Below are 144,179 nucleotides of genomic sequence, written 5' to 3'. Positions count from 1 at the left end.
CCCTGTACATGCTTCTCGTCTACCAGTGTCAATCCTTACAGAATGCTGACACCACTGTTGGAAGCATCAGGGAGTTTTTATTTTTGTTGGGGTTGGTGACGCCGGGTCAGGGTGCTGCTGCCGATGGAACCGGGGAGTGCATCAGCTGGCTCGTCGGACTTCCACGCCTTAGCTGGCTCGAGAGGTTTCCTTGCCCCGGTTTGGGTCGGCAAGCTCCCATCCCACATCATGCATCAGCTGGCTCGTCGGACTTCCACGCCTTAGCTGGCTCGAGAGGTTTCCTTGCCCCGGTTTGGGTCGGCAAGCTCCCATCCCACATCATGCCTCAGCCGGCTCGTCGGGCTACTACGCCTCAACCGGCTCATCAGGTTCCCACCCCACATCATGCCTCAGCCAGCCCATCAGGCTCCCACGCCTCAGCCGGCTCGTCGGGCTCCCACGCCTCAGCGGGATCGTCAGGCTTTCACGCCTCTGCAGACTCATCGGGCTTCTACGTCCCAGCCAGCTTGTCCCGCGCCCATGCCTCGGCCGGCCCGTCAGGCTCGCCCAGGTGGAACACAGGGTGGCGCCCCTAGAGGGGGGGTGTTGTCACGCCTGCTCCCGATTTCCCTCTCTGGCTCTCGAGAGCGGCAGACTGCCTTTCATTACGCACACCGTTAACCATCATTACGTGCATCAGTGCTTATTGGACTCACCTGGACTCCTTCACGTTTGTTCATTGCCCCCTCTATATATGTCTGTTCCTCAGTGATGTTCCCCGTGTCAGCATTATTGTTGTGATTTTTTCCCCTGTCTAGACGCTGTTCCTGTTCCCTACCTACTAGGGTAGGGGGCATCATTTTGAATTTTTGATGAAAGCGTGCCCAAATTAAACTGCCTGCTACTCAGGCCCAGAAGCTAGGATATGCATATAATTAGTAGATTTGGATAGAAAACACTCTAAAGTTTCCAAAACTGTTAAAATATGTCTGTGAGTATAACAGAACTGATATGGCAGGCGAAAACCTGAGGAAAATCCAACCAGGAAGTACTATTATTTTGAAAGGCTGTTTTTCCATTCAAAGCCTATCCACCATACAAAGACTTAAGACCCAGTTCACGATCTCTATGGCTTCCTCTACATGTGGCCAGTCTTTAGGCATTGTGTCAGGCTTTTACTCTGAAAAATGAGGGAGATACAGCACTTTCAATGAGTGGACAGTGGAAATTTCCAGACACGAGTCATGCGCGTGATCGGGAACGCGCCTTTCTTGTTTCTCCTTTTCTATTGACGAAGCTTTTGTCTGGTTGAAATATTATTGATTATTTATGACAAAAACAACCTGAGGATTGATTTTAAACATCGTTTGACATGTTTCTACTAACTTTTATTGTACTTTTTTGACTTTTCATCTTGATGTTGAGAGCGCGCATTGTGCCTTTGGATTTCTGAACTAAACACACCAACAAATGGAGGTTTTTGGACAGAAAGAGGGACATTATCGAAGAAAACAAACATTTATTGTCTAACATGGAGACCAGGGAGTGCCACCAGATGAAGATCATCAAAAGTAAGTGATTCATTTTAACGCCATTTATGACTTTTGTGACACCTCTCCTTGGTTGGAAAATGGCTGTATGGTTTTTGTGGCTAGGCGCTGACCTAAACATAATCGCGTGGTGTGCTTTCGCCGAAAAGCCTTTTTGAAATCTGACACAGCGGTTGCATTAAGGAGAAGTTTGTCTTTAATCGTATGTTAAACACTTGTATCTTTCATCAATGTTTATGATGAGTATTTCTGTAATTTGATGTGGCTCTGCATTTTCACTGGATGTTTGTTTGAGACAATGATTACTGTACATAACGCGCCAATTTCAACTGAGGTTTTTGGACATAAAGATTAACTTTATCGAACAAAACACACATTTATTGTGTAACATGAAGTCCTGTGATTGCCATCTGATGAAGATCATCAAAGGTTAGTGATTAATTTAATCGCTATTTCTGACTTTTGTGAGCCCTCTCCTTGGCTTGAAAATGGCTGTATGGTTTTCTGTGACTAGGCGCTGACCCAACATAATCGCATGGTGTGTTTTCTCCTTAAAGCCTTTTTGAAATCGGACACTGTGGTTGGATTTACAAGAAGTTTATCTTTAAAATGGTGTATAATACTTGTATGTTTGAGGAATTATGGGATTTCTGTTGTTTTGAATTTGGCGCCCTGCAATTTCACTGGCTGTTGTCGAGGTGGGACGCTACCGTTTCACTTATACCAGAGGGGTTAATGAAATGTTTCACTCCCTGTACCTGCTTCTTGTTTACCAGCATCGATCCTTACAAGAACATCGCACAGAGATCCACAAAAACTATATAACATTCAAAATGGGTGAATCTTTCCTTTAAAACTTCTTAGGGCTGCAATCCCGTTAACGGGATCAATATGACAACAGCCAGTGAAAGTGCAGGGCGCCAAATTCAAACAACAGAAATCTCATAATTAAAATTCCTCAAGCATACAAGTATTTCACACCATTTTAAAGATACACTTCTTGTTAATCCCACCACAGTGTACGATTTCAAAAAGGCTTTACAGCAAAAGCACCACAAACGATTAAGTTAGGTCACCGCAAAATCACAGAAAAACACATTCATTTTTCCAGCCAAAGACAGGAGCCACAAAAAGCAGAAATAGAGATAAAATGAATCACTAACCTTTGATGATCTTCATCATATGACACTCATAAGACATCATGTTAGACAATACATATATGTTTTGTTCGATAAAGTTCATATTTATATCCAAAAACCTCAGTTTACATTGGCACCATGTTCAGAAATGCCTCCAAAATATCCTGAGAAATTGCAGAGAGCCACATCAAATAACAGAAATACTCATCATAAACTTTGATGAAAGATACATGTTTTACATAGAATTAAAGATAAACTTGTTTTTAATGCAACCGCCTTGTCAGATTTCAAAAAAGCTTTACGGCAAAAGCACAATATTCAATCATCTGAGAACAGCGTTCAGCCACAAAAGGAAGCCATACAGTTACCCGCCAAATTGTGGAGTCAACAAAAGTCCTAAATAGCATTATAAATGTTCACTTACCTTTGCTGATCTTCGTCGGAATGCACTCCCAGGACTCCCACTTCCACAAGAAATTTTAGTTTTGTTCAGTAATGTCCATCATTTATGTCCAAATAGCTACTTTTGTTAGCGTGTTTGGTAAACAAATCCAAAGTCACGAAACGCGTTCACTAAAAGCAGACGAAATCTCAAAAAGTTCCGTAACAGTCAGTAGAAACATGTCAAACGATGTATTGAATCAATCTTTAGGATGTTTTTAACATAAATCTTCAATAATGTTCCAACCAGAGAATTCCATTGTCTTCAGAAGTGCGATGGAACAGAGCTCTCTCTCATGTGAACACACATGGTCAGAGCATGGTCAGCTTACTCATTCCTCTCTCCTTCGGCCCCACTTCACAGTAGAAGCATCAGACAAGGATCTAAAGACTGTTGACATCTAATGGAAGCCGTAGGATGTGAAAACTGACCCATATCCCACTGTGTATTCGATAGGCGATGAGTTGAAAACCTACAAACCTCAGATTTCCCACTTCCTGGTTGGATTTTTTTCTCAGGTTTTTGGCTGCCATATGAGTTCTGTTATACTCACAGACATCATTCAAACAGTTTTAGAAACTGCAGAGTGTTTTCTATCCAATACTAATAATAATATGCATATATTAGTAACTGGGACTGAGGAGCAGGCAGTTTACTCTGGGCACCTCTGGGCACCTTTTCATCCAAGCTACTCAATACTGCCCCTGCAGCCATAAGAAGTTTAAGATGGCCCATAACATTGCATCCAAGGAGGATGAGATCAGGAGTGGTCAAGCACGACCAACACTTTTGGACCAGAGCTCCTACAAAGGCTGTGAATGTAATATATATGGCAGCATTCCTTGGCCCCCCAGCACAGAGAAGCATGTTGGTGATGAACAAAGGGTGTAAAGAAATGTACTAGACAGGAGGGCCTGGGGCCTTAGGACCACGGCTGAGGACTGTTAGTGCCTTCTTTTGGATCGGCCTTCCTACAATACCACCACATAGCCATTATGATGGGCGGCCATTATTCTGTATCGGCAAACCCTATTCTCACATACTTGAATGTCTTTGTTTAACATGCCTTTATGAAAAGTCACCTGACATATCTGTTTTGGTAGTTCTGTCAACTGTTGAGTGCCTAGGACTTGATTTCTCACAATTTGCCAAACCAATTGAGAAAAACAAGCATTTGACCACCCCCAAAAAAGTTTCCTGGAGTCTTCATCTGGCAGTGCATAAACCATTGTCCAGAGCAGGGGTTCTCAAAGTGGGGTCTCGACCACCGGAGGGAGCGAGAAGGTTGGCTACACATACCATTTGTGTTATATTTATACCTTTGCCTATACACTGCTATAATGGAACTCAAGAGTGCATTCTAAATAATTTTGGAACCCCTGATGATTTCCGATTTTGAAAAGTTGTTGTTAGATTAGTCTGCTACCCTTACCACCAAGCAAGCAAAATGTATCCGACCAACTTTGGTTCTTACTTTTGTGTTGTTGGTTGAGAGTTGCAGGATCTGCAGCACTCACTTGATTTCAGGTAAGCTCACAAGTACACAGTTCGTTTTAAATCTACCTAGCTTGTAAGACGAAGGTCAATGTTATTAGCAAACTGAAATACGACAAAGATATTACTGTTACCTGGCTTGCTAGCTAACATTACCTAGCTATTACTAGTGACCAACAAAATGTTATTTGATTTGATTTGACTAGCGGGGTTCACCCGATGTTCCCTTAGCCCGATGTTCGCTGAGCCCGATGTTCCCTTAGCCCGATGCTTCTTCAGCCCGATGTTCCCTCAACCAATGTTGCCACAGTAGTGCTGAGCGATTAGTGCTTTTTGAGGTCAGTACAGTTTCGATTTTTGCAAAATAATTTTTGTTTTCAATTACAGTTTAGATTTTATTTAAACTAAATGCATTATGTGGGTTCAATGCTGTAACAACACATAATAAAGTAATTGATGGTAGTGACTTCCCATTACTATCACTTTGTAGGCTCTAACCATCATTTATTCACATTACTTGACTTAAATGAAATATTTTGGTTGTGTATATTACATATTTGTTTTTAGTATGATGGTGACTATTATGGTAGTGACTGCCCATTACTGTTTAATACTTAATAATAAACTATCCTTTATTCACATTACTTACAAATAGTTCAGTTGTTGTATGTATATACTATATATATATCCTAATATTGTACAATCTGTGTGTCGCTTCCTTGGCCTGGGCTAGTGTTTGTTTGAATTCAAGACCAGATTGATCTCAGTTTGTAAGTGTCAGAGTAGCCACTCATTTCGGTCATTTGAGTGGTATAAAAAAAATTAATAAAAATATTTCTTAATCCGGCACTGACACTGATTAGTGTGTGTGTCACATTCATTTGTCTCTCATCTACTGTGTGTCTCTGACTACTGTGTGTGTCCTTCCACTAATATGTGCCTCATCTACAGTATATCTGTACACTAATATCTTTTTATACTACTGTGTCTCTTCATAATAGTTTGTTTCTCTTTACTATTCTGTCTTTACACTATTTGTGTGTCTTTATTATTGTGTCCCCCTGTAGAATACAGTGTGTTTCTTTCTATACCAGGGGTTCCCAACCTAGGGGGTGTCGCCCTCCACAACGGTTGCCAACGTTTCACGGGGACCTGCCTTGATTGTACTTTTTTTTTTTTTTTTTTACAATTCCCAAATTGTGAATACCGATCGAAAAACAACCCCAAATCTTCAATGCGCCAGAGGAAGACTCTGAGGCACATGGGAATGTCTTTGGACTGTCTCTATAACATGCAGAAGCTGAGCTACAACCTAAAGTCAAGTAGTCAAATATATTCCACTTTGCTTTGAAGGTAATCTTATACAATGTGTGACTCTGTCGATTTTAATTGATCAATTCACTTTCTGTAAAAGAGAATGTACAGTTAAATTGAGGGTTCATATAAATTATCATAAAACATATTTGGTAGAAGAATAACATTTGGGACAATCGGGCCTAAACGTTATTTTCCTTATCCATTATTATTATTGTTATTATCATTAAATAATCGGAAAGATCATGAGTCTTGTTAAAGTACGTAGAATTACAGGAAATTATCTTCAGAACAACCTTTTTCTAGGCCCCTTAAATTAAACAAAATTAAGCTGGTAGTGTATTTAATATAGGCTTAATAAACAATAAAAAAAGGAGGGTGTAAACATGTAACAACGTAACAAAATGTGAAAAAAGGGAAGTGTAGCAAAAAGTAAAAGAGATCAGACCCCTCCCCTAGAAATCGGGCCAGATCCAGAGCTACACCCATGGGCCCTAGGACCAACTATTGACTGGGGAATGCAGGAGGGACCTACCACAACGGAAATCAACCAGCAGAGGGAGACAAAATGAACAGGTTCAAAAAGAGCTGGACATAAAACAAGAACCAATCGGCATGAAGACTGAGGGAGAGTAGTATGAACAGCTCTACCAAACCGACGTCCCAAAGGAAGAAGACTTATGGGCATCAGTGCTGAAAGACTTGACATTGGACTGAGTCCCACACAAAATGTTGAGTATACTATAAGAGAAGTAGTAGTGGCACAATGTGACAAAATTGATTGCACTCCCAAGTGTCTTCCCCCAAACTGAGTGTCTAAGAGAGGTATAAAAGAAGGAGAGGTCAGTGCCTAGGGCATGATCCTCGCTATACATGATTTTGATATCATAGAAAATCCTCAGACAAGGTAAATTACTTTTCACTATACTCTGCTTGTATTGACTACTTTGACATTAAAGCACGAGCAATATATTGACTGGTATATCTTGAGAATTGTGTTTTATCCTGGGAAATCACTCCATTTAAGAGTAAAAGGACGCGGTTGTGAAGGAGAGAAATCTCCTGGAGAGCAACAAGTTCTATCTTTTGGAGTACCAGAGACAATTTCAATTTGAAGGATTGAAAAAGCCCAGATATAAGTAAGCCTCGTAGAGAGCCAAGGGTCATCAGAAAGGGGTCAATATCTAAGGCAGTAAGCAGTGAAAAGTGTGACCATAAGACATTTGGAGACAATAAGAGATTGAAATATTATACACAGCAGAGGCTGCCAATATCACTCTTATAGACACCAGTTTCGGGAAGGACCGAGGGAATAGAGCATAAAGGTAAATATATTGTTATTTGCTTTGTTTAAGCGTTATAAGAAGTGTTTAAGCTGATTATATTTGCAATACTATTTGGCATAGCATAACGCATTAAGGATTGATTGAGCATTATTGATGTATTAGGACTGTATAACCATTTAACTGTAATAATGTGTATAAGACAAAAAACAGAGTGACTTAATAAAGCTTGAAACTTTGACAACTAGGCCAGAGTAACGATCTGGAGAGCAAACGCCTCTGACACTCTCACTGAACGGAAAGTGACCCTGGTTATAGGTTCAAGTGATTGCACTAAAGAATATTTCATTGTGCGGACAATAATATATCTTTGGAAAAGTCAAACATATAACAATACTAGTTTCCAAGTGACTACTAGCTGACGAGCATAATAACTAACGGAAGATTAGTTATCAGGTATTGATATAGAAGAGAGGAAGACACAAGGTAAGGGAGTATAGGAAGAATCCAACAAAGAAAAGGAGGGGTGCTCAACAACAATGACAAAAATCATGAGAAGGGCTTACCAAGAAAAACTTCCAAAATGACAAATTCAAGGCAGGAGTAGAGATTGATTTCTTTAATTGATTTTCGAATTAATCCTTTAATCGATAAAATGCAATTGCGTTTGTTATCCGTAGCTTATGCCTGCCCATACCGTCACCCCACCACCACCAATGGGCACTCTGTTCACAATGTTGACATCAGCAAACCACTCGCCCACACAACGCCATACACGCTGTCTCTAATCTGCCCGGTACAGTTGAAACTGGGATTTAACTGGGATTTAAACAAATTTGTTCAAAATAATTTAGAGAAATACGCTTTTTGTGCTTATGGAACATTTCTGGGATCTTTTATTTCAGCTCATGAAACATGGTACAAACACTTTACATGTTGCGTTTATATTTTTGTTCAGTGTACATCCTGGGAGGCTTTATGGAAGTAAGAAAAGGTTAATTCAACATCAAGGATGAATTCAACTCTATTCCAGCCAATATTAAAAACATCATGTAAATACCGAGTAGAGTATCAAACTGCTTCCAGTTTCTTTTCATGATGATACGTGGAGGTAGTTTAGGAATTTTACCATCCCTTACACAGGCAACAGCACAGTGTTCATTTATATAATTTGCAAAAACACCAGACACATTAAAACGACGTGGAGTGTTGGTTAAAATAAGAGCAATCAAAGAGGCTTTTATAGGACACTTTGCATTCAACCTTGTTACATTGTTAATAATCTGAGTAAGATTATAGGTATTACATCGATTCTTGAATTAATCAGTTGGATGTCAACCAGTCTAGGTTCAGGTCACCCATAAACACAAATTCAGATTTGACATTCTGTGATGATATATAAAAAATACAATCCAGAGAGCCAGAAATAGCAGATGGGGGTCTATAACAACAGGAAACGCAGAGATTTATATTCAAATAACAGACATTGAAATAGCTTGGGTTTGGTAACAAACGTCAGAATGGTCACCGGAATCTTGTCATTTATGTATATAGCAACACCACCATTTGATTTGCAATCTGACCGAAAAACATTGTAACCATCAATGCCAATGTCTTTGTCAGTGATTTTTTGAGCCAGGTTTCAGAAAGCATAAATACATATGGCTCTGCGTTTTTTAAATAAAAATATTCACAAAATCAAGTTTTGGAAGAAGACTTCTTACATTTGTGTGCAGAAACTTTAGGCCATTCTGACTTTATAATTCAGATCGGGTAGAAATATCAGGACCTGGGTTAGATTGCACATTTCCTGACAGTAAAAGAACAAAAAGTCTAGATCAGATTTGACAACATTTGGATTCACAGACAGTGCTAGAACCATAGCCGTGGGAAGTAGGGTGGCTGAGGGTGCTGCTGCACCCCCTGATAAAAAGAAGAATCCCCCCCCAAAAAATCCCACCAAATGAATGCACTAGGCCTTTATTACTCCTGTATGAGCAGAGACAAATTCTCATCAGCAGAGCTGAGAAAATTGCTCCTTCTAGGTGTATGCAGAGCAGTGTTCTAGAATATTGGACCGTTGGCTTTCATACTTTTCGAATTCTCAGTGCAGCTCAAGCAATTTGTCCAACTGCCAACACATTCAAATGAATAGAGGACGAGTATCGGAGATGCATTGGTTGGGAATTGTGGGAAGGTGCATGTTCGGGCTGTAGTTCAGAGCCTGGTACACTCTTTGAAAAAAGGTACTATCTAGAACCTAAAAGGGTTATTTTGCTGTCCCCATAGGAGAACCCATTGAAGAGCTCTTTCTGGTTCCAGGTAGAACCCTTTTGGTTCCAGGCAGAACTTTTTTGGGTTCCACGTAGAACCCTTTCCACAGAGGGTTCTACATGGAACCCAATAGAGGGCTTGCAGTTGCATTACAAATCACCCAGCAACTGCAGCAGGCACCATGTTGAAAGACCAGTCAGTCTGGTGAAAGTCCTCCAATCTTAAGCATGCCTGGCTTCGTTTTGCTACCACCGGAAACTTCTGGAAGATTGCCCATTATAATTTCTTTCTAAGGACCAAGAAAACGGAGTTAGTGGGAGTACGTAAATATATTTTCAAAATGATCAAGCATTAGCTAACAAGCTTCAAGTTTCAAGTTTTAATGTCACATGCACAAGTACAGTGAAATGCCTTTCTTGCAAACTCAAACACGAACAATGCAATAATCAATAACAATGTAATACCAGAAAGAAAAAAAAAAAAGAAGAAGAAATGTGAAGAAAAGAATAACCAAGTAAGCATACTATATGCAGGGTCAGTTCCAATACCATATGTACAATGTGAAGGGATACTGGAGTGATGGAGGTAGATATGTATAGGAGTAAGGTGACTAGGCATCAGGATATAAGATAAACAGAGTAGCAGCAGCTTGTATGTGAGTAGGTGTGCGCATCGGTATAAGTGTATGTGCATGTTATGTGTGAGTGAGAAGATGATGGAGTGAGTGTGTGTGTGTAAGTCTGTAGGGCCCTGTGAGTGTGCATAGATGCAAAAATAAAAAGGTCAATGCGGATACAAGGTTAACTTCTCATCGTCGCCGGAATTCAGGCCTACCACCGTTGTGTCGTCAGCAAACTTGATGATGGTCTTGGAGTCATGCGTGGTCACGCGGTCGTGGATGAACAGGGAGCAAAGGAGGGGACTAAGCGCACACCCCTGTGGGGCCCCTGTGTTGAGGGTCAGCGTGGCGGAGGTGAGGCCGCCTACCCTCACCACCTGGGGTCGGCACGTCAGGAAGTCCAGGATCCAGTTGCAGACCCAGAGTCCTAAGCTTGGCGACGAGCTTGGAGGGAACAATGGTTTGAAAGCTGAGCTGTAGTCAATGAGCAGCATTCTCACATAGAAGGTATTTCTTTTATCTAGGTGGGTGAGGACAGTGTGGAGAGAAATTGAGATTGCGTCATCTATGGATCTGTTCGAGCGTGTCTGGGATGGTAGAGTAAATGTGTGCCATAACCAGGCCTCTCAAAGCACTTCATGATTACAGAAGTGAGTGCTAAAGGGCGGTAGTCATTGTGGCATGAAGCCTTAAGAGTTCTTGAGGACAGGAATGATGGTGGCCATCTTAAAACATGTGGGGATTACAGACTGGGACAAAGAGAGATTGAAAATTACATTGAATATGCCTGCCAGGTGTTCTGCACATGTTCTGAGAACGCGCCCTTGAATACCGTCGGGCCCCGCGGCCTTGCAGATGTTGACCTGATTAAAGACCTTTCTCACGTCGGACTCAGAGAGCGAGGTCACCCAATCCTCTGGGTCGGTGACGGCCCTCACACCCGGCACGATGTTGTTGTTGTGAAATCGTGCATAAGATGCATTGAGTTCGTCTGGTAGAGAGGCATCGTTGGGCAGATAACGGTTGGGTCTTCGTTTGTAATCCGTAATGGACTGTAGCCTCTGCCACATTTAGTGGGTCTTCCTGTAAAAGTTGTGTCATACTGCAGCACAGCTTGCGGGCTGCCGCAGAATTCTATGGCACGTTATTGAAGTGTCAGCCATTGTTGTCATTAATGCTAGTTAGTGCGAGTTTGACCACCAGAGGGCATCTTTGAGAAGCATTTTACTTTTTGTAATATTGGCTGTACTAGAGAATTTAAAATCTCTTTTTGTAAGAACATAGTGTATGGGATTGATTTTAAGAAATGTAGCTTAATTAATTTGATCAATATATTGGTGTTTCTATTCCAAGAAAAACTAAAAATGAAACCCTCAGTGTTTCCACTAGGAAAATATGGCCCTGTACAATGTGCCCGGTCAGGAGTAGGCCACTAAGAGCAAAATAACCCTAACATTTCCACACCCTAATTGTAGGCTAACCAATACCCAAACGGAGATTCTGTGAAAATAAAAATGTCATTGGTTTATCAAGACCAGTCCCCATGCTTGTCTCAGAGCAGTGTGAAAAGGTGATAAAATAGTTCTAGGCTATTGCTTCAAATCCTATTGCTTCTATCTTCAATATGCTTCAAATGACACAATGTCACAAATAATTGAACACACACACAATTCTTCAAACTCTGAGAAGGGTAACAAGAGGTGATCTGCACTGCATATTAAACTGACATTCTTATTACTATATTCCACACGTTACTGATCCTCTCTCTCGCACACGCACACGCTGCCTTGTCCTCTGAATGCTCGGCTATGAAAAGCCAAGTGGCATTTTCTCCTGAGGTGCTGACCGGTTGCATCCTCTATAACCACTGTTTTAATTATTTGACACTGCTGGTCATCTATGAATGTTTGAACAGCTTGAAAAATGATCTAGCCTTTATGGCCATGTACTCTTATAATCTCCAGCCAGTTCGGATTCAAGTGCAAAGGCAATCAACATTGCTCTAATCACAGTCAGAAGACAGTTGAAACTTGGGTGGACTTATGGAAAGGCTCTGTAAGACATTTTATATATAATCTAATTATTCTTATTTTATTTTTTCCCTGAACATTAACCATGTGTGTTCTCTTGTTTGCATTATGCTGTAGTTTTGACCCAAAGCCATTAATGAGTGAATAATCCAATAATAATTTTGTCTGGCTTGCCATTCCAAATAAAATTAAATATATTTTTTCTCATAATTTAAACAGGTCGTGTCACGACTTCCGCCGGAGTCGGTCCCTCTCCATGTTCGAGCGGCGCTCGGCGGTCGACGTCACCGGCCTTCTAGCCATCGCCGAGCCACTTTTCATTTTCCATTTGTTTTGTCTTTGCAAAGGTTTTGCCGGGTTTTGTTATTACGCCTGTTTATTTCGTGGTACCGGTATTTTTCCCGCACCCGTAGTATTGTGTTAATACTGGTGTTATCTTGTATTAAATACCTTGTCCACGCATCTCAGCTCTCCTGCGCCTGACTCCTTTCACCAGTTACCCACAGCCTTGACAGGTCGTTAGGTGTAGGCAAAACCATAATTTCACTAGGCAAGTCAGTTAAGAACAAATTCTTATTTACAATGATGGCCTACACCGGCCATACCCAGGCGACGCTGGGCCAATTGTGCGCCGCCCTATGGGACTCCCAATCACAGCCAGTTGTGATACAGCCTGGAATTGAACCAGGGTGTCTGTAGTGAAGCACTGAGATGCAGTGCCTTAGACCGCTGTGCCACTCGGGAGCCCATAAGCACGTTGTTTGCAGAGTCCACAAACAGGAGGTTGAGTTCCAGAGCTCACAGGTGTGCCTGGCATAGATTGTGACTCCATCTCGTTCCTCGCCCTCTTCAACGCGTCATTCTCTGCCTTACTCTCCAACATCAAGACGTTTTGGCTTGAGAATTCTATTACAACAATTAGATGACAATTGGATGACATTTGAGTGTTTTTAATGTTGGCCATCAACCAAAAACCCTGCATCTACCTGGTAGAAATATGTTACTGAATCTTTTACTATTTCAAAATGCATATATTTACTAGGCTAATGTGCAGTCTGACAAGTAAACATAGCCTACAGTACACATTACACATGGTAAAGTGCCTAATTCCTTACATAAGAGAGAGAAGGCCATGTCCAGACTTTCTTGGTGACCTCAAGAACTCATTAACTCTGTCTTTAATGCTTTTTCGGGTTGCATCAGTCATAGACAGACACTTCTGAGACACAGTATTAATGATGAACACCCGGAGGTTCACTGGTAAGCCACATTTGCCTCGGGATCCATCCCAGTTGGTATTCTGTGTCCACTTGTTTGGCATCAACTGAAAACATTAATCTGTAACGATACAATTCTTCCCTGGTAATAGCCCATAATGGGTGGATAGATTGCTTATTTTCTATTCCAATGTATTGAATGAATATATTAATTACAGTCATTTACCATTCTCATTCTCGGACTGGAACCGTTGTTTGCAGAGTTCACGATCTCGTTTTCAAGTTCTTGTTGAAAAAAGAACGATATTTTGGAGATTTTTTGTTTTCAAATAACCGAAAGTGAGCGGTTGTAATCTTTAAAATTTAATTTCTGCCCTCCGAATTCATATTCATTAAATAAATAGGCCCATGTGCACCTTCATCGGATGAACCGCAACATGTCAGCTAAAGCGATTTAATTCATGAATGCATAAAATCAACCAATGTCAGCCTTTAAATGCTTTATTATCCAAATGTTTAAAGTGCGTGTGAGCAACAGAGAGAATGCATTTGCGCTTTCAGGAGGAACGGAAAATTGCGAATCAATTCATTAACCATGTACCATCGCAAATCTCTTCCTAACCATTTTGCAATCTATATGGCTCTCTGCCAATAATTTAGACGATTGGAGGACTCCAAATTAATATCTAAGGCGCATTTTTCGTTAGGGCAAATCCGGAAAAATACATGCGCAAGAGAAGGTGGTAATATTTTTCCTTTTAGAGATTATAATACATGGCATCCAGGTCAGGATAATCAAAATATTTATTTATTAAAGACTATCAGAAAGAATGTTGGTACTTATTTATTTTGATCCAAAGCCATGAATGAATGAGTCACTCGGCTTTATGTAGGTGCCAAGGATATATGACCGCGCCATCAACTTGATAATTATTTAGCAGACAGATTCCCCACACCTGAGTCAGCTCCCCGTACTCATCCTGAAAAGTGTGTTAATGTTCCGGTACAATTGAGGCCGGCTATACGCACCAGGTCTCCAGTGCGCCTTCACAGCCCAGTACGTCCTGTGCCAGCTCCTCGCACTTGTCGTGCGAAGTGTGTTAAAGTTCGGGTACAATTGATGCCGGCTATACGCACCAGGTCTCCAGTGCACCTTCACAGCCCAGTATGTCCTGTGCCAGCTCCTCGCACTTGCCGGGCGAGGTGTGTCATCGAACCGGTACCATTGATGCCGGCTATACGCACCAGGTCGCCAGTACGTCCTGGGCCTGCTCCTCGCACTCTCCCTGAAGTGCGTGTCCCCAGTCAGGTACGTCCTGTGCCTGCTCCCCGCACTCGCTCTGAAGTGAGTGTCACCAGTCTGGCGCCACCTGTCCCGGCTCCACGCACTAGGCCTCCAGTGCGCATTCCCAGTCCGGTGCGTCCTGTGCCTGCTCCTTGCACTCGCCCTGAGGTGTGTGTCACCAGTCCGGTGCCACCTGTGCCGGCCCCACGCATCAGGCCTCCAGTGCGCCTCCCCAGTCCAGAGCTTCAGGCGACGGTCCCCAGTCCAGAGCTTCCAGCGACGGTCCCCAGACCAGAGCTTCAGGCGACGGTCCCCAGTCCAGAGCTTCCGGCGACGGTCCCCAGTCCAGAGCTTGTGGCGACGGTCCCCAGTCCAGAGCTTCCGGCGACGGTCCCCAGTCCAGAGCTTCCGGCAACGGTTCACAGTCCAGAGCTTCCGGCGACGGTCCCCAGTCCGGAGCTTCCGGCGACGAGCCCCAGTCCGGAGCTTCCGGCGACGGTTCACAGTCCAGAGCTTCCGGCGACGGTCCCCAGTCCGGAGCTTCCGGCGACGAGCCCCAGTCCGGAGCTTCCGGCGACGAGCCCCAGTCCGGAGCTTCCGGCGACGATTCCCAGTCCGGAACCTCCTGAGACGTTTCACGGTCCGGAATCTCCTAAGACAGTCCACAGTCCGGAACCTCCTGAGACGGTCCCCAGTCCAGAGCTTCCGGCGACGGTCCCCAGTCCAGAGCTTCCGGCGACGGTTCACAGTCCAGAGCTTCCGGCGACGGTCCCCAGTCCGGAGCTTCCGGCTACGAGCCCCAGTCCGGAGCTTCCGGCGACGATTCCCAGTCCGGAGCCTCTGGCGACGTTTCACAGTCCGGAACCTCCTGAGACGGTCCCCAGTCCAGAGCTTCCGGCGACGGTCCCCAGTCCAGAGCTTCCGGCGACGGTTCACAGTCCAGAGCTTCCGGCGACGAGCCCCAGTCCGGAGCTTCCGGCGACGATTCCCAGTCCGTAGCCTCTGGCGACGTTTCACAGTCCGGAAACTCCTGAGACGTTTCACGGTCCGGAACCTCCTGAGACAGTCCACGGTCCGGAACCTCCTGAGACGGTCCACGGTCCGGAACCTCCTGAGATGATCCACGGTCCGGAACCTCCTGAGACGGTCAACTGTCCGGAACCTCCTGAGACAGTCCACGGTCCGGAACCTCCAGCTCCATGGCCGGAGCCTTCCCCTGCGCCGATGCCCAGTCTGAGCACGGCATCCAGTCCAGCTCCAAGGCCAGAGTCTTCTTCTGCGTTGGTGCCCAGTCCAGGCACAGCGTCCAGTCCCGCTCCATGGCGGGAGCCTTCCCCTGCGCCGATGCCCAGTCCAGACACGGCATCCAATCTCGCTCCATGGCAGGAGTCTTCCTCTGCACCGATGTCCAGGCCAGGGCCGGTGTCCAGTCCCGCTCCAGGGCAGAAGCCTTCCTCGGCATCGAGATCCAGTCCAGGCACAGTGTTCAGCCTGGGTCCATGGCTGGATCCGCGGGATGAGCGGGTTCTTCGGCCTGCACCAGAGCCACCATCGATGCTGGCGGATCTGCGGGATGAGCGGGTTCTTCGTCCTGCACCGACACTAGACACCCCCCGTAACCCTCCCTTTTGGATTCAGGTTTTGCGGCCGGAGTCCGCACCTTTGGGGTGGGGTACTGTCACGTCCTGACCATAGAGAGCCCTTATTTTCTATGGTAGACTAGTTGGGTTCTAGGTTTGTTTTTCTATGTTGGTGATTGTGTATGATTCCCAATTAGAGGCAGCTGGTAATCGTTGTCTCTAATTGGGGATCATATTTAAGTAGCTGTTTTTCCCACCTGTGTTTATGGGATATTGTTTTGAGTTAGTGCACGCACCATTTCTGTAGTCACGGTTTGTTGTTAGTTTATTGTTTATTTGTTTTTGCTTAGTTTCACTTTCTAATAAATAATGTGGAACTCAACATAGCACCTTGGTCCGACATTTATTCCAGCGAACGTGACAATTTGTCACATGTGCCGAATACAACAGGTGTAGACCTTACAGTGAAATGCATACTTACAAGCCCTTAACCAACAATGCAGTTTAAAAAAATACCCCCCAAAAATAAGAAATAAAAGTAATCAATAATTAAAGAGCAGCAGTAAAATAACAATAGCAAGGCTATATACAGGGGGTACCGGTACAGAGTCAATGTGCGGAGGCACCGGTTAGTCGAGGTAATTGAGGTAATATGTACATGTAGGTAGAGTTATTAAAGTGACTATGCATAGATAATAACAGAGAGTAGCAGCAGCGTAAAGGAGGGGGGGGTGGGGGGCAGTGCAAATAGTCTGGGTAGCCATTTGATTAGATGTTCAGGAGTCTTATGGCTTGGGGGTAGAAGCTGTTTAGAAGCCTCTTGGACCTAGACTTGGTGATCCGGTAGCGCTTGCCGTGTGGTAGCAGAGAGAACAGTCTATGATTAGGGTGGCTGGAGTCTTTGACAATTTTTAGGGCCTTCCTCTGACACCGCCTGGTATAGAGGTCCTGGATGGCAGGAAGTTTGGCCACAGTGATGTACTGTACTGGGCCGTACACACTACCCTCTGTAGCATTTGCCATACCAGGCAGTGATACAACCAGTCAGGATGCTCTCGATGGTGCAGCTGTAGAACCTTTTGAGGATCTGAGGACCCATGCGACATGCCCTCTTTAGAACCATCTGGCAGAACGCCCAGAATATGTTCTATAAGTTAAGATAGGAGACGGTGCCAGACACATGCCGGAACCAACTCTATGAACTATGCCTATGCAACGTGTCTGTAACAAGTAAATAAGAGATCTATCTGTACTGCCCCAAGAGAGCTCCTGACAGATGTTCACTGTAGTGCATCAAGTTTGTTGGAACCTCTCCAGTTAACAGTTAATAAACAATGATTCATTTAAGATTTACTTTGAGTGTCCATGTGTAGAATTTCCACGACAGCGTTTCTCTACAATTAGGGTTAGTCAACACGTTTTTTCTACTTGCACGCACGCACGCACACACACACACACACACACACACACACACACACAGAAATCAGACCATGGACAGCCACATCATATTTAGCTTACATTGATTGGACTAAATAGTTTTTGGTATCTTTTAGTTGTCAATGTATTAGACTAAGCGTAGGTGATTTGATGATGTTGAAATGTTGAAGTTGAAATGGTGCTGGAATACTGGAGGCAGCTCCTGTTTTCTTAGGTGACTTGTGGTAACTCTCTGTGGTTCTAAATCAATAGTTGTTAAGTAGTCTGATATTGTCGGAGACATTAACTTGCTTGACCATGCTATACGTCATGTACTGTAACTGTTGGTTACATACGATATGCTTTGTGGACTTCACCAGACGGAGGTTGCTCTCCGGTTTTGAGATTAAACAAAAGGTATGGTTGAATTTATTCTGCCACTGTGTCTTCTTGTCTCGGACCTATATATCACGATCGCAAGGCATATGAACTAACAGGTTATAGCGCAAACAACGCAATTATCACAACACATCGGTTGTAAAATTGCTTTTTTTCCTGGCTGGGCTTCCTCAGTGATTTTACCCAAGCACCGCTACTGCAGTTTAGGCAATTTCTCCGGCTGTCAACACATTCAAATAGGGTAAATAAAGGACATGTACCAGAGACACGTTGGTTGGGAATTGTGGGGAGGTTTGTGTTCGGGCTGTTGTGTCCCCTCAGATGGTCTAATTACCAACTTGATGGCCAATGATCGTGGCTTTATTACTTGTTATAAGCATGTATGAGTCGTTAATGAAATCTATAACCAGGTCCTATTCAAATGTATTAAGAAATGATTTAGCCAAAATGTAATGTTATTACATAAATATGTTGGCATAAATATACTTTGAATAGTGACTATTATTAATAAAGTATATTAAAATATCTTTTTTTTTCTCCCACTTTCAGTCAACAGAATTTGGATTGCCACCTCCCACTTGTGGCCGTTTATAAGAGTTGTCAAAATGTAGCGTATTTCTGAACTTAAACCATTTTGGCCAGTTACTTTGAACCAGATTAAGCCTCGTATTTCCTATATTACTTATTTTATAATTTTGGCATTAAGCTTGTATGGCCATTTACATGAAGGGACACCAATTTACTATTATTATTTGCATTATATTTCGGCAGTCGCGATTTTAGCATGTAAATCTTGGTGGAGTATGCCAGCAAAGCCACTACACAACACAACACTAAACAATACATTCATTTCTGTCAGTATGGTACTACAGGAAATAATTATCCAGCAACGTATCTCCTAGATACATAACGTTTCAACTAACATGGTCTTGTCAAAATATTGTGTATGTATCACTAATTTGAATTATAGATCATGAGGGAGGAGCAAACAGTCAGCACACATTATACAGTTTTTCTAACATTGTTCTTGCAAATTTGATGTGGCTAGGATGCGGGGATTGAGCTCGGACTGATTCCGGTGTGAGTTATCCAAATGTATTACTTGGGGCTCGGGCCAATTGGGGCTACTCTCTGGCAGATCATTACACGACTGCTTTATATAACATTTCATTTTTTTTTTTTTTTTTCCATATTTTCTCTTCGCTCTTTTTTATTTAACCTTTATTTAACTATTGTTTCTGTGATCAAAAAATACAATTAACATTTTAACGTGTTAAGTAAGAGTCCTGTTAAGAGTCCTTAAAACCTCTAACGCCTCACAAACCCGGATCCGGGAGCACCCCCATCAATAAAGCTGACTAGCATAGCCTAGCCTAAAGCCACAGGGATATCATATAATAAAATGTTCATGAAATCACAAGTCCAAGACACCAAATGAAAGATACACATCTTGTGAATCAAGCCATCATTTCTGATTTTTTAAATGTTTTACAGGGAAGACACAATATGTAAATCTATTAGCTAACCACGTTAGCAAAAGACACCACTTCTTTACTCCACCATTTTTTTACTCCATCAGTAGCTATCACAAATTCGACCAAATAAAGATATAAATAGCCACTAACCAAGAAACAACTTCATCAGATGACAGTCTGATAACATATTTATTGTATAGCATATGTTTTGTTAGAAAAATGTGCATATTTCATGTATAAATCATAGTTTACCATTGCAGCCACCATCACAACTCTCACCAAGGCGACTAGAATAACTACAGAGACCATCGTGTATTAGCTAATTACTCATCATAAAACATTTCTTAAAAATACACAGCGTACAGCAGATGAAAGACACAGATCTTGTGAATCCAGCCAATATTTCAGATTTTCTAAGTGTTTTACAGCGAAAACACAATATAGCGTTATATTAGCTTACCACAATAGTAAACATCACAACAGCATTGATTCAAGGCAAAAATAGCGATAACGTATAAACCACCAAAATATATACATTTTTTCACTAACCTTCTCAGAATTCTTCAGATGACAGTCCTATAACATCATATTACACAATGCATATAGAGTTTGTTCGAAAATGTGCATATTTAGCGGCACAAATCGTGCTTATACAATGAGAATAGTGTCCAAAACCTCAAGCAATCTGTCCGGCGCCATCTTGGAGAGGCACCTATTCTAATCGAAAACTATTCATAAACTTGACTAAAAAAATACAGGTTGGACAGCAATTGAAAGACAAATTAGTTCTTAATGCAATCGCTGGGTTACATTTTTAAAATTAACGTTACTTCAAAATACAGCGTGCGATAAAGCAAGGCTGCACTGCAAGTAATGGCGGCTTATGCATTTTACTTTTTTCAACAGAACAACGAATTATCAGCATAAATAGTTCTTACTTTTTGATGAACTCTCATCAGAATCTTGGGAAAGGTGTTTTTTTTCCAAAAGCATCGTTGCTCGGTTGTAGAATGTCGTCTTCAACGTTGCAATTAGCAGTAAACATTAGCAATGTGGGCCAGAGATACCCAACTTCCTACAACGCCACGAAAATAAATACCCGAAAATCGCAATATACTGATATAAACTGATATAATTTGGTTCAAAATAACAAGATTATGATGTCTTTAAAGCCTATATCGAATAAAAACACAGCCGGAAATGTCTAAGATCTATAACTGATGCTTCCAGTAGAATGTGCCAAGGTCCTCAGTGCGTCAGAGCGAAGGGGAAAAGAACGATACACGTCTTTGCCAAGTGATTTATAACCTTTGGGATCTACGTAGAGACTCCATTTCAAGTCTCCCTATTCGCTAACAACCAGGGGAAGGCGTATGCAGTGCATCTCAACCAATAGAAGACAGGCAGAGTTATACACAGGTCTGAGAGCAGGTTGGAAAATTTGGCATTCTCACATCCACATAGGGAAATTGCTCTAAGTCCAGTTCTGTTTCACTCACAGATATAATTCAAACGGTTTTAGAAACTAGAGAGTGTTTTCTATCCAATAGTAATAATAATATGCATATTGTACGAGTAAGAATTGAGTACGAGGCAGTTTAATTTGGGAACGTCATAATTACATAGTGCTAACAGCTCCCCCTATTGACAAGAAGTTTAAGTAGTATTTTATTATGAGTGGAGCAGCGGTCTAAGACACAGTATTGCATTGCAAACTGCGTTGCTACAGATGCTAGTTTTGATACCCGTGCTGGCCGTGACCGGGAGACCCATGAGGCGATGCACAATTGGCCCAGCGTCGTCCGAGTTAGGGGAGGGTTTTGGATGTCCTTGTCCCATCGCGCTGTAGCGACTCCTGTGGCGGGCCAGGCACTGGCACGCTGAAACGGTCACCAGGTGTACGGTGTTTCCTCTGACATAAATTTTTGGCGGGTGGATGGGTATCCTTTGTATGCATAAAATGTATAATAGTAATATTTAAAATGACTAAATCGGGTAATTGTGTATACATTTATTTATATTTGCATCGGGCCGCTTCTGGGGGGATTCTGATAAGATGCAGGCAAAATCGGCTGAATTCCTGAATTTGGCATCGGGACGATTCTGGGCAGTCATTCATTTTGATTCCGGGCCGAGTCCAACACCCGATTCCGAGCCAATCCAATCAGTTCCGGTGCCCCAGAAGAGGACCGCTTCTGGGCTGATTCTTCATTGCCAGCTGGGAACGTTACAGACGCACAAATGTCATACCCCCCAAAAATGCTAACCTCCGCTGTTATTGTAATGGTGAGACGTTAGCATGTTTAGTGGGTATGATATTTGTGCGTCTGTTACTTTCTCACTCATCGTTATTCACAATTTATTCAGGATTATCTGTAGTCATGGTAGCATCCATCAAACAACCCTCCTGCAGGTTGAGTTCAATAACTACAGGCAGATGTATGGTGAGATGCCGGAGGAAGCTTTGAATAGGTCAGTAGCCTACGGAGTAATGTGAGAATGCAATTGCTGAATTATGTAGATATTCTAAGCTAAGTGTTTTGATAACTTTCAAATGTAGTAACAGGTCCATGTAGAATAAACAACCTTTTCCATAATACCATAGAAGTAGTGTTCTGCTAATATAACAATGTGCACCTTTCAGCTTCCATTGTCATTCCCAGCCGATACAGATACTGTGCCTAATGGCATTTTGTCTGGTGGTGAAGGGGTTACCTTGGCAAACATGTCAGAGTGGTCATACCTTCCTGTGTGGTGTCCCGTATACAACCGGAGTTCCCTGATCCTGGTGCAGAATACACAAGGTTTCTCCCTCTCCATATTGACTGATACCATTCAATTAAATCTGTCTGGACTTCATCACATCTTGCAAGTCTCCATGTGCTGTCTCTATACATGTTTCTGTGAACACCATCACACTGTTCTATTAGCAGTTAGGATAGGTAATACAGTATCTGACACACAAACAGGTACTGTGTTGAAGTTTGAACAGGTCAGATAAAACCTACCCAATTATGGTCCCTCTATCAAACGGCCGAGGCTGGCGTCTGGCAAACGCGTTGTGGATGTGTTGAGTGTCAGGTGTCTCTCCATTCAGCGAGGTCAGTATCAAGCCTGACTGTCGGTCAGGATTCCATCACATCATCTTGCAAGTCTCCAGGTGCAGGCTCCATAAATGTATCGTGAACACGTACACAGTCATGGTTCTGTATCGTGAACACATACACCGTCACGGTTCTATTACCAATGGCAGTTAGACTAAACCTATCTAATTCTGACCTCCACATCGTGGACCATTGGTGAGCAGGCAAGAGTTAAAGCTGGAGGTAAGGTCTTTGCCAGCGGCCCATTGCTGGCCCCTCATCAAAGATACTGATCGGTCAACAACAAACACACAAACACACACAGAGCACTGATTACATTATCAATGGTGCTTATGATTAGCATGGTGGAACCAACCTCATCACTGTATTCACCTTTCTGTTTCCCTTCAGATATCATGTGAAGTGAAATAGAATGGTAAACGCAGCAATCAGACTGATTCCACCAGGCTAGGTTATGAAGGTGAATTGGGACAAAACTCGAAACTCCAACCTGATTCAAGTGTCCTCCCTGTTCCATTTATAGGAATGCCTGTCCCCTTGCTGGTCTTCTCTATGTTGCATGTTCAGCTACAAACAAGACATCTCTCGAACAACTGCAGCAGGCAATCCTCATAAACAATGTGCTTCCTCATGAGGTGGTGTTGACTGGAAGGGCTTGTGACAGGATGATACAATAGACAGCCAAGTGGTAAATTGCACTTTGTTATAAAGAATGGACGAGGCTTTTTGATAATGCACTTCTCAACCAAAATGACTCTACTACTTGTATCTGCTTGGCTGGGTAATTTACCTACTAGTTTATCAAACCGGGTATTTTTTTATACAACTTTTTACATAACACACATTACTGTTGTTGATGAAGACGTCTGTGTCATCAGGGTAGTAACGCGGGTCAAGCTAATTCTATGCTTTACAGATGTAGACCGACTGCATCTCTAGACGCCGTTATGGTTTGTGGCTCCCACTTCACTGTATTAGTCAGACTCAGACATGAGTTAGCTACCACCATAGCTGCATCCATTATTTAGTTTTGCCCAAAACAAAAATACACAATACATTTTTATGAGCTACGAACTAACTTGCTAATCTGAGTTGAAGGCTAACAGCTAGCTAGCTAACGTTAGCTAGCCTGCCTTGCTTTATCAAACGACAGCTACCTACATAACCAGAAATAACGTTAATTGACTAGTTGGATAGTCATTTCCCACAGAGCAAACAATTTATGTACTTACAGCATTCTTATAAAATAATTTTTGTCAAGTTTTTGCTTTGCGGACCTTATATATTTATTGACATCGTTGTCCTGAAAGGAAAATTGTAAAACCCTTAAAAAATGTGAATTCTGATTTCATTAAACTGTTTTTTTATCCTGATTTTTTTGTTGTCAATATGAATATTATTTTCAGCTTGATTTAATCCGATTCGATACGAGAAATTTAAGATTTTAAGATGCCAGAGAAATGTTCAACACCTTATCATGGGGGGACTACACTTTTAGCCTCAACCGCCAAGGAACACCTTAAGACTGGATGCCTTGGATGTTTCTGATAAGTAATGGAAACCCTTGTCCAGCACTGACGGTCAGAAGGAGTTCTTATAAAGCGCTTCTGTCTTTGTATTTTCAATGTTGCCTTTATTGGGCCTAACGTAAACTCACTCGCTTTTTTACATTGCCTTGGTCCGTACAATTGACCTTATTTTTGCGCCCAAAAAACGTAATACTTCCAGATCAACTGTAATATCAATACCAATGTAAAAGCACAATTTCTCCCCTTTCCAACAAAATTGATGACGAGACCTTCATGATGCCCATCTCTGCATAATTCAACAAGGCAATGAGCTCCATCGGGTCTTTATAAAAATGTTGGGTGGGGAGCGAAGGCTACGAAGTTGTTCTGGCTTTTGAGTGTCATAATGGCTCGCAAAAAAAATGCAATTGGCATCCTAGACATGAAATATTAGTTTAATATTAGCAATAATTATATTAATTTCGACAAAAATCATGAAAAATTAAGTTTTCTTACAAGTGTATATGGTTAAGCATGATTTTAATCTGCGAGAGAAGGGCTACCCCTGGTGGAAAGACGCTGTACGGCACAAAATGAGTTGCAAATGCTGTATGTTACGTAGTGATACATCACGATGCAACGTACAGCGTCGGAGGGATCAGTTTTTTCATCTTTTCTCAAATACTGTTAGTCCATTACCATGTCAAGCAATGCTGAATCGAAACGTAGTTTACACCCCGGATTTTGACGCCAACACAGTCACTACAGTCCCATTCGTTTTCATTGCAGCCTCGTTTGAATGTCGGTTACGCACATTTGTACGGAATGGGGTGAGTTTACATTATCCCTTCAGTTGGGAGTTTCAACACAATGCAGCGGTATCAAAAATGATCTTGATTTCTCTTTTGAAGGGGTCTTTTAAACCCTTATATTGCCTTAAACCACATAGGCCAAAATGCTAAACTTACCCTTCTTTCCTGATTCTCCACATATATTAACAGCAAAAGTGAAAACATTCTACTACTTAAGATGCACATGGATTACACCACTGCTTATTACAATGTTGTACGCTTACTAAAGAATATTACTTTTGAATATACAGTCAAGCTTACACTAATTTTACCAGTACAGCAGTATATGATGGGTGGAACTCCCCCAAAAAACATTTACATAGAAAGAAACAGCAAATGAAACAAGAAAGCAATTATTGGATCTTCTTTTTTTCAAAATCTTAGCATTTGATTTTAAGAAATGTGTGTGTGTATGTTACATATCAGACAAATATAAGCACCCATCAAATTCTTCTTCTCCTTATTCTGTCTTGCTGTGTAAGAGAAAATGCAGCTCTGTTTCTACCTCTCTCAGGGCAGAGTGCACACAGCCTGCATGTCCTCTCTGGGCAGCCAGGTCTGCCTGTGACGCCCGGTTTCTACAAGGTTATAAGTACCATAATGAACCTAGGGTATCTACGGCCACGCTGTGTTCACTGAGTCTGTACATAGTCAAGTCAGTATTTTCCTCAGTTTTCTATTAGTCACAGTGATCATACATCTGTTACAGAGTACTACTGCAGACCAAATACCATTCAAGTGTGCTTTGGGTTCTCTCCAACAGGTGATATTTAAATTTAATTTTTGTTATAATTTGGTTGGGCCAGATTGTCTGAGTGCTGTCCTAAGGCTTTATTAGTGAATTGAGCTCACCAATAGACTGAGGGGCCTTTTCTGCCGTCATCATGCTCCTCCAGCCCGGTAGGTGGCAGTAATGCACCAAATGTTGGCAAAGCCATCAACAGAAGAAGACCAAAAGGCTGCATGCTGGGAAGATGGTCGACACTGAGGATGCTAACGTCGTTAGTAACATGGACTGAGAGGACGGGAACCGAGTCGTCTTGCGGCAAATGACATCAATCGTGTTTCCAAGTTTAGATGCGTCTAAGCTACCAGGTTAAAGTCTCCGTCGGTCAGTGTGAATATACACCAACCCATATCCACTGCTGCTGGGCAGAGCGTGTCAAATTGAATTCCTAGCAGTATAGCTAGTTAGCGCAACTATAGTACCTTAGATAGTTTGCAAACGACGGTATCATTGCATGGACGGCCACGACCAATAAGTTAGAGTATTATGCCATTATTAACTTTCAAGTGAAATCGTCAATATAGATTGTCAAGGTTTTCACTGACGGGCTGGTTGTCACTCCTATGTTTGACAGCTAACACTGCTGGCTAGCGTTAATTCGTCACCGGATTAGATAGTTAGCTAACTAGTTAATTTACGTAACTAGTTAAGTTATCTAACAGTAGGCGTCCCATCAAGTCCCCTAGAAGGCAAGGCCTTTATTGGGCTACCAAGCGAAATATCCCTTTGATAAAACTTCGTTAATAACTAGCTAGCTACTACTGAGCTTCCTGGTAAATTATTGGGAGTGTCACTGTCAGATGAAATGTTATTGTTCCCTGCTAGATAGAACACCACCACCCATCTGGATATCCCTCTTCTGCGTTAACATCATGTAAGTATGTTCATCAATGAGTGATTGTCATGACATTGTATCAATAGTTAGCAACTCTAGCTAGATACCTTGTTTATCCAGTGTTTTTTTTACATCAAGCCATACGATGGTAACGTAGCTAGATGTAGCGACCTAACTAATGGCCTCTGACAGCATCCCCGGATTATGTGTTAAACGCTCTACAACAAAGCTTTCTTAGTGTCCAACAAGCTTTCTCTGCCCTTAACCTTGTTCTGAACACTTCCGGTAATGTGGTTTGGTAAGAAGAATGCCCCTCACCCCACAGATGTGATTACTACCTCTGAGGGTTATGAGTTTGAGGTAGTCACCTCATACAAGTACTTGGGAGTATGGCTAGACGGCACACTGTGTTTCTCTCAGCACATATCAAAGCAAGCTGTAGGCTAAAGTTAAATCTAGACTTGGTTTACTCTATTGTAATTGCTCCTCTTTCACCCCAGCTGCCAAACTAACCCTGATTCAGATGACCATCCTACCCATGCTAGATTATGGAGACGTAATTTATAGATCGTCAGGTAAGGGTGCTCTCGAGCGGCTAGATGTTCTTTACCATTCAGCCATCAGATTTGCCACCAATGCTCCTTATAGGACTCATCACTGCACTCTATACTCCTCTGTAAACTGGTTATCTCTGTATACCCATCGCAAGACCCACTGGTTGTTGCTTATTTATAAAAACACTCTTAGGCCTCACTCCCCCCTATCTGAGATATTTACTGCAGCCCTCATCCTCCACATACAACACCCGTTCTGCCAGTCACATTCTGTTAAAGGTCCCCAGAGCACACACATCCCTGGGTCGCTCGTCTTTTCAGTTCGCTGCAGCTAGCGACTGGAACGAGCTGCAACAAACTCTCAAACTGGACAGTTTTATCTCCATCTCTTCATTCAAAGACTCAATCATGGACACTCTTCCTGACAGTTGTGGCTGCTTTGCGTGATGTATTGTTGTCTTTACCTTCTTGCCCTTTATGCTGTTGTCTTTGCCCGACTATATTTGTACCCTGTTTTGTGCTGCTGCCATGTTGTGCTGCTACCATGTTGTGTTTCTACATGCTGTGTTGTCATGTTGTGTTTCTACATGCTGTGTTGTCATGTTGTGTTTCTACACGCTGTGTTGTCATGCTGTGTTGCTACATGCTGTGTTGTCATGTGTTGCTGCCATGCTATGTTTTCGTCTTAGGGCTCTCTTTATATAATGTTGTCTCTCTTGTCGTGATGTATGTTTTGTCCTATATTTTAATTTATTTTTATTTTTAATCCCAGCCCCCATCCCCGCAGGAGGCCTTTTGTCTTTTGGTAGGCCTCATTGTAAATAAGAATTTGTTCATAACTGACTTGCCTAGTTAAATAAGTTGCTGAAAATGTTCCTGGCCCTAGTGAGTGTGTGTAGTGAACGACAATAATGGAATCGGTAGTTCGCCTTCAAAATAAAAGTCCCCCCATTTGATACTGATGCAAACAGAGACAAATAGTGAGAACATGCCACACTTGTACTAGTGAATCTTAAACAAGGTTGGAATTAGGCTTGGGTGGTAACTGGGGTATTTGGAAAAAGCCACGGGATGGCTTTTCAATACTGTTGAAGCTATTTCGTTGAAGTTTTTTAATAAATTTGAAGGTTTTTTGCTACTTTTGATTAAGCAAATACCTGCAGTCAACTTATGCAATATGTTAGGTGATGAAGGACATTGCGTTCTTCATTTCACTTGTTATTATTCTGAACAAAAATATAAATGCAACATGCAACAATTTCAAAGATTTTACTGAGTTACAGTTCATATGTGACCCGTTTCAGAAAAATAGGCATATGTCGCGGGTCACTACTTCACTTTTCGAACATGTAAACATTTGTGTCTTAATAACTAACTTGTATGCCATCTGTAAATAATAATACAATTGTTAAATTACGAGCCTAGTTGGTTAAGCCACAGATAAAGAGAGCAACCTTTCCGCTAGCCATGATTGGCTGAGAATGAGTAGGCTGGACATGCAGAGAGATTGGATTGGTCTGCCATATAGCACGCTTCCGTCTATTTGAGCTGGTCAGTATGGTAATACTGTCTAACGCAGCTTTAAACAAAAATAGTATCGCGTAGTAAAAGTGTTGCTTTCCACTTTCTGGAGGACCGAGTTTAGTGTAATTCGAGTATGATAGCTAAGTAGATGGAGAAAACACCTGTCTCCAGATTACATCCTCAAACTAATGGTAACCATGGCATCCGAGACAGGAGATGCGTCCATCTATGATGTGAAGTGGTTTCATTTCAAGTCGAAGTGTACTGTTAGCTAGCTAACGTTAGCTGGCTGGCTCACTAGCTAACGTTACGTGTATGATTTTATTATTCGTATCTCAGAGCTATGGGTCTCAACCACAAAATACACATTTGTTATCCATAGCTATTTCGAATTTAACGTTAAAGTAATACTTCCATATTTTGGGTAATATCCTTCTTACCCAGAGTCAGACGAACTCATAACATTTTTGTCTCTGCATGCAGTTTGAAGGAAGTTGAAGGTAGCATATCGTTAGCTTAGCAAAATGCTGGAAGTCTATGGGTATCTACTAGCCAGCTCCTCCAAAAAGCAGGTTAATAGACCTAACTCCTCCAAAGCTGGGTGGTTAGCACTAAGTATTCTTTACAAGTCTATATGAAATGATAATATATTTGTTTGTTTGAATTATATATATTTTTAAACTATTTGTCTCATCCGCTGTGATGGTGGGCTAGCTCAAGGATAGGCGGTGCATGAGTGTTAACACAGCTTCACAGTTTCAAACGTGTTTGCTAGATATCAAATAAGCAAAGTGTGAGAAGACATCAACGATAAACCCTACAGAAAAAGAGTTCATTAACAGACTGTCATTGCTCGTCCAAAGCAATATTTTTATCTCGCAGCAGTGACTGTGAAGATTGTTAACACTGCTGGAAGTATTTTCAAGCTACTATTACTAGCTAGCTTACGTAGCTAAGTGTGAGGAGATTTGTTTTACATCGATGGACTACCATCACTTGTCCAATATCGAGAATGGTTTGTGGATGTCCTCTAAAAACGTGCAATTACAAACCAAGGAAGTGGTTGGCTATAATCTTTAACAAACTTCCATTGAATGATCCGGACCGATTGAAACTATGGCTAGTTACCCTGAATGTAGATAACACTCTGACCAAGGACCTCAGAAAGCTAGTGGTTAATTATTTTATATATTTTTTACCTGGGCATTATAGAGCTCCACAGTGGAGGTGCCATAAAACCTAGCGGTCAAACAGAGAAATGGTTCCATTTTTTTTTTTACCATTCATTTTTCCCATAGGAGATTTTAGAAACACTTAAAATAAGGGTTGTGTTTCATGTAGGCTGACCCTGGCGTGACGTTTTGATAACCATGTAAATCTCTCTCAGACAAGATTACTTGAATCAATATATTCCAATTGAAAATGCTAATTAGCATCAAAGTAGACATCATGCAAAAATACCTATCCCTGCTAGCTCCTGCACGTCATCTCTAGCTGATACCTTTTGCTAACAAGTATTGAGTGAATTTCAAACATGTTCCAGACAGTTCACACAATTGTAAAGAAATGTATTCATTGCTACTAGGGCTGTCAAAGTTAACTCGTTAATGCCGTACATTTTTTTGGCGTCATTAACCTCTCTTGGGTACGTGAGACGTTAGCGTCCCACCTCTTCAACAGCCAGTGAAACTGCTGGACGCCAAATTCAAATACAGAAATACTCATTATAAAAATTCAGAAAACAAAACATATTTTACATAGTCTTTAAACCTAACTTCTTTTGAATCCAACCACGGTGTCAGATTTAAAAAATGCTTCACGGCGAAAGCATACCTTACGATTATTTGAGAACATAGCCCACTAGACAAATCATTACAAACAGTAACCAGCCAATTAGAACAGTTACACAAGTCAGAAATGGAGATAAAATTAATCCCTTACCTTTGATGATCTTCATATTGTTGCACTCAGCAGACATTCATTTATACAATAAATGTTCCTTTTGTTCGATAAAGTCTCTTTATATCCAAAAACCTCCGTTTTGTTCGCGCGTTTTCTTGAGTAATCCACAGGCTCAAACGCAGTCAAAACAGGAAGACAAAAAAATCCAAATTGTATCCGTAAAGTTCATATAAACATGTCAAATGATGTTTATATTCAATCCTCAGGTTGTTTTTAGCCTAAATAATCGATAATATTTCAACCGGACAATAACGTCGTCAATTTAAAAGGTAAACAAGAAACGCACTCTCTCGGTCTCGCGCATGAAAAAGCTCTGTGACACTTTTCTCAGGTTTTTGCCTGCCAAATCAGTTATGTTATACTCACAGACACTATTTTTAACAGTTTTGGAAACTTTAGAGTGTTTTCTATCCAAATCTACCAGTTATATGCATATCATATCTTATCTTCTGGGCCAGAGAAGTAGGCAGTTTAATTTGGGCATGCATTTCATTCAAAATGTCGAATGCTGCCCCCTACCCTAGAGAAGTTAATGCAGTTTCTTAGTTTGACACCCTGAACCATCTATTGTTCAATAAATGCACTAGTCTGACAACCACTTTACTAGCTAGCTATTTGTATGACTGAATGATGGAGAATGCTAGGAAGCGGCTTTTAAATGGCAAATTCAATTTCAAATCACTCCCAGATGGCTCTCTGGATTAAACCAAAGTAATTTGCATCTACTGCAAGGCCGAATTTGTTTGAATGTTCATTATCATTTACAAGTTCAACATACTGTTGATGCCGGAAATACAAGTAAAGTCACTAGTAGCAATGGAGGACATCTTCGGCTGGCTAAACTAGAAGAGAGGCCTATGGACAAGTCAACGAGCAGCAGGCTAACACAAGCAATAGCCAAGTGGATAGCTACAGCTTGCAGTCAACATTGTGTAGGACGAAGGGTTGAGAAATATCATTCGGATAGCATCGAACGACTCAATTTATGACTTACCCTCGAGAGCTTCCGTCGCCACAAGAATACACGAGCTGTATGAAAGCTGGAGGGCTTTGAAAGCAGAGGTGTTAAAACATGCAAGGGCTGTTGCTCTCACGGGAGACCACTGGAGACTACAGTAATCACAACTACTTTGGGGTTACTGCGAACCACATCAATGAAATCTGGAAACTGCATTCACACGCTCTGGCCGTAATGAAGACCGAGGCACTATGCTGAAATGTGCGCCTGGCATTTCATGGATCTAGCAAAGCAGTGGAACATTGAAAACGAAGTAACCACAGTTTGCACGGAACATGATTGCAGCTGCCAGACATCTGGCTTTTGTGCGCAGTGCAGGACAGGTGTTCAGTCTCCAAAGGTCCATCACAGTGTCCCTACAGAACAGCGGGTTTGACAATACCCTAGCCAAATGCCGAAAAATTGTTGGGCATTTCAAACACAGCGCACCAAACGCTGCAGATCTAGGACAACAGCAAGTTGCAAATGTGCTAAAGAAGGAGTCACTCGCACAAGATGTTACAACAAGATGGAATTCCACTCTAGAAATTGTAAAGCATGTCCACAGAAACCAACAACCACAGCTAAACTGGAGAAACTGCAGAAGCACTACTGAAGCCCTGTAGGTAATATTCTTTATCTCACTATTAGTTTTATAATAAGGTGTGTGTGTGTGTGTGTGTGTGTGTGTGTGTGTGTGTGTGTGTGTGTGTGTGTGTGTGTGTGAGAGAGAATAACACGTCTCTTGACTGAAGTGATTTTGAATGATCTTTCAGTGCAGGTACTTGCCTTTACTTCTGGGAAGAGAGTAGTACTTTTCCTGCTCAGTGGCGTTGCCTGCTCTATGTCATCTCCTTCAGGTGATGGAGAGCTCCGAAAATGACACTGCCTACATGGTAAGATTCAAGCTGACATTCACAACAGACCTGGAGAAAACACCAACCTCACATGGCTGGAGATCGCCACAGCACTCGACCGAAGGTTTTAAAGACCTGAAGTGCCTTCCTAGACCTGAGAGGGGTGAGGTGTGGGCTTTGGTCAGCAACTTGCTGAAGGAAGAGAGGCTTGCACAGCAACCTGATTAAAGCAACAGTCAGAGCCACTAAAGAAGAAAGCTGCTTCTGAGTATGACTCTGATGAATAGGAGGAGTCCATGGAGAAATGTATGGAACGTTACAAAGCAGAGCCCTGCATCATCATGGAGGACTGTCCACTACAGTGGGGGTCACAGCATGCAGGGCCACACACCAGGCTGGCCTGCATTGCACGAAGGCACCTGGCGTCTCCTGCTACGTCAGTACGTTGTGAGAGGTTGTTTTCACTCTCTGGGAATATCGTGCCAAAGAAGAAAGCAGCTTTATCATGTGAAAATGTCAACAGGCTTGTTTGTATTTGCAACTGGCTGAATGAACTTAATAAAAAAACAGCCTTGAGTCTTCTTGGTATGACGCTACAAGCTTGGCACACCTGTATTTGTGGAGTTTCTCCCATTGTTCTCTGCAGATCTTCTCAAGCTCTGCCAGGTTGGATGGAGAGCGTCGCTGCACAGCTATTTTCAGGTCACTCCAGAGATGTTTTATCGGGTTCAAGTCTAGGCTTTGGCTGGGCCACTCAAGATCATTCAGAGACTTGTCCCGAAGGCACTCCTGTGTGTTCTTGGCTGTGTGCTTAGGGTTGTTGTCCTGTTGGAATATGAAACTTCGCCCCAGTCTGAGGTCCTGAGTGCTCTAGAGCAGGTTTTCATCAAGGATCTCTCTGTACTTTGCTCTGTTCATCTTTGCCTCAATCCTGACTACCGTAGATTCCAGTCCCTGCTGCTGAGAAACATCCCAACAGCATGATGCTGCCACCACCATGTTTCAACGTAGGGATGGTGCCAGGTTTCCTCCAGACGTGACATTTGACACTCAGGCCAAAGAGTTCAATCTTGATTTCATCAGACCAGAGAATCTTGTTTTTTATGGTCTGAGAGTCCTTTAGGTGCATTTTGGCAAACTCCAAGCGGGCTGTAGTGGCTTCCGTCTGGCCACTCTACCGTAAATGCCTGATTGGGGGAGTGCTGCAAAGATGGTTGTCCTTCTGGAAGGTTCTCCCATCTCCACAGAGAACTCTGGAGCACTGTCAGAGTGACCATCGTGTTCTTAGTCACCTCCCTGACCAAGGCCCTTCTCCCCCGATTGCTCAGTTTGGTCGGGCGGCCAGCTCTAGGAAGAGTGTTGGTGGTTCCAAACTTCTTCAATTTTTAAGAATGATGGAGGCCGCTGTGTTCTTGGGGACCTTCAATGCTGCAGAAATTCCCCAGATCTGTGTCTTGACACAATCCTGTCTCGGAGCTCTACAGACCATTCATTCACTCTCATGGCTTGGTTTTTGCTCTGACATGCATTGTTAACTGTGGGACCTTATATAGACAGGTGTGTGCCTTTCCAAATCATGTCCAATCAATTGAATTTACCACAGGTGGACTCCAATCAAGTTGTAGAAACACGATCAATGTCAACAGGATGCAACTGAGCTCAATTTCGAGTCACATAGCAAATACTTATGTACATAAGGTGTGTTTTTTTATATTGTATAAATTAACAAATATTCCTAAACCTGCTTTTGCTTTTTTGTTATTGGGTGTTTTGTGTAGATTGATGAGAATAATGTTTACATTTTTTAATCAATATTAGAATAAGGCTGTAACGTAACAAAATGTGGGAAAAGTCAAGGGGTCTGAATACTTTCCGAATGCACTATAGGTATAGCTTTAAGACTATAAATTACTAACCACCCAGCTTTGCACTAGTTGGGTCTATTTCCCTGCTTTTGAGAGGAGCTGGCTAGTAGATACCCATAGACTTCCAGAAATTGCATTAAGTTAACGATATACTACCCTCAACCTCCTTCAAACTGCACACAGACCAAAAAAAAATGGTATACATGAGTCGGGCTGACTTTGGTTAAGTAGGAAATTACCCAAAATACTAAAGTATCCCAATTTCACCCCTAGTGTGTACATGTACTTTGTGACCCTTCAGGGATTCTCACACATTCTAAACTGGAGTGTGTTTTATTTAGCCTATTTGTTCCGTCTTCTCTCCTCTCTCTGTCCCTTCCTCTCTCCCTGTAGGTGTAGTGTGCAGTGCCCCAGCGGTGGACTAGCCTGTGTACTATGCTGTGGCTGCACTCCGGCCCGGGCCTCCTGAGTTGCGGCAGCATCATCATCCCCTCGCCCCTCTGCCCACGACACGCCCGCCGCCCTAGTGTCCTTTCCCTCGCCGGCATGTACGCTACCCGCCTGTACAGCTCAGGGGGTGGGGGAGGAGGAGGGGGAAAGCCAGGGCGCCGGCCGGGCCTGGCGGGTAGAGGGCTGCCCATGCTGGAGAACCACCACCACCCTCTCCCTCCACACCACCACCCCCACCACGTGCACACTCCAACCCCCAGCTACCCGCCCCTCTACCAGGGGCGACCTGACCCTCACCGAGGGCCCCATTTCCACAGTCACCACCACCAGCAGCACTACCACCCGCACCTGGCCCCCCCTCCTCCGCCTCCCCTCATCCCCCTGTACGCCCAGCTGCACCACCACGCCACTGTTGGTGCCGCTGGCAACAAGAAGAAGACGTGGAACTTCATCCACGAGAAGATGAGCTACGACACCTTCTTCACCATGAAGCGGCTGATAGAGCGCTCGCGTCGGGGCGACGAGGTGCTGCGCTGGGTGACGCAGAACCCGGGCAAGATCTCGCACAACCACTACCCCATCGCCCTGCAGAAGATCGGCCAGCTACTACAGGCCGGGGCTGCAGGAGGGGGCGGTGGTGACTCGGAGGCAGCCCTGGTTCCCAGAGCCGGTGGAGGAGTGGAGAACGAAGGCAGACAGATCCTGGAGCATCAAGACTTCAAGACACTGTGCAACGCCATCGTGAGCGACTGTGTCAAGTTCGACAACTTCAGCATCGTCAACTGCCTGTACGCTGTGGCTGCACTAGGTGAGGCTAGGTGGTCACAAGGAGGCAGTTTGAAAGTAATATTGCTTGTGCAGGTTAATCATCGTTTTTATGCATTTGATATTATGAATGAGACATGAACATAGTGAAATGCTAATGCTAATTACTGGTTTATACGTGTATTCAATTGTTTTCTTATGGATATGAAAGGAAGTATTGTACATAACCCTGAATGCAATATTTTGATTTATAAAACGGACTATATTCGTTATAAAGAAAGGAAGTAAACCAAATAAACCCTGAACTTCCCATCTCCTCCTCCTAGGCCTTCCCAGCGACTCGCAGGTGGTGCAGGTGCTGGAGGCAGAGTCACAGTCGCGGCTGGACAAGTTCAACCAGAAGGACGTGTCCATGGTGTTCAGCTCCAGCATGAAGCTGCACCCCAGCAGCCAGCACCCCCTGACCGAGGCCTGCCTGGCAGGCTTGGAGAAGAACCTGGAGCGGGAGCGCCACCCGCAGACCCTCTTCCTGCTACTCTCCTACTACCGGCTCAAGTGGCACTCGCTGCAACCCACCGACACTACGGCGGCCGGGAACGTCGCCAATGTACGCCCCAACCCAGAGCAGCTTCTGGTCAACAGGTAGGTTTGGTATGATGGTTAATTACCCGTTTAGGGTAATACAGACAAATGTATACAACTTTACATGTTATATTTGGTTCTCTTGTTTGCAAGAGGTCCGTTCATAATTCATTACTAGCCATCCAAGTAGAGGCAATGCAGGGTTATGACGTACAACTGGGTTGCTTTCGATAGGAAATCAATGGAGACCATGTTAGAGACATGCCTTAGAGGTACACATTCTTTTGACCCCATTTTTGTTTACTGAACACGACACAGGTCTAGCGTGATGAGTTCCCGAGTGTCATTTCAACGTTGGTTATTATTGTGATCAAAGCAGTTGTCGCGATACTTGGCGATAATGTCTTTAATCGTCATACTTGGTAAAATCGTGACGACCGCTTTTATCACAATAATTTACTTTGTATCATGATTCCAAATTCCACCATTGTCAGTTTTGACTAGGTGATATACAGCTAAGACCGGAAGTGACTTTTTCGCAGCAGGTATTGAGAATTAGGTTACGGTTAGGAATTACGGAATTAGGTTACGGCTAGTTAAAATGCTCTCTTAACCAGCTACAAAAATTCACTTCCACTTGTAGCTGTACTCCATTTAGTAACAACCACCATTGTCTCGCTTAACCTACCGTCAGGAAGATCCTGCGACTGGTCAAACACACACTGGCTAGCGTAAGTGGTGTGCGCGACCAGGAGATGGCGCTGCTGGATGAGATGCTGGCTGTTTGTGCACGTGAAGCTGGCAACAAGAGCCTAGAGCTCATCTTCAGCTCGCACCTCTTCTACCAGAACAGGCAGGAGAGGTTTGTGTGCAGCCTGGCTGGTGAGTTTTCCTTTCCTCCCTTCCCCCTCCTCTGCCACTATCTGGCAGCTGTTTAATCTGCCTTTTCTACATATTTCTTTCATTTCCAAGATAACAGTCTGCTCTTTTCTCGATAGAGGAACTGCCTGAAAAAGTGGACAGCATAACCCCATTCACCATGGCCCTCATTGCCAAATACATTGCCCGCCACCGGCTCAGAGAGATTCGACTTCTTGACACCATCGCTGATTTTCTGGTCAAAAAGGGCGAATACCTGGACAGCAAGGTAAGGAGGCCCACTCATCTCTAGAAAATCTCTGTCATACATTTAAATCACTGTTGAGCAACTCCAGTGTTGCGACTGGGCATACTCTATCTGTTTATTGCTGCTTATTATTGGGCATACTGTTTTTTTTATGAATGGCTATTATTACACCTGAAATGTTGGTTATTTACTAGGGATGGGGGTTTGGAATCATTTCACTATTCGAATAGTAACATACATTTTTGTCCGATATCCGGATACTTGCTAAATACATGTTTTTTTAAAACTTATGTTTTTAACCTGAGCACTGCGTGAGAGAGAGAGGCTGCCACTGCCGAGGGGGCCGGTGTGTGCGGGAGCGAGCAGACCGAGAGAGAGACACAGTAGCCATGGCAACTATAACCAAGACTAGCTAAATTGTAGCAGTCACAATGTTATTTATCATCTCATATAACAGTGCCTGTCTTGGCTGGAGTAGCCCAAAGAAGCTAAGCTAGCTAGGCTAATTGAGGCTACATGCTGCGCTTTCTCCCCAACGCCAATCAGATATAACAATAGCCTACCTGTTGGTTGCTCATTGTAGCCTACTCCTTCTCATTTCGCCAACTTTTAATTCCCTCATTTTATTCCATCTTGCATTCCATTAGTTAACTTTCACTCCACGTGCTACACACTCAGCCTCTTTAACGCTTTCATTGGCCAACATGAACGATCTACAGATGTGAAGGCTACCGGCCTTTTTATGGGGCGCATGTCATACATGGAAAAGATAGTCGTTTTATTTGTGCATTGATGACATACAAATGACATTCAAATGATTAATTAATCATTTGAATGTCATTTGTATGTCATCAATGCACAACTATAGATTTCTTACATACTCATTATTATTATTATTATTGTGGGGCTTGCGAAACGAGTCCCCAGTTAAATCTTATACATACCTCTTCTTATTCTTTAGCATTCAACCCCTCTTAAACCGTTTAAGCTAGAAATGCCGTTCAAATTTTAAAACGTGTAGACTGGTCTGGATTGCGTTGTTTGTATTCAAGTTGGAGTTCCTTTTTGCCCGTCTTCATTCACTTTCATGGGACTTTTTTCAACATTCTAAATTGCCCCCATCACTTCCAACATTCCATTTCCTGTAAATGCAACTATGCAACTTTTGACACAAATCCGCTACTTCAACCACTTCGCCAACAACTTAGACAAGTTAGAACATCTACTTCTCTGCTTTTCAAATCTGTTTGCGGAACAAAAATATCCGCTACGGATCTAACGATACTGCTGTTACAGTAACACGTTTTTTTACCAACTTTTTCCAAACTGCTGTTTTTGACCACCCCCAACTAGTCAGAAACTTAGGGCATATACAATCTTCCACTACTTCTTTGCGTTTCAAATCGAAAACCGATTAGGAATAGCTCCTAGCAATCAATAGATTGTATAGCTACTTAGTTCATCTATAAAAGAAAGCAATTGATGAGTTAAGTCATATCAGAAGCTAGCAGATTCATTACTTACCAACAACAGCTGCACATTTCAATAAAATTGCATCAAGTTTGAAGTTCACTTTCCTTGCTTTGCCCAACAACACTATCATGAATCTAGCAATAAAGTTCTGTGGGTCAGAGTGCAGTATTTATTTAGCTTCATTGCACACACGTTTGTTAGCATGTTCCTCACAGTGGCTCTAGCCGTGGAGGGAGCATGCCTGCCAAGGCAACTGTTTGCCTAGCAACACATGCCTCGGAGGGAGAAAACTCTTTATAGCTTGACAAATTCCCATGATTTGTGAATCTGTTTCAAAAATCGAACAGGTCAAGCACATGCCCCATTCTCTAAATAACTGGCTATTTTGCCTGTCTGTAAAGAAAAGGGTGGGCTGTACGTTGATCCTGCTGCTCTGATTGGATACAACGAAGGTGTCTACTGAACTACTGAACACAACCACACAACTACTGACCACAATTATTGACCACAACCAAACAACTACTGACCACAGAACTACTGACAACAACAACAATACAACTGCTGACCACAACTGCTGACCACAACTGCTGACCACAACTACAACTACTGACCACATCTACACAACTGACCACAAACACACAATTATTGACCACAACTACTGACTACAACCACACAACTACTGACCACAACCACATAACTACAGACCATAACTCCTGATCACGCAACTACTGACCTAACCTATTGACTATGACTACTGACATTGACTACTGACTACAACTACTGACCACTAATGAACATGACTACTAAACCACAAACCTACTGACCACTAATGACCATGACTACTGAACCACACAACTACTGACCACACAACTGATCACAAATACAAATACGGACCACAACCACCCAACTACGGACCACAACCACCCATCTACTGACCACAAACACACAACGACTGACTGCTAATGACCATGACTACTGACTACAACTACTGACAACAACCACACACTACTGAACCACTCAACTACTGAGCACAACTATACAACTACTGACCACAGCCACACAATCACTGACCATTAAACTACTGACCACTGTCAACAACCGCACAACTACTGTCCACAACCACACGACTACTGACCACAACTACTGAACAAAGCAACTACTGACCACAACCATTGACAACAACCACAGACTACTAACTACAACTACTGACCATGACCACTGAACCACACAACTACTGACCACACGACTACTGACCACACGACTACTGACCACACGACTACTGACCACACGACTACTGAACACATGACTACTGACTACAACCATTGACAACAACCACACACTACTAACTACAACTATTGACCATGACTACTGAACCACACAACTACTGACCACACAACTACTGACCACAACCACACAACTACTGACCACAACCATTGACAACAACCACACTACTAACTACACATATTGACCATGACCACTGAACCACACAACTACTGAACCACATAAATACTGACCACAACCACACAACTACTGACCACACAACTACTGACCACACAACTACTGACCACACAACTACTGAACAAAACAACTACTGACCACAACCACATGACTACTGACCTCACAACTACTGGCCCACACAACTGACAACAGCCATTGACCACAACCACACAACTACTGACCACACCACAACTACTGACTAATATTTCTGAAGTAATGTCCGTTTTGGATATTTGACACATCCCTATTATTTACACACATTGTGGGCTCGTACTTCTGACACCTTGTAAAGAGTGGACACTACTCCATAGTAAAAGCTATAAATTATGCTTTATTGACAATTCTCAAAGCATGGAATTAACAATGCAATATTTCCCCATTCCACAAGAGGCTCTGCTGCCCCCTAGCTGTCTGGCCACCTAATGGTTGTAGCCAAATCATTACATACAACATACATGTTGTGTATTTACATTATGGGTTTGATAAAAGCATTTATCGTGATACTTAGTATTCCACAAATTAAGTTTAAGGGGTAGCTTTCATATTGCAGATTGTGGCTTGTATCAATGTAACTGTCTGCATAATTTCCAATCCCCTATACAGTGCATTCGTAAAGTATTCAGACCCCTTGACTTTTTCCACATTTTGTTACGTTACAGCCTTATTCTAAAATTATTATGGGGTATTGTGTGTAGATTGATAAAAAAACAATCTACACACAATACCCCATAATAAAATAATAAAAAAACAGGTTTTCACAAATTTTTGCAGTATCACATTTACATAAGTATTCAGACTCTTTACTCAGTTGAAGGACCTTTTGCAGTGATTACAGCCTTGAGTCTTCTTGGTATGACGCTACAAGCTTGGCACACCTGTATTTGGGGAGTTTCTCCCATTCTCTGCATATCCTCTCAAGCTCTGTCAGGTTGGATGGAGAGCGTTGCTGCACAGCTATTTTCAGGTCACTCCAGAGATGTTCGATCGGGTTCAAGTCCGGGCTTTGGCTGGGCCACTCAAGGACATTCAGAGACTTGTCCCAGAGCAGAATGCTGTGGTATCCATGCTGGTTAAGTGTACCTTGAATTCTAAATTTATCACTGACAGTGTCACCAGCAAAGCACCATCACACCACCACCTCCATGCTTCACGGTGGGAACCACACATGCGGAGATCATCCGTTCACCTACTCTGCGTCTCACAAAGACACAGCGGTTGGAACCAAAAACCTCAAATTTGGACTCATCACACCAAAGGACAGATTTCCACCAGTCTTATGTCTAGTGCTCATGTTTTTTTGGCCCAAGCAAGTGTTGTGGAAATTAATACTGAGAGAGACTTTGTCATTTCTTCAAACAATCATCTTTATTTAATATCGATTAATTACTGCAATAATGATACTAGTCAACCCAACAGTCTTGAATGTTGGGCCGAGCGGCCTAACCCTTTATAGACAATTCAGAGTTTTTATGTAGCTGACACTAAAGATGCTTTAGGGGGTCCACCCCTCCCAGGCATCCAAACACATTAGAAAAGAAGTAAAGAAATTCCCCAAATTAAGTTTTAACAAGGCTCACCTATTAATTGAAATGCATTCCAGGTGACTACCTCATGAAGCTGGTTGAGAGAATGCCAAGAGTGTGAAAAGCTGTCATCAAGGCAAAGGGTGGCTATTTTAAAGAAATACGTATGCTACTACGTATGTGTTATTTCATAGTTTTGATGTCTTCACTATTATTCTACAATGTAGAAAATAGAGGGGAAAAAACCTGGAATGAGTAGATGTGTCCACATTTTTGACTAGTTCTGTATATACACTACCGTTCAAAAGTTTGGGGTCACTTAGAAATGTCCTTTGTTTTTGAAAGAAAAGCATATTTTTTTGTTCATTGAAATTAACATCAAATTGATCAGAAATACAGTGTAGACATTGTTAATGTTGTAAATGACTAATGTAGCTGGAAACGGCAGATTGTTTATGGAATATCTATATTAGCGTACAGAGGCCCATTATCAGCAACCATCACTCCTGTGTTCCAATGGCATGTTGTGTTAGCTAATCCATGTTTATCATTTTAAAAGGCCAATTGATCATTTTGGCTCTAACCAGAATAGAAAGAGTGGGAGGCCCCAGTGCACAACTGAGCAAGAGGACAAGTACATTAGAATGTCTAGTATGAGAAACAGAAGCCTCAAGTCCTCAACTGGCAGCTTCATTAAATTGTACCCGCAAACACCAGTCTCAAGAAAAAGCCCTATCTCAGACTTGGCCAATGAAAAGATTAAGATGGGCAAAAGAACACAGACACTGGACAGAGGAAGATTGGAAAAAAGTGTTATGGACAGACAAATCTAAGTTTGAGGTGTTCGGATCACAAAGAAGAACATTCGTGAGATGCAGAAAAAATGAAAAGATGCTGGAGGAGTGTTTGACGCCATCTGTCAAGCATGGTGGAGGCAATGTGATGGTCTGGGGGTGCTTTGGTGGTTGTAAATTGGGAGATTTGTACAGGGTAAAAGGGATCTTGAAGAAGGAAGGCTATCACTCCACTTGGCAACTCCATGCCGTACCCTATGGACGGTGCTTAATTGGAGCCAATGGGGTGAAATTTCTTCAGATTCCCTCAACAAATTGACAACTAGAATGCCAAAGATTTTTTGACAAAAGCAAAGTTTGAAGGACACAATTATTATTTCAATTAAAAATCATTATTTATAACCTTGTCAACATCTTGACTGTATTTCCTATTCATTTTGCAACTCATTTCATGTATGTTTTCATGGAAAACAAGGACATTTTTAAGTGACCCCAAACTTTTGAACGGTAGTGTGTGTGTATATCTATAAAAATATGAATTGTTTTATATATTTTCCTTTTATTTTTCCCTAACCCTACCTCCCCTGTTTGGAGTAAACTAATGGACAACACCACTTAGGCTTCTACATCCAGTTTATACATACTATATACATTTTACAGACACAATATATTTTACAATAGTTATCTTTTGTTTGTTTTTAGTCCCATCCTTCAGCTACCCTCAACAACTCCCCTCTATCGCTGAAAACCATCCATTTTTGATTTCTATTTGCCATATATTTTTCAACTGTGCTGTGATGTTTCACAAACTTTCTGAACCTTTCTATTCTTAGTTTCTACAGATTGTAAATCAAAGATTATTTTTTTTGCTAACAGTATTATTATAATATTGATCGATCAACTGACTTTTTAAATCACCCAGCAGTGCTATTTGCAGAGTTAGCTCCCAGTAAATGTTGCAATTTTTCAGACATTCCTGAACTAGCGATCAAAAACAAGCTATATATGGACAGCACCAAAACAATTGATCTAATGATTGTCTCTTCGCAGCAAAAATTGATACTTGGTAACATCACGATAATGTTTTTTCTCTTCTCCCCACAGGTTATCCAGAAGCTGGTGTTCCCCTTCAGCCGGATGAACTACCTGCCGTCCAACAAGGTCCAGTTCTTCTCCAAGCTGGAGATGGTGCTGGAGCTTAAGGCCCTGAGCTCCCCGCTAGCCACCGTCAATATCCTTATGTCCCTGTTCCAGCTGGGACATTTTCCCGGCCTGGTGCTGCACAGGGTCTTCTCCACTGCCTTCATCAGCAACGTCACCAGTGAGTGGCACGCACACACGTGCATATACTGATCATGCAACATCAAAGAACAGCTGTGTTTCATTTCTTTTGACTTACCCCTTTCAGTAGACACAATAAGCCACAAGCTGACCCCTAATAAACAACTAATGAACACACACATAAATGAACTGATGCATGAAGTGGAATAGTACCCCCACATACCCCAACTCAATCCCATTCAGTTGTATGCGATTCATTTGAATGGTCGGCCATTTTAGACAGTTGCTCTCGCTCATGTCTTTGTTTCTGCGGATCTTGTTCCCCCATTTGTAGACAGTCCTTATGCTCTGATCGTGCTTCGCTACTTGTCTCTGTTGGACGCAGCGGTTGAGCTGGAGTACCAGGACTACACCGGCCCACGGCTCCAAGACACGCACAAGGTGCTCATGTTTGACCACGCGCTGACCGCTGATGAGGTCAACCGCAAATACAGGTACGGTGCAGTACTAGAGTGATTGGTTAACCAACTGTTAGTTGGTGCACGGTCATCTATTTTCTTCATTGAATTATGTCTGCCTTTTCATTGCAAATCCCAGTGAAGCATGAAAAGTATCTGGTTGACATGAGTGTATTTGTGTGTGTTTTTCAGCTACAAGGGTCTTGTTGCTGAAGCCCTCAGACAATTGGTTGGAGAGCATGGCTACAAGCAAGATGAAATCCTGGCCCCTGGGTATTACACAGGTACATTGAACAAACACCAGATTGTGTGTTAAACCCAACAGCCACTGTAAGATAGAGACCTGCACGGGTCCGTTTTTTTTGAGCCGCACCTGCCCCACGCCGGCCTTTATCAATTCCGAACACCACCCGACACCAGGACAGATTTTTCTCAACATCCCGACCCACCCAAGTAGAATTGTTCTGAGAGCTGATCCGTGACACACACCAAATAACACCAATTTATTTAATTGTTTTAGATCAGGCTAGTAGGCTATTTTTCCCCTCCCTGCATTAATTAATTTGTCTACATGTATAATCAATATTGGGATAAAGGAAACCATGCCATGAACTAAGAACAATATATTATTATTTTCACAATGAGATGCGGTACATTGACAACTTGAATCGCTCTGGGGGGAAAAAGCCTGTTCTAATTAGCTTTCTTACCCAATGAAACCCTATAGCCAACAACAAAACAAGATATTAACATTTAATATGATAATCAAATAGTTTAATTGAAACTTAAGTAAACAATTCCCAGAATCGAATATAGGTTGCAAAAATACATTTATTTTGTAGGCTATAGCCTAACTCAAACTTTTACCAGCCGCACTGGTTTAAACTTTTATTTAAGCAGCTAAGTTGATTGAAAACACATTCTCATTTGCAGCAACGACCAGGGGAGAGGATGGGAATGATTGAGCCAATTGGAAGCTGGGGATGATTAAGTGGTCATGATGGTATGAGGGCCAGATTGGGAATTTAGCCAGGACACTGGGGTTAACACACTTACTCTTACGATAAGTACCATGGGTTCTTTAGTGACCACAGAGAGTCAGGACATCCGTTTAACTTCCCATCTGAAAGACTGCACCCTAAACAGGGCAATTTCCCCAATCACTACCCTGGGGCATTGGGATATGTTTTTAGACCTACTCCAACACCACTTCCAGCCGCATCTGGTCTCCCATCCAGGGACCGACCAGGACCAACCCTGCTTAGCTTCAGAGGCAAGCAAGCAGTGGGATGCAGGGTGGTATGCTGCTGGCAAATAAACTTGATGTGGCCTGCGTAGCCTATGGTCTAAATGAACAAAAGCCTGAATTAACGTAATAATTCACTGATAATAAACTGAATTAGCCTATTGTAAACGAATACGGGCTTGCACTTTTTGCAGGCTGTGTATCCATCTACTGGGTTGTTGTCCTTGTCCACAATGACTCCAAAATCCTTCCAAACCGGAGATTTCACTCACGTACCACCTGTTTCCACCATGGTGTATTTCATAACCTTTCTATTTCTCCAGTTACGTTAGCCATTTTCACGTGAGCTACGCTAGCCAGGAAAAGTAGGCTAAGCTTGGCAACGTATTCTCACGTGAGGGGATGAAACATACGTTTTCAGCACCACACGAATAATGGACAGTTCTCTGATTTACTGTGTTCATGGCTTGTGCCCTACAGTATACAGCTCTGGGGAAAAAATGAAGAGAACACTGCAAAATGATCCACTTCTCTGGTTTTACTATTTATAGGTATGTGTTTGGGTAAAATGAACATTTTTTTGTTTGTCAGAAATGTTGTCAGTAGTTTATAAAATAAAACAAAAATTTTTCATTTTACCCAAACACATACCTATAAATAGTAAAACCAGAGAAACTGATGGTCTCTTAATTTTTTCCAGAGCTGTATGTCTGCCTCATCACTCGCATGATGTTGCGAATTCAATTCTGTAACACAAGCTCCTGAGTTTGTAAAACATTACCTTGTTTTTAAATGTTTCTGACCCGTAATATAATTGTTCAAACTGCGAGCCGACACGCGGGTTGAAAGAATGTTTTCATTCTCACCCACCAGCAGAGTTCTTTTGCAGGTCAACCGCGGGGAACCGCGGATATCCAACCTGATGCAGGCTCTACTGTAAGATACCACACAGTTGAACACAATGGTATAGCATTATGTAGTGCTGTAATCTCTTTGGGGTTGTAGAATTCTGGAAACTTTCACAAAATTCCCAGGTTTTCCTAAATTCCAAGTTTGCGGAATATTAGGGAAAGTTTCAACCCTAAATGTTGCAACCCTAATCCTCTATATCCCCATTCCTTTTTAGACTTTCTGCTGTGGATTGATGGCTCTGGCCAAGTTCTCCCTATCCGGGCAGGGACCTCGCTAGGTATGGCCCCAAAAACCCCAGAAGGATCCGCAGCCGTGACAGCCCTCACTTCAGACTTTCAAAAGTTCTCCCCCTTCGCCCCACTAGAGGTAGGGGGGGACCAGCGACCCGTCGAGGGGGACGATGCGGTGAACTTTCTGCCCTACCACATGCAGCGAGGGGCAAACCCTTCCTCGGCCCAGAGGCCGGGCCCTAACGGCGGGGGCCCTCTGGACTACAACCCTTACTACACGTCGGCCGATTACTACTCCAGCCTGGCCAAGGAGCACTCTTTGGAGAGCCAAGACAGCTCTACGCTCAGCAGCCCTCCCTCAGACAGCCTGGCACATCCAGGGGCCTCCGGGGTAGGGGGATCTGCCACGGCTGCCCCCGATTCCCTCTTCCAGTTCTCCATTGGGAAAATCCTGGAGGACGAGGGAGGGGCGCAGGTGGGGCCGGCGAGTCAGGGGCTCCACTGCGAGCTTCCTGCATTCTATGAGGCAAACGGGGACGTGAAGCCCACCTCACCACTTCAACTGCACCCGGCTGATCGAGCTGGGGACCAGCGGCAGCTCAAAAGGTCAGTGCTGATGGGATCCCCAAATCTGTCCAGTCAGATTTCTATCCTTATACTGCTCAACTAAACGCTTGATAATGCATCAGTGGAGCAATGCAAGGTAGCGAATAACTTTAAGAAATATTGTTTTGCTGGGAGGTCTACCGTCTTTTGCCACTTGTGTGATTAGGGAATTTATTTCTAAATGAGAAATAATTTGTTAATCGCTATGTACCACTTCCTTTCTTCTTTCAGAGTGGTTATGTCGGTGAATGACAAGTGGCACTACTGTCACAACTCCGAGGTGCTGGTGGGCTCCCGGGCCATGAGAGACCGTCACCTGCTGCTCCTGGGATACGTCATCCTGCAGGTGAGCCCATACCATCTTAAAAACCACATTTTCTTTAACCATTTTATAAACCACATTTAAATTCTTACAACCACATTCTCAACCAAATGTCAGTATTCCCTTACCTCCATTACAATCATCCGATGACGCTTTTGAATTGGCAACTGCTACCTGGCAACTGGTCTACTAATGGTCCGCTTTGCCCAAATAAGTAAAAACAAACCGTGTTACTGACATCCCTCCTTGTGTTTTCTCTCTCCTCTGCTCCTCTTTTTCCTCACTCCCTCTGTTCCTCTATTCCACAGCTGCCGTATCATGAGCTGGAGAAGCTGAATGGTATAGAGGAGGTGAAGCAGTACCTCCACAAAAAGCTCCTGGAGGTCCCCTTATGACAACAAAAGACTTGAGTGTGTGTGCGAGTGTGTGCAATTTTGGGTGCGAATAGGACGGTTGTTGGTGGGATTGGGAAAGGGGGCTTTGTTTGTGGTGAAAGACAAACCCTGGTCAAAGTCTAAAACGGACGAGTTTCGGGCAACTTGCGTTTATCAAAATGGCGTTAGCCTATTTGCAACCAGTCACGTCCCCAGTTGATGGCATGTGTAGTATCAGGGTGCCACGCTTGTTGTCAATGCAATCTTGTCATTGTCACTTCACAACGGTTTAAATCTAATTGTTATTGGTTGCGTACACATCATTTGTTAATGTTATCGCGAGTGTAGCAAAATGCTTATGTTTCTAGCTTCAATAGTACAGTAATGCCTAAAAATACAAAAACAATACACGCAAATCTAAAATAAAGGAATTAATAAATAAATAAATATTATAACGAGCCATGTCAGTCCGAAACAAAAAAAATAACCCATATATACAAAAGTATGTGGACAAAATGAGTGGATTTGGCTATCTCAGCCCCATCTGTTGCTGAAAGGTGTATAAAATTGAGCACACAGTCATGCAATCTCCATAGACAAACATTGGCAGTAGAATGGCCTTAGTGAAGAGCTCAGTGACTTTCAATGTGGCACCGTCATAGGATGACACCTTTCCAACAAGTCAGTTCGTCAAATTTCTGCCCTGCTAAACCTGACCGAGTCAACTGTAAGTGCTGTTATTGTGAAGTGTAAACATGTAGGAGCAACAATGGCTCAGCCGCAAATTGGTAGGTCACACAAGTTGACAGAACGGGACCGCTGAAGAGCGTAGCGAGTAAAAATCATCTGTCCTTGGTTTCAACACTCACTACCGAGTTTCAAACTGCCTCTGGAAACAACGTCAGCACAAGAACTGTTCATCGGGTGCTTCATGAAATGGGTTTCCATGGCTGAGTAGCCGCACACAAACCTAAGATCACCATGCGCAATGCCAAGCGTTGGCTGGAGTGGTGTAGAGTTTGCTGCCATTGGACTCTGGAGTACGGGAGTAATTCTCTGGAGTGATGAATCACGCTTCATCAGTCCGACAGACGAATCTTGGTTTGGCGGATGCCAGGAGAACGTTCCCTGCCCCAATACATAGTGCCAACTGTAAAGTTTGGTGGAGGAGGAATAATGGTCTGTGGGGCGGTTTTTCATGGTTCGGGCTAGGCCCCTTAGTTCCAGTGGAGGGAAATCTTAACGCTGAAGCATACATTAAAGACGATTCTGTGCTTCCAACTTTGTGGCAACAATTTGGGGAAGGCCCTTCCCTATTTTGACAATGCCCTCGTGCACAAAGCAAGGTTCATACAGAAATGGTTTGCCGAGATCGGTGTGGATAGAATTTGACTGGCCTGCACGGAGCCCTTACCTCAACCCCATCGAATATCTTTGGGATGAACTGGAACGCCGACTGCGAGCCAGGCCTAATCACCCAACATCAGTGTCCAGGGGGGACCAACTCCATATTAATGCCCATGATTTTGGAATGAGATGTTTAACGGGCAGGTGTCCATATACTTTTGGTCATGTAGTGTAGAAGCTGTTTTTCAGTCTCTTGGTCCCAGCTTTGATGCACCTGTACTGTCTCCGCCTTCTAGATGGTAGCGGGGTAAACAGGCCGTGGCTCGGGTGGCTGTAGATGTCCTGGAGGGCAGGCAGTGTGCCCACGGTGACGCGTGGGCTCACAGCACCACCCTCAGGAAAGCCTTGTGGGTGCGGACGGTGCAGTTGGCGTACTAAGCGGTGATACAGCCCAACAGGATGCTCTCAATGGTAACATCTGTAGAAGTTAGTAGTTGTCTTAGGGGCCCAAGCCAAATTTCTTCAGCCTCCTGAGGTTGAAGAGGTGCTGTTGATCTACAGACTATTTCTAATATAGCGTGACAAAATAGTTGTGTTCATTTTAGATTTTGACCAGCGTATTTCTATAGTTCTAGTTTTGGTCATGGTTTGGTGTGGACGAGTGGGAAGTAAGTTGTTGTTGTTATTGTGATAGTCATACGGAGATGACAATATTCTGGCGGTGTATGAAAAAAGAAGTCCCTTTTTAAAAAATGTATGTTTTATTGGACTACAGTTGTGACGCATGTCGGGACTACTTTGGTTGGTTGGGACTGTGTAATAGGTTCCCCTACGGACGTTAGAACCGCAACTGTTCATTGGGATCAAATGTAACTGGGTGACATGGGGTTTGAGACTAACAAATAGGGCCTCTTCATTGTGTTTTCGAATCCTTGTGTACAATGTATATAGATGAATGGACTGTAGGATGTAAATGAGGGATGAGGATGGATAAATTAAGTTAATGAAAAAAAGGTGTTATATATTTTTGTCTTCACTAGAATGGCTTTTCCAGTGTCCAGAACTAAGCAATGCATGTTGGATTCGTCTATTTTCTACTTGGTCTCTTTGTTTTGTCTTTGGTACTTTACTTATGCCATTCAATGAATGACTTCATTCAGAGAGGAATTTGTGATTCCTTAAGTGAGTTTCCACCATTGCGTTGACAATGAAACAAGTTTTCCAGTGGGGAATTGCTAGACGCCAGTCTAGTTAAATTAGATGTGTTGTCAGTTCCATAGTACAGTGAGTGTATTGCTATGAAATAGACAAGTGGATACAGTTAATCTGAGAACCTTTTTGTTATCTGTGGCATTTGAAATGGAACCCTGACCTAGGTTTCGCATGATTGAGGTAATGCAGTGGTTTGCATGGACAAATTGCAAATTGGTGTTTGATACTGGACTTGCTGACAATGACCCATTTTATTTCGAGTTTTTGTCTCAAAGCGATACAAATATTTGTAGAGACAGTCCATTACCTTGTTACACGACCCCAAACACTTGGACTTTGTAAGGTAGGCAGAATTGGCCTTTTTGGATTTGTAATTGTGGTTTCACTCCAGTATTACTAGGTGTTTTGTCTTTGCTCTCAGTTTATGTAGCCGATCAGGAAGACAATAGGGTAACGCCAAGGCTTTATATTTACACTAGATGACGCTGTGATGAAGTCACCGTGCCTTCATCTTGGCACTCCCCAGGCAAAGCTAAATGCAATTGTTTTAAGGTCATACCAAGGATCATTTTACTATTTGATTGAAGAAAAAGTAAATTATTTGATAGAAAGAAATTGGGCCTTACTACTATTAGCCCATGCAAACGCATTGTATAACATTCACTACATAAAACAGCTAGCCCCCCCTGAAAAAAATCTTGTTCTAAAGTGTCTGTCCTTTATCTGAAAGATCAGGATTTTTTGTTTTAAAAAATGTATCTAACCCCTTTTTTGGCACTAAACGTGTCCATATATAATTCCATAAATTTGTTCAACTGGTACCAGGGGACCTTCAGGCCAAAACAACCGACATATACGTGTTCGTGAGTCATGTTTCCATAGAGGGTTCATAATAGTATGTAGGCCAAACTGTTCGGATGCCACTGACAATTTTGTGAGAAGATCGATTTTCGGGATGCCTCATGGTCTTTCACCGCAGATGTGGAAGTGTGACATTAGGTGGATGCGGTGGATTGAGATGCATAAATAACAGATTTTTAATGGGGATGTTTTTATTATGCGGAGTTGTGGACATCGACCTTACGGGGTTTATATTAATGAATGCATTTGTAAGGATCCATGGGCTGTTCTGAATGCTTGTTGCAAGTCTTTACAAAGCACTATAAATGCATTATGCACAGGTGGTTGAGTGGTTGTATTTATTGGTCTCACTCCTGGTACAGGGGATGTGTGTGTGTGTGGCTGTATTATATCTGGGGAAAGACTAGTTTGGAGATTTCTATATATATATATATATATATATATATAAACAATGTCTGTATAAAAACAAAAGCAACATGTCATTTTTGTTTTGTGAATTATGTACATTTTACATAAAGACAGTATGAGCAATTGTAATTTGATTGTTTAATGGAAAATTGCATGACTTAATTTTGACATTGATGCATCAGAAAAACAGAATTTAAAGGTGGACTATGCAGAAATCACTGCCATTTCCTGGTTGCGAATATTCTAATAGTTTGCCTAACTAATTTCAGTTAGTGACAAAACAAGCTAGTATATAGTGTAGAGAATCATTGTACCATTGAAACTGCTATGCAAAAACTGAAGACCGGGAAGCATAGAAATAGATCTACCGCTTCTTAGACTTGCTTTCGGTGAGTGATGGATCTGTAACACACATTTGTGAACTTGGTCAGGTTGCCCAAAAAGTTTTTGCAGATGTGTTCAGAAAGGGATCCTTTTGCAATGTCAAATACTGAAGCTTAATACATACAGGTACTAAAAATTGTTTAGGGAAATCAACTACAGCCAAGGTTAGTGGAAAAAAGTATGGCTGTATTTTGTGGATCGTCCCTTCATAGAAATGTCTAATGCTGCGTTCATGCCCAAGTCAATTCGTAAATATCAGTTGGATGCATTTACATTAGAAACTTGTTTTTCCTTAGGTGATAGAGGTCCGCATGTGTGAAAAGTCAGAGCTCAGGGATGATACGACTAGTAAGTACATGTTCAAGTGCCACCTGCTCACTTGGTTATGAACGCTGAATAAGTTATGGCTAGAAGTAGTGTACTATATGGAATAGGCTGCCATTTCGGTTGCAAACCTACCCCATCAGTAACAGAGCTGAGCATACTTTTTACATTAAAGCTCTATAAATCCAGTACAATCAAATATACATCAATTAACGGTTGAAATCACACAAGAATTCACGAGAAAAAAGTGCATTTTATTTCAGAGGGTTTGACCAGATGTTTCAATGGAGGGAAAGCAGCAACAGTCCTCCCTCTGCACGGACTGTTAAGGACAAAAAACGGCAAACTCCTCAATATGCCCCTCCCAGTCAAAAACTCTGTAGAAACCAGTCTTGTTCAAAAACATAAAAAAAGCCTCAACCGCTTTAATTAGAAATTTCCTTCAGTTTAAAAAAAGAAAGTGTCGCAACAAGTTCATAATAAACACCTAGAAAAGGCATTGAACGCGTAACAAAGCCCCTGTAAAAGATCTCGTCCCAGTTGAATAAAAGTACTCCAGGTCAACAACGGGGGGAGCATGACTTTTCCATTCCTCGCTTTCTCCAGTCTCTCATTTCTCCTTGTGAGAAAGAGGTGGGAGCAGCCAATGTGTGCGCGGTTTGATGACGCCCGCTGTAACTGCGCCTGACTCGCGAGGAGGTGTGTCCCGCACAGCCCCTCCTATTTGGGGGGGGGGGGGGGGGGGGGGGGGGTGGCTAATCTGAGTCCGAGTCACTGCTGTCCTCTGAGGAAGAGCTGCTGGAGCCCTCGGATGGGTCATCGTCATTCTAGAGGACAGAGACAGTAGAACATCTGGGTCAAATCCATTTTTACTATTAGTGCCGTGTTTGATTTAGTTTGCCTAGTACAATGGAACCAATCAAATAGTCCAACATGTAAACTAAGCACACCTCATACTTTATAGTATTTGACCCAAGTCTACACTAAAGCATAGTGCCGTTCACCTCATCATCGTCATCATCTTCGCTGTCGGAGCTGCCGGACGATTCTTCGTCATCAGAGTCTGACGAGTCCGTCTTATCATCCGAGTCGGACGTATCCTGCTGGAGAGCACAGAGTCACGCCTTTACCACAAACTCACATGTTTACAGAATGGCACACCAGGCGTGCACAGCATACACACTTATAACAGCACATGGAATACACAATTACAGGACAAACACCATGCACACAAACACCCTAAGATAACAGGTTAAACACACAAACTAAAAACATACTGACGTAAAAGCATGTAAGAGTAACCAGTGTCATACTCCAACTGCCGCAGACTGTTTGAGCCTTAATCACAGTAGGGACTACTAAAGCTCACAGAGGAATCCAGGTCTTGATGATCTACCATAACTCAGTGTTTCCCAAACTCAGTACTGGGAGCCCCCTGGGTGCACGTTTTGGTTTTTGCCCTAGCACTACACAGCTGATTCAAATAATTATACTGTTTAGTGCCCGGGGGGCCCCTGGACCGAGTTTGGGAACCCCTGCTCTAACTAATCCTAAACCATTAAAATTGCAGGAGCCCACACACAGCCCAGGGTACCATAGTCTGACCACCACCCATGCCGCTGCTTCAAAATCTGAGTGTTCGTGTGCAAGTGAGTGATTGTGACTAATGCTTCTGTGTGTGTGACAGAGAAGCAGTCTGGCGAGAGCGGCGGAGTTACCTTGGCCCGGTACGCCATGGCCCGCTTGCCCCCTCCGACCCCTGCTGCTGTGGCTCTGGCACCTACCGCCTTCCCCTTCACTGTCGCCATCATACACACCTTGGCCCCCTGGGCGCCCCGCGCCTTGGTGGTGCTCCGCCGTTTCTGCATGGGGGGAGCGAGGGGGTGGGGGCAATTGAGACGGGTGGAGGCGAGATGGGGAAGGAGGAAGAATTAGGAGGAGGATGGATAGATGGAGGAAGGTGGGTGGTGAGGGAGAGAGCGAAGAGGGAGGGTGGGCAGCACACAAACACGGTTCAAGTTCAAAGCAATGATGATTAGTAGCTAGATGCTAATATGATTACGTTTTTCCCCCCATTAAAATGCAGTAATGTTAGATGCCCGCTTGTGCATACAGATATAGTCACTATTGCAGTCACATCACGCTACAAAGACCGAACAAGGCAATTTAATTTAATCTAAATCTAAATGTCAAATATAATTGGTGTAAGCTTTTAGTACTCCAGCTGCAGAGAAGAGAGTAGCTGTAGCTATGGAATATGAAGGATGTGAATGGGGAATACAACTATTATAGCATTAGTGTTAGGGGTTATAGCAGGAGTATGACAGGTTATAGCAGAAGTGTGAAGTTCTACAGCTGCACCATCAAGAGCATCCTGACTGGTTGCATCACTGCCTGGTATGGCAACTGCTCGGCCTCCGACCGCATATACGGCCCAGTACATCACTGGGGCCAAGCTTCCTGCCATCTGAGTGTTTGTGTGTAAGTGAGTGAGTGTGACAAATGCTTCTGTGTGTGTGAGAGAGAAGCAGTCTGGCGAGAGAGGACCTCTATACCAGGCGGTGTCAGAGGAAGGTCCTAAAAGTTGTCAAAGACTCCAGTCACCCTAGTCATAGACTATTCTCTCTGCTACAGCACAGCAAGTGGTACCGGAGCACCTAGTCTAGGTTCAAAAGGCTTCTTAACAGATTCTACCCCCAAGCCATAAGACTCCTGGGGCGGCAGGTGTAGTGGTTAGAACGTTGGGCCAATAACCGAAAGGTCAGCTCGGGGATTCGATCCAGCAACAAGGTAGAAATCTGTCGTTCTGCCCCTGAGCAAGGCAGTTAACCCATTGTTCCCCAGGCGCCAAAGACGTGGGTGTCAATTAAGACAGCCCCCCGCACCTCTCTGATTCAGAGTGGTTGGGTTAAATGCAGAAGACACATTTCAGTTGAAGGCATTCTGTTTTACAAATGACTTGGTATCCCCCTTTACTGAAAAGCTAATCAAAGGGCAACCCAGACTATTTGCATCGACCACCCCCTCTTTAAGGCTGCTGCTACTCTGTCTATGCATAGTCACTTTAACTCTACCTACATGTATATATATTACCTCAACCTGTGACCCCACACATTGACTCTGTACTATATACCCCCTGTATATAGCATCGCTATTGTTATTTTACCGCTGCCGTTTAATTATGTGTTACTTTTATTTAAAGAATTGTACTTCTCTATTTTTTACTTAACACTTATTTTTCTTAACTGCATTGTTGGTTAAGGGCTTGTAAGTAAGCCTTTCACTGTTATCGGCGTATGTGACAAATACAATTTGATTTGAAGGGTTATAGCATGAATGTATGTTTGTGGCATTGTATATGAAGTGCTATGTTGAATGAGGGTTGAGTGGGATGTCAAGAACATATTTGAGAGAGTGCAACTCACTGTGGTGGAGAACTCTTTATAAACCGCTCGCTCCTGGGGAGAGAGAGACTGAAGGGGAAAAGAGAAAGAAAGACGGAAAAATAGAAATTACAAAATGAATTCTGTTAAGACTGATTTCTTCCAAAGGCTCGGATGTTAACATTTGATCTATCATTTCCACTGTTTAATGATTTTAGAAGAATACAACACAGGTTATACGTTTGTGTCTTGTATCAATGTCTCCTTATGCGATCTCTCGTTCCGTTTGATATTTTAATGCTTATTTTCAGGCAAGGCGACCTTCCGTGTCCACTGTTCAGAAAGTTGCCTAACAAATAGTCATTCTTTGACCCCAAAGATTACCATCCCTTACCTTGACCCAGGCCTCCAGCTCGGCCTTATACTCAATCTGCAGCTCCTCCACCAGCTTCTTGTACTTGTCCTTGTGGCTCTGGCTGAGCTTGTGCCAGCGCTTGCCGATCTCCACCATGCGCTCCTTCAGGCTGAAGTGGTTTAGCTCGCCGTTGGTCAGCAGCTCCTGGGAGAACATCTGGTAGCCGCTCCTGCAGAGAAAGAGGGAGAGAGCGACAGGGAGAATGGTTTAATTAAAGATGAATTACATCCACAAATCAGTCAATACAAACTAAGGGTGTGAAATTTTAAATTAAATGTAATCCTTAACATTAAGAGACAAAAAATCCCTAAACAGAATTTTTTTTTTTTTTTATCACAGTGCAGTTATCACAAAACGACCACTAACAGGTCCCACTCCTCATCCTAAAGGGAAATATTTAACAAAATAGGCCTACCTAACACAACAATGCTGTAATATTAGTAAGAGGGGATATGCAGCATCTTTCAAATTATTTGCCACAGATACAAAGCACTACACACATCTTTAACAAAGCGCTGATTACAGAAATTATTGCAGTTGATATGCGGCCAAATTAAGGACTGCCAAGCCCATTTGAGCCGCAACTCTTGCTACAGGAAACAGGTGCATCTCTTTCATCAACATCACTGTTCACCGTTACTCCCATTTCAACAGGGTGTTATTCTCTTTATAGTGGGAGTTGAGACCTAATGCTGCTAGCTGTATAAAGCTACAATTCTTCCCTTTTTAACCAGTAGATACCCACATTTGGTGCTTGTTTTATTTTGCCCTGTGTTTCATTTGTGAGTTTAAACTTAGTGGGCAGAATTTTGTTAAACATGAAACAAAGTAGGCCCCTAGAATAATGAATACACAATTTGCCTTCATCAAGACAATGTTTGTGTTGCGTATTTCAGTCTGGAACCTGTCTAAGGTTATGGGGGGTTGTAACCTATTTTAAAAATGGCACACTATAGCAGTTTGGAAAAAATCATAAAATAAACCTAGACAAAGCTAATTTATTATTCTAAACTGCATCATATTTCCCTACTTTAAATCAACCAGTCCATTTTGAATTTGTGGTAAAGCCGCAGTGGTTTGGCAAGGAATGTAGCTCCTCTACAGTTGTTTGTGTAGCCCATCAGTTAGATAGATACGTTTTTAGAGGCAGTCATTTCTAATGGGAGGCGCGCAGCATTCGTGTGTGTAGCGGTAATGGTCGGATCGAAATTGAGTGAGAGACACGTAAAATGGAGGGAAAAGAGAATGTAGGGAGAAGAACTGTGATCACTTGGCTGTTTACTCTTTGTTGCGAGTCGCTAATGCACATAATGAAATGGAAGGAAGTCATCGTGAATTAAAGGTTCTTCGGGATAAAATTTCACTTGCCCAAAGCAGATTCCAGATGCCGCCCCCCTAGTGGTCACACCAGGCAATATGATTTGACACGGAATTTGATGAAAATGACTTATTTTAAAGATGCACTATGCAGAAATCGCTCCGCCATTCCCTGGTTGCAAAAATTCTAATAGTTTGCATAATTTCAGTTTATGTAACAAAACAAGCAAGTATAGTGTAGAGAATAATTGTACTATCTAAACCACTGAAATATATTTTCCATAACCAAAAATATTGTATTTTTAGCTGTTTGAAGATGGTGTACAAAACCGAAAATAAAAACGAAACTTCAGAACGGGAAGCTTAGAAATGGACCACATAGAACAGATTTACCGTTTTTTGGACTTGCTTTCCATGAGAAGGACAGATCTATAACTCACATTTCTATTTGAATCTGGTGGGGTCGCCGAAAAAGTTACATATTTCAGCTTTAAACAATAAAAAATAATTGCAGTTTAAATGTTGTCCATTTGTCGCATCCCTAATACAAACGGCAATCCATGAGCAAATGAATGGTCCTAGGTCTATCTAAATACACTGAACAAAAATAAAACACAACATGTAAAAAGTGCCCCATGTTTCATGAGCTAAAATAAAAGATCCCAGAAATGTTCCATATGCACAAAAACCTTATTTCTCTAAAAATGTATTTTATTTAACTAGGCAAGTCAGTTAAGAAGAAATTCTTATTTACAATGACGGACTACCAAAAAACCTCCTGCGGGGACGGAGGATAAAACAAAATGCAAATATAGGACAATAAATAGCCACTCTAAAATGATCAGTTTTGTCACACAACACAGATGTCTCAAGTTGAGTGTGTGTACAATTGGCATGCTGACTGCAGGAATGTCCACCAGAACTGTTGCCAGAGAATTGAACATTAATTCAAGCTGCCTCCAACATAATTTTACAGAATTTGGAAATGCGTTCAACCGGCCTCTCAACCGCAGACTACGTGTACAGTATGGCGTTGTGTGGGCGAGCGGTTTGCTGATGTCAACGTTGTGAGCAAAGAGCCCCATGGTGGCGGTGGGGTTATGGTATGAGCAGGCATAAGCTACAGACAACAAGCACAATTGCATTTTATCAATGGCAATTTCAATGCACAGAGATACCATGACGAGATCCTGAGGCCCATTGTCGTGCCATTCATCCGCCGCCATCACCTCATGTTACAGCATGAAAATAAACGGCCCCTTGTCACAAGGATCAATACACAATTCCTGGAAGCTGAAAATATCCCAGTTCTTCCATGGCCTGCATACCCACCAGACATGTCACCCATTGAGCATGTTTGGGATGCTCTGGATCAACAGTGTGTTCCAGTTCCCGCCAATATCAAGAAACTTCACATTGCTAATTGAAGAGTAGTGGGACAACATTCCACAATCAACAGCCTGTTCAACTCTATGAGAAGATGTGTCACACTGCATGAGGCAAATGTTGGTCACCCCAGATACTGACTGGATAAAACATTTTTTACGGTATCTGTGACCAACAGATGTATATCTGTATTCCCAGTCATGTGAAATCCATAAATTAGGCCCTCATTTATTATTTCAATTGACTGATTTCCTTATATGAACTGTCTCTCCATAAAGTCTTTGAAATTGTCGCATGTTGCGTTTATTTTTGTCCAGTATACATATTTACAGTGCCTTTAGAAAGTATTCACACCCCTTGACTTTTTCCACATTTGGTTGTGTTACAAAGTGGGATTTAAATGGATTTAATTGTAATTTGGTCAACAATATGTCAAAGTGGAAGAAACATTTGAACACTAATATATTTTAATTAGTTACATATTATACCCCGAGTCAATACACGTTAGAATCAACATTGGCAGCGATTACAATTCGAGTTTTTCTGGGTAAAATCTCTAAGAGCTTTCCACACCTGGATTGTGCAACCTTTCCCCAAATGTCAAGGTCTGTCAAATTGGTTGTTGATCATTGCTAGACAACCATTTTTAAGTCTTGCCATAGTTTAGACTTAAATCTGCTTGAAAACCGAACTCGGAACATTCACTGTCTTCTTGGTAAGTAACCCCAGTGTAGATTTGGCATTTTAAGATTTGGCATTTCATTTATTGTCCTGCTAAAAAGTGAATTCGTCTCAGTGTCTGGTGGAAAGCAGACTTAACTTAACTGTGCTTAACTCCATTCCATTTATTTTTCATGCTGGAAAAACTCCGGTCCTTAACCATTACAAGCATACCCATAACATAATAATTCAGCCACCGCTATGCTTGAAAATATGGAGAATGGTACGCAGTAATGTTTTGTACTAGATTTGCTGAAAACATAACATTTTGTATACAGGACAAAAAGTTAATTGCTTTGCCACATTTGCAGGATTACTTTAGTGCCTGGTCACAAACAAGATGCATGTTTTGGAATGTTTATTCTGTACAGGCTTCCTTTTCACTGTCAGTTAGGTTAGTGTTGTGGAGTAACTACAATGTTGTTTAACCATCCTTCAACTCTGTGACTGTTTTAAAGTCACCTTTGACCTCATGGTGAAATCCCTGAGCGGTTTCCTTCCTCTCCGACAACTGAGTTAGGAAGGACGCCTGTATCTTTGCGTTGCCTAAGTTAATTGATACACCAGCCAAAGTGAAATGAATAACTTCGCCATGCTCAAAGGGATATTCAATGTCTGCTTTTTTAATTGTACCCATTTACCAATAGGTGCCCTTATTTGCAAGGCATTGGAAAACCTCCCTGTTCTTTGTGGTTGAATCGGTGCTTGAAATTCACTGCTCGACTGAGGGATCTTACAGATAATTGTATGTGTCGGGTACAGAGATGAGGTAGTCATTCAAAAATCATGTTAAACACTATTATTGCACACACAGTGAGTTCATGCAACTTATTTAGCATGTTTACTCCTGAACTTATTTAGGCTTGCAATAACTTATTGACTCAAGGGTTGAATACTTATTAACTCAAGACATATCAGCCTTTTCATTTTTCATGAATAATCTGTACACATTTTGAAAAACATAATTCCACTTTGACATTATGGGGTATTGTGTTTAAGCCAGTGACCAAAAACTCAAAACGTTTTACAGCCTGCTGTAACACCAAAATGTGGAAAAAGTCAAGGTGTCAAGTGTCAATACTTTCTGAAGGCACGATATAAATTGATAAAAGGACATACAAGGGACCTACACAACTAGCAACACACAAAAGTAAGTGAATCTAAGAGCTTCTAGACATAAAGTACCTGAATAAGGTGGTGAACGACATGAAAAAGGAGCAAAACAATGATAGTCACAGGGTGTGGAAAAATAATAAGAAAATAAGACATTTGGGGAAAAGGGACTGAGCAAATAGACAGAGAAAATGAAAAAGAACACGGGCCAGGATAAGCCAAGAAAAGAAACCATATGATAGAAAGACACCAATAATAGCAATAACACTCAAAAGAGTCGGCGTGTGGATACTCACACTGGTGGCTTCTTGGGCTCCCCTTCAAACTTGGGTTTCCTCTGGCCTGCTCCTGACTGGGGCGTTCTAGACTCCAACAATTCCCTCTGTGGGACAAGAACTGTCATTACACCACGAGCACAGTCCACCAAACGCACACACACCTGGGTGTACTGTACATGTCAAAAACTTGGAATACTATCCCAAGGCTTCCATTGTATCGGGCAAATTATATCAAGTATTTGACTCAGGTCAGCAATATGGTTATGGCTCATGAAAATGACACACAGGGACAGTTGAATGGATAATCAATAGAAATACACATTATACTTTTTTTTTTTTACCCCTTTTTCTCCCCAATTTCATGGTATCCAATTGGTAGTTACAGTCTTGTCTCATCGCTGCAACTCCCGTACTGACTCGGGAGAGCCACTCCGAAACACGACCCAACCAAGCCACACCGCTTCTTGACAAAATGCCTGCTTAACACGGAAGCCAGCCACACCAATGTGTCGGAGGAAACACCGGCCACCTGGCGACCGTGTCAGAGTGCATGCGCCTGGCCCGCCACAGGAGTCGCTAGAGTGCGATGAGACAAGGACATCCCTGCTGGCCAAACCCTCCCCTAACCAGGACGAAGCTGGGCTAATTGTGCGCCACCCCATGGGTCTCCAGGTCACGGCTGGCTGCGACAGAGCCTGGACTCGAACCAGGATCTCTAGTGGCACAGCTAGCAACTGCGATGCAGTGCTTTAAACCACTGTCCCACTTGGGAGGCCCTCACATTACATTCTTCAACAGTGTGCTAACAGTGACATCCAGCAAACAAACACACAAATGTCAAGACTCTGGTACAATGGCAGATAGCAGAAGAAACAAAGAAGAACGAGAAAAACTGAGATCACGCATTCAGACGGGACAGATCCACCAACTCCACTCTCCGTCGGGGGTAGCTTGGAGGAGGGTGTGCGGCGAAGAGGGATGGTGGAGAGAGAGGAAAGAGAAGGGGCAGGGGGTGGGGAGGGCGACCAACATTTTGACATTTCTTCAGCACAACCGAAGAAGACAGCGGTCAAAACATCTGGTCACTGACCACGGGCCGGTACTGAACCTCGTATCGCTTCTGGTCATCGGCCGCCTTCTTGATCCACGGGATCTTCTCCTTCTTCTCCATGGCCTTCCAAGCCGACTCCATGGCACTTTGTGCCTTCTTGCGGTCACTCTGTAACCACAAGACACAGGACACAGAATTTTTATCCAACCTTAGGACTGTATGGATTAAAGCGCATCCCTAGATGCAGTACGGCAGGGGTCTTCAACTGGCGGCCCATAGGCCACAACTGGCCCACGAGCCAATTTGATTTGACCCTATTTAAAAAAAAAAAGTAAGTTATGTTGTTGGGAAAAATAACTACTTTAATATAAATGTAAAACACTAAAATCAAATAGAAAACTATAAAAATGTATATGGACCTACAGTTTATAAAAAATGTTTTATTTCCGGCTGTTTGCGGACACAAAATGTTGCTCGCTCACCCTGTACTTGGCCAGGTAGTCTCCTATGACGCTCTGTTGCCACATCTCCTCGGCAGTCTTGGGCGTCTCAGGGATTTTGGTCCTCTTCTTGCCGTCGCGCTTCTCTTTCGCCGTAAGGCCAGCGTGCACCCAGTGCTCCAGCTCAGCTTCGCGACAGCGCTCCTGAAGGAATGCAATAGAGACAAACCTGGCGTCAATGCAGGTGACATATACATTGTGTACCTAGTACACCTTTAAAACAGAGGAGGCTAGTGGGAGGAGAAATAGGAGGACGTGCTCATTGTAATGGAATAAGTGGAACGATATCAAACTATGTTTGAGACTGTTCCATTTTTCTATTACAATAAACCCGTCCTCCTATAGCTCCTTCCACCAACATCCACTGCTTTAAAATGTAAACGATCCACCCTCACTGTATCTTAACAGCTCAAACATCCCCATGACCCAACATATGAAATACTTAGTAAACCTTACTTGTGACTGACCAGGTGAAAAAAAAGCGTTCACTGTAACTTAGAAAGCTATATCCCAACTTGCCAAGTGGCTGATAGGTGGTGACATACCTGTTGTAGTTTTGTGAGACCCACCTTGGCGGAGGGGGATTTGGCTCCATGCGGGCTGCCAGCAGCCCCCATGCCAAGCCGCGAGCCCCCCAGCTTCTCCTCCGTCATCACGCGGTCCCTCTCCTCCTCCGGGAGACTCTGGGGAAACAGAACCGACAGTGGCTTTCATAGACTTCCATTTCTAAAACTCAGGTCAGCTAAGCATGTGTAGTGTGATATGTACAGTACTACAAATATGGTTATATTCAGTTCTACTTACCTCTAGAAACCTCTGTAGGTCAATTTCATACTGCTTCTTTTTCTGTAGCCAGAAACACCAGCAGCGGGGTGAAAGAAAGAGCATTGCTCAGATTTGTGAATGGCAAAACAAACTTTGTTATCATGACAGAAACCCTTTCAAACCCTCACAACACTTCTACAGCTATAAACAGGCATTTCTCTATATTTTCTGCAAGGTTTCCCAGAAGCAGCATGACATGGCAGCAAAAAACAAACAATTGAAACCAATAAGAGGCCAAAATACTCGAAGCAGCTATTATAAAAGAAGCAGAGGACCTAGTCCGGGACTTGTTTACGAAATGAAAAAGAAAATACTGGCGTTTCATTGCATTTCCTCATGAACAGAGCTGAACAAGACTGACCTGCTCGCACCGTTTCTGAAACATGTCCTTCTCCTTCTGCGTCATCACCTTCCACTGCTTACTGCACAGCACCATGCGCTCTGTACTGGGAACATCCTTCATGTTCACCATCAGCTCGGCACAGTATAGGGAGTAACCGTTCCTGAAGAGCAAAAACCATTAGTTCAGCCCCATAGAATACAACTACACCACAGGTCTTTAATAAACCCCACAGAAACCAAGAGCTAATTTAGTGTTTGAAAATAAATAAAGGATCTCCTATCCATAATCTCTGGATAAAAAAAAATGATGAGGGCAAAAATCCCTTTTGGTCTTTACAGAACTGCCTAGAGACCACAGGGGTCTGGCAGTGGTAGCGCTGCCGACACTGGACCACAAATTTCCTGGTGACGGGGGTTTGAGCGCCACCTCAGTCGCTTTTCTGTGCCCCTATACATTCTTCTACCCTCTCTCCACTTGCCCACCATTCTTTAATTCAAATGATGTGACTCTGATCAAGCAACTTACGGCGGTGGTTTGGTTGGCCTGCCGTCAAACTTGTCCTTGAGCTGCCGCTCGGCTTTGGTGAGGACGGACTTGACGTGCTCTTCAGCATCTGGATGGGCCTCTTGGTAGACCTTCATACTGCCCTGTAGTGATAATCATAGATTCAATCAAACTTTTTGGTTGACAATGAGAAATGATGGACAATTTCTCCTCGTCAAGACTTATTCTGTGAAATTGTAATCGATTGTGACTTTCGAAAAGGGATTAAATACTATTTGTTTAGAATGTGCATGTTACTCTCTAGGCAGTGTATATCACGCATGACGAAGTGGAAAATGTGCTGGTTTACTCTACCAGGAAAAGGTAGTAAAGGATTACCAAGTTGTGTCCTGACAAGGTGCTATACTATTGAATATTTACTCTTGACCCTTCACTTCTAACCTCTTACCGCATAGTCTTTCTGCAGCTCCAGGGCCTTGCTGATCCATTTTAGTCTCTTCTTGTCTGAGAGCTGGGACCACTGTCTCCTCAGAGCCTCCTTCAGCTCCTTTTGGCTCACCTGGTAACCCCAGAGAAAGGAAAGGCATTCATCATTCACCACAAAGGATTCCAACAGTGACATTTTCTTTTGAGGGTGAATTAATGGAAGCACAACACTGAACAGTTCCATTCAGTGAAATCCCAGACTTAGCTGGATGGGTCCTCTGCAAACACTCACATCAGGGTGGAGCTTCATGTAGGTCTTCTTCTCATGGTTGTACCACAGCTGCTGGGGCGTCTTGGGCTTCTCAGGAAGGTCCGACTTCTTTCTCTCCTCTATCAACTCCGGGTGGTCCTCTCTGGACGTGAACAAGAGCAAAGACATTAAGGCAGCTGTATATGGGTGGTATACCCTTTCATCAAATAGATAGAGGAGTGATCACTTGCGTTTTTTTCCAATGGAAATTAGTCAGCTTTGGAAAGTGTTGGTTATTACTCTGCAGAGGAAGTTAATTTGGCCACTGAACACTAAGTAACTTATTAACCCGCTTGAACGAGACAGAAAATGCCACTCACTTGAATCGGGCCATATTCTTCTCATAGGACTCCTTCTCTTGCTGAAAGTCTGTGATGTACTTTTGCTGTGGGGAACAGAGAATAAACCTCAGTCAATTAGCTATTAACTGAAAAACTAACAGAGCTGCTACAATTGAAGAAGTGTAGCTGTACAGAAAGCTATCAAATCTGAAGCAAGAAAATAAAGTAATTAGTTCAAGTACGTGTATTCACAAACCACTCTGTTTTCTATACAGTGATGTCATGTTTAGATGCGAGAGCTGCTTTGAATTAAATAAAGATTATCCCAAAGGCATAATGAAAGCGCATGGTAGAGTTGACCATCACCTTTTTCTTGTCTGGGAGTTCCTTGTATTTCTTGGACAGAATCTTGGTGAGGTCAAGGTTGCTCATCTCCGGGTGGATCTTGGCATACTTAGCTCGCTTCTCCATAAAGAACCGGAAATACGGTGTAAGTGGTTTCTTTGGGAAGTCTGGGTGTGTCTAATAGGGTGGAAACAGAATAATTGTCATTCATATGGTAGAAGGCGTGAGATTGTCAACAGTATTGTGAATGAGCCGGTCTTCTCTTCCAAATAACCCTAGTATTTCATGGAATGTCATTTGTACAAGGTTAAATCTTATTTTTTACCTTCAATTTCTTCCCTTTGTAAGGGTTCTTCACAAACTCTATGACGTCAACTATGAGCTCTGTCATAGTCCTAAACTTCCGCACCTGAAGAGGGTATCAAATAGATAAAAAAAACTGAAATTCTGTTGTAAACATTTTCATCGTGCCATTTTGCCAGTAGATAGAGACCACAGACATTTTTTTATGCAATTTCTGTGACACTTCCCTCCACAGATTCAACACAGAAAATAGATTTTCTGCTTTTGTGATTGGCTGAAATTGTGATTGGCTAACCTCAGTGGACACCTTTGCCCACTTCTGTTTGCACATGTCACCAGTAAAGTCTCCGAAGCAGACCTTCTCCCAGTCAAAGTGGGACTCTGTGGTTTTGTATTTCATGGCATCACCATCAGGCAACAGGCTATGAATCCTCTCCAAAAGAGTGAGGCAGTCCTCCTTACTCCATGCATCCACAACTAAAACATAGACAAACACACAACCATCAAGCAACATCAAAGAGCATGTGTTTCATTTGTTTTGACTGGCCCCTTTAGTAGACACAATAAACCTCAAGCTGACCCTGGAATAGATAAACAACTGACAGACATACCTAAGTAAATGTCAAACACATTGATCTTTCAAAGTCAACCAGAATTCAACACAATATTACAAGATAAAAACATACTCCTACATCTAATTACATAAGCATGAAGGAAGCAGACACACAATTACAAAACTATTACTAGAAGAAATAACATAGCTTGTGGTTGATGAATGGTGGTTTGATTATTTAACCTACCTGGCTCGGTTTTTATCTGAATGGTCTGGGAGGCAGAAGGCACATTGCTGCTGCCGTTCATGGTGCAGCGTCTGGGCAGCTCAACTGACCCGATTCCTAGAGATTCTGGAACCACAAAATCAAATCAAAAACTTTATTTGTCACATGTGCCGAATACGTGTAGACCTTGCCGTGAAATGCTAACTTACAAGCCTTTAAGCAACAGTGCAGTTCAAGAAGAGTTAAGAAAATATTTACCAAATAAACTAAAGTAAAAAATAATTAAAAAGTAACACAATAAAATAACAATAACATATACAGAGGGTACCGGTACAGAGTCAGTGTGTGGGGCACAGGTTAGTTGAGGTAATTTGTGCACGTAGGCAGATATTCCAATATGTAAAGACCAATAGATCTACACAAGAAGATTTCTCAAATTCAAGAACGGACTTTTGACGTTCCAACCACGGGTTCTAATACGTTATCCTATGGTTATGTCCACGACTAAATATGTTCAAAAACATTGACACGGAGAGGGTGCACGTCGTGCCAATTATTCAGCTGACAAAGTTCAAACGTCTTTCCTACAAGTAGGCTAACCAATAGGCCATGCACAGTTGCCATCCTGTACCTGCACAGTTGCCAGGTGGTGTTCCTAATGTTTGGTCTAACAGGTGTCACTGTGCATACAATTTTCCCCCTGGCAACTTCAGACTATAGGCATACACTCTTAAAAACGGCCATGATGCGTTATAGGCACAACCGAATTAAGGAACTCTCTTTGCACTGTCGCTGACTGCGAAGAGACCTGGGACTGAGTCCCTGTCAGTCTGCCATCCGAATTTGCTGCAAAGTTCTACTGCGTAGCCTAGGTGAACACCTTATATAGTCATAGTCTAGAACCCCTGTATATAGCCTTGTTAAATGTTATTTTGTTACTTTTTTTTACTTTAGTTTATTTAGAAAACCTGCCCTCTAAATTTGCATCACCGCTATTTTGCAGCCCATTATACACCAAACCCAGACTAAACCTTCAGCAGCCCACTAAATTGAGTACCCATTACCTGTAAGCTACAGTGGGCAAGGGACTGTAAATTAAACTATAGCATATCAGCATTATAGGCCTATTCAACGGCTGTGTGAGGAGTGAAGCAGGGATAATTCGCAAACGTGTCTGTGGGAAGAGAAGCAATTCAAGGACCACTCCTGAGTGGAAAATCTGGCGCGGTCCATGAGGAGATGCACTGCAGTACTTAGTATCTGGTGTGGCCACCAGCTGCATTGACTGTTACTTTTGATTTTGACCCCCCTTTGTTCAGGGACACATTATTCCATTTCTGTTAGTCACATGTCTGTGGAACTTGTTCAGTTTATGTCTCAGTTGTTGAATCTTATGTTCATACAAATATTTTCACAAGTTTGCTGAAAATAAACGCAGTTGACAGTGAGAGGGCGTTTCTTTTTTTTGCTGAGTATATATATATATGATCACTGGTGACCAATGATCATAGGCTATAGAAATAATCACTGATCTGACATGACTTGGTTGGTAGCCTAGCATAAAATCTATTTTCAGGCATCTATTGGTGAAGTCTTCAAGGATGGGAGGAATGAAGGTTGGATAGTTTATCCCAAAACAGGGGCACCGTCTCCGTTACAGGCTATGCATTTGTCTCAGCTATGCCGCTAACTTAAGCTACTTGTTCATCGTATAGAGGCTAGTGTCTACTTTAGACCTGCAATAGGTTAAAATAATGTAACGTAAAATTGCTCAGACAGGGCTTTACTATGCAAGCTGCACATCACAGGGGTTCCGGGGCAGCAGATGAGCCCAGGACGCACAATCCTTCTCGACGCAATCCGTGTATTAGGCTACATTCAGAAAATAATATGTTTAGGCCTATTGGGCTACTTCATTGAAATTGTACGTAAAACACCATGTCATTACGCAGATTTGTAAATGAACCATCCATTTCGACATATTGGCTAGGCCTAGCTGTTAGACTCTCTATGCAAGGTGTTGGCATACGCAGGGGATTGAGGATAACATTGTAGTGGATTTGAAGGGAAGCCTGTAGGGACTGATGCACACAACTCCATGTCTTCGCAGTCAGTGACGTACCATTCATTTTCAAAGGAATAAAGATAATTTAGAAAATGATCAAAACAATATCAAAATCTCAATTTTACAGTGTAGGAAATGTATCATTTTTTTTTTTTATTAATATTATTCAATTTAAACAAGTGGATCAGAAAATAGAGAACTTAAGAAATTGAAACTAACATTATATTATTATATTTTAATGAGTGTATTAAATCATTAGACTAATATGCGTTACATGGACCATATCATATGAGAGAACAACATTGCGTAGCCTACTTCCGGGCAGTGATAATAATGATAATTGTAGGACCGATCAATGTATTGTTTCATCGTGGGGTTTTTCAATGGCAGCAGAATTATTTTTTATTGCAGATATGAAAATAAGGTTCTTATGCTTCCAAAACTGTACCGCAAGCGTGTGTTAATGTTCAGACCAAGCTACAGGGCTCTTAGCATAACTCCCGTACAGAAGACACCTAGGTCCAATGACAATATGTAATGCAACGGAGTCATGATCAAGGGCTAGGGGCCGATTAGTTCCGCGGCCAGGCGGGCCTTTTTCTGCTTATTTTCATCAGGTCCCTGACCGAAAGCCTAACTGACCGCGACTGGTTTGGGGTATATCGACTAGCCTTGGTAGATAGCATTTTAGATAAGGGAATAGAATGTTGGAACAGCTTGAACATTCCATGGCGGCGGGCTGAATCGAACTGCCAGAAAGTGCGCGACTACCCTCGCCCGTATCCCCCAAACCATGGCGCAGCTGTGCACCCGATCGAGGCGCCGCTTTCTCGGTGTATAGGCTACAGTGTTATGGCCCGCTCACAAGGTCAAACTTCGGAACACACAACAGATCCTCCAAACTTATTCGAGAACATAGGCCTACATTACACACAAACAACTTGCCACATGCATGCATTTCACACCTACCGATACATTTGGGGAATATCTTTAACAGCCTAAAACTTCGAAAATATATACAATGCTCATCATATACTGCATTGAAATATTTCGAGGGGCCGTGGCATTGCTAATGTAATGTACTTCTATTTTTGAGTCAAGGCTACTCATTGCCTTATAAATTTGTCTTGGGAACACCAACCGTTTTCTGCTTGCTACCCCAGTAATGGCGCCCTTATTCCGGCAGGAGTCAAAACGCAGCTTCCGCTGGCACGAAAAGTATTCTTACCAAACACATTTTTGAAAATAATATATTATACAACGAAATGTTACAACAAAAAACGCCCAGTCGACTTAATTTATTAGCAGCCTGGATGTGTAGGACACGTGCATTTTGGTAGTATAATTCGTTATTTTGTGAAAAGTCGTTTTAATAGTATAATTTGGAGGAGATTGCACAATTAACTGTCAATGTGGTTTTATAAGCTACCAAAAAGAGTAAGTGCACATTTCAGAAACGCTTATAAAGTGAGGATTTCCTGAAAAACAGATACGCGAGCGGGCGCATCTGTTTGCTCTTGCCCCAAAGCTCTCACTGCAGAGCCGCCATGAGTGTTACAAAGACTGGGGGAGACACGACTTGAAAATCGCTTATAACGTCGTCAAAACACAACTTTTCACTCACCTTTCGTGACAGTTAGAAACCAGCGTTGATACTAAAAATCAAGGTATTCGTGTTAATTATTTTAGGGCTGTTTACGTGTCAATTTTTCAGCCGTAAACCCCAGGGAGTCAGGTTGAAACGGATCCGACAAAAGAAGCGTCTGTTTCGGTATGAAACTCCGCCCAACGCCGCAGGGGGAGGAACTCAAAGGGAAAACATGCGAGAGAAAAAAGGAGACAAAGACGGCAGTATTTCATAAGAAATTGTTTGATTGTGGTTCTGTAATATCTTTAATGAGTAACGCATTTAGTTTACACATTTTATCAATTTAAAATCATTTCGATATTTGTTGACAATTCATGATTGTATTTTATTCGTATAGTGATTATCAATAGTGTCTTATTATTTAAAATACTTAATTCTAACTAGGCATTTATCTGCCACCCCCTTCATTTTAGCCAGAGTCCATGACGTGCTAAACCGATTAGCGTATCCTCGGAATAACACTGGGCCTCAGAACAAGCCACAATGGGACTTTAGAGATCCAAGGATGGATGGAAAGTTTCATTCAAGGCTCGGATTCGAAAGACAAGGGAAAATAAATGAAACGTTCAAGGAGCTTATAGCACTAGCAAGCCACATATTTGCATGCAGGTGACCTGATAATATCCAATGTCTTGTTTGCTAATGCCAATTCTGAAATGACAACTCTAGTCCATGGACATACTTCACTTTTTCCTCAGTCCAGCCTTTCATGTAGGCTACCAACACCAATAGTGTGCAACTGCAGCCAGCAATTCAGGGCGTTCCTGCATGTGATCTAGAGTACCATTGTGTCTCCTTTATGAATACCCCTCCCCCTTGGTTCCTGCATGACCCCCCCCCCCCAGCCCGCAATTCGGAGCATTCCTCTTGAGCATCCAATTGGTTCCTTCTTGAGCCCCCCCCCCCATGTCGAGTATCCCATTGGTTCCTGCATGAATACCCCACATTTTTGAATGTGTGTCCGGTCAGAAGGGCAATAAAAGTATCTGAGTTTTTTCACCGGTAGACAATGTCATTCGCTCCCACCTGCCCTCACCCTCGACATACGAGGGCACTACCGGTCGCCCCTGCTTCATGTTAGCACAGCAGGCGGGAGGCTGCGACACCGTGTGCTAGCTTGCTAGTTAGCACACGATGTTGCCTCTACCTCCCGGAGAAAACTCGACAGGCGGGGCACAGCAGCTTAATAGTAGCTTAATAGTTAGCACGCGGTTTTTCACCATTCTGCTGTGTACCGGAGTCCTCCTTAGGACTAGCTGGCTAAACTAGAACACTGTCCTTCACTCCTGCCTGCCAAACACCTGCCATTGTTAACAGAACTGCGGGAAAACAGTGCCCGACCAGCGGGGGGAAGGACACTGTCTACCGGTCGCCCGCACCTCCCACTAGCACTACAGGAGGGAGGCTGGGGCGACGCCATGTGCTAGTTAGCGACACCGTGTGCTAACATGCTAGCTAGCACACTTTGTCGGGCAGATTTCCCCCGGTACACAGCAGGCGGGAGCGAAGGACACTGCCTACTGGTTGTCCCCGCCTCCCACTAGCATAACATCGCAGGCGGGAGGCTTGGGCGACACCGTGTATTACCTAGCTTGATAGTAAGCGACACTGTGTGCTACCTAGGTTGCTAGTTGACTAGCTAGCACACAGTGTCGTCCCTGCCTCCCACCTGCTGTGTATCGGAGTCCTCCTTAGGACTAGCTGGCTAAGCGCTAACAGAACTGCGGGAAAACAGTTCCCGACAAGCGGGAGAAATGGACACTGTCTACCATTGTACAGCTAGCTAGCTACCGTTGTTGCCCCCACCCCTTCTTTTGTGGGGTTTATAGGCGGCATCCAATGTTATTATGCATTAATGCCATCTGCTGTAGGGCAGCTTAGCCAGCTGTGCTAACTAAAAAAATGACAAATTGAAGTATAAATATGCAGAAGCAGGAATGCCCAGAGTTGCGGGCCCAGTTGCACACTCCTCACCAACACAGCCGACACGCACACTCACTGCCACAGAATTAATTGAAACTGTCCGAATAGATGGGGAAAAGAGAAGACCATCACTGGAATCCCACATCATCTAGTTGAGACTGGAACGTAATAATAACCGTAGGCCTGTGGCATGTCATGTGAAAAAGCTGAGATAGTGAACATTGAACAATTTAATTGTAAAGGCCTATGTAGCAGGCTATGGTATTTCAGGCAATGCAATTAAAGGTTATGAACCTATTCCTAGAAACGTCAAACATTTAGCCTGTTGCACAGACCATATGGACACTAGTCTAGAGTGCCTGGTTAAATTGTGCTTTGAAGCATTTTTTACACCTCTAAATGGTTAAACTATTAAGAAGTATGTATTTGTTTTTACTTTCCATGGTGTGGACAGTATGTGCTACTACATTTCACAAGCTGATGTTTTGACCACATGGAATTGGGGGGAATTACACATCCTTTTTGCCTCAGGTTATTATTGGTTATGTTAGTGTAAAAGTTTTTAGTCCAAACAATGGCACAGGATCAATTGCTTAAAACATAAACGTCGCTGGCCAGTGGCCACACACCAATACACGTAAATATCAGCCAACTGTTGTCATTGTTGATATCCTATGGCGGGTCGTAATTCGTTGAAGTTAAAGTTATCAAGTTTTCCTTGATGGCAGCCTCCCGAAATCAACATCCGCCATTCCAAACTATAAATAGAAGCCTTCTACAAATGTTAATCTAACCAACCATGAATAGGTTATTCCAAGCTAAATAGTGTACATTTAAACAGCGCTACACCCCAAACGTTCGCCCCCGTTCTATTGATTTCAGCAGAGGCGCCTTGCCCATAGGGGGTACAGAGACACGTGCCCCCTCAGATTTGTCTTGTTCTAATGTTTTTTTTAAATGATACGATTTTTGTTGTTTCTCTGTAAAACTACTAGCCACCTAGCAACTTTACGAAGTTGGCTTTAGCTACTCCAGATAGGGTCCCAATTTCCCAACCTCATAATTAGCTACCAAGAAGTCAGCTCAGGCTATCAATCAAGTTAGAGTAGCTAGCTTGTCTAACTATCTTAGCTGGCATACCTGCTGGCAAGGTTGTTTGACTTCAGAAAAGCAAGTAATTACTAGATATACTCAATAAGACTCACAGTCCTTTCAATATTTTACCTAGATTTTAGCAGAGATGCAGAAAAGCATATTTAGTTTCTTAAAAAAATAACCATCAGTCGGGAGAATACAAGCAGCTCAAGATGTATGGTAAGATATTCAACAACAAAAAAAAGCGTTTAAAAAATTCAAAATTCTCCAATTCCTAGACGGAGAAAATACCCCCCCCCCCCCCCCCCCCCCGGAACACCCTCCTCACATTTTTTGGGCTGCATGATGCCCTTGGATTTCAGCATGATATCGAAGTAATTAACAAAAAAACACTTACCTCGTTGGCGACCCACTTGAATCAAAATGCAACACTTCAAAATGTACACGGAACAAAAACATAAACGCAACCATTTCAAAGATTTTCCTGAGTTACAGTTCATATTTTGAAACTTGTAAATGTAAATAAATTCATTAGGCCCTAATCTATGGATTTCACATGACTGGGAATACAGATATGCCTTCGATGGCTGGTTGGTGACGGATACCAAAAACAGTTTGTCTATATCTGGTGTGACCATCATTTGTCTCACACATCTCCTTCGCATAGAGTTGATCAGGCTGTTGATTGTAGCCTGTGGAATGTTGTCCCACTTCTCTTCAATAGATGTGCGAAGTTGTTGGATAATGACGGGAACTGGAACACGCTGTCGTACACGTCCATCCAGAGCATCCCAAACATGCTCAATGGGTGACATGTCTGGTGAGTATGCAGGCCATGGAAGAACTGGAAAATGTTCCGCTTCCAGGAATTATGCACAGATCCTTGTGACATGGGGCCATGCATTTTCATTCTGAAACATGAGGTAATGGCGGCAGATCAATGGCACAATGGCACAATGGCATGGTATCTCTGTGCATTCAAATTGCCATTGATAAAATGCAATTGTGTTTGTTGTCCGTAGCTTATGCCTGCCCATACCATAACCTCACCGCCACCATGGGACACTCTGTTCACAACATTGACATCAGCAAACCGCTCGCCCACACAAAGCCATACACTCTGTCCGCCATCTGCCCGGTACAGTTGAAACCAGGATTCATCCTTTGAGCGCACACTTCTCCAGCGTGCCAGTGGCCATCGAAGGTGAGCATATGCCCACCGAAGTTGGTTAAGATGCTGAACTGCAGACAGGTCAAGACCCTGGTAAACCCACTGTTTCTTTAGCTGTCCAGATGGCTGGTCTCAGACGATCCCGCAGGTGAAGAAGCCAAATGTGGAGGTCCTGCGCTGGCGTGGTTACACGTGGTCTGCGGTTGTGAGGCGGTTGGACGTACTACCAAATTCTCTAAAACGACATTGGAGGCGGATATGGTACAGAAATTCTCTGGGAACAGTTCTCGTGGACATTCCTGCAGTCAGCATGCCAATTGCACACTCTCTCAATACTTGAGACATCTTTGGCATTATGTTCTGTGGCAAACATATATTTTAGAGTGGCCTTTTATTGTCCCCAGCACAAGGTGCACCTGTGTAATGATCATGCTGTTTAATCAGCTTCTTAATATGCCACACCTGTAAGGTGGATGGAATATCTTGGCAAAGGAGAAATGCTCACTAACAGGGATGTAAACATATTTGTGCACACAATTTCAGAGAAATAAGCTTTTTGTGCTTTTTGACCATTTCTGGGATCTTTTATTTCAGCTCATGAAAAATGGGACCAACACTTTACATGTTGCCTTTACATTTTTGTTCAGTATAGCTATCTGTCTACTACAAATTTTCATCTAACCAGTGACGTACACATTATTCCCAGATTCCGTGTGTTTTTTGAGCTGTGGTAGTTTCAATCGATTAGTGATTTATTGCCACTTGACAATGTGTGTGCAGTTTGTTTATAAGGTGCTTGTTTAAAAAAAGATCTAAGTAATACGATGACTATTGTTGCACATGTATGTGTAGATAATACATCTCATGTCTATGTTTTCAATTATCACGAACTGTTTCTGCATATTGGTTATTGATTTGGACCCTTTAAAACTGTGCTTTGTCATTGGGCTATTTATCAATATGTCTTGTCAACAGGAAGCAGCGACAGCATAATTTTCAACTTAAGTTTTAGGAATATACCAGAAATCCCCATGCCTACGTACTCCGTTTATCGTCATCCAGTTTAATTTGTCATGGACTCATTATATTTTTATTTCAAACTTTGCCGGTTAGTGACTGATACACATGTTCTTTTTGGGTGTTTAGGTGATAGATCATACAGTATGATGATGACAAGAAGAAAGTGTACCATACATCATTTATATGGCCTATCCTTAATATGAATGTCTACTTTAAATTGATCATTTTTAGGTATCTCTCCCTTAACCACTTTACACATACTTTTGTACAGGGACAGACACATCCTTGCAAATAGAAAAGAAAACACAACTTTCAGTTTCATTTCATCAATAGACATTTACATATATACAAAAATAACATTTAAAATCAGTCCATTTTTGTCATTCTACAAACCTGAAATGTATAAGAGCAAGGCAGATTGTCTACTTTTAACATCTTGCAATGTAGCTAAAGCCAAAGCACTTGAACCATGATTGTTTCCTAACAAAATATATGTATATATTTGTATGTAATATATATATTTTTTTTATTTCTCACTCATGCTATACTATTTGCAGTTAATTATCCCAAAGCAATGTTAAATATATATATATTTTTACACTTTTTCTCCCCAATTTCATTGCAAAGCTAGCATCCAGAAATATGCTAAAATATTTGTATTTGTGGTATCTTATGTTCTCTCACATTGTATTTTGAGTGGAAAGAGGATATGACCTGGTGAACTTGACAAAGCACACCAATTGAAAACTGCAACAACAGCAAGCAAATCTGCAAAGGAGGCAATTTGGACCACATGATGACAACAAACGCAGACACGGCAGCCACCGCTCTTCCTTTGCAGCGATTCAATGAGACACAGTCTTCCTACTACACACTTTTGAAATACTTGCAAACTGTAATTTTTCAGTGCAACGGTATGATGTTTAACTTTGTGGTAGAAAGTAGACAGAATCTCAATAACGTGTATTATGACTGTGTATGTTACAACACATTCAGGGACATTTTAAGATGGAAACAGCTGTTATTAATGGACTATCCTCATTGGCTTTATAGACATGATTAGCTACTGAGGCCCAAAAGGACGTGCATACTTAAAAATACCTTAATTTGTATTGAATAGAATGTCTACTACTTTTGTTTACTGTACATTAAAGCCGGGCATACTGTACATACTGTTGTTCAGACAGTTAAACCAAGACTATACAACTAGGAGTGCACAACAGTGAAAACCAAGTAAATCATGGTATGTAGTGTATTCAGGTATGAAAGACTACGTAGGTAAATGGGACCAAACATCTTTAACATATTTGGAGAAGCACAATGGTGAGATCTAAGCAGCAAGTGATCGGTGGAAAGCGACTTACAGTACCTGCTCTTCAAATAATATAATGTGGTTTGTCAGTCCCACAGGATAGGTCCCACAGGATAGGATTTACTTTCTTAGGCACAGATTGCCAAATTAATTAATGAAGGCTTCCCCTGTCTATCATCCTAAATATACACAATGGGGTACTGTAGTGCTACTTTCTGTCTAGGGTTGTATTCATTCAATTGCAAATAATGAATCAATTTGAATAAGGGCTGCTTTTAAACAACAGTGTCAAACCTGGTTACCACCTACACGTACCAAACGTTCGGCTACCCAGAGATGGATCCATGTACTGTATAAAACATTTCAATTCCAATTGACTTTAGTCCAGTACAATATGTATAACTTGTATTGTACCTCAAATTTCTTAAATTCAAGAGTGGCAAATAGTCATCTCAACTATCACGGTCACAAGCTAACAGCTTGGATTAACCCTAGATTGTAAACTGTCATGGTCAAAACATATTGATGCAGTAGTAGCTAAGATGGGGAGAAGTCTGTCTACAATAAAGCGATGCTCTGTCTTCTTAACAACACTATCAACAAGGCAGGTCCTACAGGCCCTAATTTTGTCGCACCTTGACTACTGTTCAATCGTGTGGTCAGGTGCTACAAAAGGAACATTTGCCACAACTTAGGAAAATTGCAACTGGCTCAGAACAGGGCAGCACGGCTGACCCTTCGATGTACACAGAGAGCTAATATTAGTAATATGCAGGTCAATCTCTCCTGGCTGAAAGTGGATAAGAGATTGACTTCATCACTACGTTTATTTATGAGAGGTATTGACATGTTGAATGCACCGAGCTGTCTGTCTAAACTACTGGCACACAGCTCGGATACCCATGCATACCCCACAAGACATGCCACAAGAGGTCTCTTCACAGTCCCCACGTCCAGAACAGACTATGGGAGGCACACATTACTACATAGAGCCATGACTACTTGGAACTCTATTCCACATCAAGTAATTGACGCAAGCAGTAAAATTAGGTTTAAAAAACAGACCAAAAAAACACCTTATGGAACAGCGGGGACTGTGATGCAACACAAACATTGGCACAGACACATGCATACATACATGATAACATACGCACTATACATACACATGGATATAGAATTATAGATATGTGGTAGTGGCCTGAGGGTACACAGTGTGTTTTGAATTCTGTGAATGTATTGTAATGTTTTTACAATTGTATAAACTGCCTTTATTTTGCTGGACCCCAGGAAGAGTAGCTGCTGCTTTGGAAGCAGCTAATGGAGATCCATAATAAATACAAATACCATTCAAACCGTATTATACATAAAGTTATAATGGTGTCACAGTCACATGCTATTTGCCGAAAGAGAGTTGGACAGGCCCCAAAAACACACACTGCAAATGATTGGTTGATTGCTCTATAATGCAAAGCTTTTCTACTCTTGTATTTAAGCAATTTGAGGTACAGTACAAGTTAAACATATTGTATTGGACTAAAGGCAATTGGAATAGGCACAGAAACCATCCTCATTGAAAACAACAATTAACTGAGCGTGGCCTAGTTGCCCTTTTGATGGGGGACCATTAGATTTATCAAGTTTTTGTTGCTTTTACTTCTGTCAAGTGTGCATTATAGTAAGTGCTTCTCAGTGAAGCTACAAAATTAATTAAATTAATTTGCCATACTGGAGGGCCATGTAAAATCATGTGAATTGAGAGCCATGTAGTGTACATTTTACCCACTCTTGAATGAAAAATGTACCATAGTAGTAATAAATATGTAACATTCTAAAGACTACTACAATGATACGCCTAACCGTGGGAACTAGACTGAATGGTAAATGTTTGTCTATGACTATGTTGTATGTATTTATCAGTACAATGTGATAAGACGTATACTACATCTGTACTGATCCTATCGTAATAAAGTGCTTCTTCTTAGGTCACGACCTCAGCGGATGTGGTTTCTGCTAAAAGCCCAATTCCGATGCACACTTTGAGCAGAAGGTGGAGACTTGGAATTGGGCTCTAGTCTTTGACACATAGCAATTCAAACTCCCACCTGACATTAAAACACACCCCAAAGATACCTAAAAACATGAATCGACATTGTAACTCAAATTATTTCGAAGGACAAATCTACCTTCCAAAAAAGCAATATAGTGAAAATAGACAAAAAAACATGATTTGGGAGTTGGGACCCTAAAAAGCTTTCAAGACAATTAAATATAAAATGAGTAAAACATTTCAAACCATCAGTGGTGCGTTATAAAATATCAGGTGAACAAACAAAGGATTTGGTGGGTTTGAATAACTTCCTGGAGTATACTGTAGGGCTAGGGTGTATATTGGTTGGCAGAACGTCCATCACGTTGGCACCATCTCTGTGTACTCATCCTGTCCCTCCCTCTCATCAAACTTAGGTTCTGCGTCATCTGCATCCAACTAAGACACAAAGAGAGAGCAGGGGTAGAAGTCAAGGGTCAAGGTTATTGCCAGGGTTCAGCTGCATAGGATATCAGACTTTCCCACAGATTATTTCCCAGACAAAGGCCCCCGAAGCAACATCCCACTGTAAACTAAAACGAATAAAAACCCAACTCCTTTAGGCGGTGGCAACAGTGCTAGACGGTGTGTGGGGTTAGACTTACACACTGCATCTCACGCGTGGTGAAGATGTGGGGCAATAGGAACCATTTGATGGGTACGGTGAGGATGAGGACGAAGGGGAAGGCCAGCGAAGCCACGGTGGACATAACTGTCCACAGCGCCGCCAGACACACCAGCTGGATCCCCGTGAACAGATGCATGCGCAGGGTCCTCACCTGGAACACACACACACATATTAGAGTAGCAGTTCTAGTCAGAGTCAATAGTTGGCTTTCAAAGTCCTTGCCCTTCAGATCCTAAGGACATTTTTACAAGATAGAACCAGTGTTGTTATAAAGTTTTGATCAGCTACTCTGCAGCACAGGATTTTCAGGCGTGGTTGGGGTTTGGGTAGTACTGACATTGTGGACGTAGGTGTGGTCGAGGTTTGGGCAATACGCTGACCTTGCAGACATAGGTATGGTTGGGATTTGGGCAGTGCTGACCTTGCAAACATAGATGTTGTTGTGGTTTAGTGGTACTGACCTTGCGGACATAAGTGTGGTCAGGATGATACTTGGGAGGCATAAAAAGCAGCAGCATGCGCTCGGTGAGCTGGATACCGTTGAGGGACATGACGCCCATGTAGAGGAAGATCCCAAAGAGCACAGCGATGGGGATCTGACGCAGGAGATCTCCGATCACAATGGACAAACCTAGCCAGGGGAACAGACGTGAGAAGAACATTTGTCCTAGGAAATGAGCACACCATTTCTGTGAAGCATGTGTCTGGATCTAAAAAAAACTTTACATTTTAAAAAAATCACGTGAAAGAAGCATGTGGTTTTCAGACAAGTGAACTTACACAAGTACATTTTCTAAGTGTTTTTTTTTAGCCTGTAGAATTTACACAACTTCAAGTTACTTCTGGTTTCCCATGCATGAACTGGCTAGAACCCTGCTTATCTTCAGAGACAAACCCGCAGTGGGGTGCAGAGTGCTCTGTTGCTTGAATGAATGAATGTGCCAAATCTTGCATCTAGAAAAAGGCCAGGGTAACATAATCAAAAATTGCAGAAGAGGGAGACATTTTGTTTAATCATGTTATCATAAAAGAATATTTCACTGCAAACATTTTTTTTGGCATACATTTACAATTCATTTGTTCTCGCATTGCAAAATAATTTCCTTGCAATATTTTGTTTTGCTATCAATACTTTTGGGTATATGTTTTGCTTCCAATATTGTTTGCAATACTAAGAATTTGGTTCTCGACATCAGAAGTTTTGCTTAATATCAATGGCACAAAAGCAACTCACTCACTAGAGGATGGCACCATATAATAACAATATGACTCTATTTAAGGTGTTTCAAGTTGAAAGTGGCAATCCTTTTCAAGAAATTATAGATAAAACGTCTCAGCGCTCATCGGCCATAAACATTACACAACAAGTTGGAAATCGCAAATTCAACAATGAGTGGTTTGGAAGGAATTAGTGGCTAACTGCAAGCATTGGAAAGCAATCACTAGCCTGCTACGCAGTGGAGAGGGTTTGTAGTCCAAGTCTGGTATCATGACTTGCTATTTTGGGTGAGGATCATAGGCACCAGACCTTTCCATGAGCATAGTTCTCAGCTGTATGTACGTTAGCGAAGTCCTTTGTCTTTTTCTCACGCTCTTTCTTACATGCCCCTTCCTTTCCCTCTCTTTTGAATCCACCATTTTGTGTAACAAGCCGTCATATCAGTTTAGTCCACTAGGGACTTTTCATTGCATTATGTAGTAATCAATGTCTAAGCTATTCTGTTTGTGTGTTTATGTAATTCTGTGTGATTATTTAGTTAGTTAGTAATTAAATAATTAAGCCAATTTGTATATCACTGATTCATCATTTATTCTAGGGTTTGTGCAGATATCCAAGAATTTTGCGACATTCAGAATGAGACTGAAGGTAAATTCATTGATGACTAAAATCTTTATATCTTTAAGAGTTCATTCGGAAAACGGTAATTCGTTAAATCAACTTTTTCCGTGGTGCCCAAGATTGCTAATGAGTTAATTGTTACAGGATTAATTTAATCATCTAATCATCGTAATAATTAAACATAGTTAATTGATTTGATAAAGTCATTGTCATCACATTAAGGATAGTAAAGACACAACACTGGGTATAAGGGTCTCTTTTCCAAGCTTAAAAAGGATAAACATTCCCATGCAACACCATGGGCCTGAAAGGTTGAATACATTGGCCATGCTGTCAATCCAGCATGACATCTGCCGTGTTCAAAACAACTGGAAACTCGGAAGTAGGAAATCTCAGACTTCAGTGAGTTCAAGACAAGCGTGCACTCTGAGAAAAACAAGCTCCGACTGGGAAAACACATTTTGAACGATCATCCAACTCGGAATTCCAAGTCGGGAACTCTGGCCTCTTTCTAGAGCTCTGACCTGAAGATCACTGACGTCATGATTCAACCTTGTTTTTTCAGAATTCCCAATTGTCTTGAAAGCACCATCAATCCAGAGAATGCCAGACGTTGACGACAAAATTTGCCAACGAGAAGGACCGCCACGTCACCTTCCTGTTCAAGTGAGCACAGAACAGCAAGGTGAGTCCAAAAATGTATGCTGCTGCATAAATTATGTAATATGCCAGGGAGATATGTATACTGTAGTTAAGAAAGTAATGTTAAGTGTATGTTGTAGCAAGCTGTTAGTAGCCCATGTGCCTCACCCTAATAATTTGGTCCCTTTCCCCCTCATAACTTAGCCTACTATTTGACTTGGTGGTGCACATTTAGCCTATAGCCTGTGTGATGGAACATTTTAAGTTGGTGCGTTTCTAATAACCAATTTGTGTTCATGCAAGTGACTGATTGAACAAGTCCTCACTATCAGTATCTTCAATTTGACACTACGTGCATAACTTTGTTTTGAGAAAGTGATATCTCAGTTTCAAGGTCTCAGCTTAGAGAGAAGAAGCCTCGTGAGGTATTGGTCTGTCACATGCATGACCCAGTATTGGTCGGTCACATGAATAAAGCAAACGTTAATGATGAATTAATTATGAATGATGAATAAGCTAAATCATTAAAATATAACTTGTCTATATATAAGAGAACTAACGGGACTGCCCAGGGTGAAGGTCCTTATCGACATGCATACTTGGTGCATTGAGTTGGTTGGAACCTCTCCAGCTCACTGATAATAAAGAGAGATTTATTTAAGATTGACTTTGAGTGTCCCTGTGTAGAATTTACACGACACCTGTTTTAGAAAATGTCATCATCAAATATTGTAAGAGCTTCCATTGTCTGCTTACATGCCCCTGTTATTTATCATACAGTTCTGACTTGGTGTACAGGGAGAATAATGTAAGAACGCCCCATGTTCTGAATTCTGTCGCTGTACGTTTCAAAGGTGTTGAACAAACAGTTATATTGACTACGTCTGTCTTAGCTCGCTAATTAACGTCTTAATCTAAATTATGGATAGACTCTTATCCGCTCATCGTTCCTTTATGCTGTCGTGTCTCTAGGATGATTAAATGAGATGACATGCTATTTTCAAATCGGTTACCTAACATTTAATTATTTGATTAAATGAATCAGGCAATAACTAGCTCATTAGGAATCCCGGGGCACCACAGAAGCATTAGTTTATATAGAGCGGCTATCGCCCTAATCCACTCTTAAAAATCTGAAGATCTTTCATATCAATAGCAGTCAATCATTAATTATTCTTTACCTTCTATCAGCCTCATCTGAACGTCGTAATATTCTTGGTTATCTGCACAAACCGAAGCGTAAATTATGAATCAGGAATATACAAACTGGCTTAATTCATTATATCCTAACTAACTAAATAATCACAGAAATACATCGCAAAAAAACAGCAGATATTGGTTACTAACAGTGGTAGAAAAGTCCCTGGTGGGCTAAGCCGATATGACGGCTTGGTAGACAATTTTTTTACATTTAATTTGATTTCACCTTTATTTAACCAGGTAGGCTAGTTGAGAACAAGTTCTCATTTGCAACTGCGACCTGGCCAAGATAAAGCATAGCAATTTGACACATACAACAACACAGAGTTACACATGGAGTAAAACAAAACATACAGTCAATAATACAGTAAAAAAATAAGTCTATATACAATGTGAGCAAATGAGGTGAGATAAGGGAGGTAAAGGCAAAAAATGGCCATGGTGGCAGGGTAAATACAACATAGCAAGTAAAACACTGGAATGGTAGATTTGCAGTGGAAGAATGTGCAAAGTAGAAATAGAAATAATGGGGTGCAAAGGAGCAAAATAGATAAATAAATACAGTAGGGGAAGCGGTATTTGTTTGGGCTAAATTATAGATGAGCTATGTACAGGTGCAGTAATCTGTGAGCTGCTCTGACATCTGGTGCTTAAAGCTAGTGAGGGAGATGTGTTTCCAGCTTCAGAGATTTTTGCAGTTCTTTCCAGTCATTGGCAGCAGAGAACTGGAAGGAAAGACGACCAGAGGAGGAATTGGCTTTGGGGGTGACCAGTGAGATATACCTGCTGGAGCGCGTGCTACGAGTGGGTGCTGCTATGGTGACCAGTGAGCTGAGATAAGGTGGGGCTTTACCTAGCAGAGACTTGTAGATAACTTGTAGCCAGTGGGTTTGGCGACAAGTATGAAGCGAGGGTCAACCAACGAGAACGTACAGGTCGCAATGGTGGGTAGTGTATGGGGCTTTGGTGACAAAACGGATGGCACTGTGATAGACTGCATCCAGTTTGTTGAATGGAGTGTTGGTGGCTATTTTATAGATGACATCACCGAAGTCGAGGATCGGTAGGATGGTCAGTTTTACGAGGGTATGTTTGGCAGCATGAGTGAAAGATGCTTTGTTGTGATATAGGAAGCCAATTCTAGATTTAATTTTGGATTGGAGATGCTTAATGTGAGTCTTGAAGGAGAGTTTACAGTCTAACCAGACACCTAGGTATTTGTAGTTGTCCACGTATTCTAAGTCAAAGCCGTCCAGAGTAGTGATGCTGGACGGGCGATCAGGTGCGGGCAGTGATCGATTGAATAGCATGCATTTAGTTTTACTTGCGTTTAAGAGTAGTTGGAGGCCACGGAAGGAGAGTTGTATGGCATTGAAGCTCGTCTGGAGGTTAGTTAAAACCTGATGAGGATAGAGGGCGCTATTTACACTATGGGGGAAAAACGTGCCCAATTTAAACGGCCTCGTACTCTATTCTTGCTCGTACAATATGCATATTATTATTACTATTGGATAGAAAACACTCTCTAGTTTCTAAAACCGTTTGAATTTTGTCTCTGAGTAAAACAGAACTCATTTGGCAGCACACTTTCTGACCAGAAAGTGGAAAGTCTGAAAATTATGCTCTGTTCAAGGGCCTGCCTATAAATGGGCATGACACGTATGAGTATACATGCACGTCATACACCTTCCCCTAGATGTCAAGAGGATGTGAGAGAATAGGTGGAATATATCCTCTTGGCACGACGAGTCATCAATTTCCTGTTTTCTGGAGAGCGCGCAGATGGACCTGGAATTGCCTTTTGAAATGCCGTCGTTATAGGCGACTACTATCTCCGGCTTTGATTTTATTTGATACATGTCACAATATCATCGTAAAGTATGTTTTTTCAATATAGTTTTATTAGATTTTTGAAATTTATTCGGGACGTTAGGCGTGTTGCGTTGTGTGCCTTTTTTCAGAAAGGAGAGCTTCGCGCCACTTAGCCAGTGTGCTTGCTAATTCAAGAGGGAAAAACGATGTTCTAAATCCAAACAACGACTGTTCTGGACAAAGGACCCCTTGTCCAACATTCTGATGGAAGATCACCAAAAGTAAGAAACATTTTATGATGCTATTTCATATATCTGTCGAACTGTATACTAGTAGTTTTGCGCCCCGGTTTTGGCCACTCTCTCGCTATAACATAAGCCTTATGTCTTAATGAAGATATTTTTTGAATTCTAACACTGCGATTGCATTAAGAACTAATGGATCTATCCTTTCCTATACAACATGTATTTTTTTGTAATGTTTATGAATAGCTATTTGGTCAGAATAGGTGAGAGTCTAATAGAAATATCCGCACATTCTGGGAAAAAGAAGCTACATTAGCATAATGGATAACCACTGATTTCAGCTCTAAATATGCACATTTTCGAACAAAACATAAGTGTATGTATAACCTGATGTTATGGGACTGTCATCTGAGGAAGGTTTATGAAGGTTAGTGACAATTGATATCTTTTGCTGGTTTATTCGCTAACGCTAACGTGCCTATTGCTATCGCTAACGTGCCTTGATGAATGAATGCGGTTGTGTGTAGGCTATTGTAGTAAGCTAATATAATGCTATAATGTGTTTTCGCTGTAAAACACTTAAAAAATCTGAAATATTGTCTGGATTCACAAGATGCTTGTCTCTCATTTGCTGTACACGATGCATTTTTCAGAAATGTTTTATGATGAGTATTTAGGTATTCCACATTGGTCTCTATAATTACTCTGGCTGCTTCGGTGCTATTTTTGACGGTAGCTGTGATGGTAGCTGCGATGTACAACTGATTTATACCTCAAATATGCAAATTTTTCGAACAAAACATAGATTTATTGTGTAACATGTTATAAGACTGTCATCTGATGAAGTTGTTTCTTGGTTAGTTTGGTTGGTTCTTGGTTAGTTAGGTTGGCTTTGTGCATGCTACCTGTGCTGTGAAAAATGTCTGTCCTTCTTTGTATTTGGTGGTGAGCTAACATAAATATACGTGCTGTTTTCGCTGTAAAACATTTTTAAAAATCGGACATGTTGACTGGATTCACAAGATGTGTATCTTTCATTTGCTGTATTGGACTTGTTAATGTGTGAAAGTTAAATATTTCAAAAAAATATTTTTTGAATTTCGCGCTCTGCCTTTTCAGTGGAATGTGGGAGGAGTTCCGCTAGCGGAACGCCTCGGCCAGACAGGTTAACATCACATTACATCTTTTAATAAATAGTTGCATGTTTAATCACATAAGTTTCACAATATTTAGATGCAAACCTGACAGCTGGGAAATGTACACTTTAAGAGATACCGTTATGTGTGTTTCCTGTCCTTCATGAGATCACCAAATGAAACTCAACATAACTATCCCTTAAGTTTCCACGGATCATTCCCACATTCTCAAAACTAGAACGAATGTTTAATTCTCCCATTTTGGGGATTTAGGAGTTTGGCGAAGTGAAGTCCTTCGTTCTCTCTCTCTGAATACTGCATGGTAGGTTCTAACCTGTATTTATGACCTGAGGTACTAAACCTGGTTTAGCAGAGAGGTGAGGGGGGGAGCCACGATCTACACCCAGCAAGGGCCACGTCATGACAGTGTTGTAGTTTGTACATCTAATTGTCAGCTATGTTTGTTGAAAAGGCAATAAATGAGTCTGAATTAATACTGCTGATAGCCAGATGTAGCTGTGGTAAGGATTCACTCCATGGTGCTGAAAAGAAACCTCTGATGTTGGGACAGCTTTATGTTGGCTCCAACAGTTTGTGGACACTGTTTTTCACCGTTATAGTGCATTTAATGTATTGTTTAGTGTTGTGTAGTGGCTCTGCTGGCGTGCGTCTACATTTTTTTGTTTTGTTTTCCCCACCAAGATTCACATGATAAAATCGCCACTGTCCCCGCCAGTTTCGATAAAAAGCTGAGGGATGGGGCTGGAGAAATGCAAACACACTAATCCATTGACTATGCTATGGATACAAGGACTGACCATCCATTATATAAAAATGACATTTTTAACCATGTTTTAAGGCTATATACACGTGTTTGTTTACATTTACTTTGGCTTAAATCAAGCTAATATTTTGGGTTCTAATGGGTTACAACAGTTGAACTAAGCTCATGAGGCATTTATACATTATATTCTTCAAGAATAAATGAGTAATCCAAAAATGGATGTAGCAAATATTACCTGTTTAACAGGCAGTGGCCTTCAAACAGCAGAACTATCAAATCAAACTTTGTCACCTGCACCGAATACAACAAGTGTAGACTTTACTGTGAAATGCTTACTTACAAGCCCTTAACAAACAGTGCAGAACTATGTCGCCATTTGAATGTGCTCCATTAACCTGCCCCCCAAAATAAAGTTCTGTCCACTGTTCCTCGAATGTCCCGCAAAATCGCTCCCTTGTCCCGCATTAGTTTTTTTCCCAGATGTGGTCACCCTAATTCCAACGGTGGAAACATTGCTACTGCAACAAACTAACACCATCTTTTCGCATGTGAGAAGAATATCATTATTTCAACTCCACATGAGATTTTCACGTGGAGGATTCTTACATGTGAAACCGCAAATTACATTTAGACACATGATTTTTTTTCACATGTGAAAATGCAATTCCACATGTGAAAGTCAGATATTCACACAAAGTTTTTTTTACATTTGTGAAAGTGCATATCTGATTTTCACATGTGAAATTTCACATGTGAAACTGTAATTCACTTGTGAGGTGAAAACATGTTATTCTGCTCACATTTGAAAAGGTGGTGTTAACATGTGAACTCTAAATTCAATAAAGGTGAAACAGATATTTCACATATGAAACTGCAAATTTGACATGTGTTTTTTTTGTAGGGTTGTAAAACTCCAGAACCGTTCCCGAACTTCCCAGGTCTTCCAGAAATCCTGGTTGAAGGATTCACAGTTGGAGGACCCTCTCCCTGCTTATTCCCTCCTAATTCCAGGGAGATCCTACAACCAGGATTTTTGTAAAACCTGTGCATTTTGGGAAATTCCTGGATACGGGGCTTGTCGCCAGGGGCCACTTCCTTGTAAAGCTCTACTATGCAACCCGTCTGATGGACCCAGACATTATACATTAGGTTGGGGCCAGGTAGGACCGTTTTTTTCTCGAATGTCCTGCAAAATCTTTCCCTTGTTCCACATTTGACCTTTTTAGATGTGGTCACCCTAATTCCAACGGTGGAAATATTGCTAATGCAACATGTTAACACCATCTTTTCACGTGAGGCGAACATTATCTCAACCCCACATGGGAATTTGCAATTCCACATGTTAAAGTGCCATTTTCACATGGAGTTTTCATGTGATTGAAAACATGTTATTCTACTGAAATCTTAACCCAACATGTGAAAACAACTATTTCACATGTGAAAATGTGATTTTTGGAAAACCTGTGCATTTTGGGAAAGTTTCTGGAATTTTGCGACCCTACTCTCGATTTAGTCCTAAGTTAGAGGGGTCATGCCTACCGACAAACAGCGCTACGAGGAAGCCCGTCACCCTCTGCTCTTTCACTTCATGGATACGGGGCTTGTCGCCGGGGGCCACCGCCTTGCTCATGACGGTAAGGGCGTTTGCGTGAGTAACAGAACGCACGGTGGCGGCGGCCAACCAGGGCAGACCGAACAGGGCCGAAACCCCACCTATGACCACGATGATGAGCAGGTCCAGGTGGAAGCCGGAGCCCTTCAACAGCATCCGTTCCTTCTTACTGACTATCAGCCTGACGGAAGGAGATAGACCAAAGAGAGAAAGAGTGTTTAAAAAGAGAGGAACATGGAGGGAGAGGGATTGAGTGAAGGAGAGAAATAGTGAGGGGGTAGGGAGAGAGAGTACTTGTATTACTCTATAATATGTAAGATGGGGGTGCAGAGGTAACGGGTTGTATTACTCTATAATATGTAAGATGGGGGTGCAGAGGTAACGGGTTGTATTACTCTATAATATGTAAGATGGGGGTGCAGAGGTAACGGGTTGTATTACTCTATAATGTGCACATCTCACACTACGAGAGCATTGCAGATTTTTTTGCTGATAAAATCAAACATGTTTGAAAATATTAGGACGTTTGGGACTGCTCAAAGACGAGATCAGTATCCCTCAGATTGCGTCTCTGACCCGTTCATATTAAACAAGCATCGGTGACAGCCGCGCGCCCTGTGTAAGCAACGACGTGGGGATTTTGTCTCCGACTTCAAAAACTTATCTGGGACAGCTAAATCATGGCCTTGTAGTGTACACCCGGCTTTACGTGGTGATCTGTGTCTCCATGAAGATGAGGATGAAGACGAGCAGGGCAGGTAAGATGCTGGTGGCCATCATCCAGACAGGGAACTGTCCGTCCGAGCCCAGTGGGGGGATCAGCCACCGCCGCTTTTCAGGACTGGTCACCGAGAAGCCTGTGGGGACGTTTAGCTTCTGAATAGGGTGGAGTGGTCAAAGGGAAAAAGGTTAGCCTGGGCTATTCTCACTTCTGATTGCTCTCTTGACATTTGATCTTGACCTATATCTCACCTGGGTGTAGGTGTCTTTTATGCTGTAGTCCACCAACACCATGATGAGAATCGCGATGGGAACCCCGAAGTCTCCAATCATCCTACGGAGCTGAGACAAAGAACATGCACAAGTCAGATTGAATAGAACATTGTTGCTTACTGCCACATGCTCTGCCACACGCATTAAAGCTGCAATATGTAACCTTTTGGGCGACCCGACAAAATATACATAGATCAGTCATTGTTATCAAAAGCATGTCTAAGAAGCGGTAGATCTGTTTTATGTTCACTATTTCTATGCTTCCAGTCTTAAGTTTCGTTTCTGTGTCGTTTACTTTCAGTTTTGTACACCAACTTCAAACACTTGAAAAAAATATATATATTTGGGGTTATGGAAAATATATTTCACAGCAGTTTAGATGGTACAATGATTCTCTACACTATACTTGCTTATTTTGTCACATAAACTGAAATTAGGTGAACTATTAGAATTTTATCAACCAGGAAATGGCAGAGCAATTTCTGCATAGTGCACCTTTAATGCATTTTGAATAAGTATTTTTTAAGGGCCAATACTGTATGGCTCTGGTCAGGCAGCCCAGGCTTACTGTACTTACCTTGCCTGGGAAAAAGGCACTGTTCTTGAACTTGCGCAGGTAGAACGCAATGAAGAACGTTCCGGACATTAGGACCAACGTCAGGAGGGCTGTGTTGGGCTCCCCCACCACCTTGCCAGGCACGCCAACCACAGTGTTGTTGCATGATGATGATGTCCATGTGTCGTTGACCAGGTAACAGCGTTGGAGAGGATGCTCTTGAAAGATCTGGGTGGGTTTTTAGACAGACAGACAGACAGACAGTTTTCTCATGAGTCGCATGCATTCCTGCACCATTTCATCTGTGTCAGGCGTGCGATAGATGACTTCCGTTTCAAATGCTCTCGACGGAGTCATAATGCATGCAGCGGTATGCTAGCAATGAAAAGCTACGAACTTGTAGGCCAGTGGACAAGCAAGCCCAATCAGCTCCAGCCCAGTGTTAAAGGGCGCTCCGCCTCTAAACCTCACCTTGCCCAGTTTCGAGAAGGTCTCGTAGATGAAGATGAGGGAGATGAGGAAGGAGAAGATCTCCTGGGTAAAGCGCGAGACGAAGCGGACCAGAAAGCTGCCTTCAAAGGCCACTATGATGACCACGATGAGCACCAGCCAGAAGCCAATCCACACCCGGCCTGTCAGGTACTCTATGTGGTTGGCATTGCAGAACTGTAATACAGAACCACGAGGAAACTCTGGGTTATGTTCAGAAAGGGACATTATCATGCACACATTGCAACCATATTCCTTGCACCAGCTAGGGTTGCAAAATTGCTGAAACGTTCCCAAAGTTCATAGTTTTTTCCAGTTAAAAGATTTCTAGAATTAGGAAGGAATAAGAAGGAAATCCTTCAACTGGGAATCCAGTAATTTTGAAACCAGTTTATTACTTGTAAATCCTTGCCAGGGGAGTGAACACAATTTGGGGAGAAGGGGGAGTAACAGAATGGAAGAATTGGGGTAGTTGCTCACTGAGTAGAAGGCCTCCTCAAAAACCAGGAGGGGTCCAGAGAAGCCCACCACCAGCAGAGGCTGTGCCCCCAGGAGGGAAAAGATGACCCCTTGCATCGCCGTGGCGATGATCAGCTCCGACACGCCAATCAACCCCCCCGTTTTCTCACCTAGAAGAAGAAGAAGAGAGGAAGGGATGGAGAAAGTGAATACCAACTCGAAATGATACAGATAGACTCTATCCCTCTTTTAAGCTTCATTTCTATTTAGTAGTTGTCTCTCTTCTTTCCCTCCTCCCCTCCATTCTTCCCTCCCCCAATGGGGCTCTGAGTGACTGACCCAGCAGTCCTCCAAAGGTGACAGCGGGCGACAGAGCAGCGAAGTAGATGAAGATGATAGCAGCCATGCACTGGGGGTTGAGTGCATCACGAAAGTCACTGGCATATTTGGGGTAGCGCCGTGCGGCGTCATTGATCAGCCCCCCAAACAGGTGGCCCGACCGGCGCAGAGGGTCATCCCCAGGTTTGAAGGGCGCCTGCAGAGCTGAGGGAGAGGGAGGGAGAGGGTTATTTGCTGGTCAGTTAGCCCTCAAGCTCCTTCCTCCAGTACGTGTCTTTGTCACCCTTGTCCATGGGACCTTTGGGCTTTTTGGCCAGTAGTTTGCCCTTTGGTTCCTCTCTGTAGTATATGTCTGTGCACATCTGAGTGTATCAGTGTATGCCTGTCTCTATTACCTTTATCATTTGGGCTCTTGGGTTCTTTGACCTTGAGCTTCTTGCCCTGCTGCTCCTCTCTCTTGTGGAGCATCTCTCTCTGGAAGCGGGCCACCGAGCGAAGCAGCTCATCGCTGCCAACCTCAGACGGCGGCAGCACAATGCTACAGTCCAAAAAGCTGTTGATGGCGTTCAGCAGGTCCTGCCGCTCGTCCGCCAGGTACGCCGCCTCGTGGAAGTGCTGCGGAAAAATAATAACAATAATATATGCCACTTATCAGAGTTATTCAAAGTGATTTACAGGACAGTGAGTGCATACATTTTTTGTATGTGTTCCCTGTGAGAGTTGAAGCAACAATCTTTGTGTTGCTAGTGCCACGCTCTTACCAACTGAGCCACACAGGGCAGTATGGGTTACCCAACGGTTAACTCACCTTGTCAGACATAAGTGTGGAGATAGAGCGGCCGATCTGGTGGTAGTCGATGTTAGCGATGGGCGGGCCCATTAGAAGGAAGAGGAAACGTACAGGGACGGGCACCTCCAGCACAGACTCCAGCAGCACAGCTTCCTGCAGACGCACAAATGCCATGGATGGCTGCTCCAGGAAGGCCACGGTGCCTGCGAGAGACAGTTATTAAATGTTATTGAACTTTAATGATTCGAGTCAAGCAACACTGAAACATGCATGAGAGCACCAGCTGTTCCGGACGAATGTGTGATCACGCTCTCCGTAGCCGATGTGAGTACGGCCTTTAAACAGGTTAACATTCACAAGGCAGCAGACTGATTACCAGGACACGTACTCAAAGCACGCGCTGACCAGCTTGTCTACGAAGCATGTGACAAATAACATTTTATTTTATTTGAATAGTAAGGCATACCTACGAGGACGACGGTGGCCTCTGCATTTTCCGGAATCTTCTCCAGCAACTTGAGCTCATGTTTGGACTTGGACCTGTGCATGCCCAATTTGGGCGGATTGTCTTTCTGTAGAAGAAAACGTAGTTTAGACAACAAAAACCCACACACACTCAGACAAAAAAAACCATAAACAATCACCTAGACAAGTGGATAAAGATGAATGCACACACCCACCCAGAAACACAACTCAAACAACACACTATTACACAAACAGAGCTCACAAAAACGCTCAGACTCACAAACATCCTGCACACACGGACAAACTCAACCCCACACACTCCCAAAAACACAGCCACACTTTCAAGTGAAGACCTCGCTCTTCTCCATGTCAATGCGGGTGTCTGGAAGGATGCAGGCGGCCTCTCCTCCACCCATGACGGGTTCAGTGACAGAGGGCTCGGCTTGGCCTATGTGGTTGCTGCTGCTGTGGTGGTTCACCATCAGGGAGGCCAGGCTGGCGGCAGAGATGTTCTGCGTGAAAGAGCTGTGTTCTTTCTCGTCGCTCGGGTGACTGCGGGCAGAGAAGAGGAGAGAGAGAACGCCTGAACTGAGTTTGTGTAGAAGTACCAATGATGTACAGTATATAAACACTGTGAATACCGTAGGTAGCAGGGTAGATAAAGGATTGCATACAGCAAGAAAAAAAGACATACCTGTGTTTGAGTAGTAGGGCTCTGAGGACATTGGCCCGGTCCGCCACTTTGATCTGGTCAGAGATTATCATCTGCTCCACCACCTGATGGGCAATGCCAGGCAAGGTGTGCTGGTTCAGGTCCAGCAGCACAGCACCTAAAAAACACCCCCCAATGTGTCCCTTTAATGCCACAAACGCTACTTCCTTCTCTTGCCTTTCTCATCCCTCGATTTGTATTTATTCCTCCCTTTTCTTCCCTTCCTCCCCAATCTCTTCCTACCCTCTCTCTTTATCACTCATTTTTCTCTTTTCCTAACTCACCCACTCCCCTTCCTCTTTCACCCTCTCCTTTCCCAACTCCTTCTCCCCCCCTCGCCCTATTTATTCCCACCTAGTCCCTCCCTTCCGCCCTTTCTTTCCTCACTTTCCCCTCTTTCTCTCACCGTGGGAGATGGTCTTGCGGAGCTCCAGAAGACTACGGAAGGAGAGCGAGGCAACGTGGGGTTTGCCCCAGCGGTCCGTCTCCTCCTCCACGTCCTCCTCAAATTTGATCCAGCGGGCCGTCTCCCGCCACTGCAACTCCTGGTTCTTATCCATCACCAACTCGTTCAGCTCCACAAACACCTGGGAGATTTTTTTTTATACGATATCAATATATTATATATATATATATATCAATATATTATATATATATATATATATATATATATATATATATTTCCTGATTGTCCATTGGGCCAGGTGTGAATGTTTTTGAAGTCTTTTAACATATCCCTACCAGTTTGAAAACAATGGCCCATCAGCAGGCAATCACACATACCAAGTTGAGAGCCTGTGCGAAGGTCTGTGAGATGGTTTCTCACTACTCCTTTTTACATAATACAGTAGCTTAACAGGAATGACAAATCGATATCAAATGAATTATCGATGTTTGTGCCCAACACTATTCTTTATAGTACACAGTAGTACTGATCTGAAACATCTAATCTAGAAACCACCTCATCTCGAATCCAACTTCGGATAGAAATTCTTCTTTTTTTTCTTCCTAACACCCCAGACACAATACACAGCAAACATTTGGGTGGAACACGGGGTCTTTCTGGAGACGAACAGGGGGGTTTAGAAAGTCACACACACATTTTCCCAGTTTAGGTGAGTTCCAACTCATGTGTCGCAATAACCAAAATAAATGTAGTACATTGGGCCATACTTATTAGTGTTTCTAGTGTTATTACTCTGAGACCAACAAGAAATCAAAAAGTTTCCACATCACAAACAAGTGGTGTATCAACCAGACTAAGCTCCCACGAACAACAATAACACGTTAAAAAAAGGTGCATGAAGATATTATGGCAGCATCCAGCATGCATCAAGTGTCTACAAACACAACATGCTGTATAGGTGTGGTGTTAGAAGGTAAGTAACTGCAGTCCAAACCAATCTGAAGGCTAACACAGCAAATCCAAAGTTACCCGGGCTAAAACCAGGTTGTACTGGTTCAAAACGACCCTACCTTCTGGTGCCGTGCCATACGACCCATGAACTCCAAGCGAACCATTCTGTCCAAACGCGAGGTGGACCGATACTCAAGCACTGGCTGGGTGAGTGAGAAGCAGAGATACTGACAAATCTAATAGGGCAGGCTTACCTTACACACACACACACACACACACACACACACACACACACACACACACACACACACAGTTACTGGCTCAACAAGAGAGCGCATGTGAAATGGTCTGTCCATTGTTTTACGTTCACTCTATCACACCCGCACGCGCACACACACACACACGCAGAAGAGAGTTATGTCTACCTAGCTACCCTAATACAACAAACTTAACTCCCTCGCTTACGTCCTAGAGCCCCTTGTGTCGTGTTACCTCTCCTCTTTTTCCTGTGGCATGTGAAAGGTGTCCCTAAGTTCATTTTTAACGTCTCACCTTTCCCTGACTGACTTAAGTACCAAAGCAGGGAGTTATTGTACAGGTGAGACATTGACTTCTGAACCCAAACTCTCCATCATCAAAACAACTTGACATGTGCTACTCACGTCACTGCCTGCTACTTATAACCAGCAGTAACACTACTGGCCTACACCAGCGGGGGTCAAATGAAGTGTAATAGCATACAACAATGTTATGTAAGTCTACGATAGACCATTCCGGTGAAGTGGTAGCAAAACATGGAATTGGGCCAAAATCACTGCCCATTAAACTCATTATCCTCTTGTTCCATGTGTAACAGTATAACTTTAAACCGTCCCCTCGCCCCGACACGGGCGCGAACCAGGGACCCTCTGCACACATCGACAACAGTCACCCACGAAGCAGCGTTACCCATCGCTCCACAAAAGCCACGGCCCTTGCAAAGCAAGGGGCAACACTACTTAAGTCTCAGAGCAAGTGACGTAACTGATTGAAATGCTACTAGCGCGCACCCGCTAACTAGCTAGCCATTTCACATCCGTTACACTCACCCCCCTTTCAACCTCCTCCTTTTCCGCAGCAACCAGTGATCCGGGTCAACAGCATCAATGTAACAGTATAACTTTAAACCGTCCCCTCGCCCCGACACGGGCGCGAACCAGGGACCCTCTGCACACATCGACAACAGTCACCCACGAAGCAGCGTTCGTTACCCATCGCTCCACAAAGGCCGAGGCCCTTGCAAAGCAAGGGGCAACACTACTTAAGTCTCAGAGCAAGTGACGTAACTGATTGAAATGCTACTAGCGCGCACCCGCTAACTAGCTAGCCATTTCACATCCGTTACACATGGTACCCACCTCATGTGGGGTACGGTCCAACTTGCAGCAGTGGGCACTAGGCTCCTTGTGGTCCTTGTTGATGTGCACCACCTGACCCTTGTTGCTCTTCCTGACCAGGTGACGGTGCACCGCAGGCACATCCTCGAACCTGTGACCTAAGGAACATGGGGACAGAGAGAAAGAGAGATGGGAAAGAGAAAAATAGAGAGAAAGTTATTTTCTGGTCCCAAACTGATTTTCTCCTTGTTGAGTCATCAGATGAGGTAAAGCCGTCTTTTTTCACGACAACATCAAATATTTGGGAAAGACACCATATTTGGGTTTTCTGACCAGGTTACAAACAGTTAAATATGTATTTTTGTGGTCACTGAAATTATGTCTAAAATACCTCCTATTACATTCAAACCATGACGTCACAAAAGACTTCAGAATAACGTCATTGCAACTAGTTTTGCCACCTGCAGTGTACAGTGGGAACACACTCGGTGAGAACACACTCAGATTCCCACAGGAGTACTTTTAATAACATTTCACAATTGGCTTAGCAATAGGAAAGCTTTCCAGGGAATCATTGTGAGACTAAGGTTTTAAAACCCAAAGAAAACAAATTAACATTTGTCAAGACTAACCCCACCATCATCAACGAGCCAACATTTCTTCACTCACGTCACATAGCTCAAATATAGGCAAATTCATGGCGATCACATGAAGATAATGGTTAGCAAACCGTTGAAACACATTTTTAACATGTTGATCTGAATGACAAACTTGCATATTCTATTATAAGTTATAGCAATATAATAATTATGTAATTGTATATGATGTCAGTGATACTCACAAAGAAATTGCCTCTGACTCAAAGACAAGCGCAGTTGCAACGTTTTGACTTTCAAAACACAGAACCAAACCATGCTTCCAAAATGAATGATTGTTTTCCAAAGAATGACATATGGGCACACGTCACACACACGCTCACAGACTTTTATCTGAACATGAAACAAACAATGGAAAACTGGAAAAGAACTCCGGTGGTGGGCAGCTATGGGCTCTTTGGAAAATGTTCACATTCCAACGGTGCACACTGAGCATGTGGGATGGACGGCCTTGTTTTCTTGTACACAGAACAATAAATTCCGTATTAGGATCAGATTTAAGATAACAATTGCAAATTGACTGTGGAGAATGGTCTAAATATGTGTCTAAATATCAAGGTTTTGTAAGCTTTCCATAAGGGTAAGGACAATACAGATACTAAAACATGTCTTGGTCAAGTCATTATTGAACAACATTCTTTCATTGTTTCTTCCTAGTGATGATTTCATTTGGATAGGTCAACCATGAAAGTTACGGACAAATACCCTATAGATTAACATGGCATTTTTGTGACATCATAGTACTGTAGAACTTCTATGACCACACAGTGGTGTGATATAACTTCAGATTTTACTATGACCTCATTCTTGCATTCTTACATATGGGAAGTCATTGAAATTATGCTGCTATGATGTCAAAGTAATATCAAAGGTATAGTCCCAGTCAGTACTAAATAGAAAGTTGCCGCCCCGCCCACCTGTGGGGAAAACATCCAATGGTTACCTTGGTTACCCCATTGGCTCTCAGCAAAAAACTCTTTCAAACGCAATTTTCTTGTCGTCTGCTTGTTTTAGTCAATTACCAAACTACATTTAAGTAGTAGCCTACATGGACACTGGGTCCCCACAATTTCCCACTCTCCCACGCTGAATAGCCTGAAGCCACAGGGCTCTTCTTGCAGGCTCTATTTCCCTATGTGGGAGCATAGCGAACCGGAGGTCGGGATTTTTGATCTGGTAACATTTACATTTAATAACACAGCAGCTTCTAGATATGTTTTATTATTCTGTATTACAAAAAAAATTAAGACGAAGTTGGCTTTTTCACAATTGGGGTCAATGGGAAAGAATGTTTGTTCATTTCTTATGAAATGAACACCAACTCAGAGTATTCCCTTGTGTAGTCATCAAAATGCTGCAATGATGTCACAGTAATATCAAAGTTAATCCCAGGTAAAGTCATAGAAATAATGCTACAATGATGTCACAGTAATATCAAAGTTAATCCCAGGTAAAGTCATAGAAATAATGCTACAATGATGTCACGGTAATATCAAAGTTAATCTCCTGTGTAGGCCTGGAAATTCTGCAATGATGTCACAGTAATATCAAAGTTCATCCTCTGTGAAGTCATGGGAATAATGCTGCAATGATGTCACAGTAATATCAAAGTTCATCCTCTGTGAAGTCATGGGAATAATGCTGCAATGATGTCACAGTAATATCAAAGTTCATCCTCTGTGAAGTCATGGAAATAATGCTGCAATGATGTCACAGTAATATCAAAGTTCATCCTCTGTGAAGTCATGGGAATAATGCTGCAATGATGTCACAGTAATATCAAAGTTCATCCTCTGTGAAGTCATGGAAAAAATTCTGCAATGATGTCACAGTAATATATACATTTAGTCTCCTGTAAAGTCATTTAAAAGTTGCTGCAATGATGTCATAGTAATACTAAAATGAATCCCCTGTGAAGTTATTGAAATCATGCTGAAAACAGTTTAGTCATGACATGCTGCTATTATGTCACATTAAAGTGTGAATCAGCCCCCTGTGTCATGGAAATGCAATTATTTAATTAAAAAAATTACATGATGTAATTCTATGCTCCAAAAATCGTACCCCTCTGAGTATAGTTCCTGTAAAGTTTTCCTCTTTCCAGATAGTTGTTCCCTGCCACGTGGTACTGCTTGATCTTTGGGGTTCTAGGTCGGAAAAATTATATTTATTGATTGAATGATTTGTAGACTGACTGACTGACTCATTGATTAGAACTCACTCTTGATGCCATCCAGGTCGGCGGACCCCAGCATCTGGGCCTCGCTGTCGTCGGTGGCCTGGCGTTGGTGGCGCTCCTGCTGCCCGCCCGTCATGTTGCCCGAGCGCCGGCGCTCCTGCAGGTCGTAGCTGCGGCTGCCAGGGGGCGGTGTCCTGGAGGAGGAAGAGGAGGCGGAGGAGGAGGGAGGCGTGGAGCCCCGTGTGGAGGGGTTGTGGGACTCCTGGGAGGGGCCGGAGGATAGGCTATTCCTCCCTTTGTTGGGGGCCAACACTGAGCCCACTGGCTCACTGGGACAACGATGATGACGTACAAGTAATTAGACAGACGGATGGACAGGCAGGCAAACAGATAAAGTACTGTGACTGTGTGTTTCTCTGTGCACACGCTTAACTCTATGCATGTGTTTGAAAATGTGTGTAAATTGCTTTATCAGTTTGTGTGTGTGTCACAGGAGGTTAGTGGCACCTTAATTGGGGAGGACAAGCTCGTGGTAGTGGCTGGAGCGGAATAGATGAAATGGGATCAAATTCATCAAGCACATGGTCTCCATGGTGTGTGTGTGTGTGTGTGTGTGTGTGTGTGTGTGTGTGGTGTTGGTATGTCAGTCTGTGCATGTGTTTATGTGTATGTGTGCTTGTGTGCATCGTTCTCACTTACTCCGTGGGTGTGGCATCCTCTGGCAGGTTGGTACCCAGGGCAGTCTCAGGTACGATGGTGAGGCGTCTGGGAAGGGTGGCACTGCCAGCCTTGCTGTGCGTGGGGGAAGGAGTGACACTGGCAGGGTCATCCTCAGACACGAAGAACTACAGAGAGGAAAGATTGGGGTCAATGAGGAAGAGGCCTACCTAATCAAAAAGAAAAGTAGCTGAGTGTGTGTGTACAGTATGTACTATATGTATGCGTGTATACTATAAAACTAATATACTATAACAAATACAGTGTATACTATAAACCTCTATAATGTAAACCATTATAAGCTTGCAACTCTACCTGCACACCCTCGTTATGTGTGTCCGTGTCTGTAGCAGGTGTGGGTGTGGTGGTCTGCCCCCCCTCTCCATCGTTCTGGCTGTAGGGCTCGTCTGCCTCCTCTTCTTCCTCGCCCTCCTCTATGTTGGGTGCTCCGCCAGTCCCGGATCCTCTCCTCCATCCCGCTTCCTTCTTCTTGCTCTTCTTCCTCCTTTCTGGGGGTAGTTTGGACAGTGGGTGGTGGATGTGGTGGGAGGAGTGGCGGTGGTCTGCAGACAGGAGAAATAAACCATGTTTGGTCAAGTCGTCATTTGGTGACGCACTTCCTTGTCTGCATTGAGATATTTGTTGAGCAGCGTTGTCTGTCTTTTAAATGGGCATCAAAAGCTGAAGAAAGATACATTTTTGATGGACAGGCACGGCCCATACTCAATACTACTTCCAACCAGAATGTTATGTCAAGCTGTACACGGTAACTGATACTCTTTCTATGGTACATAAAACAGTGATTTAATAGATATGAAGGTTAACAAGTAAACATTGGTGGCTCACACTCAAAGTCTTCCTCGTTGTAGGCACGGTGTTTCTCTGGGGGTCCACGGGCTGGTGGGTGGAGAATCTGCTGGAAGAGTTGCACCCCCAGGGTCTTGTTCAGGTCCTGCTCTTCATCATCATCTTCACTCCGCCTAGAAGGGGCCGGTGGCTTGACCGGGGAGGGTGGGTGGTCGGTGGGTGGTTCGAGGTTAGTGATTATTTCATCATAGTCATGGATTCATATTTACATAAGATTTGATGTTTTTTGTGTATTGCCCTATGACAAACAATGTTAGTATACAACAAGTTATTGCTCACGTATACCCTTTAATCATATATAATTGGAAAGCTTAGCCTAGATTCACAGCTATCAATCAGACACATTTCTGGAATGTTCAGGTCAACAGAACCTTGACATTTGACCTCTAGGGTACCACTTGACTTATTCCACATTTTGTTGTGATTCAGCCTGGTTTCAAAATTGATTAAATATTAATTTATTTTTTACCGATCTACACACACTGATTTGATTCCAGGCTTTATCACAACCGGCCGTGATTGGGAGTCCCATAGGGTGGCGCACAATTGGCCCAGCGCTGTCCGTTTTAGGGTTTGGCTGGGGTAGGCCGTCATTGTAAATAAGAATTTGTTCTTAACTGACTTGCCTAGTTAAATAAAGATTACATTTAAAAATTTAAAATGGATTACCATAGGCAACACTAGAGGGAGACATGGCCACAGGTAAATGCAATAAGCATTTTTCTACGGCTGGCCATGCTTTCCACCTGGCTGCCCCTACCCCGGTCAACAGCACTGCCCTCCCCTCTGCTACTCGCCCAAGCCTTCCCCATTTCTCTTTCTCCCAAATACAGTCAGCTGATGTTCTGAAAGAGCTGCAAAATCTGGACCCTTACAAATCAGCCGGGCTAGATAATCTGGACCCTTTCTTTCTAAAACTATCTGCTGAAATTGTTGCCACCCCTATTACTAGCCTTTTCAACCTCTCTTTCGTGTTGTCTGAGATTCCCAAAGATTGGAAAGCAGCTGCGGTTATCCCCCTCTTCAAAGGGGGGGACAATCTTGACCCTAACAGCTACAGACCTATATCTATCCTACCCTGCCTTTCTAAGGTCTTCGAAAGCCAAGTCAACAAACAGATTACCGACCATTTCGAATCCCACCATACCTTCTCCGCTATGCAATCTGGTTTCAGAGCTGGCCAAGGGTGCACCTCAGCCACGCTCAAGGTCATAAACGATATCTTAACCGCCATCGATAGGAAACAATACTGTGCAGCCGTATTCATTGACCTGGCCAAGGCTTTTGACTCTGTCAATCACCACATCCTCATCGGCAGACTCGACAGCCTTGGTTTCTCTAATGATTGCCTCGCCTGGTTCACCAACTACTTCTCTGATCGAGTTCAGTGTGTCAAATCGGAGGGTCTGTTGTCCGGGCCTCTGCCAGTCTCTATGGGGGTGCCACAGGGTTCAATTCTTGGACCGACTCTCTTCTCTGTATTCATCAATGATGTCGCTCTTGCTGCTGGTGATTCTCTGATCCATCTCTACGCAGACGACACTATTCTGTATACTTCTGGCCCTTCTTTTGACACTGTGTTAACAACCCTCCAGACGAGCTTCAATGCCATACAACTCTCCTTCCGTGGCCTCTATTTGCTCTTAAATACAAGTAAAACTAAATGCATGCTCTTCAACCGATCGCTGCCTGCACCTGCCCGCCTGTCCAACATCACTACTCTGGACGGCTCTGACTTAGAATATGTGGACAACTACAAATACCTAGGTGTCTGGTTAGACTGTAAACTCTCCTTCCAGACTCACATCAAACATCTCCAATCCAAAGTTAAATCTAGAATTGGCTTCCTATTCCGCAACAAAGCATCCTTCACTCATGCTGCCAAACATACCCTTGTAAAACTGACCATCCTACCAATCCTCGACTTCGGTGATGTCATTTACTAAATAGCCTCCAAAACCCTACTCAATAAATTGGATGCAGTCTATCACAGTGCCATCCGTTTTGTCACCAAAGCCCCATATACTACCCACAACTGCGACCTGTACACTCTCGTTGGCTGGCCCTCGCTTCATACTCGTCGTCAAACCCACTGGCTCCAGGTCATCTACAAGACCCTGCTAGGTAAAGTCCCCCCTTATCTCAGCTCGCTGGTCACCATAGCAGCACCTACCTGTAGCACGCGCTCCAGCAGGTATATCTCTCTGGTCACCCCCAAAACCAATTCTTCCTTTGGCTGCCTCTCCCTCCAGTTCTCTGCTGCCAATGACTGGAACGAACTACAAAAATCTCTGAAACTGGAAACACTTATCTCCCTCACTAGCTTTAAGCACCAGCTGTCAGAGCAGCTCATAGATTACTGCACCTGTACATAGCCCATCTATAATTTAGCCCAAACAACTACCTCTTTACCTACTGTATTTATTTATTTATTTTGCTCCTTTGCACCCCATTATTTCTATCTCTACTTTTTTTTACTTGCTATATTGTATTTACTTCGCCACCATGGCCTTTTTATATTTTTATTTATTTTATATATATATATTTTGTTTGCCTTCACCTCCCTTATCTCACCTCACTTGCTCATATTGTATATAGACTTATTTTTCACTGTATTATTGACTGTATGTTTGTTTTACTCCATGTGTAACTATGTGTTGTTGTATGTGTCGAACTGCTTTGCTTTATCTTGGCCAGGTCGCAATTGTAAATGAGAACGTGTTCTCAATTTGCCTACCTGGTTAAATAAAGGTGAAATAAAAATGCCAGGTGACTGACATTTACCAGTCACCAGATACATTTAGACAAAGGCTTAAAAAACACTGTATACTACATTCATTTAAAAAATGTCCTAACCAATTACAGTTTAAAAGTCTGTTTGGTTGTGAAAAAGTCTGATGGCAGTGCTAAAACCTTTGTCTATTTGTCCTTGCATTAATGATGGACAGTTGGCTCTGGTTGTGGAGGATTCTGCCAGTGCCGTCTCCCCTTCTCTGTGGTAGGAGATCATGTAGATGGTGGTCAGGTTGGTGCATGTCAGTGACCAATCTTCTGCTTGCTCTATCCGTGAATGTTAGTGGTGGAAGGGTCAGTGGGATGTCTCTGTTTTTTGTTATTATCTTGCTTGCCTTTTTCTGTACCCTATCCAGTGCAGCTTGCTGCTTCTTTGTGCAGTCCACCAGCAACACACTGGCATACTCCAGGCATGGTCGGATCAAAGTGCTGTAGATGTAATCAGCGGGAAAGCAGTTTCTTGCCATTACAGTCAGGAAGTGGAAACGCCTTGAAGCCTTTTTCACTGCCTGGTCAATGTGTTGGTTCCCACTAAGTTGGTTGTCCAAGTGGAAGCCAAGGTATTTTGTGCTTGTTAGGACTGGAACAGCCTGTCCACCCAGTATTAGTGGAGCCGGTTGCGGAGGATTTTTTGAGAAGCAGATTCTTAGTTCGACAGACTTCTTCCCATTAAGAAGCATGTTGTTCTCTGTCGTCCATTCCTCCAGTTGCTTAGCCTCCTCTTCCATTTTCAATGTTTGCTAGCCTTAAAGCACAGGACAGGCCAATGTCCAGTGTATCCTCAGAGATGACTCTCTCAGAGTGGACATGTGAAGCAGGAAGAGGTAAGACGAGACGACCCCAACCTCTGGGACCCCAGATGTTACCTCTGGCCATGAGCTGTACATTCCATTTGCTATCACCCTCTGTGTTCTCCCTGTTGTACAGCTGTGAAACCAGGTGAGTAACATTGGACACAGACACAGACTGGCCAGATGCTGGAGGAGTTTAGCATGGTCGACACGATCAGAAGCCATTGACATGTCCGCCAGCAGAACCAGGACCATTATGGCTTGCTTTGAGTCTGTCTCTGTAAGCCAGGTGTGTGAGGCTCTGACCAGCACATTTGTTGTGCTGTGTTTAGGCAAGTATGCATGCTGGTTTTTTTGCATTCTTCAAGATCAACTGGTATGAGCTTCTTGGCAATGAACCTTTCCTGGACTTTGCCTAGACAGGATGTCAGAGAGATTCGTCTCCAATCATTTTTCTGTCCAGGACTGGAGACCTTAGGAATGGGGCAGATGTTAGCGGTCTTCCACTCTGTAGGTACAGAGCCCAGTTGATAGGAGGTGTTAACAAAGTGAGTGACCACTGGCGCTAGAACTTCTGAAAATTCCTTGAGTAACCATCTGGACCACATGCTTTCTTAGGACTGAGTCTTGAAAAGAGCTTTATTCATTTGTCCAATGTTGCATAGTTCTCCTTCCCCAACAGGCCTAGGAAGAGGAAAAACAGTGAAGGATGTATTTCCTGTCCAAGCTTCAGCAAATAAGTTTTTCAAGACCTCAGCAACATTGTCATTTTCCACATCACCAATCTGTATCATCCCTCTAAATGATTTTAAACAACCAAGCTCTTTATTGATGAAGTCCCACCACTCCATTGGTGGGCTTTAAGGGCTTGAATTTAATTTGTGTAGTAGTTTTTCATTGCCCCTCGGATAAGCTTTTGAACAGCGTTTCTCGCTTTTTTTCTATTTCTCTATTTCTTTCACCTCAGCCAAGGAGTTCCTATTGGACGGCTTCAATTTTTTACCCTTTGATGTATGGAGCCAGAGGTGTGGTAAGTTTCCTAAGATTCCGAAGGGAATTCGGTGAGTATTCACAAATGTTTGTGGCATCCATTTTACTTGCTTAAAGTCCTTCATTTTTTTTTTACAACTTACCAATTCTGCAACAGAACTGACCACACAGACAATATCTATATAAATGTCCACCAAAAACAAATGGATGGCTAATATATTGTACCAGGGCCATTGATGTATCAAAACTACAGGACCAGCAAAGACATATCATCCATATAATCACTCCTACATTTTATATATAGGGAACTCATGTGCCTTCTGTCACGTTCCTGACCTGTTTTCCCTTGTTTTGTATTTATTTAGTATGGTCAGGGCGTGAGTTGGGTGGGTTGTCGATGTGTGATTTTTATGTTGGGATTTTGTGTGTTCGGCCTGGTATGATTCTCAATCAGAGGCAGCTGTCAATCGTTGTCCCTGATTGAGAATCATACTTAGGCAGCCGGGGTTTCACGTGTGTTTTGGTGGGTGTTTGTTCTTGTGTCAGTGTTTCGCCACACGGGACTGTCACGGTAGTTATTTTTTTATTTTGTATCGCATATTGTTTTGTTATATATTTAATCACTATGGAAACTAACCACTCTGCGTATTGGTCCGATCCTTCTCGCCTCTCCTCGTCCGAGGAGGAGGAAGAAAATGACTATCGTTACAGAAACACCCACCACCAAAGGACCAAGCGGAGTGGAAAAGGGCAGCGACAGCAGCAGCAGAAACAGACACAGGACTCCTGGACTTGGGAGGAGATCCTGGACGGCAAGGGACCCTGGGCTCAGCCAGGGGAATATCGCCGTCCCAAGGCGGAGTTGGAGGCAGCGAAGGCAGAGAGGCGCTGGTATGAGGAGGCAGCGCGGCGACGCGGTTGGGAGCCCGAGAGTCAGACCCAAAAATTTCTTCGGGGGGGGGGCACACGCGACGTGTGGCAAAGCCGGGTAGGAGACCTGAGCCAACTCCCCGTGCTTACCGTGGAGTGAGAGGGCGTCGTACTGGACAGATACCGTGTTATGCGGTGGAGCGCACGGTGTCCCAGTACGCGTGCTTAGCCCAGTGCGGGCTATTCCACCTCGCCGCACTGGTAGGGCTAGGTTGGGCATCGAGCCGGGTGTCATGAAGCCGGCCCAACGCATCTGGTCTCCAGTGCGTCTCCTCGGGCCGGCGTACATGGCACCAGCCTTACAAATGGTGTCCCCGGTTCGCCAGCATAGCCCAGTGCGGGCTATTCCACCTCGCTGCACTGGCAGGGCTACGGGGACCATTCAACCTGGTAAGGTTGGGCAGGCTCGGTGCTCAAGAGCGCGTGTACTCCTTCACGGTCCGGTATATCCGGTGCCACCTCCACGTACCAGTCCTCCGGTGGCAGCCCCCCGCACCAGGCTGTCTCTCCGTCTTCTCTCTCCAGTTGCTCCCACCTGTCCAGCGCTGTCAGATCCTTCCTCCTCTCCAGCGCAGCCAGAGTCTGAGCTGCCTGCCTGCCCAGCGCTGTCTGAGCTGCCTGCCTGCCCAGCGCTGTCTGAGCTGCCTGCCTGCCCAGCGCTGTCTGAACTGCCTGCCTGCCCAGCGCTGTCTGAACTGCCTGCCTGCCCAGCGTTGTCTGAGCTGCCTGCCTGCCCAGCGCTGTCTGAACTGCCTGCCTGCCCAGCGCTGTCTGAGCTGCCTGCCTGCCCAGCGCTGTCTGAATTGCCTGCCTGCCCAGCGTCATCTGAGCCGCCCGTCTGTCCCGAGCCGTCAGAGCTGCCCGTCTGTCCCGAGCCGTCAGAACTGCCCGTCTGTCCCGAGCCGTCAGAACTGCCCGTCTGTCCCGAGCCGTCAGAACTGCCCGTCTGTCCCGAGCGGTCAGAGCTGTCCGTCTGTCCCGGGCCGTCAGAGCTGCCCGCCTGTCCCGAGCCGTCAGAGCTGCCCGTCTGTCCCGAGCCGCTAGAGCCGTCCGCCAGACAGGAGCAGCCAGAGCCGTCCGCCAGACAGGAGCAGCCAGAGCCGTCCGCCAGACAGGAGCAGTCAGAGCCGTCCGCCAGACAGGAGCAGTCAGAGCCGTCCGCCAAACAGGAGCAGCCAGAGCCGTCCGCCAGACAGGAGCAGCCAGAGCCGTCCGCCAGACAGGAGCAGCCAGAGCCGTCCGCCAGACAGGAGCAGCCAGAGCCGTCCGCCAGCCATGACCAGCCAGAGCCGTCAGCCAGCCATGACCAGCCAGAGCCGTCAGCCAGCCATGACCAGCCAGAGCCGTCAGCCAGCCATGACCAGCCAGAGCCGTCAGCCAGCCATGACCAGCCAGAGCCAGCCAGCCAGAGCCGTCAGCCAGCCATGACCAGAGCCGCCAGCCAGCCAGGAGCTGCCAGAGCCGCCAGCCAGCCAGGAGCTGCCAGAGCCGCCAGCCAACCAGGAGCTGCCAGAGCCGCCAGCCAGCCAGGAGCTGCCAGAGCCAGCCAGCCAGGAGCTGCCAGAGCCAGCCAGCCAGGAGCTGCCAGAGCCAGCCAGCCAGGAGCTGCCAGAGCCAGCCAGCCAGGAGCTGCCAGAGCCAGCCAGCCAGGAGCTGCCAGAGCCAGCCAGCCAGGAGCTGCCAGAGCCAGCCAGCCAGGAGCTGCCAGAGCCAGCCAGCCAGGAGCTGCCAGAGACGCCAGCCAGCCAGGAGCTGCCAAAGCCGCCAGCCAGCCAGGATCTGCCAGAGCCGCCAGCCAGCCAGGATCTGCCAGAGCCGCCCGCCAGCCAGGATCTGCCAGAGCCGCCCGCCAGCCAGGATCTGCCAGAGCCGCCCGCCAGCCAGGATCTGCCAGAGCCGCCCGCCAGCCAGGATCGGCCAGAGCCGCCCGCCAGCCAGGATCGGCCAGAGCCGCCAGTCAGCCAGGATCGGCCAGAGCTGCCAGTCAGCCAGGATCTGCCAGAGCCGCCCGCCAGCCAGGATCTGCCCCTCAGTCCGGTGCCACCCCTTGGTTCAGTGGGGTTGATATGGAGGGTGGTTGTGGTTAGGAAGCCACGGGGGCGATTAAGGAGGCGGGAAAAAACATTGTTTAAGTGGGGTCCACGTCCCGCGCCAGAGCCGCCACCGCAGACAAACGCCCACCCAGACCCTCCCCTAGAGTTTAGGAGGTGCGCCCGGAGTTCGCACCTTAAGGGGGGGGGGGGTTCTGTCACGTTCCTGACCTGTTTTCCCTTGTTTTTGTATTTATTTAGTATGGTCAGGGCGTGAGTTGGGTGGGTTGTCGATGTGTGATTTTTATGTTGGGATTTTGTGTGTTCGGCCTGGTATGATTCTCAATCAGAGGCAGCTGTCAATCGTTGTCCCTGATTGAGAATCATACTTAGACAGCCGGGGTTTCACGTGTGTTTTGGTGGGTGTTTGTTCTTGTGTCAGTGTTTCGCCACACGGGACTGTCACGGTAGTTATTTTGTATCGCATATTGTTTTGTTATATATTAAATCACTATGGAAACTAACCACTCTGCGTATTGGTCCGATCCTTCTCGCCTCTCCTAGTCCGAGGAGGAGGAAGAAAATGACTATCGTTACACCTTCTACTAAATTAACAAACGTTCAAACAATTATTGTCATGCCTATTACACAGGTCGATGTTAAAACTAACAGATCAAAAAATTATCAGAGTCATAGGCAGTATTTAACCAAGCATTGTACTTTCAACCTGTAAACAATATCACGTTCTTAACAGGTCAACCCCACATGTCAACGGCAGCATCATAAAACTGAGTGTAAACTCAGGGAAAAAATGTACGTCCTCTCACTGTCAACTGTGTTTATTTTCAGCAAACTTAACATGTGTAAATATTTGTATGAACATAACAAGATTCAACAACTGAGACATAAACTGAACAAGTTCCACAGACATGTGACTAACCGAAATTGAATAATGTGTCCCTGAACAAAGGGGGGGTCAAAATCAAAAGTAACAGTCAGTATCTGGTGTGGCCACCAGCTGCATTAAGTACTGCAGTGCATCTCCTCCTCATGGACTGCACCAGATTTGCCAGTTCTTGCTGTGAGATGTTACCCCACTCTTCCACCAAGGTACCTGCAAGTTCCCGGACATTTCTGGGGGGAATGTAACTAGCCCTCACCCTCCAATCCAACAGGTCCCAGATGTGCTCAATGGGATTGAGATCCGAGCTCTTCGCTGGCCATGGCAGAACACTGACATTCCTGTCTTGCAGGGAATCATACACAGAATGAGCAGTATGGCTGGTGGCATTGTCATGCTGGAGGGTCATGTCAGGATGAGCCTGAAGGAAGGGTACCACATGAGGGAGCAGGATGTCTTCCCTGTAACGCACAGCTTTGAGATTGCCTGCAATGACAACAAGCTCAGTCCAACCCTCCACCTCCAAATCGATACCGCTCCAGAGTACAGGCCTCGGCGTAACGCTCATTCCTTCGACGATAAATGTGGATCCGACCATCACCCCTGGTGAGACAAAACCGCGACTTGTCAGTGAAGAGCACTTTTTGCCAGTCCTGTCTGGTCCAGCAACGGTGGGTTTGTGCCCATTGTTGCTGGTGATGTCTGGTGAGGACCTGCCTTACAACAGGCCTACAAGCCCTCAGTCCAGCCTCTCTCAGCCTATTGCGGACAGTCTGAGCACTGATGGAGGGATTGTGCGTTCCTAGTGTAACTCGGCAGTTGTTGTTGCCATCCTGTACCTGTCCCGCAGGTGTGATGTTCGGATGTTCGGATGTACTAATCCTGTGCAGGTGTTGTTACACGTGGTCTGCCACGTGCATCCTGTCTCCCTGTAGCGCTGTCTTAGGCGTCTCATAGTACGGACATTGCAATTCATTGCCCTGGCCACATCTGCAGTCCTCATGCCTCTTTGCAGCATGCCTAAGGCACGTTCACGCAGATGAGCAGGGACCTTGGGAATCTTTATTTTTGTGTATTTCAGAGTCAGTATAAAGGCCTCTTTAGTGTCCTAAGTTTTCATAACTGTGACCTTAATTGCCTACCATCTGTAAGCTGTTAGTGTCTTAACGACCATTCCACAGGTGCATGTTCATTAACTGTTTATAGTTCATTGAACAAGCATGGGAAACAGGCCAGCATCCCGGAGTCGCCTCTTCACTGTTGACGTTGAGACTGGTGTTTTGCGAGTACTATTTAATGAAGCTCCCAGTTGAGGACTTGTGAGGCGTCTGTTTCTCAAACTAGATACTCTAATGTACTTGTCCTCTTGCTCAGTTGTGCACCGGGGCCTTCCACTCCTCTTTCTACTCTAGTTAGAGTCAGTTTGCACTGTTCTGTGAAGGGAGTAGTACACAGCTTTGTATGAAATCTTCAGTTTCTTGGCAATTTCTCGTATGGTATAGCCTTCATTTCTTATAAAAAGAATAGACTGACGAGTTTCAGAAGAAAGGTCTATGTTTCTGGCATATTTGAGCCTGTAATCAAACCCACAAATGCTGATGCTCCAGATACTCAACTAGTCTAAAGAAGGCCAGTTTAATTGCTTCTTTAAATCAGAACAACAGTTTTCAGCTGTGCTAACATAATTGCAAAAGGCTATTCTAATGATCATTAGCCTTATAAAATCTGCAGTTTCCAGCTACAATAATCATTTACAACATTAATAATATCTACACCGTATTTCTGATCAATTTGATGTTTTTTTAAATGGACAATCTTTAAATTTTCTTTCTAAGTGACCCCAAACTTTTGAACGGTGGTGTGTGTGTGTGTATATATACAGTTGAAGTCGGAAGTTTACATACACCTTAGCCAAATACATTTAAACATTTGAACTTTTTCACAATTCTTGACGTTTAATCCAAGTAAAATGTCCCTGTCTTAGGTCAGTTAGGATCTCCACTTTATTTTAAGAATGTGAAATGTCAGAATAATAGTAGAGAGAATGATTTATTTCAGCTTTTATTTCTTTCATCACATTCCCAGTGGGTCAGAAGTTTACATACACTCAATTAGTATTTGGTAGCATTGCCTTTAAATTGTTTAACTTGGGTCAAACGTTTCTGGTAGCCTTCCACAAGCTTCCCACAATATGTTGGGTGAATTTTGGTCCAGAGCTGGTGTAACTGAGTCAGGTTTGTAGGCCTCCTTGCTCGCAAACGCTTTTTCAGTTCTGCCCACATATTTTCTATAGGATTGAGGTCAGGGCTTTCTGATGGCCACTCCAATACCCTGATTTTGTTGTCCTTAAGCCATTTTGCAACAACTTTGGAGGTATGCTTTGGGTCATTGTCCATTTGGAAGACCCATTTGCGACCAAACTTTAACTTCCTGACTGATGTCTTAAGATGTTGCTTCAATATATCCACATAATTTTCCTGCCTCATGATGCCATCTATTTTGTGAAGTGCACCAGTCCCTCCTGCAGCAAAGCAGTTCCACATCATGATGCTGCCACCCCCGTGCTTCACGGTTGGGATGGTGTTCTTCGGCTTGCAAGGCTCCCCATTTTTCCTCCAAATATAACGATGGTCATTATGGCCAAACAGTTCTATTTTTGTTTCATCAGACCAGAGGACATTTCTCCAAAAAGTACAAAGTTTGTCCCCAATGTGCACTTGCAAACCGTAGTCTGGCTTTTTTATGGAGGTTTTAGAGCAGTTGCTTCTTCCTTGCTGAGCGGCCTTTCAGGTTGTCGATATAGGACTCGTTTTACTGTGGATATAGATACTTTTGTACCGGTTTCCTCCAGCATCTTCACAAGGTCCTTTGCTGTTGTTCTGGGATTGATTTGCACTTTTCGCATCAAAGTATGTTCATCTCTAGGAGACAGAACCTTCCTGAGCGGTATGACGTCTATGTGGTCCCATGGTGTTTATACTTGCGTACTATTGTTTGTACAGATGAACGTGGTACCTTCAGGCATTTGGAAATTGCTCCCAAGGTTGAACCAGACTTGTGGAGGTCTACAATGGCTGATTTCAAGCAAAGAGGCACTGAGTTTGAAGGTAGGCCTTGAAATACATCCACAGGTACAACTCCAATTGACTCAAATTATGTCAATTAGCCTACCAGAAGCTTCTAAAGCCATGACATAATTTTCTGGAATTTTCCAAGCTGTTTAAAGGCACAGTCAACTTAGTGTATGTATACTTCTGACCCACTGGAATTGTGATACAGTGAATTATAAGTGAAATAATCTGTCTGTAAACAATTGTTGGAAAAATGACCTGTGTCGTGCACAAAGTAGATGTCCTAACCGACTTGCCAAAACTATAGTTTGTTAACAAGAAATTTGTGGAGTGGTTGAAAAACATGTTTTAATGACTCCAACCTAAGTGTATGTAAACTTCCGACTTCAGCTGTATATATATATATATTTACATACACACACACATGTATTTAACCTGTTCTTTGTGGCACTCCATATACAGTATACAGTATACTGTACTTCCATAACATTTTTCAACTGGTACAAGGAGACCTTCAGACGAGTCATGTGAGGCCTGTGGGCATCCTTAAGCAAAACAACCGACATGTACATGTTTGTCATATTAGTGTGTAGTCCAAACTGTTCGGTCGCTACAGACAGAAGTTGGCTGTGCCAATTTCATACGAGTCCCAAGATGCTTGTGGGGGCCGTAGAGCAAAATGGAGAACAGCACCGTGTTCACATATTTCACATATTTCCATAATAGTTTGTGGGCCAAACCATTAAAAAGCATGATCATTACACACGTGCAACTTTTACTGGGGATAATAAAAGGCCACTAAAATGTGCAGTTTTGTTACACAACACAATGCAACAGATGTCTCAAGTTGAGGGAGCATGGAATTGGCATGCTGACTGCAGGAATGTCCACCAGAGTTGCCAGAGAATTGAATGTTCATTTCTCTACCATAAGCCACCTCCAACATTGTTTTAGAGAATTTGGCAGTACGTTCAACTGGCCTCACAACCGCAGACCACGTGTAACCACGCCAGCCCAGGGCCTCCGCATCCGGCTTCTTCACCTGCGGGATCATCTGAGACCAGCCATCCGGACAGCTGATGAAACTGTGGATTTGAACTTCTGCACAATCTGTCAGAAACCGTCTCAGGGAAGCCCATCTGCGTGCTCGTCGTCTTCACCAAGGTCTTGACCTGACTGTCGTGAGTGACTTCAGCGGGCAAATGCTCACCTTTGATGGCCACTGGCACGCTAGAGAAGTGTGCTCTTCACGGATGAATCCCGGTTTCAACTGTAGCGGGCAGATGGCAGATGGTGTCGTCTGGGCAAGCTATTTGCTGATGTCAACATTGTGAACAGATGCCCCATTGTGGCAGTGGAGTTATGGTATGGGCAGGCATAAGCTACGAACATCAAACACAATTGCATTTTATCAATGGCAATTTGAATGCACAGAGATACCGTGAGGAGATACTGAGGCCCAATGTCATGCCATTCAATCTGCCACCTTCACCTCAATTTAAGGTATCTGTGACCAACAGATGCATATCTGTATTCCCAGTCATGTGAAATCCACCAATTAGGGCCTAATTCATGTATTTAAATTGACTGTTTTCCTTATATAAACTGTAACTAAGTCTAAAATCTTAAAAATTGTTACATGTTCCGTTTATATTTTAGTTCAGTCTATCTGGCCAAAACAAAGACATGTATGATGTGCTATACTGAACTCTACTGTACTCTACTCTGCTCTACTGTACTGTGCCCCACTGTACTGTACTGTGCTCTACTATACTGTACTGTGCTCCAGTTTACTCTACATGAGTTTCTTACAAGGATCTATGGACTCTTAATCTAGTGGTCTTGGTTTGAGACCACTCAAGACCACATATATTCGGGCTTTAACTTGTCATGGTCTCAACTCACTGGGTCTGAGTCTGGATCTTGGGTCCAATGTCCTGGTATAAATCTTGGTCTTGGCTCCTGGATATTACCTTAGTCTTTGGTTTACAAACCAATTTGAAGAAGACAATGCTTTCTGATCATTGGCTATTCACTCCCAACACATAGGAATCCCAACCCAGTTGACTACTTTTAAATAGTGGAAGCCCTCAATGGCAATGTCTATACTAAAATTAGTTATATCCATCTGGAGTCCTCCAATTATATCTATGATTGACACTTCACACCGAAACGCCAAAATAAAGATAAGTAAAGTGATCATTTAAACATCTAATGACATAATTAATGACAGAACAATATAGATTATATTTCTCTGAATTAAATTTAAAGATTTGGAAAATCTGGTAAAAAATTATTTTTTACTATTTTGTTAATTTGGTGTGCAAATAACATTTAAATTTTTTATCTGTAATAGAAGGTTAATCAAAACGATCACTACTGTCCATGGTTCTCCCTTTATTGCAACTTCTTCACAAATTCTGTGGGGTGGTAAGGAAGTCAAATAAATATTTCAAATATGAAATATTAACAAAGTGTGTGAGTAGTATACAGTATATGTTTACCTGAAATATGTTGGAAGAGTTTTAAATTGGCTTTACAGCTTCCTCTGGTGCAATATAATAATAATAATAATAATAATAATAATAATAATAATATAGCACATTTCATACAGAATCTCAAAATAAAAACAAATTCAGGGGGCTGGCAGTTTATGGGAGCAGTTCAGTAAAGGAGTAGCTTGAGTGGAGGTGGCATTGATGATACAGCCAGGGAAGGAGAAACGTCAGACAGGCAGGCCCGGAGCTCTCCATCAGGCATCTCTCTCACAGCTACTCCTTCTATGTAGGTAGGCTGGAACATCCACCACCGGATGTGTAGCACCAACCTGGATGATGCTTTGGCACCTTCGCCCAAGAGACCCCCCCCCAGTTTGGCCTCGTAATCAGGAACAGCCTTCTACGAGGCGAGCCTCTGTCGTCGCCTCACACCACAGTACAAATCCTTCCAGAAGCCAGGGCAGGTGGAACAAAAAGCCGGTTCTGTGTTGATGCATCATTCAAATGACATATGCTAGCTAGCTATAGCTAACCAAGCTGCCATCAATCATGTTTAGTACTTAGTATAGAATTTTGTAGTATACTATAGTAAATTCTACATTATTATTCACAAAAGAAACACTAGTAAATGCTACAGAAATGTCAGCAAAAACATTATTTGTAACTATAGTAAATAGTAATTTAATTAGCATATACCCTGCCCATTCCCATCCTTCACATCCCAATTTGTGCCAACAGTAAGTGAGAAACCCACATGTCAAGTATAGACCATATTGTGTTCCCTGTGATTATAGAAAAGAGCAAAAGCCCTGAACTCTCTGTTCAGAGCCCAGTCCTACCTACCTACAGGTTCTGGAATATTTGCTTGATCTGTTAGTATTTATCCACTAGGTTTCCTCAAGGAGAAAGCCTCACACTTCTATGTTAAAGATAATAAAACAAAACACTTTATTAAAAATACTACAGTAATGTACACAAAAAAAAACGCCAGTAAATACTACAGTATACTACTATAGTATATTCAACAAAAAAATACTACAGTATTTATATAATAAATACAACAGTATTCACTGACATTTTTTGTCGGACTTCAGTCTGCAAAAACACAGTAAACTACAGACTACAGTAAAGTCTGTAAAAACATTACAGTGAAAACTATAGTATTCCTACCAATGGTATTTTTTCATATGGGTAGGCTTCTTCACAGCGCCATGGCAACCACAGAACCACGGATATAAGCATTACCTGACTAATAAGTTTTAAAAATGTTAAAAAAAATAAATACATCAATAAATATCTCATTTTGTGTGTATAGAACCTGTGTATAGAATAACTCATGTACAGTAAATAGATGTAAGGTTTAAACTCACAGCTGAGGTGGCTGTGGCCATAGTGTTGGCGGCGACATTTGCGTCGCTGGCATCCTTAGGGTTGCTCATGGCTCCGTGCTGATCACAAGGTCAGGGCAGTACGTTGCGACGCAGTCCTTAGCCATTTTCACTCTCTTTCTTACTCAACGGAGGACTTTTGGGTAGCATAACCTGCGAAAAGGACAGGAATTGTATTGTTGGTCTTAGTCAAGTGACTATTGGTAAATTAGGTCAAATGTTAGGTCAAATCCCCCAAATGATCTTTTGGTTCGCGATTTCATTGTGCGTCCTACATGATGATTATACGTCCATAATAACGACATAGGCAACGCCATTTACACATTTAGGGCCACATCACCAGACCAGGAAAAAGTAGGGTAAGATTCAGGGTCTGGGAAAAGTCCTGGCCCTAACCATATCGACAATCCCTTGTGAGTGAACGACAAGCTTACAGTATTGTGACTCTGAATGGGGCCAACGCAGCGGCAAATAACAAAAAAGCAATCCATTTCTCTACCGTAGCTCTGAGTTTAGCTAAAAGTGAAAGTCTTTTTATTACAAAAACACGGGTGGCGGCTTCATCGCGAAAACACCGCTAAGAATTGCTGTGCCCTGAAGGGTTCAGAGGAGATTACGATGTACCCACCTTGGCAAGACCACAACATCAAATTTAGGGTGGAAAACCCCCTTTTTTTTTATGCACTTTTTTCCAAGCGAGCAAATCAACTCAGCTGGTCAGGCAGTGTCCTGTAACACAGCTGGTGTTACCGAGGTCTATTAGTGGTCACCTGGCTTGCGTGATAAGTAACCTTGCCTGAGACCTGAAGACTTCAATTACATCTCCGAGCTAATGCTTAGCTCAGTGGGCTAACAGCTAAGACTTAGCTCAGTGGGCTAACAGCTAAGACTTAGCTCAGTGGGCTAACAGTGTTCAGGCGGAAAGCCAACCCGTGCGAACCCAGTAGGTCACATTGGCACCAGCCCAATAACACTGACCCAGTCCTGGTAGGTTATGCACTGCTCCTCATCTAATAGACGTTAGATAACATTCATAAACACCCATAAACAGCCGAGAGCTTCTCTGATAGTGGATAGTGTTTGTCTACAGAGAATAACATTTACAGTTATTATGAGTCTGTATTCTTTTTAGAAGCAGTGAGGGTCAGGGTTGAGGGTAAGGGTCGCCAGATTGCTACCTGGTATTTAGACAACATATTTAGAGAATATCTTGAAGGATTCCCTTCAATGACATCAGAACATCTGAATGCAGGGCTTGAGGGTCAGGGTTGCCAGATTGTGTTCTGGCTGTGGTCAGATAGTGGGGTTGCCATTAGAACCCGACCGATATATCAGTTCACCCTATATTATCAATTCAACCGATATTGATATTCTAGAAATAGAATTTTAAAAAAGTTAATCTTATGCTTACCTGAACACTTGTGGCCATTCTCATGATGTCATCTTCACAATGTATGAAATTAACATTTGAAGCATAGTTATTGGACAATTGCTCTTTTGGATGGCAATTTCGGAGAAATCAGTGTGGGAAAATTACACTTTTTCATTTCCCCACTGTAAAACCGTATATCGGCAGATATGTCAGTATTGGTAAGTTGTCCCCCCCAAAATTGGAATCGGTATCAGACCCAAAGAAACATATCGGACGGGCTTTTTGTTGCCATATTGTGTAGGCAGAGTCCACTTGGAAATCCCCCTAATCACTAGCCCAAACCTTTTCAGTGAGTGAATTGACATGCTCAGCATTTTCCCTATCATTTTTGTGATTATATGTCAAATATGACCAAGTATTGACAGTATGTTGGTCTCGTTTAACATTTGAAAATAAGGATATGCATTTCTGAATGTATACATTTACATAAACAGGCATATTCAAATAAAGAAGTTCTCTCACTTTTGTGTAATCACAATGGGACCCTTATCTCCCTCTGATTTCCACGGATGCATCTCAATAGTCTACAGGGTGCTTCCTCTCCTCATCCCCCAGCCGTTACATGCACTGAACTGAGAGGACACTACTCTCCCTATGAGTGATAAGGAATATATCCCCAGTCTCGCCACTGCAGGACGAGACTGTCAGTGTGGTTTACATCAACAAGGTCACTGCTGCAATGTCACCGCCTTCGGAAAACACCCAACGCCCTCCCTCTGATTTCCAGCCACAAACTGAGGAGGAGGAATGGGATGGAGGATGTTCATTAGAGGTATCCTATGACACTTCATGAACTCTTAGAAAAAAAGAACCAAAAAGATTTCTTCGACTGTCCTCATAGGAGAACCCTTTGAATAACTCCTTTTGGTTCCAGGTAGAACCCTTTCAGGTTCCATGTAGAAGAACCCTTTCCACAGAGGGTTCTAAATGGATCCCAAAAGAGTTCTACTTGGAACCAAAAAGGGTTCTCCTATGGGGACAGCAGCAGAACCCTTTTGGAACCCTTTTTTCTAAGAGTGTGGTTGGGAATGATATGATACTCCTATATTACGCATATGTATGATATGTGATAATCATATTATTATATTTGAGTGGGGGTGGGAATTGTGGATCTACAGTACAGATAGTGCTGAACCGTGTGAGGTCACAGGGGAGTTCATTGGAGATTCATGTTGAGATTTTGTCATCACTCACTACAAAGTGTTTTTTTTTTTTTTTTTGGGGGGTGGATCAGCTTAGTATTGCGGAAAGAATGTTGCTTCCAATGTAATTGTCTGCATCATTTCCATTCCCCCATATTTTTTGGGGTAAATATATATATCCATATACGTATGCATACATATACACATATATACATACACATACCTATATAGACATACATACTTTTTTAAAGAATATGCCTTTATTATTATTCCCCGCGACCCTACCACCAATCCCCCAATTGGAGTAAACTTATAAACACTTCTGCTTTTACCTTCAATTTCTACATCTTATACCTATCTTACAGACACAGTCCACTTTACAATAGTTCTCTCTTATTTGTTCTTAGTCCTTCCTCTATTTCTGTTGTCCATCCAATTTTATTTCCACTTGTAACTGTGCTATTTCACAAAAGCTCCGCACCTATACACATTTCACAGATCCCGTATGCCCTATATTGTTTATCTTGTTATTAGTCCCACCCTTCAGCTCCACCCAACCCCTCCCATCTATCTTCCAACATCATCCATTTCGGATTTCTATTTGCCATACATTTCTCAACTGTGCTGTGAAAGTGTTGCTTGAGGTATGTTTTCGTCTTTGGTGGTCCATCTTACGGTGAAACTTGTGAAGCTGAAAGTCCTCAAAGGACACAGAAGTGGGCAGACACACACAGACATACATAGGGCACATGTAAGAGAGCAATTAGGGGACCTCAAAAATCTCAATATTACTTCCAGATATAGAAGCAGTAGCTGCGTGTGCGTGCGTGCGCGTGTCAGTCTCTGATTACGTTGTTGGTTCTTTCAGTTCAACCTTCATTTCATTCAAGTGGAAGAGATCCATCTGATGACTCAATCATGACCCATCTCTCCCTGATATCAAATCGATACTTCTCCTAGGACAAAAACAGTTGGAAGAACACCAAAGAAGAAACACAAGAAGTTCCAGCAGAAAATGCCTTATTAGCTTTCCATATCAATACACAAAGCTTCTAATGTATAATCTGCACAGCAGGGATTATTTACACTTTTTCAAAATCCACTGAAAACAGCTGTTATTTTAGACAGGATTGTGAGGTCACAAAAAAATGCACTAAGCCTAAAACTACACAAATTACCATACTACACATGTCAGCGTTTACTGAAAATGCACTAAGCCTAAAACTACACAAATTACCATACTAGCGTTTACTGAAGTGAAATCTCTGACTACCATTTTCGACTGTATAAAGCCCTAGAGAGCAGACGTCTACACAAAGGGACCATGGTTCTCGTTGGTGACGACCCTCTTCCCTAGCACCACACCCCTCGTCGATTCAACGGGCTTAATCATATCAAAGCGCTTAGTGGAAAAACAGCACCGATGACTCACCAGCCAACGATGAGAAAGGCAAAAGGCATATGGGAGATTACGGTGCCGTACCTACTCTTTCCTTTGTTGTCGTTGTTTTAGTGGTCGGTGGTATGTTAAGGCAAATCTGTGGTGGACCTGCAGGTGGTGGGACGATTATTAAAAGGCTACAAGGTCAGCGTTCGGAAACCCACTAGGGATTACAGGGTTAAAAATGTTTGTGTGAAAAGATTAGTGTGATTGTTAACGTGTGACTCGTGAGCGTATGGCTCGAAGACCTTAACTAATATTGTTTGGTCAAACTTGATAAAAGTTTTGGCACTTTGTCCAAAACGGACCATACGGTTTTGGGAAAGTTATGGGTACTCTAAAGATATGTGGTAGGCCAGGAGCTACTCTACTGTAGATCTTAGGGCATGAAACGCAAGAGGACGGACCTTCTTCTTTCAGGTCATAGCTATGAGTGTTTTTTCCTTACAGTTCATTTACTTCCTTACTTCACTCTCTTCAAAGTACATACTGTAGTGATCCTCGCTATATGAGCCACGTTGCAATTCCTACCAAGTGGGTTAACCCTATTTGCCCTATGCGTAGGGTGTTTGCCTTTCAAACCAGCAACCTGGGTTCACATTCCTGTCCTGCCATTTGCTACACTGGTGTCAGAAGTGTGATAGTGAGAGGCGTGCACACGTGAGGGACATGATAGGGAGAATCGTGGGGGGTGATGTAGCGACCTTAACTCAACACCTAGCGACCTCAAGAGGTTTCAGACCTCTTGGTGTAAAGGTGTTGGCTTGACAGTCGCTGCACCCGGGGTTGAGTCCTGGTTGGGACTACCCCCTAAATTAGCTACATTGGTGTCAGAAGTGGGATGGCAACCCCGAGGCCATTGTGTTCGAATGGGGCAGTGTAGCAACCCTCATTATATGAGCCACGTTATAATTCCCACAAAGCGGGTTAACGCTATTGGCGCGATGCATGCCGGCCAATCTGCCCTGCTCTGCCATACAGTACCAGTCAAAAGTTAAGACAGTTACACATTTAAATGTTTTTATTTTTACATTTTACAATAACAGTGAAGACATCAAAACTATGAAATTACTATATGATTCCATATGTGTTATCAAAAAAAGTGTGAAACATATATTGTATATTTGAGATTCTTCAAAGTAGCCACCCTTTGCCTTGATGACAGCGTTGCACAAGCTTGGCATTCTCTCAACCAGCTTCATGAGGTAGTCACCTGGAAATCATTTCAATTAACAGCTGTGCCTTGTTAAAAGTTAATTTGTGGAAGTTCTTTCGTTCTTAATGCGGTTGAGCCAATCAAGGTAGGGGTGGTATACAGAATATAGCCCTATTTGGTTAAAGACCAAGTCCAAATTATGGCAAGAACAGCTCAAATAAGATAAGAGAAATTATAATCCATCATTACTTTAAGGCATGAGGAAAAGTCAATGAGAAAAATTTCAAGAACTTTGGAAGTTTCTTCAAGTGCAGTCGCAAAAATCATCAAGCGCTATGATGAAACAGGCTCTCATGAGGACCGCCACTGGAAAGGAAGACCCAGAGTTACCTCTACGGCAGAGGATAAGTTCATCAGAGTTACCAGCCTCAGAAATTGCAGCCCAAATAAATGCTTCACAGAGTCCAAGTAACATCTCAACATCAACTGTTCAGAGGAGACTGCCTGAATCAGGCCTTCGTGGTCAAATTGCTGCAAAGAAACCACTACTAAAGGATGCCAATAATAAGAAGAGACTTGCTTGGGCCAAGAAACATGAGCAATGGACATTAGACTGGTGGAAATCTGTCCTTTGGTCTGATGAGTCCAAAGTTGAGGTTTTTGGTTCCAACCGCCGTGTCTTTGGGAGACGCAGAGTAGTTGAACAGATGATCTCCGCATGTGTGGTTCCCACCGTGAAGCATGGAGGAGGAGGTGTGATGGTGTGGGGGTGCTTTGCTGGTGACACTGTCAGTGATTTATTTAGAAATCAAGACACACTTAACCAGCATGGCTACCACAGCATTCTGTAGCGATACGCCATCTTATCTGGTTTGCGCTTAGTGGGACTATCATTTGTTTTTCAACAAGACAATGACCCAAAACACACCTCCAGGCTGTGTAAGGGCTATTTGACCAAGAAGGAGGGTGATGGAGTGCTGCATCAGATGACCTGGCCTCCACAAATCACCCGACCTCAACCCAATTGAGATGGTTTGGGATGAGTTGGACGGCAGAGTGAAGGAAAAGCAGCCAACAAGTCCTCAGCATATGTGGGAACTCCTTCAAGACTGTTGGAAAAGCATTCCACGTGAATCTGGTTGAGAGAATGCCAATTGTGCAAAGCTGTCATCAAGGCAAAGGGTGGCTACTTTGTAGAATCTCAAATATATTTTGATTTGTTTAACACTTTTTTGGTTACTACATGATTCCATGTGTGTTATTTCATAGTTTTGATGTCTTCACTATTATTCTACAGTGTAGAAAATAGTATAAATAAAGAACAACCCTTGAATGAGTAGACGTGTCCAAACTTCTGACTGGTACTGTATATCAGCTTGAAGAAAGCAGGTAACATTGCACTTAAGGGCATTTCCATCTAGAAGGATCCATGAGCACCATCGTAGAGTTCATAGTAGCATGTCAAATTGGGTGTCAAATGAAAGCCAAGAGTCTGGCTATATTTTTGAGAAATTAAGGCATATATGCATTTTTCAGGTTTTGAAATAGTCTTAACAGGTATTATAAATACATCAACAAATAATAATGTTGAAGACCCCTGCCAACTAATATCAACAACAATTAGATTTTGTTTCGGATACATGATTTGCCTTCTGTACGTTTAAGAAACACTGCTTTGTGCCTTGTAATTCCGTTACCAAAAACCTACATATCTGTAAGATATTTTCTAATTACTCTCCCTCATGAGGGAGGATAATGAAAGTTCACAGAAGTAACAAGTAAAGGTAGACCTACCAATTAGTTAGTGCTTTGACTGATATCACGTTTCTTTATGAATTATTACGTGATTATAACTCGTAATCCTGTTACCAAATTAGTAACAGAATTATAGAAGAATCTAACGGGATTAGTGCAATTGAAATGGCTACGATGGGAAATCATAGTAGTGTCCTGTTAGTGTCCTCCCTTCCACTGGCATACTGTTATGTTCAGCTCGTAACTTTCTTTTCTCTTTCTGTCGTCTGGTGGTCAAAGCAAGGCTGTTAAAACAGTCTGGACAACCCCTCCCTCTCACTCTCCCTCTCTCTGCTGCTCCCTCTCTCTCTTTCCTCTCCAGTTAATGCCACCTCTCCCGGCTCTTACTGACACCTACCATGACACCTACCCTCTTTCCATTTACTGTAACAAGCATCCTCACACACTGAGCACCGATCGTCCATGGACGTTGAAAAGTAGTTGAAATTTGGTCAATCCGCCCTGGCCGGACCAAATCTGAACCAATCATAGATGTTTATGTTTCACAAGTTTGGAGAGCACAGTACAGTAGAGCACAGTACAGTAAAGAAATGTACAGTACTGTACAGTACAGTAGAGTTCAGTACAGTACAATAGACTAGAGTACTGTATAATGTACTTTATTATACTGGGACCGGTTGCATAAAGCATCTTAAGTACATTTTCCCCTTATCTTTTCCATTAAAGTTTCCTTCACTTTTAAAAAACTTTTTGGCGAAGTTCCCACTTAAATGAAGTGAAAAAGTTAAGGGTGCCCATGAGGTCTCTTAAGTGCTTCATTCAGTATGGATATCAATGTAAACAGCATTTGTGGAGGTGAATGTTGTTTTCCTCTGCCCTGGTTTCAAAAGGAAAACATCCACCAGCTAACTAGCCACTTAGCTAAACATTAGAAGGTGCACAATCCATGGCTATAAAGCTAGCTGGCTAGCTACCTACTCTAAGTTAGCATGCTAGTGCTAGAAAGTAATAAAAACAAGTTCAGGAAAAAAGTAACTAAAAGAAACATGATTTGTGATCTTCTGAATCAATTTGTTTCTCCTGTTTTGAATGTAGAAGTTCTATTTTGTGATCTCCCAAAATGAATGTGATTCAGTCAGTGAATCAGGTCATCTCCATGTTAACCAGAGACTTTCTGCAGTACATGCCTTCAAACTACCTTAAAACCCTTAAATTCTGCTCTTACCCAAGGAAATGTAAGATGGGCTCTATATGCCACACACTTCAACAATTCCCTTAGGTAAGGGGAAATTAGTCCTCATGGTAAACCCTTAAGTGAAACACTGAAGATGTTTTATGCATCTGTACTAAACATACTACTTTGCTGTGCTGTACTGTTTTGTATTGCACTTTCCTGTGCTGCACTGTTCTGTATTGAACTCTACTGTGCTGTAAAGTGATGTCAAAACTTATGAAACAAGGGACGTCTGATTGTTTCAGATTTGGTCTGGTCTGGACCAACCAAATGTGGTCTTGTTTGGGGGCGGAGCTCATTACAATAATAGAATAGAATAATACCCAAATATGCAAAAGAGGGATATTGCATATTTCTACCTTTGTATACCTATTCAGGATACAAGGATCACCATGATCACCATTTATTTATTTCACCTTTATTTAACCAGGTAGGCAAGTTGAGTTCTCATTTACAATTGCGACCTGGCCAAGATAAAGCAAAGCAGTTCGACACATACAACAACAGAGTTACACATGGAATAAAACAGACATACAGTCAATAATACAGTAGAAAAATAAGTCTATATACAATGTGAGCAAATTAGGTGAGATAAGGGAGGTAAAGGCAAAAAAAAGGCCATGGTGGCGAAGTAAATACAATATAGCAAGTAAAACACTGGAATGGTAGATTTGCAGTGGAAGAATGTGCAAAGTAGAGATAGAAATAATGGGGTGCAAAGGAGCTAAATAAATAAATACAGTAGGGGGAGAGGTAGTTGTTTGGGATAAATTATAGATGGGCTATGTACAGGTGCAGTAATCTGTGAGCTGCTCTGACAGCTGGTGCTTAAAGCTAGTGAGGGAGATAAGTGTTTCCAGTTTCAGAGATTTTTGTAGTTCGTTCCAGTCATTGGCAGCAGAGAACTGGAAGGAGAGGCGGCCAAAGGAAGAATTGGTTTTGGGGGGTGACCAGAGAGATATACCTGCTGGAGCGCGTGCTACAGGTGGGTGCTGCTATGGTGACTAGCGAGCTGAGATAAGGGGGGACTTTACCTAGCAGGGTCTTGTAGATGACCTGGAGCCAGTGGGTTTGGCGACGAGTATGAAGCGAGGGCCAGCCAAAGAGAGCGTACAGGTCGCAGTGGTGGGTAGTATATGGGGCTTTGGTGACAAAACGGATGGCACTGTGATACCCTACTGTATAAATTGGATGCAGTCTATTGGAGGCTATTTTGTAAATGACATCGCCGAAGTCGAGGATCGGTAGGATGGTCAGTTTTACAAGGGTATGTTTGGCAGCATGAGTGAAGGATGCTTTGTTGCGAAATAGGAAGCCAATTCTAGATGTAACTTTGGATTGGAGATGTTTGATGTGAGTCTAGAAGGAGAGTTTACAGTCTAACCAGACACCTAGGTATTTGTAGTTGTCCACATATTCTAAGTCAGAACCGTCCAGAGTAGTGATGTTGGACGGGCAGGCAGGTGCAGGCAGCGATCGGTTGAAGAGCATGCATTTAGTTTTACTTGTATTTAAGAGCAATTGGAGGCCACGGAAGGAGAGTTGTATGGCATTGAAGCTCGTCTGGAGGGTTGTTAACACAGTGTCCAAAGAAGGGCCAGAAGTATACAGAATGGTGTCGTCTGCGTAGAGGTGGATCAGAGAATCACCAGCAGCAAGTGCGACATCATTGAGATGTCGGTCCAAGAGAAGAGAGTCATAGAGTCATAGAGACTGCCAGAAGCCCGGACAATAGGCCCTCCGATTTGACACACTGAACTCTTTCAGAGAAGTAGTTGGTGAACCAGGCGAGGCAATCATTTGAGAAACCAAGGCTATCGAGTCTGCCGATGAGGATGTGGTGATTGACAGAGTCGAAAGCCTTGGCCAGGTCATTGAATACGGCTCCACAGTATTGTTACTAATCGATGGCGGTTAAGATATCGTTTAGGACCTTGAGCGTGGCTGAGGTGCCCCCATGACCAGCTCTGAAACCAGATTGCATAGCGGAGAAGGTATGTTGGGATTCGAAATGGTCGGTTATCTGTTTGTTGACTTGGCTTTCGAGGACCTTAGAAAGGCAGGGTAGGATAGATATAGGTCTGTAGCAGTTTGGGTCAAGAGTGTCCCCCCCATTGACGAGGGGGATGACCGCAGCTGCTTTCCAATCTTTGGGAATCACAGACGACACGAAAGAGAGGTTGAACAGGCTAGTAATAGGGGTTGCAAAAATTTCGGCAGATAATTTTAGAAAGAAAGGGTCCACTTGCCCGGCTGATTTGTAGAGGTCCAGATTTTGCAGCTCTTTCAGAACATCAGCTGACTGGATTTGGGAGAAGGAGAAATGGGGAAGGCTTGGGCGAGTTGCTGTGGGGGGTGCAGTGCTGTTGACCGGGGTAGGGGTAGCCAGGTGGAAAGCATGGCCAGCTGTAGAAAAATGCTTGTTGAAATTCTGAATTATAGTGCATTTATCGGTGGTGACAGTGTTTCCTATCCTCAGTGCAGTGGGCAGCTGGGAGGAGGTGTTCTTACTCTCCATGGACTTTACAGTGTCCCAGAACCTTTTTGAGTTTGTGTTGCAGGAAGCAAATTTCTGCTTGAAAAAGCTAGCCTTGGCTTTTCTAACTGCCTGTGTATATTGGTTTCTAGCTTCCTGAAAAGTTGCATATCATGGGGGCTGTTCGATGATAATGCAGAACGCCATAGGATGTTTTTGTGTTGGTTAAGGGCAGTCAGGTCTGGAGAGAACCAAGGGCTATATCGGTTCCTGGTTCTAAATTTCTTGAATGGGGCATGCTGATTTAAGATGGTGAGGAAAGCATTTTTTTTTAAATAACCAGGCATCCTCTACTGATGGGATGAGATCAATATCCTTCCAGGATCCCCCGAAGGATTATATATATATTATATAATTATATATCCATAATTATGCATTTCTCTATAGTGCAGCTCAGGGACCCATGGTGTTATTCCATTACCGTAATTCCATTACCAGATATAAATCCACTTCACCTACTGTAGTTCAATAACCAAAATACATTTTTTTCAAACTCAAGGTGTGATGTCATAGCTGACACCCCATTCTTTCTGCTGACATCATTGAATCTTAATAAGATATTTAAACGTGATCGCATCTGCACAGTTCTTCCAGTAAATCTGTTTTTTGTGAAATGTTCTGTGTATATTGTTCATAATAGTCCTTATGCATAGAGTTGTACAGTTTGATAAACTTTGAAATCAATGTTTTTTTGTTTGGCATACAAATCTGAGTCAAAGCGTAATTCCATTATTGTGGAATTGTCCTTAAACTTAGTAAAAGCAAGTAGGTGAATACAACCAATTAATAATGGAGTAAAAAATGTAAGGGTGATTCGAACACAAAAATGGACAAAACTGTTTTGTGCGAACCCCCTTCTTATTTTTGAACATCAGCTAGTACATCAGCTTATATATTCAACTACCATATATATTTCAGTACGTATGACACCTGAGTAGGCTACATCAGAGAGGTGGAAATGGAAAACTGCTAAATAATTGTTTTTTGCTCTCGTCTCCCCAGCTCCTCTCGTTTACCGGTATGACTCAAGGTAACAGAGGACAGTGACTCAGCAGTAAACCACATCTGATATTCACGCACTCTGGGGCAGATCGGATTGTGAGCCTTGATGTAAAATGGCCTAAATATGGGTGCAACAAAGACACGCAACATTTCCTTCAATGGATTGAAAAGCACAACTGCTTTGATGGTTGCAGATAAGAACCACTCTCAGAAAGTATCTTGGGGCTTTAATTTCATTCATTCAAAGCGTTTCCCTGGTCTACACCATTTCCCATCCCTGTCCTGTCAAAATAGAGTTTTCAATAGCGTCTGCAAACACTAGTGTGTGTGGAATAAAGGTCATGACCTCATAAGGTCTGCAGTACACGTCATTCCCACCATCTTGGGTAATTGATGATGCCTAGCTTGGTCAAAGTTGATCAGAGCTAGCTGACCGGCCTGGCGTGCCCTCTAGATTTACTTGGACAGCGCACCAAATGGCATCCTATTCCCTATGTAGTGCACTACTTTTGACGAGGGCTCACACTTCTCTGGTCAAAAGTAGTGCATTATATAGGGAATAGGATGCCATTTGGGACACATATCGGTGTGGACATGCCATGCCCTGGCCAAAAACGAAAGCAGGTGCGAACACACACGTACAGTGCTGTAGTTGCTATGCCCCTCCATTGACTTTCAGCTTGGCTGAGCACTCAGTGATGGAAAGAATGCAGAAACATCATGAGCCACTTATGCCACTTGGAACAGCCAGTGACTGCACCAGCTGCATACGTCCAGTACTGAACAGTGGCTGGAGAAGTAAATGATTGCCTGCTGGCAAAGTGGCTAACTAGCAGCACCAAGGTTGTATTATTATGGTTATGCAATGCAGGGTTCTTTTTGAGTATTAGGGACCCACGAGAGGAGTAACACTAGACATGCCAAGGTAAAGAAATTGTCATGATAAGGTAGAGACACATAAAGACCCATGGGCTATTCCTCTACCACCAATTTTGCAACAACGTTTCGATCCAAGATGGATCTTCATCAGGGCCCGTATTAAGTAAATCTTGCCATTATAGAATATGCTTAAAATTAGATTTTTGGTTTGTGCGACTTAGGCCTGTATTCTTAAAGTGTCTCAGAGTAGAAGTTGGCTTTTTAGATCATAACTAAAGGAACGGGGGACCTGATCCTAGATCAGCACTCCTACTCTAAGACGCTTTGGGAATACGGGCCTAGGTCTCACACACACACACAAATCTAAGTTTAAGCATATTCTATAACGGCAAGATTAACTTTGTAAAATAACAGTTTGGTCTCCAAAGATTAGAGGCTAGTACAGACACTCCATAGACTAGAGAAAATGAAAATAAGCTAATAATTATGATCCGTTAACTGGTCATTATCATTCATAGAGATTTCCCTTTCCTTCACAAAGCGGTAACGTTGATCTCTTCAAAATAGTGGATGTCATGAGTTAGATACCATCTCTAACTCAAGACCTTATCATTCCTCTCTTCTCAAAGAATGAGAGAAAAATAAAAGGGAAAGGGGGGGAAATGTATTGAAAAGAAAGAGACAGGAAGTGCCTCACAAGGCAAATCCTACATTGAAAGATCAGGACATATTGAAAGCTGCAAAAGAACGTGATTTTTCATCGCCCCCTTCGGTACATGTTGTGTGTTCACAGCTGTATAGTAGTGACCTGCTGAGTGAGTAGTGACGCAGCCTCAAGTTACTCAGCTAGTGCTCATAGGCACAAAATGGAGAGAAATCTGTTTTACCATCCAACAGGAAACAGTCATAAAAAAAAGTCAGTAACACTTGCCATTTTTTCTTCTGCTTTCACGTCACTCAACAGATAGGAATCCACAACCCCCCTTCCTCACACACACACACACACACACACACACACAGGTAAGACAAAACTAACAAAACCTCCTCTGTGTCGCGCTACAGTGTGTGACATGATAACATTACAACCGCTTCTTTGAGGCTTCCATTTATAAAGTAGAGAGGATATTTCTTCTTCACAAGGGACACCGAAACCCAAACTGAGAAAGACAGCAGAGGTTAAGGAGCTAGAAGAGGCAACACATACTTTGAAATAATTTAAGTGGATGCTCTTATACAATGGATGCTCTTATCCCCGCAACTCTCCCAGTAAGTGTAGGTAGGCCAACAGCAAGGAGTCTCAACCGCAGCATAACAATGAGCATAACTGGCGCGAATCCCCACTAGACAGTGCTACTGTATAATGTACACCACTTCAAAAGACAAAGAGTATAAAGTGAGTTAAGTCTGAACGGTGTGTCTATGAGCTCGCAGCAGACGACATGACCAAGGTGTGTGAGAGAGAGCGACAGAGCTTACCTCAGCGTGTTCACTGCAGAGAGCTTCCAGCGACAGCAAACATCGTAGTGAGAGTCAAATCCCACTGAATTCAGAAAGGCAGTGAGAGGAGAGAACACCGAGAAGAGGGAGTGTGTGCATCTGTTTGTGAGAGAGAGGGAGAGAGCGTGTGTGTAAGGGATGAAGAGAGAGGCAGCGCAAAAGAGAGTGGGGGAGATTGTGGTTAGTGCTGTATTCTTGTCTTGTCTCTGCACTTCCCCTAACACACGACACGCACACACTCGCCCTGACAAACGCACACTCTACACTCGCAACCATTGAGCACCAACTAATGTTTTAAACCCTCCCCCAAATTCCATCCCCTCTCGGTTAGTCTTTCTCCTCTAAACCTCTGGCAAGCATGTGACCGCAGGAGATGACTCGACAATAAGGGACACACACACACACACACACACGCACGCACACACACACACACACACACACAATGTTAAACACAGTGTGAAACATGACACATTGACACATGCCGAAAGACATTTGCATACACACACTGTCTACAGCAGCTATTTCAAATCTCACAATGACCTACGTTTGAAAAGGTTATACAGTACCAGTCAAAAGTTTGGACACACCTACTCATTCAAGGGTTGTTCTTTATTTTTACTATGTTCTACATTGTAGAATAATAGTGAAGACTTCAAAACTATGAAATAACACATGGAATCATGTGGTAACCTAAAAAGTGTTAAACAAATCAAAATATATTTTAGATTTGAGATTCTTCAAAGTAGCCACCCTTTGCTATGATGACAGCTTTGCACACTCTTGGCATTCTCTCAACCAGATTCACCTGTAATGCTTTTCCAACAGTCTTGAAGGAGTTATATGCTGAGCACTTGTTGGCTGCTTTTCCTTCACTCTGCGGTCCAACTCATCCCAAACCATCTCAATTGGGTTGAGGTCGGGTGATTTTGGAGGCCAGGTCATCTGATGCAGCACTCCATCACCCTCCTTCTTGGTCAAATAGCCCTTACACAGCCTGGAGGTGTGTTTTGGGTCATTGTCCTGTTGAAAAACAAATGATAGTCCCACTAAGCGCAAACCAGATGGGATGGCGTATCGCTGCAGAATGCTGTGGTAGCCATGCTGGTTAAGTGTGCCTTGAATTCTAAATAAATCACTGACAGTGTCACCAGCAAAGCAGCCCCACACCATCACACCTCCTCCTCCATGCTTCACAGTGGGAACTACATATCCAGAGATCATCCATTCACCAGCTCTGTGTATCACAAAGACAAAGCGGTTGGAACCAAAAATCTCAACTTTGGACTCATCAGACCAAAGGACAGATTTCCCCTGGTCTAATGTCCATTGCTCATGTTTCTTGGACCAAGCAAGTCTCTTCTTATTATTGGTGTGGTTTCTTTGCATCAATTCGACTATGAACGCCTGATTCACGCAGTCTCCTCTGAACAGTTGATGTTGAGATATGTCTAGAACTTTGTTAAGCATTTAATTGGGCTGCATTTTCTGAGGCTGGTAACTCTGATGAACATACCCTTGGCAGCAGGGGTAACTCTGGGTCTTTCTTACCTGTGGCGGTCTTCATGAGAGCCTGTTTCATCATAGCGCTTGATGGTTTTTGCGACTGCACTTGCGGAAACTTTCAAAGTTCTTGAAATGTTCTGCATTGACTGACCTTTATGTCTTAAAATAATGATGGACTGTCGTTTCCAATTGCTTTTTTTAGCTATTCTTGCCATAATATGGACTTGGTCTTTAACCAAATAGGGCTATCTTCTGTATACCATCCCTACCTTGTCACAACACAATTGATTGGCTATAAAGGCATTAAGAATAAAATAAATTCCACAAATGAACTTTTAACAAGGCACACCTGTTAATGTAAATGCATTCCAGGTGAATACCTCATGAAGCTGGTTGAGAGAATGCCAAGTGTGCAAAGCTGTCATCAAGGCAAAGGGTGGCTACTTTGAAGAATCTCAAATATAAAATATATTTAGATTTGTTTAACACTTTTTTTGATTACTACATAATTTCATTTGTGTTATTTCATAGTATTGATGTCTTCACTATTATTCTACTCTGTAGAAAATGACTTCAACTAACCTAGAGCGAGAGGTGTGTAGGTGTGTCCACACTTTTGACTGGTACTGTATATGGATTGTAGATACTGATTCTATCCCACTAGAAACCAGATTGAGATGCGTAAGGGCTATGTGTACAGTGAAAAATAAGTTCTTTGAAATAGTAAAAACTATTGATTAGAGGTTAAACAAAATTCAAACATCCATGTATTCAGATACCAGGTGAGTCAGCTGAGAACAAGCAATCGTTTTTTTTATTTTTTATAATTACATACAAGAAACAGTAGGTCACTGAAAAGGATGACATCCAGGAAAATCAAACATCTAGCTAACAAATATCAAACCAAATGAAAGTGTATCTGTCACATGCGCCGAATACAAGTGTAGACTTTACCGTGACGTGCTTACTTACAAGCCCTTAACCAACAGTGCAGTTCAAGAAAGAGTTAAGAAAATATTGACCAAATATTACTAAAGTAAAAAAAAAAAAAAAAAAAAAGTAACACAATAAAATAACAATAATGAAGCTATATACAGGGGGTACCACTACCGAGTCTATGTGCGGGGGTACAGGTTAGTCAAATCCAGTTGCAGATGGAGGTGTATAATCCCAAGGTGCTTAGCTTAGTGATGAGCTTTGTGGGCACTATGGTGTTGAACGCTGAGCTGTAGTCAATGAAAAGCACTCACATACAGTGGGTGTTCTTTTTGTCCAGGTGGGAAAGGGCAGAGTGTACCGCGATTAAGATTGCGTCACCTGTGGATCTGTTGGGGCGGTATGCGAATTGGAGTGGGTCTAGGGTATCCGGGATGACGCTGTTGATGTGAGCCATAACCAGCCTTTCAAAGCACTTGATGGCTACCGACGTGAGCGCTAAGGGGCGGTAATCATTTAGGAAGGTTACCTTCGCTTCCTTGGGCACAAGGACTATGGTGGTCTGGTTGAAACATGTACAGTTGAAGTCGGAAGTTGAAATACACTTAGATTGGAGTCATTAAAACTCCTTTTTCAACCACTCCACAAATGTCTTGTTAACAAACTAATGTTTTGGCAAGTCGGTTAGGACATCTACTTTGTGCATGACACAAGTTATTTTTCCAACAATTGTTTACAGACAGATTATTTCACTTATAACTCACTGTATCACAATTCCAGTGCGTCAGAAGTATACATATACTAAGTTGACTGTGCCTTTAAACAGCTTGGAAAATTCCAGAGAATGATGTCATGCTTTAGAAGCTTCTGATAGGCTAATTGACATAATTTGAGTCAATTGGAGGTGTACCTGTGGATGTATTTCAAGGCCTACCTTCAAACTCAGTGCCTCTTTGCTTGACATCATGGGAAAATCAAAAGAAATCAGCCAAGACCTCAGAAAAAAATTGTAGACCTCCACAAGTCTGGTTCAACCTTGGGAGCAATTTACAAATGCCTGAAGGTACCGCGTTCATCTGTACAAACAATAGTACGCAAGTCTAAACACCATGGGAACACGCAGCCGTCATACCGCTCAGGAAGGAGACGCGTTCTGTCTCCTAGAGATGAATGTACTTTGGTGCGAAAAGTGCAAATCAATCCCAGAACAACAGCAAAGGACCTTGTGAAGATGCTGGAGGAAACTGGTACAAAAGTATCTATATCCACAGTAAAACGAGTCCTATATCGACATAACCTGAAAGGCCGCTCAGCAAGGAAGAAGCCACTGCTCCAAAACCACCAGAAAAAAACCAGACTACGGTTTGCAACTGCACATCGGGACAAATATCATACTTTTTGGAGAAATGTCCTCTGGTCTGCTGAAACAAAAATAGAACTGTTTGGCCATAATGACCATCGTTATGTTTGGAGGAAAAAGGGGGAGACTTGCAAGCCGAAGAACACCATCCCAACCGTGAAGCACGGGGGTGGCAGCATCATGTTGTGGGACTGCTTTGCTGCAGGATGAACTGGTGCACTTCACAAAATAGATGGCATCATGAGGAGGAATATTATGTGGATATATTGAAGCAACATCTCAAGACATCAGTCTGGAAGTTAAAGCTTGGTCGCAAATGAGTCTTCCAAATGGACAATGACCCCAAGCATACTTCCAAAGTTGTGGCAAAATGGCTTAAGGACAACAAAGTCAATGTATTGGAGTGGCCATCCCAATCCCTGACCTCAATCCTATAGAAAATTTGTGGGCAGAACTGAAAAGTGTGCGAACAAGGAGGCCTACAAATCTGATTCAGTTACACCAGCTCTGTCAAGTGGAATGGGCCAAAATTCACCCAACTTATTGTGCGAAGCTTGTGGAAGGCTACCCGAAACGTTTGACCAAAGTTAAATAATTTAAAGTCAAAGCTACCAAATACTAATTGAGTGTATGTAAACTTCTGACCCACTGGGAATGTGATGAAAGAAATAAAAGCTGAAATAAATAATTCTCTCTACTATTATTCTGACATTTCACAATCTTAAAATAAAGTGGTGATCCTAACTGACCTAATACGGGTTATTTTTACTAGGATTAAATGTCAGGAATTGTAAACAAAAAAAAGAGTTTAAATGTATTTGGCTAAGCTGTATGTAAACATCTGACTTCAACTGTAGGCATTACAGACTCGGTCAGGGAGAGGTTGAAAATGTCAGTGAAGAAACTTGCCAGTTGGTCCGTGAATGCTTTGAGTACATGTCATGGTAATCCATCTGGCCCGCAGCTTTGTGAATGTTGACCTGTTTAAAGGTCTTGCTCACATCGGCTACCGAGAGCATTATAACACAGTTGTCCAGAACAGCTGGTGCTCTATTGCATGCTTCAGTGTTGCTTGCCTCAAAGCTGGCATAAATCGCATTTAGCTCATTTGGTAGGCTTGCGTCACTGGGAAGCTCGCGTCTGGGTTTCCCTTTGTAGTCTGTAATAGTTTTCGAGCCCTGCTATATCCGACGAGCGTCAGAGCCAGTGTAGAAGGATTTAATCTTAATCCTGTATTGACGCTTTGCTTGTTTGATGGTTCGTCTGAGGGCATAGCGGGAATTCTTATAAGCGTCCGGATTAGTGTCCTGCTCCTTGAAAGCGGCAGCTCTAGCCTTTAGCTCGATGCGGATGTTACCTGTAATCCATGGCTTCTGGTTGGGATATGTATGTACGATCACTGTGTGGACGACGTCGTCGATGCACTTATTGATGAAGCCGATGACTGAGGTGGTCAGAGGTATACTCCTCAATGCCATTGGATGAATCCCGGAACATATTCCAGTCTGTGCTAGCAAAACAGTCCTGTAGCATAGCATCCACGTCATCTGACCACTTCCATATTGAACGAGTCACTGGTACTTCCTGCTTTAGTTTTTTCTTGTAAGCAGGAATCAGGATGATCAGTTTGATTCTGTGATGGAAAATGTTCTTTTGGTGCTTTTCTATTTACCAATTTTTATGTTCTATGTTTGTGCTTTCTATAAACCAATTTCTGTGTTCATGCAAGTGTAACGATTTTCTTCTTCTTCAGACGAGGAGTAAGAAGGATCGGACCAAAATGCAGCGTGGTAAGTGTCCATGTTACTTTAATAGAACAGAACACGAAAATACAAAAATAACAAAGTGAAATAACAACGAAAATCGAAACAGTCCTGAATGGTGAAACAAACACAAAACAGGAAACAACTACCCACAAACACAGGTGGGAACAGGCTAGTATTGACAGCTGTCTCTGATTGGGAACCATACTAGGCCAAACACAGAAATACAACACATAGAACAAAACATAGAATATAGAACATATAATGCCCACCCCAACTCACGCCCTGACCAATCCTAAATAAAGACATTGTAAAGGAACTAAGTTCAGAACGTGAGAGCAAGTGACTGATTGAACAAATCCTCACTATCAGTGTCTGCAATTTGGCAGTACGCCCAGAACCTTTTTTAGAGAAAGGGATATCTCACTTTCAAGGTCTCAGGTTGGAGAGAAGAAGCCTCGTGAGGTATTGGTCTGTCACATGCTTGAACCAGTATTGGTCGGTCACATGAATGAAGCAAGCGTTAATGATTAATCAATTATGAATAAGCTAAATCATGCAAATATGACTCGTCTGCAGTATATAAGATAATTAAATGGGACTGCCTCGTTAGAACTTCTGACAGACGTTCACTATGGCGCCTTAAGTTTGTTGGAACCTCTCCAGCGTGCTGATAATAAACAATGATTCATTTAAGATTGACTTTGAGTGTCCCTAGTGGTAATTTCCAAGACCTGGTGTAGAATTTCCACGACAATTTATTTTGAATGATGTTAAGTGTGTTGTGACCCAACACTTTAGATAGATCTGACTTGACTTGACTCAGTATGACATTGACATAAGATATCAACTCACATATGACAGGCCTATTTTTTCATTGATTGGAAAAACTCCTGTCATCACAGACCATACCATACACAGTGCCTTGCAAACATATTCAGACCTGTGGTGTAAATTCTAACCAAGAGGGAGAGACTTTGTTATTTCTTCAAACAATCAATCTTTATTATCGATTAACAATTGCAATAATGGATTTGGTCAACGACCACCCGAACCTGATCGCTGAGAACCCAACAAGCAGATTTGGGCTACAGCTCTTTATAGCAAAGTACATCCTCCTGAATGTTCATGACAGAATTATACAAAAGGTACATTGTGCCATCAAGCAACAGACAACAAGACTTACATTGCGCCAGGTTTCTGTCTCTAGGTCATTTACTGCTTGTTTATACAGAGTTATCTTCTCAGTTTCGCACTCCTTAACACACAGATACTAATGCAACAAGTCCAGTGTTCCTCTGCATGTGAGAGAGAAACTGGAGGGAGGGTTCACTTGGCCCTGGCAGGCCAGCATTTCACAGACACTAATCATTCACTGGAATGCTATGTGCTATAGGTTCTATCACCAAGCCATCATAAATCAATTGCCAGCATTAAGCCCCAGAGGCCCAACTCAGTCACACAGACACAGATGAGAGAGCACTCATCAAAGTTATTCGATGCATAAACAGTATTATAACATCATCTTGTAATTTCCTACCATAGACCCCTTGGATTTTTCACATTTTATTGTGTTACAAAGTGGGATTCAAATTGATTTAATTGTCATATCTTTGTCAACTATCTACACAAAATACTCTGTAATGTGGAAGTACAATTTTAGCATTTCTTTATGATTAATAAAAATGTAATAACTAAAATAGTCGTTGCATCAGTATTCAGCTCCCTGAGTAAATCCATGTTAGAAACACCTTTGGCATCAAATACAGCTGTGAGTTTTCTTGGGTAAGGCTATAAGAGATTTGCACCCCTGGATTGTGCAATATTTGCCCATTATTCTTTTAAAAATTCTTCAAGCTCTGTCAAGATGTTGGGGATCATGGTTAGACAGCAATTTTCTAGTCTTGCCATAGATTTTCAAGCAGATTTAAGTCAAAACTGTAACATGGCCTTTTAGGAACATTCACTGTCTTCTTGGTAAGCAACTCCAGTATAGATTTGGCCTTGTGTTGTATGTTATTCAAAGGTGAATTCCTCTCCCAGTCCCTAGTGTAAAGCAGACTGAAGCAGGTTTTCCTCTAGAATTTTGCCTGTGCTTAGCTCCATCCCATTTCTTTTTATCCTGAAAAACTCCCCAGTATTTGCTGATGTCAAGCATACCCATACCATAATGCAGCCACCACCATGCTTGAAAATAAGGAGGCAGTTACTCAGTGATGTGTTGGATTTGCATCATCACTTTAGTCCCTTGTTGCGTACAAGATGCATGTTTTGGAATATTTTTATTCTGTTTATATTTGTATTCTTCCTTTCACTCAGTCATTTAGGTCATTATTGTGGAGTCACTACGATGTTGTTGATCCATCCTCAGTTTCCTCCCATCACAGCCATTAAACTCTGTAACTGTTTTAAAATTACCAATGGCCTCATGGTAACATCCCTGAGCAGTTTCATTCCTGTCCTGCAGCTCAGTTCAGAAAGATGACTGTATCTTTGATGTGTGGGTGGTTTAACACATAATCCACAACATAATTATTAACTTGACCATACTTAAAGAGATATTCAATGTCTCATTTGTTATTGTTACCCATCTCCCAATCATTGCTCTTTGAGGCTTTTCGAAAAGCTCCCTGGTCTTTGTAGTTGATCTGTGCTTGAAATACAAAACTTGACCGAGAGACCTTACAGATGTAAATTGTGGGACAGAGGAAGGGTTAGTCATTCAAAAATCTTGTCAACCGCTATTATTTCACACAGAGTTGTTTAGGCTTGCCGAAACAAAGTGGCTGAACACTTAAGCAACGACTATATTTTAGTTATGAATTTTTCTTCCATTTTGACAACAGAGAATTTTGTGTAGATTGTTGACTAAATCAATTGTAATCCTACTTTGCAACACAATTAAAATGTGAAGAAATCCAAGGGGTCTGAATAGTTTTGCTTTCTTACATGGCACATATTGCACTTTTACTTTCTTCTCCAACACTTTGTTTTTGCATTATTTAAACCAAATTGAACAGGTTTCATTATTTATTTGAGGCTAAATTGATTTTATTGATGTATTATATTAAGTTAAAATAAGTGTTCATTCAGTATTTTTGTAATTGTCATTATTACAAATAAAGTTAATTTTTTAATTTTTTTTTTATTATTTTTTTTTAAATCAGCCGATTAATCGGTATCAGCTTTTTTTTGTCCTCCAATAATCGGTATCGGTATCGGCGTTGAAAAATCATAATCGGTCGACCTCTAGTCTCAAGGCATAAACATCTTTCATTAACCTGTCTCCTCCCCTTCATCGACCAGGAATGCACACTAGTCACCTTTCGGGCGAAATTCGCCGTTTTGAATACAAAATAGGTAACCTACGTGATTTGTGTAGAGCCGATGAGAAAAGTTTGGAGCGTTTCGTTTCCTTAACAACAGAATGCAGCACGCGACTGAAGAGAGAAGAGACAACCAACTTGCTAGTTACAGTATCAGCGCTCGCTCTGGAAAGACGGTGAACAGTGGAGAGTGGAAAGGCAGTTTGCCACTTATAGCAGCGCGTCCCTGAACGATAAAGCATGACCACGGAGACGGGGGTGAGAAGGTGATGACGTGTACTTCATGAGCTGTGTTACGTTCCCCAGTTTCTGTGTTGTAGTTTGTATTTGAGTGTGTGTGTTTCAGGAGATGGCTTCCTGAATTCTCCCCAAGCGGCTGATTGGTCAGCCCCATTGATGATTGGAGCTGAACCCGCCCCCTCGTCAAGTTACAGCTGTATCCCATTAGACTCCTTCTAAGCTATATAAAAGCCAGTGTTCTGTTCAGAAGAAAGATAATGCAGAGAGAGAGATTGATTGTATATCCTGAGATGATTGCTGAGAGGAGGCTGATGGCTGTGGGTTATTTACTTTGTTAGTTGTTGCTGGGAGCAGCTTTGGTATGTTCTGTGTTAGTTTGTTGCTCAGTCAGATAGAGCTTATTTGATGTCCTGTGTTTCTCAGGTTGTTGTGAAATTGTTTAATACTCTGTTTCATTTGTTCCCAGGGGGGAAGGGGAAGGCACCTAGGGAGTGCTTAGGCAAGAGGCCCGCGGGCATACATATACCCGTAGTATATTCACTGTCTAGGCACACTAGGTAAGACCTGGGCGGACCACCCCCTGTATTTTGGTTAGCGCACCAGGTGGTGCTAAGTTAGGTAAGTAGTGGGTAGGCAGGTAAGGTAGGAGAGGGGGCTTTTGATATTTACTTTCTTTGCTTTGGTTCCGTCCAGCCCTTTTCCCCATATTACCGTGTGAAGGAATACATTCCTAGTAAACGGGGAGTTGAGTTGTAGCAGGGTGTTGCGTTCCCTCTTAGAGGTGTGAGTAACCAGCTGTAACTGAAAAGCAACTGGGATTTGGAAAGTTTGAGGTGAGGGAGCAAGTGTGTTGGAACAAGTATTAACATTGTTAAGTATCTTGCTAGCTGGATCGAATTCTTCGTTAGCTAGCCAGAGAAATGTTGAGCAACATTAGCCAACTTAGCTGATAAAATAATTGAGTTTATGGTGTGAAAATCAGCTGGGCAATAAAATGAGACAGCTAACATTACAACATCAGATGAGCTAACGTTAGTAACCTAACCAATTATCTATAGTATTAACTGGTATACGACTTCTTGCCGTTCCTCAAGTTATAACGTTAGTTGCTTATTGGACCTGGAAATCTGTGTGAAATGTTAACCAGCTAACAAACTAACTACTATGTCACGGCTGTCCTCACTGACAGAAGGTGTGGACCAAAACGCAGAGTGGTTAGTGTTCATTCTTTTAATAAAAGTCAACAAAACACTTCAAAATACAAAAACAACCAACGTGACAAAACCGAAACCGTCCTGTGTGGCAACAAAATCTCCACAGGAACAAACACCCACAAAACAAGTGAAACCCTGGCTGCCTTAGTATGATTCTCAATCAGGGACAACGATTCACAGCTGTCTCTGATTGAGAATCATACCAGGCCGAACACAAAAACCCAACATAGAAAATCAAACCTAGACCAACCCACCCAACTCACGCCCTGACCAACTAAAACAAATACATGACAAAGGAAAACAGGTCAGGAACGTGACATACTATCTATGAACTAATGTTTTCCCTCTACAGTATGTGGTTAATTTTCAGAATGTGAAAATGAGGCGTTGCTTGTTAAAAAAGTGGATTCAGGGATCAAGTGTAGCTGGCGCTGGGCCTGGCTTAAACTGGATGCCACTATAGAGATGAAAGGAACACCACACACTAAAAAGGGGTATACCAGGTGTACTCTCTGCCTGAAAGAGATCAATTATGCCAGCAAAGGATCTCATGCTCTGTTGGCACATTGTAGAGCAGATGTCCGCAGGCAGAAAGTGTACAGTGTAATAACGTGCAGTGTAGCCCAAAGATATTGCTTTTGTTTTGAACTTGACAGTAACACTTGTGTGTTAGTGACTGGGGATTATTATATGTTTTACTCAGTGAAAGTTATTTTTGTACACATGTAGCCATGTGCACTTGGGTCGATGTCTACTATAGTGGCCACTATAATAGAGCAAAAATAGAATGCCTGTTTTGTTTAATTCAACATGTTTTTTTTCCCAAGTGCAATATTTATGTGTGTGGTCACAAGCGTTCTATTATAAAGGCTGTCATGGCTAACTGCAATATCAGTGTATAGTTTTTTTCTCAAGACTTGAGTGTCATATACAGTAAAGTCTTAGGCAACAAATAACATTGGATTGCTTTCCTTACATTTTTTGGTGTGAGTTAGGTTCACATTAACCACTTTTACACACAGAGACCGATCATGTAGATAATATTCTTTGTTTAATTAGTCAAAACCTGCATTTCCCCCTAGCAGGGATTTTTTTTCATTTTTCAGTGCAAAAACAAGTGTCACCTTTTTGGGCCCTCACCAGATTGCATCCCTGATCTACACTGATTGCAGTGGATTTAACAACTGACATCAATAAGGGATCATGGCTTTCATCTGGTCAACCTATGTCATGGAAAGAGCAGGTGTTCTTAATGTTTTGTACACTCAGTGTATAGGGGCTCTTTGACACCAGCCTATTCTACGAGTTGCTATTCACGTTATGAAGAAGTAGTCCCCTAAACCACGCCCACAAATTGGGGATGTCAACTGCCATTCGCCATCTGCGGCTATTTAACAGTCCAGCGTTACGTAGTTATTACTTTTAACAAAATAACTGTTTGTGTTCTCATAGGCTTACAGTTGTCTTGATAATTACTTGAACAGTCGCTAAGATTATATTTGGTTATGATCGTTGCAAAATACCTATTATTGATGCAGCAGTTGTTAGCTAGAATGCTAACGCTCATTGACAGGCTCGTAGCATAGCTAGTCAAAGAGCATTTTACTGGTTGAAGTTTAAGTGTTTTTTTAAGTATAATGCAGTTGACTGGCAATGATGACGCAAACATTATATTAAGCAAGATGTTTATACGAGCCTTATAATCCAATTAAAATGCAAAAGTAGTGTGAAATGCACTCATGCTGTAAGCAACATGTAAATTTCGTTTTTTTTGTGCTGGCGGTCTATGAGAAATCCCCCGTGTTTTCTCCCACGGTAAGGAAATTGTCAATAGCGATTCTGAGAATCTAGGATTGTATATCTATGGATGTTATGACTGACTAGTTAAAGACCAGAGATGCTAAATTATCCTAATGTCTATGTTCTCACCCTGTGAAGAATGGCCTTGACTGCAGTCAAGGTCATAGTCCACACACACACACTCACTTGAGCGTCAGTCCAACACAAACAGTGATAATGAGGGGCAATCTCAAGCCATGAGAGTGGTTTCCATGGTGACAGACAGAGCCAAGCTGGTGCCACTCAGGGCAATGTATTCAGGGCATGGTGCTCCATTAGATAATACTAGTGACCAAAGGGACAGACTTTACATCATGCAATGTCATTTCTCCAGAACAGCAGTTACATGTCAGTAACAAAACAAAGCAAAATTAGTAACATTAGCATTTCCAGACCAGGTGTGGCCACCTGCTGCATTAAGTACTGCAGTGCATCTCCTCCTCATGGACTGCACCAATGGCATTGAGGAGTAAACCGCATCAGTCATTGGCTTCATCAATAGGTGCATCGATGACGTCGTCCCCACAGTGACCGTACGTACACTACCCAACCAGAAGCCATGGATTACAGGCAGCATACGCACTGAGCTAAAGGCTAGAGCTGCCCCTTTCAAGGAGCGGGACTCTAACCCAGACGCTTATAAGAAATTCCGTTCTGCCCTCCGGCGAACCATCAAACAGGCAAAGCTTAAATACAGGACTAAGATCAAATCGTACTACACCGGCTCTGACGCTCGTCGGATGTGGCAGGGCTTGCAAACCATTAGACTACAAAGGGAAGCACAGCCAAGAGCTGCCCAGTGACACGAGCCTACAAGACGAGCTAAACTACTTCTATGCTCGCTTCGAGGCAAATAACACTGAAACATGCATGAGAGCACCAGCTGTTCTGGAAGACTGTGATCACGCTCTCCAGAGCCGATGTGAGCAAGACCTTTAAACAGGTCAACATTCATAAGGCCGCAGGGCCAAACGGGTTACCAGGACGTGTACTGTGAGCATGCGCTGACCAACTGGCAAGCGTCTTCACTGATATTTTCAACCTCTCCCTTTCCGAGTCTGTAATGCCAACATGTTTTAAGCAGACCACCATAGTCCCTGTGCCCAAGAACACGACTACCGCCCCGTAGCACTACCGTCTGTAGCCATGAAGTGCTTTGAAAGGCTGGTCTTGGCTCACATCAACACCATCATCCCATAAACCCTAGACCCACTCCAATTTGCATACCAACCCAACAGATCCACAGATGATGCAATGTCCATTGCACTCCACACTGCCCTATCCCACCTGGACAACAGGAACACCTATGTGAGAATGCTATTCATTGACTACAGCTCAGCGTTCAACACCATAGTGTCCTCAAAGCTCATCAATATGCTAAGGACAATGGGACTAAACACCTCCCTCTGCAACCTTACAGTGAAACATGACGACATGATAAGATCACAAGAGACTCACCCCTAAGTATTTATTCGCATTTTCTTCCACATGCAAGCCTGAACCAAAAGGTTACATATTGCCGCTTTAACTTCTCATAGATGGTTTGAATCACATGATGATGTCA

General features: G+C 42.9%; 3 protein-coding genes across 10 annotated transcripts; 1 reads left to right on the top strand and 2 right to left on the bottom strand.

Moving 5' to 3' along the window:
* Window positions 1-25,884: 25,884 nt before the first annotated feature.
* On the top strand, window positions 25,885-51,936 carry LOC129814495 (FAST kinase domain-containing protein 3, mitochondrial-like). Of its 4 annotated transcripts, none has more exons than XM_055867648.1 (13): window positions 25,885-26,070; window positions 26,576-26,620; window positions 27,082-27,156; window positions 34,734-35,598; window positions 35,882-36,197; window positions 36,832-37,019; window positions 37,136-37,284; window positions 43,655-43,871; window positions 44,166-44,325; window positions 44,482-44,573; window positions 46,662-47,283; window positions 47,515-47,629; window positions 47,914-51,936. In XM_055867648.1, the coding sequence occupies exons 4-13, from the start codon at window positions 34,776-34,778 to the stop codon at window positions 47,998-48,000; spliced, it is 2,769 nt and encodes a 922-aa protein (XP_055723623.1). In that variant the 5' UTR covers window positions 25,885-26,070; window positions 26,576-26,620; window positions 27,082-27,156; window positions 34,734-34,775; the 3' UTR covers window positions 48,001-51,936. The 4 variants fall into 4 exon arrangements, with proteins under 4 accessions (XP_055723623.1, XP_055723622.1, XP_055723624.1 ...); XM_055867647.1 differs by having other exon boundaries at window positions 26,572-26,620; XM_055867649.1 differs by lacking the exon at window positions 27,082-27,156.
* A 1,313-nt stretch (window positions 51,937-53,249) lies between these two features.
* LOC129814496 (nucleolar transcription factor 1-A-like) lies at window positions 53,250-70,677 on the bottom strand. 5 transcript variants are annotated; one of them, XM_055867652.1, is made up of 20 exons: window positions 70,484-70,677; window positions 66,816-66,920; window positions 66,311-66,492; window positions 66,038-66,121; window positions 65,734-65,889; window positions 65,407-65,471; window positions 65,069-65,189; window positions 64,799-64,909; window positions 64,372-64,493; window positions 63,865-64,006; window positions 63,483-63,524; window positions 63,224-63,361; window positions 62,661-62,822; window positions 62,218-62,346; window positions 61,146-61,231; window positions 56,293-56,482; window positions 55,941-55,988; window positions 54,234-54,377; window positions 53,525-53,618; window positions 53,250-53,344 (listed from the first exon to the last, which is right to left on the bottom strand). In XM_055867652.1, exons 2-20 carry the CDS (start codon window positions 66,874-66,876, stop codon window positions 53,271-53,273), a joined length of 2,151 nt encoding a protein of 716 aa, XP_055723627.1. In that variant the 5' UTR covers window positions 66,877-66,920; window positions 70,484-70,677; the 3' UTR covers window positions 53,250-53,270. The 5 variants fall into 5 exon arrangements, with proteins under 5 accessions (XP_055723627.1, XP_055723626.1, XP_055723629.1 ...); XM_055867651.1 differs by having other exon boundaries at window positions 53,250-53,342; window positions 53,520-53,615; XM_055867654.1 differs by having other exon boundaries at window positions 53,250-53,342; window positions 53,520-53,618; window positions 63,248-63,361.
* Window positions 70,678-75,758: 5,081 nt separating this feature from the next.
* LOC129814494 (anion exchange protein 2-like) lies at window positions 75,759-130,769 on the bottom strand. The gene is made up of 23 exons (XM_055867645.1): window positions 130,414-130,769; window positions 116,343-116,513; window positions 100,948-101,098; window positions 100,417-100,664; window positions 100,084-100,229; window positions 99,427-99,713; window positions 96,571-96,707; window positions 94,223-94,403; window positions 93,799-93,934; window positions 93,458-93,656; window positions 93,106-93,211; window positions 92,658-92,842; window positions 92,245-92,464; window positions 91,850-92,053; window positions 91,532-91,680; window positions 91,034-91,228; window positions 90,584-90,790; window positions 89,986-90,075; window positions 89,723-89,889; window positions 88,941-89,194; window positions 80,204-80,373; window positions 79,720-79,893; window positions 75,759-79,513 (listed from the first exon to the last, which is right to left on the bottom strand). The coding sequence occupies exons 2-23, from the start codon at window positions 116,409-116,411 to the stop codon at window positions 79,436-79,438; spliced, it is 3,753 nt and encodes a 1,250-aa protein (XP_055723620.1). The 5' UTR covers window positions 116,412-116,513; window positions 130,414-130,769; the 3' UTR covers window positions 75,759-79,435.
* Between the last annotated feature and the right edge of the window lie 13,410 nt (window positions 130,770-144,179).

The sequence above is a fragment of the Salvelinus fontinalis genome, chromosome 17, assembly GCF_029448725.1.
Source record: "Salvelinus fontinalis isolate EN_2023a chromosome 17, ASM2944872v1, whole genome shotgun sequence".
Taxonomy (NCBI): Eukaryota; Metazoa; Chordata; class Actinopteri; order Salmoniformes; family Salmonidae; genus Salvelinus; species Salvelinus fontinalis.
This window is presented reverse-complemented; position numbering and strand designations above follow the sequence as displayed.

Excerpts from the sequence above, each read along its gene's own strand:
- LOC129814495 (XM_055867649.1), top strand. The coding sequence starts at position 34,776 with ATGCTGTGGCTGCACTCCGGCCCGGGCCTCCTGAGTTGCGGCAGCATC. Across the intron at positions 44,326-44,481 it reads GAGGTCAACCGCAAATACAG|CTACAAGGGTCTTGTTGCTG; the intron begins GTACGGTGCAGT and ends TGTGTTTTTCAG. Across the intron at positions 47,284-47,514 it reads GACCAGCGGCAGCTCAAAAG|AGTGGTTATGTCGGTGAATG; the intron begins GTCAGTGCTGAT and ends TTCTTCTTTCAG.
- LOC129814496 (XM_055867650.1), bottom strand. The coding sequence starts at position 66,876 with ATGAACGGCAGCAGCAATGTGCCTTCTGCCTCCCAGACCATTCAGATA. Across the intron at positions 66,122-66,310 it reads GGGCAAAGGTGTCCACTGAG|GTGCGGAAGTTTAGGACTAT; the intron begins GTTAGCCAATCA and ends TACCCTCTTCAG. Across the intron at positions 53,343-53,519 it reads AAGATGATGACGATGATGAG|AATGACGATGACCCATCCGA; the intron begins GTGAACGGCACT and ends TCTGTCCTCTAG.
- LOC129814494 (XM_055867645.1), bottom strand. The coding sequence starts at position 116,411 with ATGAGCAACCCTAAGGATGCCAGCGACGCAAATGTCGCCGCCAACACT. Across the intron at positions 89,890-89,985 it reads TAAAAGACACCTACACCCAG|AAGCTAAACGTCCCCACAGG; the intron begins GTGAGATATAGG and ends CACCCTATTCAG. Across the intron at positions 89,195-89,722 it reads ATGGAGACACAGATCACCAC|GCTGATAGTCAGTAAGAAGG; the intron begins GTAAAGCCGGGT and ends TCCTTCCGTCAG.